Source organism: Chelon labrosus (assembly GCF_963514085.1).
Source record: "Chelon labrosus genome assembly, chromosome: 3".
Lineage (NCBI taxonomy): Eukaryota > Metazoa > Chordata > Actinopteri > Mugiliformes > Mugilidae > Chelon > Chelon labrosus.
Genome location: NC_140339.1, coordinates 4,529,471 through 4,673,649, shown reverse-complemented (window position 1 = coordinate 4,673,649; position 144,179 = coordinate 4,529,471). Strand labels below are relative to the sequence as shown.

The 144,179-nt window shown below is 44.5% G+C and overlaps 3 protein-coding genes across 4 annotated transcripts; 2 read left to right on the top strand and 1 right to left on the bottom strand.

Annotated features, from left to right (window-relative positions):
- The first annotated feature begins 25,608 nt into the window (after nucleotides 1–25,608).
- On the top strand, nucleotides 25,609–36,882 carry cdh15 (cadherin 15, type 1, M-cadherin (myotubule)). Its single transcript, XM_084574896.1, has 14 exons — nucleotides 25,609–25,722; nucleotides 26,973–27,125; nucleotides 28,985–29,140; nucleotides 29,572–29,716; nucleotides 30,474–30,655; nucleotides 30,740–30,868; nucleotides 30,966–31,148; nucleotides 32,346–32,590; nucleotides 32,689–32,825; nucleotides 33,398–33,628; nucleotides 33,725–33,964; nucleotides 34,399–34,547; nucleotides 34,887–35,078; nucleotides 35,931–36,882. Exons 1-14 carry the CDS (start codon nucleotides 25,717–25,719, stop codon nucleotides 36,129–36,131), a joined length of 2,349 nt encoding a protein of 782 aa, XP_084431022.1. The 5' UTR covers nucleotides 25,609–25,716; the 3' UTR covers nucleotides 36,132–36,882.
- Nucleotides 36,883–37,218: 336 nt separating this feature from the next.
- Nucleotides 37,219–44,037, bottom strand: spg7 (SPG7 matrix AAA peptidase subunit, paraplegin). The gene is made up of 17 exons (XM_084541697.1): nucleotides 43,490–44,037; nucleotides 42,575–42,677; nucleotides 42,395–42,484; nucleotides 42,058–42,299; nucleotides 41,826–41,965; nucleotides 41,603–41,705; nucleotides 41,394–41,519; nucleotides 41,087–41,249; nucleotides 40,777–40,950; nucleotides 40,538–40,662; nucleotides 40,302–40,404; nucleotides 40,043–40,153; nucleotides 39,842–39,957; nucleotides 39,521–39,677; nucleotides 38,603–38,766; nucleotides 38,381–38,458; nucleotides 37,219–38,265 (listed from the first exon to the last, which is right to left on the bottom strand). The coding sequence occupies exons 1-17, from the start codon at nucleotides 43,712–43,714 to the stop codon at nucleotides 38,059–38,061; spliced, it is 2,427 nt and encodes an 808-aa protein (XP_084397823.1). The 5' UTR covers nucleotides 43,715–44,037; the 3' UTR covers nucleotides 37,219–38,058.
- A 2,061-nt stretch (nucleotides 44,038–46,098) lies between these two features.
- On the top strand, nucleotides 46,099–143,280 carry ankrd11 (ankyrin repeat domain 11). 2 transcript variants are annotated; one of them, XM_084541400.1, is made up of 14 exons: nucleotides 46,099–46,520; nucleotides 73,648–73,727; nucleotides 120,309–120,454; nucleotides 122,882–123,014; nucleotides 128,245–128,418; nucleotides 129,577–129,777; nucleotides 129,899–130,041; nucleotides 130,510–130,657; nucleotides 130,760–135,215; nucleotides 135,315–138,006; nucleotides 138,100–138,198; nucleotides 138,655–138,798; nucleotides 138,880–138,972; nucleotides 139,095–143,280. In XM_084541400.1, the coding sequence occupies exons 3-14, from the start codon at nucleotides 120,368–120,370 to the stop codon at nucleotides 139,278–139,280; spliced, it is 8,556 nt and encodes a 2,851-aa protein (XP_084397526.1). In that variant the 5' UTR covers nucleotides 46,099–46,520; nucleotides 73,648–73,727; nucleotides 120,309–120,367; the 3' UTR covers nucleotides 139,281–143,280. The 2 variants fall into 2 exon arrangements, with proteins under 2 accessions (XP_084397526.1, XP_084397525.1); XM_084541399.1 differs by having other exon boundaries at nucleotides 135,312–138,006.
- The last annotated feature ends 899 nt before the right edge of the window (nucleotides 143,281–144,179 follow it).

Sequence of the window (144,179 nt, the reverse complement as noted above, 5' to 3'; positions counted from 1 at the left end):
AGTGTGTGCCCCCATTGTCCTCATTGTGTCCCCATTGCTATGGGGTGGGGGTGCCCGGTCTGGTCTGGTCTAGGTGGGTGCTACATGTCTAAGTAACATCCACAAGAATGAATGCCAGGTCCAAAAGTTTTGTAGCAGAACATTGAATTGTCAGAAGATGGTCAGTGTTGTTTACGTCTCCTGGTCATAATGTTGTGGCTGATGGGTGCATTTCAAAGTGTAATTGCAAAGGCAGCAAATGCTTAACTTAACTTTATTAATTTGGATGTAAATCAATTAGACAGTCGCTTGAAAGCTGAGAGTTCTGAGATACTTTATGGACGAAAGAACTCTGAAATGTTCTAAACATTTTAATAATCTGCACCCTGTACGTACTCTGGTCACTCTGAAACTCATCCTCTGTCGCTCCAACTCCACAGAAGTCTCAGACCGTCACTCCGCTCTGAACATGAAAGCCATCCGTCATGAATGATTCTGGAGGAGAAAGAAGTTCCTCCGTCTCTCCTTTAAACTCTGACTGCATAATAAACAGGTCAGACTCAGAAACACCGTAGCCTCTGAATTCACGGCTGAGCATTTATTTATTTATTTTTTTTTTTTACGTTGCTGTTCTGTTGTACGTCGCAGCTGCAAACAGAAAACCGGGCGATAATTATACAGTCACACTTTCACGTGCACACTTTTGACAGTCACAAAAGGCTCTTGCGCCCGCGGCTACTTGATCAACATGACAGGCTTTATGGATGTAAGTGGGTAGAGAGACGAGTGATGGGAGGATGACAAGCAAGGCTCTTCAGCCCCAGGGACACCCAAGTATACAGTACACACACACACACACACACACACACACACACGCATGCAAACACACATCAGTGAATCCAGAACCCCGCCAGGCCTGTGTGGGTGCGTAACCGATGCTTGTAGTGGCAGGTTGTTGTTTACATGGAGCTCATGTTTATTCCAAAGCTACTTACACCTCACTGGCTCGGCCCCGGGCTTCGTTCCGGTGAAACTCCTGCTGACTCGCTCTCTGTTTTGTCTTTGCCTTTTTTTTTTCTCTTGACATTTTCCCACTTTCCTTCTCATTCTATTACAGTGTCTTCCTTTCTTTTCCTATCTGTCCCTCATTACTATCTGTTAAACATGTGAACCTAATTGTGAACAACGTGTTCTCAGCCGTGCTAGCGGCGTAGCTTCTGAGGTGGCATTGCCAGGCTACCACTTAAGAACAGACTGAGATATCTGTAGTTTTCTAAGACACATTTCTTTATTATTATTCTTAGGCGTCTCAAATTGTGTCCATAAATTCTCCCACCGATGATGAATCCTGCCGTTGGCGTTACGAAATTGACGTTTTTGGGTTTAAGTGAAATGTTTCAACAACCAGTGGATGGGTTGCCATACATTTTGCATAAATTTGCATCCTCCTCAGTATGAATTTTAATAATTATAATGATTCTATCTCTACATTAGTCAAATATTTAGTTTTTTGACCAAGAACCTGCAAAACGCAACATATAGCCCCAGTTTTAACAGTGTCCCAACATGTTAAATCATGATTTTGGACACTGTTAGCATTGTATGTGCTTATCATTATGCAGTTTAGCATGCTGACATTAAAGGGGAATTACCGTTTGTTACAACCTGGACCTTATTTCTGGCATAAAATACGATCGTTTACTCACCCATATAACTTTTGTGTCATTTGGGGTCATTTGGACGATATTTAGATCTGCGTGTATCCATATAGTGGGAGTGACTGGGGCACCGAAACGCAGCCTCGAAATAACATTATCTGCCGCAAAACTCGTTCATTTCACCAATATTTTGTTATGATACGCTAGTGCTATACCCCGTTGAGTCCGGAGTTACCTATTATCTATTTGCAGACGTGCAGCGGTTTGTTGTTCTTTGGCCAGCTGTTCCTCTCTCTGTCTAAGCATCCTCCTTTCAACGAGCTCCTCATCCGTATACTCTGGCTCAAAACGGTAAGGACGTCCATCATAAACAAAGTCGGCGTCCACAACCTCAGAATCGGAAAAGAATTCAGCCATGTTGCAAAAAACTAGCAGTAGCAAATTACAGGTAAACAAGCTGCGGGGGTGCGCGTGACGCTCAGAGATGACATCATCCAGGTCAGAGGTTAGTAGGTCAATCTACAGACCCCGGATGATGATAACAGGTAACTCCGGACTCAATGTGGAATAGCACTAGTGTACGATAACAAAATATTGGTGAAATGAACGAGTTTTGCGGCAGATAATGTTATTTAGAGGCTGTGTTTCGGTGCCCCAGTCACTTCCACTATATGGATATATGCGGATCTAAATATCGTCCGAATGACTCCAGATGACACCAAAGTTATATGGGTGAGTAAACGATCGTATTTTATGCCAGAAATAAGGTCCAGGTTGTAAAAAACGGTAATTCCCCTTTAAATACAGCATTTATGTTTCCTGTATTTTTGTGTATGTGGTGGAAGGAAAAGTCACCGTGCATGTTGGATAGTTTGTTCCACCACTTCTGTGTTTCTACAGTTGAAGACAGTTTTTAAAAAAACTTTTGCGTAAAAAAAAAAATAAAATAGAGAATCAATAGTGAATTATCATGTTCTAGCGCTCATAACTCGGCCCACTCAACAATGGAGAGAGACAAGGTCATGAGAGAATAAATAGCAGGCGGACTAGCTAATGATCTATCATTCTGGACAAGCGGCTGCACCCGAGAGCGGGCTGGCTGACAAGATCATTAATAAAAGCTGCTGGGAGAGTGATCGATCGGCTTGATGGATGATCAGAGCCACAAATACTATAAAACACCTGGATGTCAAGCCTCGTCTCTTTGAGGGAGAGGGAGGGGAGGGAGGGGAGAGACGGGATGGAGCTTCAAAAAAAAAAAAATAAAGAATAAATCCAGACCCCGACAGGGAGTCGTCAGAGGGGATCAAACCCTGACGCTCAACCTCAATCTGGAAAATGAATTCAGAGTTGCAGCCACATGTGGGATTTTATGCATGTATCCGTGCATAGCCATGTTGTGTGTCTGTCTGCGTTTGATGCAGTCAGTAGCAGTGCACAGAAGCTCAGTGTGAGAGCATCAGTGTAATTTCAGGTAGATCAGGGAGTCAGCAGGTGCCGTGCTGTACAGGCTGCTGCAGCAGTCCACTGTGGTGTAATGGGAGGTATTTATTATTGACGCGCTCCCCTCACACCATTACTGAGCTCTGTGGTGGTAATCTGTGCCTCTTCTACGCGTCTCCACTCCTCTCCTCTCTCTCCCTGCTCTATCTGTGGTATCTGCCAGTAGGTTACAGTGTCTCTTTTGTCATCTGCACGCACACAAACGCACTCACACACGCCTTACTCAGCAGTTCATCTCGATTTCTAATCTTTTCAGCGAGAGAGAATGAGTTCAGGGGGAGTGTAGTCTCCTCGCACGGCTGCGCGTATCAATATCTGTACATTGATCTGGCCTTGCCTCTCCTCCTCCATTCATCCAGATATAGATTGGTTTTCCCAGCAGGTATCTGTGCCTAGAATCTGACTGATGGGCGGAGCGTGTGAGGGGAGGGTTGTATCGAACCACGGCGTCCCACGTGCCAACGAGAGTGTGTTAGGCCGCTGAGCAAAAAAAGCCACGACGGGAGGAGTCGCTCGTCCTCGGTGTGGGACGCCGTGCAGAGAAGTGACAGTCTTCTCGGTTTGCGGATCGATGCGGTGGTAAAGATTAAGGTGTGTAGGGCCGCGGCGATCCTTTTGAGTATCAATCACACTGTTGGATTTATAGATTAATCGTTTGGTCTATAAAATGTCCAAAAACTAAGTTAAAAGTGCCCGTCACAGATTCCAAGAGATTTATATAAATTTTCAAATAATTCATAGTCAATTGATTTATTGTTTCAGTTAAATGTATACACAGATCAGGCATAACATTATGACCACTGACCATCTTGTGACAATTCAGTGTTCTGCTAGGAAACTGTTGGACCTTGCATTCATTCATGTGGATGTTACTTAGACATGTAGCACCCACCTAGACCAGACCAGGCACCCCCACTCTATAGCAGTGGGGACCCAATGGGGACAGTGGAGGCACACACACACACACGGTTTAGGAACAACTCAAAAATGTCCCATGTCCATTCTCTGATGAGTCACAACTGTTTTAGAAGCACAAAGGAGACCTACACAATATTAGGAAGGTGGTCATAATGTTATGCCTGATCGGTGTACGGTGCATGCAGTAGTACAGTAACAGCTGTCAGCAACTGGAAAATATCAAGCATAAATTTTAGTGTGAACTGAAAATCACAGTTTGATAAAAGACATTTTTAGAAAACTATTATTTTAAAATTGCCGATAAAAAGCAAGTGTTGATGAAATAAATTTAGACATCACAAAATATGGTCATTAAGAGAACAAACATATTTATTTACTCAAAATGATAGTGGTAGATCGACTGTAATCATCACTGTGTTTGCTGTGAATGCGTGCAAGCGTAAACTTAATAGATAAACTCTTCAGAGTAAATAAAAAGCTTTGTAATATGTGTTTAGGTTGGATGTGTGTGTGTGTGTGTGTGAGCGGAATAGATGTGAACGCTCTTTAGTCTGTGTGTGTGTGGGGGGGGGGGTGTGTGTGTGTGCTGTAGCCATCAGCGCCTGACCATAAATCAGAGGCCCTCAGGCCCCGGGATTGCCCAGCTCATGGCTCCATGTGTAATTACAAAGCTGACATTTAAACAGCAGCGGCCATATTTCACTCTCTCTCCAGCGCGCATGGACGCAGAGTGGTCTACAGATGGAGTAAAAGTTTTCAACCACCACCAAAAAAAAAAAAAAAAAAAAAAAGACAGAGAGAGAGGGAGAGAAAATCAATAAGAGATAAAATGCATTCTAATGTCGTGTTAATGGACCCACATATTAATTATTCAACAGTGGCCATTTTGTCTGCTCATTAAAGTGGCAGCTGAGAGGAGAAATGTGCAGCATTACTTTGGCCCGCTCTGCTCCGGCAGCATTATTACCACCATCTCTTCTTCACGCGGCGCTTAAGAACATATGTCTTGTGTGTGTTTGTGCGCTGCTTATTCTCCTACAGCACTGATTTGTGTTAGTTTTCATGTCTGTAATGTATTTTTTCTAATTTATCTGGTATACTGCTTCCATAGTAGACGCTATTTCCCTTGTGTGTACCAGTAACAAGTGGTGTGTGATTACTGCTGGTAAAGGGACGGTGTGGTGGTTAGCACTGATGCCTCACAGCAAGAAGGTTCTGGGTTCGAATCCATCCATCCTGTGTGTAGTTTGCATGTTCTCCCTGTGTCTGCGTGGGTTCTCTCCAGGTACTCCAGCTTCCTTCCACCGTCCAAAGACATGCTGGTTAGGTTCACTGGTGATTCTAAATTGGCCGTAGGTGTGAGTGTGAATGGTTGTCTGTCTCTCTGTGTTAGCCCTGCGATAGACTGCACAATGACAGCTGGGACAGGCCCCAGACCCACCGTGACCCTCCAGAGGACAAGCGGTTACAGAAAATGAATGAATGTTGTGCACTGTTGTAGAAGTAGAAGCAAGCTGAGGATATCAGGACTGATTACAACATAATCACCACCAGAGTACCCCGGCTCTGGTTCCATGCCTCCAAGAAATTGCACAGTAGTTTTCTCCTAGAATAGAGAGAGGTTCTGGTCTGTTTGCAGGCGAGCAAATCTAAATATACAGCTCAAATGGTAATAACTAGTTCATCTACGCCAATCAGCAACAACATTATGACCACTGACAGGAGAAGTAAATAACATTGACCATCTTGTGATAGTTCAGTGTTCTGATGGGAAGCTTCTGGACCTGGCATTCATTCATTTGGATGTTACTTAGACATGTAGCACCCACCTAGACCAGATTAGGTACCCCCACCCCATGAGTTGACACTCCTTGATGTTCAGCAGCCATCCCCAGCAGGATGCAGCCTGACACAGACACACACACAAAAACACTTTAGGAACAACTAAAAACAAAAACATGAAGAACAGCACAAGGTGTTGACCTGGCCTCCAAATTCACTAGATCCCAAACTGATCAAGTATCTGGGATGATCCACAGACGCCCCCGCATTCAAAGGCCCCCCCACTAACAACATTCTGTTCCCAGACACCACAGGACACCCTCAGAAGGCCCAACATTAGGAAGGTGGTCATAATGTTAAGCCTGATCGGTGTAATTAGAAATATAATAAGTAGTTACCAATGAATTAATTCTTAACAATTATTGATCCAGAAGCTGTGCGTGAAATATAGAGTAATGTAATTGTTATTTTGCTGTCATATTTCTAGTGGGTTTATTGCACCAGGGGCTGCTGGTAGATGATGAATACTGGGGGTGGGCCAGAAATCAGAAAATGTATCTGAGGTGGGAGTTGGGAGACAGGGGTAAAATTAAAATTCCTCCTTTGGCCTGCTGTCAACCTGCGTCTGCTGACTTGCTCAGAGGAGCTGCTGCGTGACGGGATTCCTAATGACACTGCAGCAGCCATTGCCACAAATTGCTTTGACTTGATTTATTTCTCCTTTTACAACCCCCCCCTCCACCACCACCACCACCACCACCATCTTCACCACCCGTCCGCCGCCGCTGCTCCTCCTCCTTCCTCCCAACGTCTAGCTTTCAGTGTCCCTCTCCGTCCTCCTCTGCCCCTGTCCTCCTCATAGACGCGTGCGCTGATTGTGCACGGGGGACACTATCTCCTCTCCGGCGCCGTGCCAGTGGCAGGGAACATCTGTCTCTTCGTCCCCCCCTGCCACACAGCGTTAGAGTCAGGGTAGGTCATTCACTCGACTGGCCAGTCTGGAAAGGCCTGTGGGCAGAGCAGGGCAGGACCAGATATGAGGGCGTCCAGGCGGAAACGTGTCCCCGGGTCTATCCTGCTTTGCCTGCCTCATGCCATTTGTATCTGTTTGTGCGCGAGATTTCGCGAGCAGTGATTTTGTAGGTCAGAGGCCACCAAGGCATCAAAAACAACTAAAGGCTGCTTCCGTGTGTCCTTCCGAGCCGAATGTCTTTTTCTTTTTTTCAGACCGTCTCTGATGCTTGCATCTCTCTGTTTGACTTTTTGAAAGTGGCGTGCACAAGCCCAAACCGTGTGCTTCTCGTTCCCGCAGCGGTGCATCACCGGCAGCGATGCATCCCTGTGCTCAGCCACTGTTTGGCCACTTTTAATCTCCTTACATTTAGACTGTTTAAACTGTCTCAGTTCAGTTAAGTTCCTATTTACCTAACCAAAGTGGAATGCTATCAGAGGCAGCAGGCAGCAGTCTGCCAGTCACACAGCAGATAGCTCCTTCATGCAGCGACAGCTCAGATAAGGGGGGGAAAGTACTGTTTAATCAAACAGCGGAGGGGAATGGGGAATGAGCACAGGGAGCCTGAAATGGGTTGCACCCAGCTATTCATAAATCCATCACTAGGTTCGTGTGTGAAAGGCCTCCTTAATGTTTTTAGCAACTTCTTGCTAGCTTCAGACTAGTGATTTGCTAAATTGGGACTCTGCCTTCAGCTCTTAAGGAATATAGCAGTTGTGTAGTGGTTGCTAGGAAGCATTTGTAGCACTGTCCAATCATATACAATCGGCTATGTAAACAGGAAGCCAGCGTTGTGTCAGAAGCTGTAGCATAACTGTCATATAAAATTAAAAAACTAACTGCCAGCCCTTTGTAAATACTTCCATGTACCGTTCATAGATGGATGAATGCAGTTTGAGAAAGGAAAAAATATATCTAAGTAACCTTTTGGTCTCAATTTTATTTCTTTAAAATATAATTTAATATAATTCACGGAGTTTACACGCTTCATGGCTGTTATAATGTTCACTTTATGTTGAAACAAGATGCAAAAGGTGGTGATTTAGCTGCTTTCATCTTGTCCACTGATCAAGCATAAGATTATGACCACCTTCCTAATATTGTGCAGGTCTCCCTTGTGCCTCCTAAACAGTTGTGACTCATCAGAGAATGGACATGGGCCTTCTGAGGGTGTCCTGTGGTGTCTGGCAACAGAATGTTGTTAGTGGGGGGCCTTTGGGTCCTGTGGTTTGAGGAGAGGGGCCTCTGTGGATCATCTCACAGATACTTGATCAGTTTGGGATCTTTGTTCCCAAAGTGTTTTTTTTGTGTGTGTGTGCCTGTGTTAGTCTGCATCCTGCTGAGTGTCATTACTATGGGGTGGGGGTGCCTGGTCTGGTCTAGGTGGGTGCTACATGTTTAAGTAACATCCACACCAATGGATGCAGGTCAGAAAGTTTCCCAGCAGAACATTGAATTGTCACAAGATGGTCAGTGGTTTTAATGTAGTGGCCGATCTTCTCATTTCTCCCCCTTCGGCTCTTCTGCTCTTTCCTCCCTCAATATCGCTCCATTTTTGATATCTGTTACTGTCTCTCTCTTTCCATATCCATCCATCTTTTCCCCCTTGCCCTTTTCAGGAGGTGGGGGTATTTATCATCTTTATACCTGGAGGTTTGAGGCCCGTGCAGTGGCCTGATAGATGGGCCAGCCACTGATGTGCAGCCACCTCAGGAGACACAAACCAGACAGCTATTTAGTAGTTGAACAAGACACATTGCTTTTCTTTTATTGTTTTCAAATTGCAGGGGTGTCTGTGTGTGTATGTGTGTTTATGTGGGTGGAGAGAGGGAGGTTTAAGAGAAGGAGGAGGAGGAGGGGGGAAGGATAGAGTGGAGGAAGAAAAAAAAAACACAACAACAGATGCTCCCTGGCTGTCCAGAAAAATACAGCAACTGTGCACAAGATGGGCCATTATCCATCTACAGTGTATCACTATGTTGTTGACAAATCAATGGCTCTGTCAGTGATGACTCCGTGTTACAGCAAACATAAAGCACTCAGACAGTCTCCCTGCCTGCTATGGAGACTGCAGCAAGGGAGCACTCGGGGCAAGGGTACTCATAGCCAGGAGGGGTGTGTGTGTGTGTGCGCGTGTGTGTGTTGACAGAGATAGTTTTTATTGAGCACATTTGTGTTTTCTGTGCTTGTGTGCAGGTGTAGGTTTAAAATTTTAATGCAGATGCGCGGGAGTCGCTCATGAAAGCTTCATGCTATTGATCACATTTTATGAATCATACATATTATTCCTAAGGCGGGACATTAATTACAGATACCTCTCAGGCCGGTTCAGAGGCCTGGTTTGTCGAGGCACTGAGGGGAGCGTGGGGCTTGATTTTAGTCTTTTAATATAAATCAGTCAAAAAAAAAAAACAATATGCAGAGACTTTAATTTTAAATCTGTCGTCCCGCAGACTAGACATCTTCAGTGAAAGGGTTGTAGCCACAAACTCAACCTATAGCTCGACGCTGTGCAGCACTATAATCCATTCATGCACAGCACACAGGATTTATGGCTAACATACGACATGCACGCTGAGACGAGGAGACGGTGCGCTCCAGTGGGCACGTATAGAGATATCATCTTTGTGTGGAAACTTGGGGTCAGACATAAGGGGTGGGGGGGCAGGGCTGTAATGAGTTAGCCAAGACTTGCATCATGAGTCCTGAGAAAAAGAAGATGGGGGGGTGCTGGGTTTGATTGACGGGCAGTCTCAAAGCCCCGCCGTGGCAGGTGCCAGGGGCAGGTCACTGGGGCGAGAGCACTGTTACCCATATAGATATGAACGCCTGACTGCTGCTTTCATGCGGCGCTCCCGTCGCTGCTCGAGACGCACGGTGGTTTGTTTCTCGTCTGGAATGAGTAAAAACTTTCCACAGTCAAGAGAGGCGAGGCGAGTCGGGGATGCTGCTTTGTTCTCTTACTTTGCAGGGAGAGTTTGGCATTGATCAGCGCAGAACGTGTAAATGTTTTTCATCGGCCAGCAAATAAAATGGCATGTAGGAAACAAATGTACAGCATAAGGGAAGATAACCAGTAATACCACATTGTAGTTATATAGCACGTACACTGATCAGCCACAGCATTAAAACCACTGAAAGGAGAAGTAAATAACATTGACCATCTTGTGACAATTCAGTGTTCTGCTGGGAAACATTTAGACCTGGCATTCATTCATGTGGATGTTACTTAGACATGTAGCACCCACCTAGACCAGACCAGGCACCCCCACCCCATAGCAATGACACTCCTTGATGGCAGCAGCCATCCCCAGCAGGATGCAGCCTGACACAGACACACACACAAAAACACTTTAGGAACAACTCAAAGAGAAAACATGAAGAACAGCATGGCCTCCGAATTCACTAGATCCCAAACTGATCAAGTATCTGTGGAATGATCCACAGCGACCTCTCCCCATTCCCCAGGGTCCATTCTCTTATGGGTCATAACTGTTTTGGAAACACAAGGGAGACCTACGTAATATTAGGTAGGTCATAATGTTATGGCTGATCAGTTTATTTGAAATTAAGCACGATAATTAAAGTAGTTGTTCACCCTAATCACAGAAAACTATATGAACTCCCACATACCCTTTGCAGTGCCGTAACATTATACTTAAAATGTATGTAAATGTTTTTTTTGTGCTGTTCAAACCACCGAAACCATTTATCTAATTTTCTCAAAAAATAAATACTCCGCCGCCTTCAAATAAACACAATGGCTTGTTTAACACCACTAGAAAAAGCATCGCTGCTGGATACAAGTCCTCTGAAGGAAAGTGCCCGTACTGCATCCAAAACGGAAGATGCCGCAACATTTTTTTGTGACATTAAGCGAACGAGGAGACCGAGAAATTCTTTTGATTGCAATTCTCCACTCGACTGATGTTATCCAGACAGAGAGCGGCGGGGGGGGGGGGGGGGCGGGGGTGGGTGGGGTGATGTAGTAGAAGGGGTTAAAGGGAGCAACGTCAGCGGCATGCAGGCAAGAAGACGAGTGTCAGCAGCGACAGGAAAAAGACGGAGGCTGCCCATGTGCCTATTCCTCCTCCACCCAGCCCCACCATTTACACCCCTCCTCCACTCCGCTGCAGACAAGCATATGTGGGCTGACAACATGACATTGCCAGTGAAGAGAGGGAGGGACAGACAGAGACACAGAGAGAGAGAGAGGGAGAGGGAGAGGGAGAAAGAGGGTGGACCGGGAGCCTCGGGTAGGCCTGACATCCAGAACTCTGACAGCTGATGGAAGCAGACTAGGCTCGCGCACGCACGCAACTGTCAGCGCGCGCACACAAACCGTCTCCATCCACCCTGCTCCTTTCTTCTACCAAAAAAAGCCACGCGGAACCCTTCCTCCATCCCTCTTCCTCCTCCTCCTCTTCCTCCCTTGGGCCATTCAGAGAGTAGAAACCAACTCCCAAACTCTCCTCCTCACTGACACACAGAGAGAGAAATCCAATGAGCACTATAGAGGCAGCACTGGGGGAGAGGAGGAGGTGAGGGTGGGGGGTTGGGGTTGGGGGTGATGTTATACACAAACACAGAGCTTTGTGAATTGCGAACTGATGCAATGTTTGCGCTTTTGCTTAGCCAGCTATGACCCAGCCGTATCGATAGCCAAGGTCTAACAACCGAATCAAGATGCAAGTCAGAAGCAGCGGCGTCGAGACCTGACTACTGAGAGGGAGTTCACGCAGGCCGGGTCTACCTATTACTGTACACAACACACATATATATATATATATATATATATATATCCATTACCACAACGTCTTTAATCCCCATGACTCGGGTGCCCTCACACAGCCCGGACGCCTCCTGTGGGGGCTAGTTAGACGTATGAACACACTTTACCGATGCATTATCTGCATATGTATGCATAACTTTACTGCAGGATTGAGATTTTTTATTCGTCTTCTCACCTTATCCATTTGTCTTCTTGGAAGTCACTGTTTAGTGTTTGGAAATAGGAAAAGAGAAAGTGTGCATCCATTGTATATCTCTGTCCGAGAAAGGAGAAAGCTGCCATTTTACTCTCTGGCAGATAAGAGGAGAGAAATAAAGAAGAATAGAAAGAAAAGAAAGAAAGGGAAAGGAGCGTACATGTGCGTTTGCCTGCATGTGTGCAGCGAGGCAGACGTCCACCCTGGGACAGTATGTCATCGATTGAGCTGCAGGAAGAGGCCTATTATCTCCAGCCATGGTTCAAGCGGGGGAGTCAAGTGTGTCATACGTGTTGGCTCTAATTGGCAACCCACCCTGGTGGAGGCTGACTGGGGCGAAGGCAGAGCCGCAGTGACCCCGACCGCCTCCCGCTCGCGCTCACCTCCTTTTTCACTGTTGCCTGTGGAAACGTTGTGTTGTGCTGCTGCTTTTGGAAGCTTTGTGACTCGCCGTTGTTGCATCACGTTGACAAAGAAATGACAGATTTGTAAATGAAGATGCATTTACCACAAGCGAGGTGACGACCTGACTTACATTCAGAGATTGTTTTAGAGCTGGTAACAAAGCTGTTGTGTTTCATTGTCTTATTTTGATTAGCACACGGCACTGATGGCTTTTTTTTCTCCGCTTTATGTTTTACTCTCCATCCTCAGGGTCATCATTTGTTCTGTGCTACAGAAGGATCATAAGTCTCCTCCATCAGCCATAAGTTTCAGCACGGCGCGTATGTGATCTAACACTGCCCCCTGCAGATGCACAAAGTCAACACGTTTTGCTGACTGAGCGTTGCAAAGAAAGGAAGAATGCTGTCCTCAAAACTAAATCAGATTTTGTAGGTGTTGCTTCAAAAGGTAGATGAGAAAGGCACAAAAAGACAGAAACCAGGAGTCACAGCCGTATTTAGTCTGTAGATAGATAGATATGAACTTATTTTCTTATATGCAGTTTAATTATTATATGCAAAGAAAGCTCACAAGGCAACAGGCACCTGGCATTTACACCAATCAAGCATAACATTATGACCACTGACAGGAGAAGTAAATAACATTAACCATCTTGTGACAATTTAGTGTTCTGCTGGGAAACTTTTGGACCTGCCTTTCATTTGGATGGATGTTACTTAGACATGTAGCACCCACCTAGACCAGACCAGGTACCCCCACCCCATAGCAATGACACTCCTTGATGGCAGCAGCCATCCCCAGCAGGATGCAGCCTGACACAGACACACACACAAAAACACTTTAGGAACAAATAAAAAAGGCATGAAGAACAGCACAAGGTGTTGACCTGGCCTCCAAATTCACTAGATCCCAAAATGATCAAGTATCTGTGGGATGATTCACAGAGGCCCCTCCCCTCAAAGACCCCCCCACTAACAACATTCTGCTGCCAGACACCACAGGACACCCTCAGAAGGCCCATGTCCATTCTCTGATGAGTCACAACTGTTTTGGAGACCTACACAACATTAGGAAGGTGGTCATAATGTTATGCCTGATACTTCTATGTTCTGCGTGAAAGGAAATAACTCTCCAGGAAACCGGAAGCGAACACGATTGTGTGTCGTCGTAAAAATACCAATGCATTTGAACGTTCGTAGTGGATGGAGACGAAAAGAAAGTAGAAAGTTCTTCTTGCCCTCTGGTTCTCTAAGCTGAACAGCCAATCAGAGTGATCTCTCTGCAATGTTCAACGTGATGCATCTGTTGAAAAGCCGGCGACAGAGGTCCAACGGTGCAGGACACTCTGCAAACAGCAGCCTGCTGTGTCATAGACCACCAGTCATTTTAGTTCCTGGTACACTTGTTTTGTTTTTGCCAAATTTGCAAAAGTGCACCTCTGATAAGTATGTTGCCAGTTGATCAATGACTCACACTGAAGGTGGCAGTTTGCCTTCACCATTATACATGCAGAAATTATATTAGTGCTTTGCAGTGCATTTCAAGAGGTATTAGAGTTTGGGTCTAATTGGTCGCTTGCTTAGAGGAGGTTATACTTGGAAATAGATTTTCTGTCGAGAAGACAAGAATGTCTCGAGCCCAGCCCCAAAATTAACGTGACAAGTGAGTCGTTGGCTTTACAATTTATGTTCTGACTGAAGGAAAATAACGGGATTAGCATGAACTAGTGAGTTATCAGCAGAAAATACACAGTGGCAAAAGATAGAGTCGTTTTAATAAGGGGGCTTTATTTAACCACATACTGTATGTGACTCTTCCACCTTTAAATGGTAGATTTGCCTGTAAGAGAACATTTAATTTTTACATTTTTATTATAAATAACAATATGCTTTTATTATCCTTTATGTATATACAAAACAAGCATTTAATAGCTAAAATAATGCCATCAAAAGTAGATTTCCAGATGTTCCACCACTGTACATGTCACTGACGTCAGGGGGAAAAAAAACCAAGTGAGGTTTTCTTCTTCGTCCCTCCAGAACTCATCATTAATAGTGTTACTGTCCGCCCCGGTGAGCCAGACAGCTACCGGCCTGGGCTCTTATTTCCCGATCAGCGGGGTTTCCGAGCCACCTGGGCGCTCAGAAGAATATTGTATCCTGACCTTACTGCAGCTTCAAGAGCACAACGGGTCTTCTTCGCTATTATTGCCTCAGTGGGACCCTGCTCCAACAAGATCTTTGAAACCTGTAATGTAGTTTCATCGTGCTCAGCTCTGCTCTGATGTCCTTCGGTATATTCTGAGCCGACAACTGCCTACAGAGATTTTGAATGTCGTCTTCTTTTCTTTGTAACTGACTCGCACATTTCTGAAGATCGTGTGCTTTTTGTAATATCCATATATATATATATATATATATATATATATACATATATATATATATATATATGTAGTGATAGAGTCCAAACCTGTAGAAATCTTTCCGCCAAGAAGAAGAATCATATGCTCTGATAGTGAACTGTTAGCTGACATGGTGGATAACTTGGCTATTAGTCTTTCTTTTTCTCTTAATGACCAATCATATCACATTTACACCGATCAGACACCACCTTCCTAATATTGTGTAGGTCTCCCTTGTGCCTCCTAAACAGTTGGGACTCATCAGAGAATGGACATGGGCCTTCTGGGGGTGTCCTGTGGGGTCTGGCAACAGAATGTTGTTGCCTTTGAGGGGAGGGGCCTCTGTGGATCATCCCACAGATACTTGATCAGTTTGGGATCTAGTGAACTTGGAGGCCAGGTCAACATCTTGTGCTGTTCTTCATGTTTTTTTTAGTTGTTCCTAAAGCGCCATTGTGTCCCATCCGGTTTCTATAGCGCCAAATAACTAACTAAAACTAAACTTATCCAAATAACTGACACTTGGACATGCATCCATATTATATTAACTACCTAAAATGACAGAAACCATCCTTGAAAAAAAAAAAGATTTGATGTGTATTTTAGTGTTTTAGTTTGGCCCAAGTCCCATCCACTAACATGGAGGAAGTGGAGCTTATGACCTATACTGCAGCCAGACACCAGAAGGAGCTCTACTTGCTTTGGCTTCACTTTTGAGGAGCTGTTCCACCGTCCATCTTTATACTATCTATGGTTGAAAAGTTTCCCAACAGAACATTGAACTTATTTACTTCTCCTGTTAGTGGTTTTAATGTTGTGGCTGGTCGGTGCAGTTCAATGATATGAAATGAGTAGAAATAGGGTGTGAGCACTTGTTTCTGCCAGCAGGAGGCAGCAGAGCTCTCTCTCTGAATCCAAAACAGTTGTAACTGGTTGAACTTTAAAAAAAAAACTTGAACCACTTTTGGTTTTAATGTTATTTGTAAGAAACCTGGACTCAAGACTACCTAAACCTCTAGCAGCACTACATGAAATGTCTGCATGCACTCATGGGAGAGCTGGTTGGGAGTGTGTATATGTGTGTGGGTGTTTGTGTGTGGGTGGGGGACGAGGTTTGAAGAAGTGAAACATCAGGGTGGCTCCTGCCAACTGCCTCTGAATGAAATGACTGCGACAGGTGCTGTAAAATCCCTCCTTTATACCAGAGCTCTCTCTCTCACACACACACACACACACATTCATGCACAGTGACACATGAAAGCATGCAGACACCCACTCAGCACGAACAGCCACCCTGCCAACACACTCCCTTATTTCACTGCTCTACTTTCTAGCATGAGACTTTCAGGACGGTGGTGTCGACACTACCTCGTTCTGAACCCTTGGCGCTGGTCTCAGCCGTTGGTGCAAAGCAAAGGAGTCTTTGTGGCGCAAGAGAGGTCAATGTGGTCTGAGGTTGTTTACTTTCTAAAGATCCACATCAACCTTTGCCCTGCAAGCAGACTTGCTGAGAGGGTGTTGAAAATAGCGTGAAGTGATCTGGACTCCATTCTCCACATCTAGCCACCCTGTAATGCACATAACAACACGTCTTCCCTGCTGGTTGCTTCTCCCCTGAGGACGTTAAAGCAACATACCAGCTTTCTTCCTCTGTTTTTCCTCACTTTCCTTTAACTCGGTGGGGAAAAACAGCCCCTTCCTGCAGCATCCACGGCTGCCAAACACTCTTGGACCAAATCGATCACGGCAAGCCTTTCGGTCAAACTCTAAGCGTCGCAGAAACGCCGACCGCTGCCTTGACATCGCTCACAGATCTTCATCTTCTGCTTTGACAGAGCGTTCAAAAATAGAAGGAGATCAAAGGGGTTTTCAGTCGACGGTTCCCGAATGTGCGAGGGCAGGGCGGCGCACCTCACCGGACAGGGAGGTTACGTATGCAACCTCGCAACATGAGGGTTGATCCAGACAAGAGGAAGAGGTTTAGAGAAGAAAGAAAACTAGGAACTATTTTTGGCTTTAAACAAGCGTGGGGCTGTCAGTGGAGCCTGTGCAAGGCTAAAATATGTGTAACCGCTGTTTGTGTAGCTGTCGGCAAAGGTATAAAGGAACTTTGGTGCAAGTTCAGCGCACGTATTTGTTTCTGAAGAGTCAACAATCCATTTTTTATAGAAACAGATGGAATAAATGTCAGAAATACACTTTTCTTGTGGCGTAGCATTACGACTACCATACTAATATCGTGTAAGTCTCCTTTGGGTCCTATGGGTGGAGGGGAGGGGGGCCTCTGTGGATCATCCCACAGATACTTGATCAGTTTGGGATCTAGTGAATTTGGAGGCCAGGTCAACACCTTGTGCTGTTCTTCATGTTTCTATTTTTTTAGTTGTTCCTAAAGCATTTTTGTGTGTGTGCATGTGTCAGGCTGCATCCTGCTGGGGATGGCTGCTGCCATCAAGGAGTGTCATTGCTATGGGGTGGGGGTGCCTGGTCTGGTCTAGGTGGGTGGTACGTCTACATGAATGCCAGGTCCAAAAGTTTCCCAGGAGAACATTGAATTGTCACAAGATGGTTTAAATGTTATTTCCTTCTCCTGTCCGTGGTTTTAATGTTGTGGCTGATCGATCTATATGAACGTGTCAAATTGGAAAAGTCAAAACATGCTGGGTTATTCTTTTTACATCTACGGTCTAGTAGTAAGTTGTAGAATAGTGGAGTTGAGTTTTTCGACCTACAGCATTCAGCTGTTGATCTGTTGGAGCCTGGAAGCTTTACAGCCCCAAAAGCCATGAAAAATGACTCCCTGAGCTGATTTCGGAGAGGAACAGATTTCATCTGACTGCTGTCATAGCTTCTCAGCCTCTACCAGAGTCCGTAAGAAGCACATTTTCAAACGTAACACTTAATGTTTCACTCCTCGCTGCCTTTCTTTTGTGCGCCTCTGTAAAATACTGTTTAAAAAGTTTATGTACTCAGTTAGTGGTGAAGACACCAGTTTCTGTCTACACCACCAACAGCTGCCCTGCTTCTCTCTTCATCTCTCTCTCTCTCTCTCTCTCTCTTATTGGCCTTGTGAGTGACAGCACATGTGCTGGTGGTGGGGGGGTTACATGGGAGGCCCGCTGCTGAAATCCTAACCGCTTACCCCGCGACTGTGAGACATACCCCAGCCATGGACAGGGTGGAGCTGTGAGAGACAGATGCAGGGGAGAGGAAAGGAAGGAGGGAGAGAGAACGAGAGCGAGAGACGGCGAGCGCGAGAGGGCAGAGAGGAGGACAGAGAGGGACAGGTTTCAGGGTTGGAAGGTTCGGCCTCGTTGAGACACTCAGGAGCCCGGTTCTTTAGCCCTTTTAGATCTCTAATCTCTCAAGGGATCCGTCCATACTGAGCTTCTGAGTGCAGGTACTGAGGATGGCGATGCGGATGTTGATGGGGTGCGCGCTGGCGGCTCTGCTTTGTCAGGTAAGACAAATCTCTGACTCTTCAGAGCTGAAATGAAGCTAAAAAATGTAAGTCGGTTGCAGTTTTACCCCCATTTGTTAACAACTTAAAGCAAGATTGAGCACAGGGTACAGCTTAGTTAAATCCCTCTCCACTTTCTGATTGCTATAAAAATGTCCAAAAGGAATATTATACTATTATATGGCAATCAGAAAGTGGAAAGGGATTTAACGCTACACCAGCCCAGGCCCCTGTACTCAATATTGTTTTTTGGATATCTGATAAACCGCTGTAAAGATACTCCACTTGCTCTTGAATCGTCCTCTCTCCTCTCAACCAGCTTCTATCCAAAGCACTTTTTCTGTGCTTCCTGCTCCTCCAGAGTGTGATCATGTTTGGAGAACGACCTTCAGCCGCCCCCGCTCTTTAAATATACAGTTTATGTTTTGTTTTTTCACCTGAGTGATGTCCTCAACCAAAACATCAACTCATTTCCATCAGTAACGGCCCCGAGCGCTGGCCCCGAAACAATCGGAGGCCGCGGACGATCTAAACACTGCATCGTAGCCGGGGAGAGGATGATGAAGTGTTGTGATGAAGACGAGGCTGCAGATGTGTACAGAGGGCCCGGGGCGTCATTAGTAGCCGCTGTCAGTGGACGCCGTTATGAGATGTGAAATGGATGACAATGTAAACTGACTTATTACCAACAGCGCTTCCAGACACCATCGGTCTTTCTCTGTGTTTGGAGTAGTAATGTGTGCCAGGTCGGGCTGGTGAGTGAGCGCTCTTCTTGAGATTCTTAAAGTCTGGCCATGATATGTTTTGTAGTTCGCTGTAAATGCAGCAGACACTACATAGTCATGGAAATAAATCATTCTAGGAGCCTTTGACCGGCTGATTGTTAGATGTTTCTGCAACTTTTCAGGTTGCAGTTGAAAAGGCGTTGTCTCTTCTGAGCATCGGAGTGATAGATCACTGATACAGCAATGGGAAAAACCAATTTGTCACAGCGAGGCCTCAACCCCCCCGTGATATTTCAGTCAAATCCCGAGGACCTTGGTAATAATTCCATATATGACCTTCCGTATAAACATGAATAAGTAATCCTGCGAATGATTTGAAAGCCCCGTGGAGCCTGAAGCATGACCTTTAAGGTGCAGGATCCTGGTCCTCGGGTCTGATGCAGATATCAGAGAAGTGTTTAAGCCCTGTGTGGTGAGGCTGCGCCGGGGTTACATTGCTGCTTCAAATGCCAGAGGTGTCCCAGAGGGGCAATAACCACGTGACCAAAAAAAGAAAAAAGAAAAAGTTTCAGTTTGTTTACAGAGTAGTAATTTTCACCACATGGGAGGGGGGAAAAAAGTGTGCATTTAAAGAAATGGTCCACTAAAAACGATATTTTTTTCGCTTGCAAATAGTCAGCTGCCGTAAGCTTTAAAGGTGGCTGTGAAAAGCCGTCGGTGCGTTCACAACGGATGCCAAAAATGCATCGAGACCTCCATTTAAAATTGGCGAAATACTTCTCTGCTCTCTCAAGATTTTACAAACACTCATCTCTTCACCGACAAACCGCTAAATTCACTCCCAGCGAAGAAATTAGCACGTGGAGGACAGTACACGGAATTTGATTATGTCATGGAGAGATCCACCACAAGGAATGCGATGTACTGCAAGCATGCATTAAGAGATTTCTACAACACTTTGACTTGACGTTCGATTTAATCTGACTCATCCAAGCTGTAAACATTTCTCAGACTAACTTTTGGATCTTTAAGTTTTCAAGCATGTGAAAGATGTCCGAGTGAATCTATATCGGCCTCTGCCAAAGTCTTGAGTCCCTGTTTTTCCTTGTTTTTGGAAGAGGACACGTTTCTAGGTGCTAAGCAACTGTTAGCTATTAGCGCACGTACAAGAAATACACAAACGTTGATTTATTTCTGGAAACAAACCATAGGCTGGACATGTGCATACCCGGTGTTTTACACGCTGGTTGATTCTCAGAGGTTATAGATTCCCATGTTGATTGACTTCTGTTGCGATCCATCCTTCATAAGTAAACCCAGTACAACTTTGTCACAGGTTCCAATTAATGAACGGTCAGAAGAAATTAACTTAACCATCAGTGGCTGTCACTCAAATCCAAAGACTGTTATTATTGTCACCTGATAGCTTTCAGTTGCTCCCTTTTAATTTTCCGTAGACTGCTGTTTGGATTGAAGTGTTGGAGCCCGCTGGCCGAATGTTGTGGCGAGGAGTGGGCAGCAGCCACAGCTGTTCCCAGATGCATACGTGATGCCATTTGTCCCGCTCCGTAATCCCCCTCGCGGAAAGAGGAGCGGGCTGCTTCTGGACCATGAAATCGGGTACAATTTAAGGGTCTGTAGGAGCGGCCAGCTGGCGCTGAGGTCTCACTCATCGGAAACAATCAGTCAGAGGATTTAGAGTCTGAATCACAGGTCCTGCCGGGTGCAGATACCTGCAGGCTGTTTCTATGCCGACTAGAGTTTCAGAGGGAGCAAAGGGTAGAGAGAAAACTTCCAGGTCATAAAAAAACACAGTCAAGTGAACAAGTCAGTGTAGTCAGTTTCTTTTTTTTCTCGGTGATTCATCATTATTTTTTGACAGACTGAGACAAGGAAGGCCCGGTGGTGACAGTTGTTGATTTAGAGGTCGTACACACGAATAATCCAGCAACAATGGTGTGATGGGTTTAACAGTTGTGCCATTTTGGATCCCCAGTGAGTGAGTTAGTTCACCCATGTAGAGGATGTGAAAAGGACATTCCTCCAAATGGCTTCAACATATTGGACAGACACAGACAAAGCAAGTTGGAAATATATTTCGGAAATTCTACTTCTTTTTGAAAAAATGTTCAGTTTTATCTTTGGAATTTCTACAATATTTCTTTCAACAAGTGTTTGTAAAGGTGAGAGTTTAAACAGGTTGTGTTGTTGTTCAGCTTAATTCCAATTAGCAGAATAAGCCTGATGATATTTCCTGTAAAAAACAAAAAGAAGAACACCATTATAATGTAATATTTATTAGCTCTAACCTTCCTGTCGTCCCCTGGCTCAAATTTGACGTGTCCCCAATGTTTCTAAATCACATAATTCGATATTAATGTGATCTACTACCCATGCATTCCAAAAAGAAGTGCGCAACATGAAGGCATTAGTTGAGAAGAAGTTACTAGGAACTGTTTGATGCATTTTATTTTAGGCTTTATAAACAGTCAAACAAAAGTTGCATGGTCAACGGGAAGACAATACCATGTCAGCTCCAGTAACTCCTCTATGAACCCCCCCTCTCTCGAGCCCTGCTTTTAGCTTCTTGTTAAAAACCTTGCTCAGCATTCTTACATCTCAGACATCTGCTCAGACAAGAAGAGAGGCACACACTTGTAGTGGCACCATAAATAGGGCGTCCCATGCCCATGCCAGGCAGTCATGACTTAGCAAAGAGGAGGTATGTGAAGACCGAGACCCCCGGGGACTGACTGTTTGGACGTCTGTGTCCTGGGAACCGGTGGCAGAAGTGACCAGAGGGACACCTGTGTGACCTCTAGCCTGTGGCCGGACGGACTCCCTGGCATGCTGTAGGCATTTCATTCCTCTGCTCAGTCTTGAGTTATTTGTACGACTGTTGGAGACGCTCAGGCCGATAGAGATTTGGTGTTAAACTCACTCTTCTGCACGTCTTCAGAGGCTTTTTACCAATCAATCCAGACGTTTAAAAAAAAAGCATGTCACAGTAAACCTAAATCCTGACTCTATTTCTGCACATTTGAAGCATGGTATCAACCTTCTCCACACTTATTCTTTCACACTGAGATAGTTTACAAGCATGCCGGGAAAAACAACTGCACTGAATGTGTGTCCAAGAGGTAATGCATTTGTTCCAGTGGCAATATTTGGATGCAGAACAGCTGCGACTGAATGAATGTCTCGTAACAGCGGTCGTTTTGCGGAAACCTACCACAGAATGCACATTTCTTGATTTAAAGTTCCACATAAGTCCCAACTCTCCCCAAATTCAGCATCAAGGAGGTAGGAGCAGCTTCGTCCCGACTTGGTAAAGACTCATCAGCAACAAAGCAGGTTTACGGTTCTTGCTGGGAGGGCATATCAACCCCAAACAAGCTGTCCATACTTCAGTGAGGGTCCGAGGTGAAAGGCCAGGTTGTAAAAGTATCTGGGAAAAGCCTCTAAAACAGTTGATCTGTCCGTGGTGTCATCGCTCAGCCTCTCAGAAAAGGCCCTCAGCGGTCTAATTGGTAACGTGACACCTCGGTGTTACCGCATCTCGGCCTGGTAAAACCATTATGAAAGTGGAGGTATTTGGTAGAGTCATTACCCGAAACACTGTTCAGGGTGAAGGTTTGGAACGAGACAGTGATTTAGGGTGTGTGAAATGGAAGTGAGCGAAGTAAATGTTTTTGTTTTTTTAATGCGGTGATTGTAACGTAAAGGTTTATATTCAGGAGAGGCACTTAGGTTGATTTACTCTAGGGCATCAGCCTTAAAAACACTTAATTCAGTGCACAGTGCTTTATTCTTGAGCTTGTTTCCACTCATCAATCACTTGTATAGTTTGGTACCATCAATACTAAAGACACCAATACATTTAGCATGATTTCATTAAGATAGTTTTACAAATTATATTAGCTTTAGCAGAGAGCTGTAAAGTGATTATAAATACCATAGGTAACTTTTTGAATGCTCTTTGTTGAAGGCTTCCAGGGCTTAAGACCCACTTCCTCATTTGTTGGTGTTTGGGGAGTTGTTCATTAGTAGTGATGGCTGACCCCTGGGGTTGATGTGATTACTGACCTATATCTACAGGTGTCTGTGCAGTCTCCCTCTTTTGGTTTTGTTTGGTTTGGTTGAGTTTAGCTTTGGTTTGATTGAACTTTGGTTTACCTTCTGTTCTCCTATTCTGGCGTTCACTCGGTCAAATGTATAAACTACACACATGAATGATTTACTGACTGCATATTATATTTAAGTCAATTCAATAAATTGACTTTGTTTAAGAGACTCATGTGTGGTCTCCACATTTTGTGAAACCTTAACCAACAAAACCACTGACAGGAGAAGTAAATAACGTTGAAGTAAATAAACTTCTGGACCTGGCATTGGTGTGGATGTTACTTAGACATGTAGCACCCACCTAGACCAGACCAGGCACCCCCACCCCATAGCAATGACACTCCTTGATGGCAGCAGCCATCCCCAGCAGGATGCAGCCTGACACACACACACACACTAAAACACTTTAGGAACAACTAAAAAAAAAACATGAAGAACAGCACAAGGTGTTGACCTGGCCTCCAAATTCACTAGATCCCAAACTGATCAAGTATCTGTGGGATGATCCACTGATGCCCCGTCCCTCAAAGTCCCCCCACTAACAACATTCTGTTGATCAGATACCACAGGACACCCTCAGAAGGCCCATGTCCATTCTCTGATGAGTCACCACAAGGGAGACCTACACAATATTAGGAAGGTGGTCATAATGTTATGCCTGATAAGTGTAGAAGAATGATGCAAGCTGCGCATTAGTGGTGCAACTCTGTTGACGGCAATGTGGGTGTGTCAGTCTTTGCCAGGACTGAAATATCTCTTGGGTGGATTGATGGATTTGAACAAACATTCACGATCACCAGAGGATAAATCAGATTTTGGAATCGATTGTCACAATATTTTGAAACCATATTCTTGATTCTTTCGGGAAGAACTGCATTCAATTTAGTTTAGGTTTACTTTGGTTCATGGCAAAATACTGAATACTTTTCGTAGCATAATCTGGTCCAACTAATCAAAAGCAAATCATAATCTACTGGTTAAGAGTTTTGCATAGACCCACGTTGGTCCGAATGTGCACAATTCAGGCAAACTTAGAAGGAAGGTGCTATATTTGGAAATGCAACTGTGACACACCTGTTATTGATTCTGAGGTTGAGTAACGATGCAGAATGCGTGCTATGTCGGTTGGAGGTTTGCGAGCTTGTATATGCAGAAGTTTTAAGTATGAAAGGAGATGACCGTCAGGACGAACGTGTGGGTGACACGCACCGCTGGAATGCGACTGTAAACATCTCTTTGAGCGTGTGGATGACGATGGCTACTAAAAGCTAAACAGGGAGGGGTCAAGAATATGGACCAGTCTAAGATTAGCCTGCCCTCTGACTCGGCCGGCAGATGTCAGTCGTGGTTGCCATTCCTTCCAGCGCTGTCCAACAGGATGCCGGAGGATCAGTGGGGCAGACGATCCACCCCGGAGACAGGCCGTGGATCACGGGTGATTCACCAAATAATTCACAAATCTGTATCCTTTATTTAGCTTATTTATTTAGATTTAGATAGACTTTACTGATCCACAAGGGAAATTGCGTGGTCACAGTAGCTCAGTTGCACATAAAAGAAAAAAAAAGAAAATAAATAAATAAAAGCACTAGTAAAAAGAAAAATAGGTCTAATATAATTAAAGAAATATTAAAATAAAAATACAATAAAATATTAAAGATTTTTACTAGTAAAAAGAAAAAAAGGTCTAATATAATTAAAAAAATAAATAAATAAAAATAAAATAAAATATACAAGATTTCTACTAGTAAAAAGAAAAATAGATCTAATATAATAAAAAAAATAAAGTTAAATATACAAGATTTATACTAGTAAAAAGAAACATAGGTCTAATATAATTAAAAAATAATAATAAAATGAAAATAACATTTCTACTTGTAAAAAGAAAAGTAGGTCAAATATAGTTAAAAAATAAAAATAGAAATAAAAATAATGATAACAGAAATAAAATACAACAGTATATAAGATTTGCACATGTGTATATAAGATGTACAAATCTACATTTATGTCTCAGCTACAACTATTAAAGCAGATTAATCATAAATATTGAGTTATGGTTCGAGTAAAACCAAGAAGAAAGTTAATAAGCTCCTTTTGAGCTGTTAAACATATGAGAACTAATGTTGAATCCAGTGAAATCCCAGAGAGAAGCAGGAAGCAACACACGGAAATGTGTATATAATCTTACAGCATGCGTGGGTGGGTGTTTTCGCTGATGCACATGCATGTATGTCAGCTCCAGTGTGTGTGTGGGAAAAGAGTGCGTACGAGTGTGTCCGTGGAATTCCTGCAGCAGAGCAGATCCGTAAGGTGACCCCAAACTCCCAGTCAGGTGCAGAGCTGAGCATAAAGGGGAATTTGTGAGTGTGAGTGGGAATGCGGGTGGGAAAGCACAGGATCTAAATCCATGGTCGACAGCTGCCGTGTGAGCGTGTCTCTCTCTCAAGCGATGTGTGCGTGGGTGTGTTTGTGTGAGCCGGGTCGGCGGCGTGGTGAAGGAGGGCCTGTGAAACGGGCACGAGTGTTTGCGTTTCCTCGTCCTGAGATGAGTTTGCACCTAGATCAAAGGAAGCTGGTGAAGACGCGCATTAGTGGGGGGAAACCTGAAACTGAGGCCGTGGACAATTGGAATCCACGTTAGAGTCGGCCTCAGCAATACGGCAGCTATGCAGCCATTCCATCGGGCCACAGGGAGTGTTACAGCGCTGACGTGGTTTCAAACAGCTGCAACCGAATATAATGATATAATATGTGTCTTCCATGAAGGTGACTTACTGGGGTGTGAAATGTAATTCATGTGATCTCACTTACTTCAAAACATTATGCAGTGAGTGCACAGTTATTAATTTTACAGTATTTTGTGATACAGATCATCATTTCTGTGCATATTTTCCAACTCCAAGCTGTGTGAATGCTTGTTGGGTTTAAGCATATCAGGTGATGTGCATATGTTTAATGAGGGAGGATGTGGCCTAAGGAGAGCAACACCCTATATCAAGGTGTCCATCAGTATTAGGCAGCTTCTTTTTCTCAAGCAAGATGAAGCAAAACTGATCTTTAACTGACTCTCAAGTGTCTCAAAAAGACTTGCAGAGGGACTTTTAGATGCAGCACTCTTGGAATTGCCGAAGCATCAAACGTATTGTTGCAAATAGTCAACAGAGGAGTCAAAGGTGAAGCTACAAGGAATTACCACCAACCCTCCAATGCTAGCATATTCTAGTACTGCAGGCTACCTGGAGTGCCCAGAAGTGTTCGGTGGTCAGAGACGTGGCCAAGCTAAGGAGGGCTGAAACCTGACCACCACTGAACAAGACATATAAGATGAAACTTCAAGACTGGGCCAACAAAGATCTGAAAACAGATTTTTCAAATGTTTAATGGACTGATGAGATGAGAGCGACTCTTTACGGAACTCAGACAGAGGCAAGGTTGAGGTGGGGTACTGCTATGGGCTGGTATTATTTTTTAAGACAGTTGAAGATAGACTCAAAATCAGCTCCTGCCAGTTTTTAGGAGACTCTTTCTTCAAGCTGCGGCGCAGGAACAAGTCTGCATCTTCCAAGAAGACCGTGATTTTTATGCAGGACGATGCTCCATTGCTTGCATCCAAGTACTCCACTGTGTCGCTGGCCAGTAAAGGCCTTAAAGATGAAAGAATGACGGCATGGCCCGCCTTCCTCACCTGACCTACTGAGAACTCGTGGGAGCTTGTTTGACTATTATTCTCACTTTAACAGAAGAAAATGAGCAAGTGGGTTTTTCATTGGGTTGCATAATAATTGTGCACACATTGATGTTCTCCTAAGAAAGACAAGACCTCACTTTTACTGTCTTAAACATTCAGGTTTGAGGTTTATTAACATTTTGACTGAACAAGGGCACTGCAGTTGTTCAGTAATAAAATTAATTCTCAAAAATTAAACTCGTGCACACAGTGTATCTCCATAAATCCACAATATTCCCGTGAGTTTCATGCCATGTTTGTTTTTTTTTTTATTTCTTTATTCCTTCAGGTGTGGAGCGCTGCAGGGGAGGAGCTGCATCCTCAGCCCCTTTACCCATGGAGAAATCGAGGCGAGGGCATAGTCAGAGTGAAGAGGGACTGGATCATTCCTCCGATCAGGGTGTCGGAGAACAGCAAGCAGGTTCCCGAAGCTCTCGTCCAGGTACGAATGTCAAATTATAATATCTTTATGTTAGAATTTCACCAGCACATAATGACTCATCATGAAAGGTTCACAGTCTGTCTTAAAAAGGATACTCAGGTGCTTACATTTGGCTCAAACCGGTCAGTAATCTCTACAGCCAGACATCTGCATATGAATATGACAAGCCGAGATGAAGGCAGCTGGACTTGTAGAGTTTCTTGAGGATTTTTTCCCGCTCATCCAAGCAGCTTCTTTCACTCGCAGAGACTGGAGTCTCAGAACGATAATGGGTCCTAAGAGTACCGTTCCTTGGGGAAAGAAAACAGCATTAAAACACTTTCCTCCAACTACAGGTAATTAACTGGTCATTAACAGACCCTAGTCATGGGAGTTTCTGATGTGCAACACTCACAGATGTTTCTGTTTAAACTCCAAGTCCCCACCAAGAGGAAGAAGAATCTGCTTGGATGAAAAATGTCTCCAAGAAAGTCCGGTTGCCCTTGTTTCAGCTTGTTTCTTTTCCTCCATCTGCATACAAATATACAAAATCTATTGGCAAGGGAGATTATTGCGCGCTAAGCTGTTGTCTGGTTACTGTGTATTTACCCATCACGTTTAAACAGCCTGTGTGGTAACCAGAAGAGGCAGAACTTCCTGTTGTACTCTGTCACCAAGCGAGCTCGCGCACATTTGTCAAGCAAACGCGTTAAACAAAGATGTTGCAGTGGTTATACCCCTGTTAACCGAGTGTAAACCGTCGGCTCGTATGCTTTTTATCTCCCTACGAATCCATTCTCACGTCTCAAGTTGACAGTCGAACTGTAAATCATGACTGTCTCGGTCTGGACATCCTGTTTTCGTGTTATTTGCATATCCACTGGCTACTGGCTGCACCAGAGGGCCTGAAAAACTGGTTGTGGTCTCAAGGGGCAAGTAAATGGGTTCCCAGACTGATTCCCTTCTAATTTGTAAGGGAATGAGGGTGATGCACAACCCTCAAAATCCTCCATTCTGTGTATTGTATTTAAAAGTAAAGCTTCACTAATCGGTTTTCTTCCAGAGTTACAGTTGTCTAAAATCCCCAACAGTGCTGATTCATACTTTCCCCATAATTCTGTATAAGGTGAAATTAAAGTCTGGTTGCATGAGGCCTTTATCCATAGTCGGTGCATTAGCTAGAGTAGATACTGGTCTGCATGCTCTCTCAGTTTGGAGAATACCAGCATAGAAACCAAGCAATGAACTGCTGCAGATGGGGCCGGCAGCAAAATGTGGAGTGGCCATCTCCTTTAAAACATCAGTATTAGTTCAAGTTTACGCTTTATTTACAGTATTTTGACTGAAGCCTTTATTACGATCTCTAAAAAACAAAAAAACAAAAATTACACAAGACTCCATGGGAAAAAAATCATATTTTGTGTTGAACTGACGCTTCACCATTGCAACTCGCATGTTCTGCGAGATAAAATTGCCTAATAACTCAAATGTGGCTGGGGAAACAAAAAGGGGTGCCTCCTAAACATGCATAAATAAGTAAAACTAATGCAGGTGATACTGCTGTGAAGTTATTGTCAGTAGGGTTCTTTTCCCAAGACGATATCTTCCTCATGCAAAACAGACCGTCAGTAAATCCTGCTGTACGTACTGGGAGTAATACCGTGCAAGCAGTTCATCATAGGAAGTGAATGCAAAATGTATAAAATATAGACTCTAACCCCAACCATCCAACTATTTGAGTTTAAGTTCAGGTCCCAAGGTCCTCAACTGTCGACATACTCGCATCGGATGTTACAGCGTATGCTTTTTTACAATCCTCCCTCCCACCTTCCCATGAGGTTCTGATGATCATCAACTGCATCTCATCTCTCTTTCTCTAGATCAAATCGGACAAGATCTTCACGGGTGAGGTGATATACAAGTTGGAGGGGCCCGGGGTGGACCAGGAGCCCAAAAATCTGTTTGAGATTGACGATAAAACGGGATGGATCAGGAGCAAGAGGCCACTGGACAGGGAGAAATACAGCAGCTTCACGGTAAGGCGGTGTTTATGCGAGGAACGTTTTTAAATCACTTGGAATGAGTCTTGACAACCAAGTTCTTAACGCGAGCCACGATGAACTCGGCAAGGGCTTGCACGTGTTTCAAAGGGCTGCTTCACGTTTCTGTGTTAAAGCATACGTCAGGTTCCCAGACACTAGAACAGACTTGCAGAGGTCAGTTTCAGAGGGCCGTTATTGGCACCCTGGGAGAGACTTTTCAGACCAGATGTAACCAATGATGAACCAAACATCCTGCACATGTCTTTCTGCCAACATATGATGTATACAGGCACCACAGAGTCATATTGAGCGGATTGTTGGACGTTTCCTTCGCGGAGAGCTTGCGGGAATTCACAGTAGGAAATAACTCATGAATCGGATGTTTCATCATTAAACTTTTTTTCTTATTCTGTGTGTGTGTGCAGCTCAAAGCCTTTGCGCTGTCGCCCAGTGGAGAGAGACTAGAGAACCCAACCACCATAGAGATAGTGGTGCTGGATCAGAACGACAACAGACCCGTCTTCACTCAGAGCCAGTTTGTTGGTGCAGTTCCTGAGTTCTCAATCCCAGGTACAGACAAATGTGACAGCAATGTTCCAGAAAGTGGCTTTGATTAAACTTGAACACCTTTCAAACACTGTCTGTTTCAATTAGTCAGAAATGCAGCTTAAAGCTTGAATAGTCAATATTTTTATAGTAATGTACACCGATCAGCCACAACATTATGACCACTGACAGGAGAAGTGAATAACATTTACCATCTTGTGACAATTCATTGTTCTGCTGGGAAACTTTTAGACCTGGCATTCATTCATGTGGATGTTACTTAGACATGTAGCACCCACCTAGACCAGACCAGGCACCCCCACCCCATAGCAATGACACTCCTTGATGGCAGCAGCCATCCCCAGCAGGATGCAACCTGACACAGGCACACACACAAAAACACTTTGGGAACAACTAAAAAAAAACAAAAATCATGAAGAACAGCACAAGGTGTTGACCTGGCCTCCAAATTCACTAGATCCCAAACTGATCAAGTATCTGTGGGATGATCCACAGAGGGACCTACCCTCAACTGCCGGCTTCAAGCAGATTGTGAGCAGGGTTCTGCTCAAGGCTACTTCCTGTTAAAAAAAGTTTTTCTTTAGTGTTTGCTCTGAGCCTGGTTTCAGGCTCTGGGTTCTGTAAAGTGTATTAAGTAAACCTTTTGATTGTTGTTAATGCCATAAAGACGGATAGGAATTTGGATTGAATTAAAGTTCTTTTTTGCAGCTTGAAACAAAAAATATTCAGCTGACCAGAACCTCTCAATTATTACTGACAGGCACATTCGTGATGACGGTGTCAGCCAGAGATGCAGATGACCCGATGACGGAGAACGCCGCTCTGAGCTACTCCATCATTGGTCAGGAGAGCGTTCCTGCCAGCGCCATCACCAAGACCATGTTTGGTATCAACAATGAAACAGGAGCCATCTACACAAGAGATGTTGGCCTGGATCGAGAAGTAAGATTTTTTATTTATTTTGTGACTTTTGAATGTCATCATTCTACGGTTGATTGCTCTAAATTGTTCTGTGATCTGTCTCAGGTGGTGAAGAGTTTCAGGTTAAAACTCCAGGTTGCTGATATGGGGGGAATGGGATTAACGAGTGAAGGTGTGGCAGTCATACACGTGACTGACATCAACAACCACGCGCCACAGTTCAGCCCCGCTTCAGTGAGATGTTTTAAATAGCTATTCACATTTCATAATTTGGTAACTAGGCATTTGTCACTTTGGTATGAACCCTTTGGTCTGTGTTTGGTGAATGCAGTACAGCATGACGGCGGTGGAGAACAAGAACGGCTACGAGATTGGTCGAGTGAACGTGACGGACAGGGATGACCGTGGAACCAGAAACTGGGAGGCCAGATACTCCATCTCCAACGACCCACAAGGCGACTTTGCCATCAGCACCGATCCGGCCACCAACCAGGGCGTCCTGTCGGTGGTGAAGGTACAGATGGTTGAATGAAATGTATAAGAGGAGACAAATGATTGCTTTATTGTTTCCATCCAAGATCTAAAAGAAACTCAAAGCTATGAGTGAGGCGTGGCACAGAATTCACATGCAAACATTCTGTCAGGTGAAGATGTGTGTTTGTTGGGAGACTTTGTGTAAAAAGTAGGCAAACCTTACGAGTTCCGAGACATTTTAGTTGACTTCAGAGCAATTTCTTCTCTGGTCAAATCCAAATAAATTAAATATGGATACCCGGATACCCTTTCTACTTTTAAGGCTAGGCTTAAGACTTTCCATTTTGATAAAGCTTATAGTTAGGACTAGCTCAGGTGACACTGAACCATCTTAGTCATGTTGTTATAGGCCTAGGCTGCTGGGGGATGATGCGCTGAGCACCTGTCCTCTACTACTCATGCTATACATTAGTAGCACACAAATGCATGTCTCTTTCTCCATCTTCCTTTCTCTTCTCCTCTTCTCTCTCTTTTTCTGTCTCTACACGGCCGGCCTCAAGCAGATGGATCCCTTCATATGAGCTTAAGGTTCTGCTCAAGGTTTCTTCCTGTTAAAAAAAAGGGAGTTTTTCTATGCCACCATCGCCTTTGTGCTTGCTCTGGGGGTTTCAGCCGGGTTTGTGAAGCAAGACAGTTTGTATTCTATGTTGCCATGTCGGGACCTATGTGACCTACATTAGTGTGTTTTCTTTACAAAATTGTGAGGTTCTTTCAAGGAATATTTCTAGGAACTATTAAATGGAAAAATATTGGGATATCTGAAAACACATGGGTTGTTAAATCTTCTGGAAACAGGACATAAAAAAAACTTTTTAAAAGTGTTCTTTCATTCGTGAGAAGTCCGATACACATTTATTTTAAATCCCAGTAACAACCCAAACTAAATGTATATATTTTTCTAGAGGTTTCTTAGATTCTAGCTTAAAGTTTGCAAGGTCTGTTTGGGAAAACAACTCAACAACACTATCTAGTGGTTCAGTTTTAAACTGCATGTTATAAATGAAAAGTGCTTTTTTGTCTTTTCCTGGACTTGATCAAACGCTACACTGGGTTTAAAATGACATGAAATTACACACAATTTCCTTTGTTGTGAATCTGATTTATCATTTATTCTAATCATCAGTTTTCTCAAAGTTTTCCTCCTGCCACTAACTTCCTCTTCTGTCCTCTGTTGCAGCCCCTAGATTATGAAACGCAGAGTGAGCACATCCTGATTTTGACTGTGGAAAACATCAGTCCTCTGAGCCTCAAGGCTCCCAACCAGCCGCTGAGCAGCGCCACGGTGACGATCACCGTCGCTAACGAGAACGAAGCTCCACATTTCAGAGAGGACCCCATACGGATTGTAGTCCCCGAGTCTGTGGTCCCTGGCACACTGCTGAAAAGCAACATCGCCTTTGATCCTGATAATTCTGACCTGAGGTATGACACAGCAGCAGCAGCAGCAAAAATAAGAGTGTTCTTGTTATTAAAAGTGCTGGTAAACTACTGGATAATTTCCTCTGCTCTGTGTGTGATAGGTTTGAGATGAGCAGAGATCCTGAGAGGTGGCTGAACATCGACAGAAGCACAGGAGACATTACAGCGAGGAGGACCTTTAACATGCGATCGCCACATGTTAAAAACAATATCTACAGTGCTGTTGTCAAGGTCACAGGTCAGTTTATCCATTTATTCTCCTCGTCTGGCATTTACACCGATCAGCCACAACATTAAAACCACTGGCAGGAGAAGTAAATAACCATTTTGTGACAATTCAGTGTTCTGCTGGGAAACTTTTGGACCTGGCATTCATTGGTGTGGATGTTACTTAGACATGTAGCACCCACCTAGACCAGACCAGACACCCCCACTCCTTGATGGCAGCAGCCATCCCCAGCAGGATGCAGCCTGACACAGGCACACACACAAAAACACTTTAGGAACAACTCAAAATAAAACAGAACAGCACAAGGTGTTGACCTGGCCTCCAAATTCACTAGATCCCAAACTGATCAAGTATCTGTTACCAGACACCACAGGACATCCTCAGAAGGCCCATGTCCATTTTCTGATGAGTCACAACTGTTTTGGAGGCACAAGGGAGACCTACACAATATTAGGAAGGTGGTCATAAAGTTATGCCTGATCTGTGTATTTGCCAGTCTTTGACATCCATGCCACTGATTCCACCATGATGTCATTCATTTACACCTAATTTTTGTGTATTTATCGTTAACTTGTGCGTAGATGCCGGTGGTGTGTCAACCACGGCCACAGTGGCCATCACCCTGAAGGAGACCAATGACTTCGCCCCTCTCCTCTTCCCCCTGAGCGGCTCTGTGTGCTCGGACACCAGCCGGAGGAGTTCCGGTCTGGTTGTGACCGCTGTGGATGAAGACCTCCCTCCACACGCTGCCCCCTTTTCCTTTGAAGTATTCGACGAATTGTCGGTCAACTGGACGTTCATTCAAGTCAACAGTAAGAACGGAACATAAAGAATAAAAAAAGAATATAAAGGTTGTCCATACTCGGCACACTCACTTCCTCTTTCTTTTCTTTTTCTCCCTGCTGCAGATACTCACGCTGTGCTTCAGCCAGTTGTAGAGCAGGAAACTGGAGAGTATGCGATCATGGTGTTGGTGTCGGACTCTGGCAGCCCAACTCTGTCTGCATACGCTCAGGTTAACGTCACCGTGTGCGTCTGTGACTCTTTCGGAGACTGTAAGTCCGAGGCGGGGGCTGTGTTCGGCTCCAGTGTGGGAATCAGCTTCATCGCTCTCATCATCATCATGGCCAGCGTTGCACTCCTACTGTGTAAGTGTCTGATCTTCAGATCAAATGAACATCTTGTTTTCTTTGTACAACCAAAATCAAGATGACACCAACTCACAACTCATAGATTTTCAGCTGTTTTTAATGAAAGCCGGTGTGTCCTAACTCATATTGTGACTTTGGTGACATTACATACAACTTAAAATAGCATTTCTGCACACTTTTGGCGTTGGTTTTAGGAGAAATGCTATTTAATTGTTATGTGTAAAAGTTACTATAAAGGAAAATCTGAATCTAATATAGAAAACAAGTACAAATCTATTTTGAAGTAGTTTAAGACGTCCAAAATCATGTGGAAATCCTATCGTGCCTTGACAAGAGAGAGCTGCAGTGACTGAATAAGTTATTTTGATTCAAGAAGAATGACAATCTGCAGTTAAACAGCTATTTAATCACAAATCAATCACCGTTTGCAGTGCTGCTACTCCTCACTGTGGCGGTGACCACCTGTGGAAGACGCCACCATATCAAGAAAGGAACAGGTCTGCTTGTCGGGGAATCGGAAGACGACATACGGGACAATGTCTTCAACTACGATGAACAGGGAGGCGGCGAGGAGGACGAGGTGAGGTTCAGATAAGAAAGGAAAGAAGAACTTTATTAACCCCGGAGGAAAGTCTTGTGCCAGTGGATGCATAAAGAGGAAAATACAGTTAACAGCAAATACAATACACTTTTATAAAATGGAAGAATTCTTATATTTTAGGAGAGGAAAGGGAAGCAGAACTCATTATTAATGCAGTGGTGCAACAAGACAAGACATTCTTATTGGTTATACTTAACAGCATGTTATTGGTATTAATTGTAATTGATTGAATTAACTATTGTTGCTGTGCTCCGTTGGTTATTGCAGTCTGTGTATTATTGTCAGAATAAGCCTTTAACTTCTCCTTTCATCTTGCAGAACGCCTTCAACATCGACCTGCTGTGGAATCCCCACGATGCGCCTTCCACCCCGGCGTCCTTCTACCCTGGATCTGGCGTCCCTCGAGGCAAGCAGCCCCTCAGGAAGGATGCCCCGCACAACCTGCCCTCCCCCATCTACCCACGGAGGCCTCCCGCAGACCCCACCGACATCGAGGATTACATCAATGACGTGAGAGCCCCCTCCTATGACTTTTATTTTTTATTATTTATAAGGTGCGTAAACCAAGATCTAAAAACACACATGCGCCACTGAATTTCAAACTTAAAAGATCTTCAACTAGACAGCCCAACAGTGGACAACTAAATCTAGATTTTGCATATTCTGTAGTAGTGTGAAGGTTAACTCTTTGTTTAGATCTGTAATAATAAAAGCAATAATGATGATCAATTTAGAGTTTAGGAAGACACTTGGGTTCCTATGGGTTGAGGGGAGGGGTGGGGGTGCCTGGTACGGTCTAGGTGGGTGCTACATGTCTAAGTAACATCCACACCAATGAATGCCAGGTCCAAGCGTTTCCCAGCAGATGGTCAATGTTATTTACCTCTCCTGTCTGTGGTTTTAATGTTGTGGCTGATTTGTGTATAAGCATATACATACATTCTGATATGACAGCAGCTTGAGGCTACATTAAAAACCAACTTTTGTTCTTTTTGACTTTAAAGGACCAGTGTGTAGGATTTAGTGACATCTAGTGGTGAGGGTGCAGACAGCAACCGACTTGGTCTCCTTCCCTTTTTCACGGGGCAGCTGGACACTAGTGATTAGAGAAGTGGTCTTGGGACTTTAAGATAACAGGTTCAACCCCCTTTGAGCCTTTTTATAGATTCCTATTACAGCATGGGGCAATCCAGGCGTGGTAACAGTGCTTGAATATCTAATTTGTTTTGTTATCCTACCTCAGTACTCTTTATCAGATTGGGACTGAAACTACATGTAGTTGAAGAGTATCTATTGGTAATTAAAAGAGCCTTATCAACTATAAAAAAAAAAAACAACAACTTGTAATCATTCGTCTTTCAGGGCCTGGACGCTGCAGACAACGATCCCAACGTCCCCCCGTACGACACCGCCCTGATCTATGACTACGAGGGAGAGGGCTCGCTGGCAGGTAGCCTCAGCTCTATCGCTTCAAGCAGCTCTGACGGAGACCAGGACTACGACTACCTCAACGACTGGGGACCACGCTTTCAGAAACTGGCCAACATGTATGACCCACGTTAAGGCTGGACGCATTTGCGAAGAGTTTAAGTCCGGGACGAGATCTGAGAAGTGTGCCGAGGGGAAAATAAATGCCACGCATAACCACGGGCCTTAAATGTGCCTTAGGTTCTTTTTTTTATTGAGGATCATTTGGACACAAGTGACAAAGTATTGCTCAGGAAAAATCATGCGATCAGCCTCTAGATAAAGAGCTGTCCATGCTACGGAGCATAACGTGTGTTGAATTGTGTGTCGATGTCTGGTGTGGTCTAGCCTCAGACTTGGATGGCTCAGTAATGACGCATACACAACAAGGGAAGAAAACTTTTCAATGTATTTCTCTTTTTTTTTTATTATTATATTTTATAAGATGAATATTGCTTTGATATGAATTGTTTTTCTTTTCTGATCACAAATCCTCCATTCCAGCCTCTATTCATGTTTATTTGGAAACACAGAACAGACTTTATTATCACACATTATTCTGTAACCACTCTGTTGGAGGTGAAGAATTTTATTTTTTTTCTAATATGTTGATTGAATTTTGATTTTACTGGTGTCTAGAGAATAAATGAAACTTTTTATTGTCTTAAGATACTCTTGCGGCATTTACTCATAATTCATACATGCATACACTGATCAGCCACAACATTATGACCACTGACAGGAGAAGTGAATAACATTGACCATCTTGTGACAGTTCAATGTTCTGCTGGGAAACTTCTGGACCTGGCATTCATTCATGTGGATGTTACTTAGACATGTAGCACCCACCTAGACCAGACCAGGCACCCCCACCCCATAGCAATGACACTCCTTGATAGCAGCAGCCATCCCCAGCAGGACGATTTAGGAACAACTCAAAAAAAAAAAACATGAAGAACAGCACAAGGTGTTGACCTGGCCTCCAAATTCACTAGATCCCAAACTGATCAAGTATCTGTGGGATGATCCACAGAGGCCCCTCCTCTCAAAGGCCCCCCCACTAACAACATTCTGTTGTCAGACACCATAGGACACCCTCAAAAGGCCCATGTCCATTCTCTAAGTCAGAACTGTTTTGGTGTATACTGTATAAAAAAAAAGAAAGCAACACACTTTATTTAAATAAAACTTTATTTACATATTTGTTAACACCATTCTTCAAATTCACATGGAGCAATCTAACCAGCTCACAGTCAAAGAAAAACACCTGAACACCTTTTCGATATGTCTCACAGAGCAGTTTTCATCCTGTCCTGTACAGATCCTGCTTTAGTGCAGGCAAAATGTACTGAGGTTACCATGGCTAAGTCTAAGTATTACACTGCATTCCACTATAAGTCTTAACTGCAGCTCACTCCACAATAATGCAGACCTTAGTGTGTCTGTGTGACCTCAGCTAATACACTGTACCTGGTGCACGTCATCTCTGACTGCACAGAAAAATGGTAACATCTATCATCAGTATGAACGGCCATGGCAGCTGCACATACCAGATACTGTACTTTCTCCAAAGAAATGCTTGTAACCTTTATGTTCAACAGTATATTTGCGCAAAATGATCACATCAGGTACAGTATTAGCACCCAGGATTACATGACACAGCATATACTTGATTGCTAATAAGAGGGCTTTTCTAGACTAACTGCTCATGAGGGATCCTGTTTAAATAGAGCCTGTTTGAATAGATATAAGTTTGGTGTTGCAGTGGCATAATAAGCTGGTTGGGCAGCAATCACACAAGAGAGATGATATAATTCCTCCCAAAATGAAATAAAAAAGTTGAATTTGCAATTTGCACAAAAGTCTAAGTGGATTTAAGAGTTTTAGAAACTTTGATTCCCCCTTTCTAGACTATAACGCTTCACACTGAGGAAGCAGTGCCTGGTTTTATGAAAAAACTATTTCACCAGATCCTGATGAATCCCCCCAAAAAAGCTGCAGGAGATTTGGAGACAGCGTAATATCAGACCAACTGAGGATTCACGTCATCTTCTGGGTGTTTGCGTTGTGGTGGTGGAGGCTCGTCTTCTCCTGTGTCTTGTTTGTCCCTCTCAGCCTCCAGCCAGCTCTGTGGGACAATCATCTTCTTGGGCCCGAAGGGCGGTGGACCCAGCAGGGCTTCGATGTCGTCGTAGTTCACCACCTCGCGCTCTAACAGAGCATTGGCCAACTGGAAAGACAGAGCAGACTAGTTGTTAAAGGTAATTCAAAAGTACTGTGCACACTGAGCAAAACGTTTCATTTATAATGTTTAAATTTTATGTTCAAAGGAGGGAGCAACTGACCAGAGTCAGCTTGTCTCTGTTGTCTTGTAGCAGCTTCTCTGTACGCCTGTATGCTCGGGCTATCAGCATCTTAGCCTCCTGAAAGAACAGCCAAAATAACGATTGAACAGCGGTAAAAGCTATAAAATACTACACCTCTGTGTGATAACCAAAGCTTATTATATCAACGTTCACACTGTGCTATTTTGGGGACGGGAGAACTAATCCAAATTTAGAACGCACATGGTCCATCTGCTGCTGCAGGCCCTGGCTGAAAGGACGCCGTCCGATGGCGCCTTGCTCCTCTGTCTCCGGGAACGAAACCTGCCCGACACTGTCACACATGCCGTACTGCTTCACCATGGAGTAGGCCACGCGTGTTACCTTCCGCAAGTCATCTTGAGCTCCTGTGGATCCAGAGGAAAGTAGTTTTTTAACTTAAACACCCCGACTAGGTTTAGACTATGTTACAGGAGAGTATATATACTTATTTGAATGTTCAGGGATTTACATTTAAGATACTTGAGAAGAAATGTGCACAAGAAGAAGGTGAAACACATGTGAGCAGATTGTGATATAGAATACAGACCGATCAGCCATAACATTATGACCACTGACAGGAGAAGTAAATGACATTGACCATCTTGTGACAATTCAACGTTCTGCTCTGAAACTTTTAGACCTGGCATTCATTGGTGTGGATGTTACTTAGACATGTAGCACCCACCTAGACCAGACCAGATACCCCCCAACCCCCCACCCCATAGCAATGACACTCCTTGATGGCAGCAGCCATCCCCAGCAGGATGCAGCCTGACACAGGCACACACACAAAAACGCTTTAGGAACAACTAAAAGAAAAACATGAAGAACAGCACAAGGTGTTGACCTGGCCTCCAAATTCACTAGATCCCAAACTGATCAAGTCTCTGTGGGATGATCCACAGAGACCACCCCCCCGCAAAGCCCCCCCCCCCCCCCACTAACAACATCCTGTAGCCGGACACCACAGGACACCCTCAGAAGGCCCATGTCCATTCTCTGATGAGTCACAAATGTTTTGGAGGCACAAGGAAGATCTGCACAATATTAGGAAGGTGGTCATAATGTTATGCCAGATCGGTGCATGTACAGTAGAATATACAGTAGGATGGAGGGTACCTGTTGTAACCTTGTTGAAGGTGATGGCCTCTGCAGTTCTTCCTCCTAAAGCCATGCACATCCGCTCCAACAGCTGCTCTTTCGTGAACAGGTACTGTTCACGGGGTAAAATCTGGGCGAATCCCAGGGCTGCATTTGTCCGTGGGGCGATGGACACCTGAAATAGGAATCACTTATTTTCAGCTGTGTTTTAAGGTTATAAAAAGGACGGTTAAAAATAACTAAATGTGAAACCTCGGTTCTTCTGTTATGGGTTTTCTGTGTCCATCCATGTCCTTCTTCATTTTATTTAAACAGTAAGTATATATTGTGTGTTCTTACCTTCATGACTGCCTCTGTGTGCTCCAGCAGCCATCCCACCAAAGCGTGTCCAGACTCATGGAAGGCAACCACCCTCTGTTCCTCCTTCGACAAGATCTTACTCTTCTTTACGCTTCCTGAAAACACATAACGCAGGTTTGAGTGACTTTCTCCAGCACGGCAGCAGAGACCAGTGAAACGGACTGCTTTAAACCACCGTACCTGCTATCACCCTCTCCACTGCATACTCAAAGTTAAACGTATCGATGGACTTGAACCCCTCTCTGGCAGCGTGGAGAGCTGCTTCGTTACAGATGTTAGCAATGTCCGCACCTACGGAGAGAGAATACGAGCTGACAGCATCAGTAGCGTTGTGGTGTTTCACCCTTTATATTTATTCACAGAGATGGGACATTTTTTTTTGCCATGGTCACAGATGGTCATTCTTTGGGGGACAAAAAAAAAGTAGATGTGCACGTACCACTGAAGCCTGGCGTGAGCTCAGCCAGACGCAGAGAGTAGAAATTAGCGGGTTGGGTCAGCTTCAAGATCTTCAGATGCTGCTCGAAGATCTCTTTCCTCTCCTGAAAGACAAAAGATAAAAATGAAACAAGCTCGATTTAATCAATCAACAACAAGAATGGCGGCATTCTTTAAAATGCAAAAATAACTAAAAGTATGTAAAGGCTGGTGGAAACGACGTGCGCTCAAAACAACCTGCAGTGTGGGCAGATCTATGAAGATATGTCTGTCCAGTCTGCCTGGTCTCATGAGAGCATTGTCCAAGACATCTGCTCTGTTAGTGGAAGCAAGGACGATGACGTGATCTGTTGTTCCCATTCCTGCAAATGAAGAAGAGTTGGATGTGAAGCGGTAAAAAAAACTCCAGCAACACTTCATTATTGTCTGACAAGCGAACAGCAAACTGCTCTGCATATCTGAAATGTTTTGCTCACCGTCCATCTCTACCAGCAGCTGGTTGAGAGTCTGCTCCTCTTCGGTATTGGAGAAACCGGACATGTTGGTGGAGCGTTTCTTTCCCACGGCATCGATCTCATCGATGTACACGATGCAGGGCGCACGGGCACGGGCCTCCTTGAACAGACTCCTGACTCTGGCAGCACCCAGGCCTGCACACAAACACAGCACAAGACAAATCGGACCTGATGAGCAACAGAAAACGTCCAATCTAACACTAAATAGATTGTTGTGATGTACTTTGATCATCTATATGCTATATTACTTGCAGGTGGTATCTGTACATACCTCCAATGACCTCCACAAACTCTGAGCCAGCCATAGCCAGGAAGGGCACCTGGGCCTCGGTCGCTACCGCCTTACCCAGCAGGGTCTTCCCACATCCTGGAGGCCCAAGGAGCAACGCACCCTTGGGAACTTTGGCTCCCAGCTGCAGGTATCGGTCTGGATTCTGATGATAAGAAACCACCAGGGTAAGTCGTAGAGTATTGTTGGATAAAGGGCCATCAGTTTGACTCTCCTCATCCTTAAATTCCTTAACTGGTATCAAAATGTTATGGCTAAATTACTAAAGGACTAAACAATCGTGTCTTACCTTGAGGTAGTCAACAAATTCTTTCACCTCCATCTTTGCCTCATGCAAGCCCGCCACGTCTTTGAAGCTCACACCTTTACCCGATTTTCCGTCCACAATGGTGAACTTGGCCATCTTCAGCTGATTCTGTTGGTTATGTAGAGATATGTCATTAGTGTGCACGTTAATTCGCTTGCAACATTATGTTTGTCGTCGTGTGTGTCGCTCACGAAAGCACTGAAGCCGCCTTCCCTGCTAACCATGCCCACTAGTCGAAAGATGTACCAGAGAATAGCCACTCCGATGGCAGCCATCCCTAAAGCATAGACCGCACTGCAAAAAAAAAAAAAGGAAAACACATTACATAAGATCTTTAAAAGGCAGACACATTATGAAAACAGTACTCCTTTACAAATTAAACGTATAGGCATGTCAGAAAAGTAACTTTCTTACTTTCCAAAGAACCCTGTGCGTTTGTAGGACACCGGGATTCTGTCCTTAGAGTCGATATTCAGCTCTTCCTCTGCAGCTCTCAGCTTCTCCTCAAATTTGTCAATGTTTGCAACCTGCATTCTGTACATGAGCGCCAGCCGCTGCAAAGTAGAACAGAAGGCAGGAAATGAGAAGTTAGCACACACGTCTAGCCCTGTCAGTTCAGGTTGCTAACTGTATTCGCACAACGTACAGGCCTTCCAAAGATTACTGCTCCAGGATAGAGGTAGATTTCCACAATGTCACTCTCGGGAACGACTTGCACACGTGCCACCTCCCCCTTGGCCAGCATCTCATTGACAAAGTCATTCCAAGAGATGTTGCCGCCACTGCTAGTAAGGGAGTTCAGCATGCTTATTGCGATGGCTATGAGGAAGAGGGTCCGCAGGCGCTCCCGGTACACCAGTTCCTCTTGCTGGCGACGTTTCTTCTCATCTGAGAGGTGGGGCAGAGAATTCAAAAGGGTCCGGGATTATTATTAATTAGGATCACAGCCTTGTGTAAAGCAACTAAAACAATTAATCACTTACCTTCATCATCTTCTGGAGCTCTCCCCCTTTCGTTACCACTTTTATTTTTCTGTTGTTTAGACTGAGACTTACTGAAGAAGTTTGTTGCACCTGACATCAAACAGAAAGGGGTTTTTCAACATAGCAGGTAGCTCGACATGGTAAAATACACAGATAATACAAGATAAACTGAGTGTTTACCTAATAGATTTATTAAACCAACAGGGTTCCTTAGCAGGTTGTTCCTAATCAACTCCTTGTTAAGTTCCGCCATCCCCGGACCCAAAGGTCTGTGGAGAAGACTCTGAAATGGACATATTGGGGGGAAGAAAATAAGAAACACAAGACTGATAGGAAGGTAGAAGTCTGCACATTAAAGCTTGATCACAATGCAACCCATGCATGCGGAAACAATAGAGCAATTATATGAACTTCTAATTATATCAGTCAGTGAGAGGCCTGATAATATGCAGATCACACTTTACAGAGTCCATTATTATGTCTACACTGTAATGGTGACCTTACACCGATCAGGCATAACATTATGACCATCCAGCCTTGGAGGATGTGATGCAATAACTCCAGTTCCTATTTGAATCCCACTTCAAAGTCACATGGAGGTGGAGATATCAAAATATATCCACCGATCAGGCATAAGATTATAACCTAATACTCCTAATATTGTGTAGGTCTCCCTTGTGCGTCTAAAACAGTTGTGACTCATCAGTGAATGGACATGGGCCTTCTGTGGGTGTCTTGTTAGTGGGGGGCCTTTGGGTCCTATTAGCTGAGGGGAGGGGGCTAATCTAGTGAATTTGGAGGCTGTTCTTCATGTTTTGTTTTGTTTTAAAGTTGTTCCCAAAGCGGACTAGTGTCATTGCTATGGGGGTGGGGGGTGCCTGGTCTGGTCTAGGTGGGTGCTACATGTCTAAGTAACATCCTCATGAATGAATGCCAGGTCCAGAAGTTTCCCAGCAGAACAGTGAATTGTCAGAAGATGGTCAATGTTACTTACTTCTCCTGTCAGTGGTCATAATGTTATGCCTGATCGGTGTAGTTCTCTTTTTAACCTAAATGCCAGCAGTAAAAAGCAGTCGGGTGTATTATTTCTCTTACCTGAATGAGTTTCTGAGGTCGACTTGTAAGTGTCCGCTCTGGTTTGGACTGAAGGCTCCTCCTGACATTAGCATACCGGGACAGGACACGTTTAACGCCATCGCTGTACACGGGCTTGTTTGCTAACACATGACAACTTCGCCTGGACAGCGACCACAATAACCCTCTGCTGTATTTTCCACAAACTTTAGCACCGTGCGGCGACAACAACAACAACGCTGACATGGTGCTAAGTATGAGTTTACCTGGACGTTAACTCAACAACTGCAGTCCCATAGCTATCAGTGTCCCCCTGAAGGTAAAACTGAGTGTTACGAGACGTTTGTTTACGTCTCGGTTTAGAGCTAGCTTGTTATTCAACGGTGCTACTACCGAGCTAATGTCAGTTATCTACTTCCTGTGCACTGACAAAAAAATAAATAAAAATATATATTAGATATTACTTATTCTAAATTTGATTTCATATTTATTTTCGCATCGACGGCTTTACAACAAAATAATGGCTGTTGAATTTGCGCGGAACGTTGAATAATAATTTTTAGCTCGAACTTTGAACTTCAACCTTTCGTTTTAATCTTCAAGGACCTGCCAGCTGCGTGAACGTTTGCGCAGGATTTACGCAACACGGAAGAGGCGTCGCAAACTTATTTGTTATGCTGTTAACTATCATATTTTAATATACTTTTAATTCTTCCCAAGTGTTAAAGCTATCATTGAATGTATATATTACAAAAAACGATTAGTTCTGTTACTAAAATTGCCCTTAATATTGAGCCAGTCTTGTTCTAGGTGTGTTAAAAGTACCAGAAAAACGCATGAAACATTACGAAGCTCCTTAAAATGGATCAATAAAGAATAACCAGCAACACCACAACACAAAATAAATAAATAAATGTAAATTAATGAGGCTATAATATCTGTTTATGTAAGACAAATAAATCAATCCTTCAATTTATCCCACAGTGGGATTAGGATGTCCTAAACCGTGCCTATCTGGACTTAATTCCCTCTTGACTCAGAGAAAAATATAAAATATAATACTACTAGTATTTTATTTATAAATATAGATAGATTTAATTCCTCCACATTTGGTTACAAGGAGATCTGAAACTGTGAGCTTTGGTTGTAAACAGTATATGATTTTTTTTCTTTCTTTACCCCAGTGTCATATGTAAAACATTTTCAGCATCATGGAAAAATATAAATCTGCAATATCAATTTATACTTGGTCATAAGCAGCACTACTTTTCACTGCTGCTAAAACCATGTACAATGTTGACTAGTCCATCAGGCACTGGCTCTTGCCCTCTACTTATACACCTTGCTGATATATCTTACTTTTTATTTACAATTGCATTGTGATTTTTGATTATAATTTGCTGATTGAGCATTCTCGTGCACATGAACTTGCTTTCGGATTAATATCCTATTTTATTTATTTATCTTCGCGTGTGTGTTGGTTCTCCAGCAGAGCGCGCTATTGGTTAAGATGATTGAGACACTGGTGCACATTGGTTCAGTTCGGTGGGTTCAACAAAATTAAGATATAACATATGAGATGCTATCATATGGTCTAAGATGGAGAATCATGAGGCCCTTATGTGTCACACAAGCACCACAGTTTGCCCCATATATTCACCCAAACAAGATATTTTAATGGCTCCGTCCTCCTCTTCTAAATCTAAATCTAAATCTAAATCTAAATCTAAATGTGCACCAGTGTGTTTGAACCAGCTGGTGGGAGTCTTTAGTAATTACAAAAACATGCAGGCACTCATAACTCCGCTGTCGATGCTGAAAACAATCACAGATACACTTTTATGAAAAGTGACGTGTGCAGGTCAGCGTGAATGACATGAGACGTAAACCAATAGAAATTAGGGACATTTTCTATCAGCCAATAGGAGCCCGTGTATCATCCCTTCGCGTTTCAGTTCGGCCGTGGGTGCGTTAGGTTTGTTCATCGGCGTGCTGCTCTTTCTAGTCAACGTCTCTGACCCCTGCTCTGAATTTCAAGTCTTTGTCTTGTATCAAATAAAATAGGAAAAAAAACTTTATAAGCGCCAAACATTAAGGTCAATGCTGAGTATACATATATAAGTATATATATATATATATTTATATAAGTATGTATTAAATGTTAGATGTTACCAATATTTAATACAATTGTTGTATAAGTCAACAACTTTTCAAAATACCCACAAATATTCAGTGTTTGTTTATACAGTACACGCCTATAGTCCTATTTTAAATAACCCGTGGGGAATTTAAACATATAAACAACGACTCATGGTAATCAAGTTGTTTAGAAATCTAAAAAACGAGTGCACCCAGTGCCCTGTACTCCATTTCCTTTTCTCGGTCCTCCAACTATATAATGGAGTGTGGTCTCGCGTTTGAAACTGTAAACTGTGGTCAGCCACGTTGGAGCCCAAGCTCGACGCTGTTCTCATGCGAGGCTGCTGCGCGGATCCAAAATGGCGCCCCGTTTCATTATGCGCCGAGAGGAACCGCCTACCGCGCCGGAGCCAATCAGAGCCCTCCTTTCATCCCGGATGCGTTTCCGTCCTGCCCGTCCACACGCACTGAAGTCAAAGGCCGCTCGAAAACGTCTCGAATGGGTTGGCGGAGAGGATTAAACCGAAACAAAAATATGATCTTTTGATGGCTTACGTTTGTCCAAGCGAGTCTACCGTTACACAAATGGACTGCTAAAGGTTCGTAGCTTGCGGTGACGATGAGATAGCTGCGCTGTAGACGAATTCTCCTGGATATTTTAGCCTGTTTTTCTTTGGACGCCTGTTTGTTGGTCTAAACTGTTTTTTTTAACAAGCTAGCGCTAGCCTCGATTCTGGTGAGCTGCTTTCGAGCTGCGATGGTCGTCGCGGGTTTATGCGGATGTCTCCGGACCAGTCTGTGCTGAACCGACGGCAACAAATGGGACCATCCAGCATCGGCCGAAAACACCGCGGCGTAGATTAAAACCGTAAAACATTCAGAATTTTGAATTCGTGGAAATTTCACGGCAGAGGTGAGTCTCGTGTTACTGCTGCTGCAAAGCTTTTATTATTATTTTTTTTCTTCCAACAACAACAAACCGACTCTCGCTGCCCCTGTGGTTAACTCCGGGTTGTGTTGTGTCGCAACAAAGGTCAACTTTCAGTATATTTAGTTGCTTGGGTTATAAAGCATTTAAAATGTGAAAGTACTACGTTTCCACTAGAAATGCGCAAATGTGTGCTCTTCTGTTTTTGATCTGTGTTGTTGTTTTTTTCCAAATACTGATAATAATGAGAGGTGAATTTAACATAGAGGCAACATGCAGAATCCTAAGCAGTTTGAGGAGATTTGATTTCGCTTATGCCCCATGCCTGATGGGTCACTGCACTGCTAGTATGTTGCTGTTGTTAAAAACTAAAAGTAAATATCTTTCGCTTTCACGTTCCCCTACGTGCCTGCAAGTAGCATGCCAGATCAGTGTTTAGTGGTGTGTTTTTGGGGTGTAAAAATATGTTGTTATTATTGCATAGGCAAGACTGGCTCTTCCAGATCTAAGACAATACATGGCATCTTTCCTCATGGATGCATGAATGGCACCCAGACGTTGGCCCTTTTTTTTTATTTTTTTATTTTTTTAAATAACACTTTTTTTATTTTCCAGTTGACCCAATTCAGTGCTACCTATTAGGTGTGCACAGTTGCATAAATTCCTAGCATGCATGAAGCACCGCGTCTTGTCTGTTTGCTCATCTGCAAAATGGATGTTCTGCAAACTCGACCCATAAGGAAAGCAGTGAATTTAGATTGTCAGAGCTAAAAACCAATGTGTGCTTTGTAGGGCTATTTGAGGAATGCTTTGACATTTCCCACAGATTCATCAGTAAGCGTCTGTGCGTAGTTCGCAGCCTAACCGGGGGTGTGTGTTGTGTGTGTGCAGATTGATAACTGCCTCAAATTGGCTGAGTTGTTTTGGTGAAGTGTGTGCTTTTTGTGTTAAATAACATGTATGCATGTAAAGGTGGGGCGCAGCGTGATGGTGGGGTTTGAGATGAGCCGTAGGAGACGTGGTACATGGAAGGAGAAGCTCGGCACTTTGGCGCAGTACCAGTGCTGAGGAAAACACTGCAGTGCCGCTGGTGGTGTTTTCCACCAAGATACTGAGAGTGTTTTAGCTTGTTGGGGCGTTCGTGTTGACTACACTGCAGAGGCGGCGATGCATATCTCTGTCTCCCTTGAGCTTGCGTAGGTTTTTATTTGTCTGCGCTTCAGTCAAAGCCTCAATTCAGTCTGTGTCGTTTTGTCGAAGACTTGGATGTGTGGAATTCACGTGTGAACTTTGTTTTTGCAGAATTGTGGAGCAGATCTGGTCTAGTTACCATCCGTCACCAATGAGCCAACGTTGTTATTGTGTCACTAGCAGTGTCAGTCAGTTTAATTGTTGATTATTGAGTAATAAGTCATATTTTTTTTGTGTGTGTGCTGATAATTGCCACAATGCGTGACTGTCCTGAACTCTATGTCCCACTTGGTTCCCATTAGTGGTGGTTAGATCTTGCCCCTGTTCCTATAAGTGGTACCAGAGAATGAAGGCTCGGCCTGCAACAGGAAATGGGGTTGCTGTTGGGGTTAGGAAGGTCACGAGCTCTGGAAAGAAAGGCAGACAGTGTTTCTGCGTTTGTCTCCTCGGACTCATTATTGGTCTTTTTTTCCCCCCCAGATGTGGGGAATCAGCTGACCTGCACCACGGCTGGTCAACCGCTGGGTTGCTTGTACGTTAGTGTGAAGCGTTGCCGTGCACATTACTCGGTGCTCTTGTTTCTCATTTTCCGTACTTGGGCCCTTTAGAGACTTGCATTGTCTGAGTGATTCTGAGGAAGAGTGGCACACATTTTTAGTAACCACGAGGCGGGGACGAAGGTAAACACAGGTCTGTACACCTTGCCAAAAACATACTAAAAGCGAAAGCACGAGAACAATACTGCCTTGATTGCTGTGTTAGGCTGACTGGACTGGAGCTGGAGAGGGAAGCTAGAGGATTATTGTGGATTATTGTGTCCAAGTGGTAATTCGGCAGAACCACTGAATAACACACTATGCTCAAGTACTCATATACCACTCGATGTGAGGTAGAACTGCCATTAAAATATTAGAAAAATAAGTTTGTTTTTGTGCTAGTGAGTGACATGTTCGTAATGGAACCAGTTGAATGTGCGGAAAGATAATTTAAGGCACAACAATTATAGCCCAGCTATAAGCGTTTACAGTAAATTTTAATTCACAGCTAGAGATCTAGACCCTGCACCACAGGATATTTTGTAGCCTGACGTGTACCTTCTCAGAAATGTAACTACTCATAGCGGTGACGCAGACCAGCGCAGCTCTGATTGGTCCGAAAAGCTTTTCCTTGGACCATCACAGAAAGTTCTCCCCTTGTTCAGCCTCCTACACATTATCTACCTCAGACGTCTTCTCTGTTCTGTGCTGCAGTGATTTCAGTGCAGTTAACTGTTGATCCATGTTTATTAATTTCAACTGCGACGTGAGTGAAGTGAAGGACAGAGTGATATGTCCAACTAGTCGCTGTCTAGCAATTTAGTGGTGTATTACAGAATAGTAATAGACACTGTAGGCTCTGTGTATGCCTTTTGCCTACAGTATAAACTGAGTTTAATTCCACCAGTCTGTCGTCCATGGCAACCTAAAGCAGATAGCGGTTAGCCAGGATGACAATATTTTATTAGCCGTTTGTTTTTTGTTGAAAGATACCCGTATGCGGACTGATTGCTCTTGTACCCGAGCCTCCGACAGTTGCTCGTCTCGAAAGCATAGCACATTTAGTGACGCTTAATAGTCGAAATTTCTGGATTTGGATTGGATTTTGAGTTCTTGTGTAAGTTGGGAGTTTTGTTAAGTCAATATGTTTAATTTCTGATGTTTCCATGGCTACAAGAGTTTGACCAACAGTCAAAACCGTCAAGCCATCAGTCTGGAGTGCAATGCTTTCACACGACGTTGGCATTTGTTATTATTTCATGACAGTTCATGACATTAGTGAACAGTCTTGTCTGTATCTGATTTAAGTTTCAGCTATTTCAGATCAATAAATCAGCTGTAGATTAACTGGTCTGCACATTGGACATTTCCGTCTCAGTCCATGGTTGTTTACACAGTGTTTGTCTTAAAAATGACCAGCCTGTGTAATATTACCCCAAATAATGTGCCACATATATATTGAATCTGTAGTTGGTCCATGTTGCTGGTGTCCCTTACATGTGTGCATCCAACATATGGTTCTACATAGATAATATGCACACAGAGAACATTTGTTTTGGTTTTTCTCGTGTCAAAAATTATTTTCTGAGTTTATAAAAACGAGCAGAAAAATGCTCCGAGTGAAAATCTGTGAAAGTTATTCTGCCCTCGTCCCCCCCCTAAAAAGATGTATTATATATTAATAAAGTACGTAGGTGGCTGGCGTCGTATGCAGGACGCTTTGCATTTTTTCTCCCGGAATACTGACACAGAACTGTCTTCTTACAGTTCAGATAGATGGATAAAACTGGCAGTGGAGCTAGCTGTAAGATGGAAAAGAAGCCCTGAGCTTCAACTCGTTCACCCACTCTGCTCGCTTTCTGTTTCTGCTCTCCCATCCCCCTCTTGTACTGAGAGTGTGGTCCTTTTAGGTAAACAAGCATGGCTACTCCTATTTCTTGCCTCTTTTCTGTCTGCCTCTGCCTTTCATTTTCTCCGTGTCTACTAGGCCTCTCTCTCTCTCATCCAACCCTGTTCGAGTTGTGTAAATCTTTTATAGCTGCTGTTCTACCGGCACAATCTCAGCGGATACTCAAATGGCATCTGAAGCCCTTTGAAATTCAGCCTGGTCCTTTGCCCCCTCCTCTATCCTCGAAGCGAAATGGAACAAAATGGCGGGCCCCAATCCTGCTGTTTCCCTCTGGGACTGTGGAGCCTCATTTCGGGGTGTAGGAGGTCCTGATGGTTGATGGCGTCTTTAACTCGTGTAGGGTTCGTCTTGCTCGCTGGCCGTCCGCTGTACCACTCTTGATAATGTTTTCTCTCGCCCGAGTCTCTTGCACATCAAAGGGAAAGGTTCTCTACTCCGGCGTGCTGCTGCTTCTCCACAAATGTGCTTTTTACAGACTTGGCTTTTGATCTTTCTGATTGAAGCTCAGAAAGGGAATATTTTGCACTCTTATTTTAAAGGGAAACTTACTGATATGCTTAATTCTAATTTCAGTCATGCAGAAAATCACCACCAAAAAAATTTGTCTCACTCGTGTGTGTGTGCTCATAGGACTTGATTTATTTCGCCAATCTGGCATAAAAACCTTATAACACAGGCTAACCTGCCACCAGCTAGTTTGCTCTGTGTCTGCGTACGCCTGTGGGGAACTTTTAAATTGGAACTTTTACTTTCATTCTGAATATCTCCAAAGAGGCCCAGTCAGTGCAAGTTTCTTTCACATTGTAATTTCAAGAAATTAATTTGCTCATTTATTTTGTTTGCTTGTATCAACACGTCATCCTAATAGTTTTTTTTTATTAGATAGCATGCTACTATTAAAGTTCTACATGTGCCTCTAGGGTTCGTCTTAAAAAGAAGCACGGGTAATAGGTGAAAGTCTCAGCTATTAAAAGCATCATCTCATTTGTGCGACCGCACGTAGAGAACCTGAGTAGGTAACGCTATCAAGCAAATGGCTGCATCCCACAGTCTGAGCAGGGCATGAATACGGAAGGGCGGGGGGCTCAGATCTGGAAACAACAGTTGGTGTGTTTGATTGGATGTGCTGCTGAGCAGGAGGCTGCATGGGATGATGTATTGTCCATATGTGGGATTGGAAATTTCCTGAGGTTAGTCGGCCAGGTCTCTGTGCTGATGGCGGAGGCAGTGTCTGTGTGATGTGTCCCTCTGGGCGCCACTGTCCCGGTCTGTTCAGCTGGTTGCTGACACACGGGGAAAAGGCAAGATGGCCTTTCTTGTCTGGTCGTGCTTAGCTTTATAGTTTCTCTTTAACTAAGATTACGTACCTGGATGTTTTTGAAAAAGCTGTGATTTAAAATGACATAAAGTACATGTTGTTTTTCTGGTAATGCTAGCTCATGACTTTCCACAGTTGAGGCCTTCCTTGAATAGAGTTGGCTTTACCACTTGTATTTTTTTACTGGTAGAATCATAGATTAGGTTTGTTGGGTGGTATGGAGGTAAGAAACTGGCATAACACATAATCAGATAGACGAATAGTCGGGCAGGAATAGTACTCATGTTAGTACACCAGTGCTGACGTCATTTTACTGGAAACCTAAACCCGTGTTTGTCCTTAAATTTGGATTTATTGTTCAGCACTAATGTGCATGTGGCGTTGCTGTTACCGAATTAGAAAAAAAAAAGTTGTGTTTCTGGTGCAGTCAGAAGCCCACAACTCGTTAATGGCAATTGTGGTGTCGGCCTACTTTTCCTACCGCAGATTTAAACACACTGTTTAAGTGAAGTCGATGGTAAACAATACATGTGAAAGCGGTTTTGTCTTTCTGTGCGTATGGGACGTGATGTTAGGGGTTGTTTTTAACTAACTTTTGTCATAAAAGAGATAAAATACAATTTGTGTGAAATTTATCAGCACTTTGAAAAATTGCTCCATGCTTGTGCTTAGAAGCTTTAAGCCCTGTTGTCCTCCTCGTGTCGAGAATAAGCTATAATCTGAGATGGAGTGGGGGGGGGGTAAGGGTGTGAGGACAAAGTGTTGGGTGGGTGGGGGAGGGTAGAGGTGGCGTGGCCTGGCTGAATCTCAATCACCAAGGGCCTTCGGCAGGGCTGGCCTTTTGATGGGCCAGCTGCAGCCATTCATCCAGCCATTTACATTGAAATGCAACAACAGGAAGGGGGGAGGGGACAACTGCGGGGAGATGGGCCTCTGCGCTTGTGCGGGGCGGGATGTGAATGAAAAGCAAAGGCATACCTAAATACCAAAGAGGGGAGGTCTGCCAGTCGGGGCCCGGGCCCAGGCCCTGGCTCACCAGTATGTGCAGCCATACTTTGTTGCACCCCCGGCACGCTGTGGGGTAGTATACCTAACACAAAGGATCTAAGCACCCTTTTTGACCAGTACAGGCATTTTCATCACTCAGCTATTTTCAGGCTTTACTGCCAGGCTGGTGGCTATAAAGAGGTCATGATTCATCCCACTGTCTCCTTTAACAGTCCTCTACTGTTACACCTATTGTTGGTGCTGTTTTCTTTACTTTGCTTTATTCATATTTTGCGGGTAATTGCCTTCACACAAATCCACCCTTTTGTGACTGGTTTGGTCGAGGATTATTTGTGACTTGTTATGAAGTTTCAAGTTCTTGTTTCTGGCTCACTGTAAATGGAGGTCATGCTGCGCTGTTGGGTAGAAGAACCCTGTTCCGAAGCTCATTAGGGGCTCCAGCCACAAACTGTAGTTCAGGCAAATGAGGCCAGTGTGTCATATTTTTTTTTTATTTTTTTTTCTGAGTTCATCCAGCTTTCCAGGATAGCTCAGAGAGATATACTCGGAGATGTGGATGTGGCAACGACGGAATGTGTTGAAGCCATGTTCAGACTGGCAGAAGCGCTGCAAATAAAAACCACAGCCTTCACAGTCATTTCAGTGACACCACAGTGTTCGCACACCAACTGTGCAAGATCTTTTTTTTTTTCACAACACTGTGCAACATCATCTAGCATAAATGCAGTGTTGTCAAGTCGGATATGCTAAAATCCTGCTGTAAGGCTGAAATAAATTATATAAATCTACAATTATTTGTGACCGCGGAGAGGAAATCACATCTGTATAGAGCTATGTAACACATCTGTCACTAGGAACACTGGTCCATATTTCATCTTTACACATGCAATATATTATCTCACTTGCCTATATAGTACAAGTCTTATTTTAAGATGTGTATTCAGCAAAACTTTTATTTTGACACTGGCTGCAGTGGCACTTTCACTCTGAGACTCCTGCGAGTCAAAACATGGAGGGTTACAGAACAACTGGGGCAACCCAGGAGTGGTCAGGTGCATGGGAGAACCGTTAAAAAGGTCATGTCAAACACCAGCAGCACATCGAGGGTCAATAATGGTTCTACCACCACACAGATTCTGGCGGAGAAGTCTGTACTTGTACCGACTAAAATGTCCAAATGATAGAAAAAATAATACATTTATTCTCATGGTTATTGGTTAAACAACCAATGTTTGCATCTTCTAGTAAGAAGTGCGGGTGGGTAGATAGATAAAACCTTTTTCCACTATGCAGTCTTAGAAACCCCCGTATCTCCATTGTCCACATGTCTGCTGCTGATGCTCGACTCTTGTGGTGTTTATCTGTCCGTCCATGAGGTTTGTACAAGGGCTGGGTTTTAAAAAAATAAATAGATTTTCTCATTTAAAGATCACCGTATAGCGGATCTTTATTTGAAAGATCCACGATTGATTCACAAAATCATTGGATAAAAAGATTAAAAATCCAACTTCCTCTCGTTTGCGAGGTCACGGGACCGTGCAACGAGATTAGTGTGACAGAGAACCAAAGCATGACAGAGGCTACAACTCTGAGGGCTCAGTCAGGCGTGATACCTGATGTGTCGCAGCGTTTTGGATTTAAAAGGTATGACGACAGAAGAGCTGGGCAAAAGCAAAGCCATATTCAAGATGTGCCGACTGGAGATAAAATGTTGCGGGAAATGCTGCCAATTTCCGAAACCAATGACCTTATGATTCAGGTAATCCGTAATGATACCCGGCCCGACACGCACCAAGAAATGGGAGAATGTACTTTGTTCATGACAGCAGCTGTACTGAGAGTGGCTACGTTGGGACACACAAACTTCTCTGATAGCAAAGAAAATAACTAAACTATTTGCTCATCTGTATTGACAACTACAATTATTAAATTAAAGCCAAAGGCGGCTTCCTAAAATTGATTCTCGAGATGTGCCACGTTGTAGTCAAGATACAGTTGCACAACGGCGCGTTTGAATCTCTTAATGTTGACGTCTGTTATGCTTACAAACGGAACGAGCGTGGGAGAATGAATTGCAGACTCTCAAGGTCACGGTCCATCAGCACAAAACTTCATTGTGTGTGTTGGTACACTATATTGCCAAAAGTATTCGCTCTTCTGGGAAGGCTTTCCACAAGGTTTAGGAGTGTGTTTATGGGAATTTTTGACCGTTCTTCCAGAAGCGCATTCGTGAGGTCAGACGCTGACGTTGGACGAGAAGGCCTGGCTCGCAGTCTTCGCTCTAATTCATCCCAAAGGTGTTCTATCAGGTTGAGGTCAAGACCTGTGGAGTTCTTCCACACCAAACTCACTCATCAATGTCTTTATGGACCTTGCTTTGTGCACTGGTGCGCAGTCATGTTGGAACAGGAAGGGGCCATCCCCAAACTGTTTCCTCAAAGTTGGGAGCATGGAGTTGTCCAAAATCTCTTGGTATGCTGAAGCATTCAGAGTTCCTTTCACTGGAACTAAGGGGACAAGCCCAGCTCCTGAAAAACTACCCCACACCATAATCCCCCCCTCCACCAAACTATACACTTGGCACAATGCAGTCAGACAAGTACCGTTCTCCTGGCAACCATCAAACCCAGATTTGCCCATCAGATTGTCAGATGGCGAAGCGTGATTCGTCACTCCAGAGAACGCGTCTCCACTGCTCTAGAGTCCAGTGGTGATGGGCTTTGAATCCGACGCTTTGCATTGCACTTGGTGATGTATGCGTTCGTGACTTGCACGACTCGTTACTGTATGAAAATACCAGGGATGACGCGATTACGTGTTTTTTACCCTCCTGACATGATCTTTTAATTTTCAGTATCAGCCGATCTTAAACAAAGTTTCCTGTCCTGGAGATTCAAAAAGGCTTTTCTCCTCTTCCTTGTATTCTCCCTGATGAAGTGTGCGTCATGCGACTGGATTCAGTCCAGTAAATAAGGCCGTCAAAGCTAGTGTAGTGTGGAGAGGGTAGCTCCTACCTTGGCTCTAGAAAACCTGTGTTCTCTACTCCGGAAATGGGCCGGTCATCCAACGCCATGAACTCTTTAACGCTCTCTGGAGTGTTTTTTACCTCGGTGTTGTCTTTTAAACACGGTGTTCAATGTTGTTTTAGTGCAGCTTTTGCATCAAATCGCCCACCCTTTATTGATACAACGCTAAAGCTAAAGTGTCAAGTCAACATCATCTATGGGCAGCTCTTGAATATATTCAGTCTTGAGATGTCAGTAAACGCTCCTTGATTATTTTACGTAAAAATATGTTGTTTTTAAACTGTATTCACAGCCTTGGAGATTGTGAGTGGTGTGGAAGCTTGGTCTGTGCCAACTAGCCATCCGACCGATTATTGAAGACGAAATGTTTTTTCCACCCTGAATCCATTAATCGGCACAAATGACTACTCCTTAATTTAAAACAATCCGTTCAAGTTCCCCGTGTCTTTGACCAAGTGCACCTTGAAAACCTTGAAAAAAAATCCATATTTTGTTTTATTTTACTCCCATTTGCCTGCAGCTGCTGCTTGATTCTCGCCGCTTGTGAGTCTGTGAGTCTGTACATGACCCTGGCTCTGTTCTGCTTCTCCTATATCTTTACACGCTGGTTTCTATTTTTTGCCAAGCTCCCATGTCTTGCTCGGGGCCTAAAATCCACTTGTTCATGCATATTGCTGACGTTAAGACATTAATCTTGTCTTAACATATATCCAGCAGTGTTATCGTGTGTAGAGACACCTTCAGAAGGAAGGGAGACGTTGTAATTATTGGACTATATATTTATTTTCTATGAATATTCAGTTCTACTGTACTTTAAACACAGTTTGCTGCAGATTAGTTACACTGCTGATTGGCCACTGATCCTCAGAGAGAGTATGCTGCATTCACCACACTATTGAGGACATTCATGCTAATATATATAACAGAAAGCGCTGATTCATTCATGTTCTCATTTTTCCACGGGGTGTGATTTGTTGTACTATTGAATTGTATTGTGTTGTACCGACACCTGCTTTTATTACTTTGATAAACCAGTTTTAGTCAGTACACTAGACTAAACAACAGAAGCACCATTGTGTCTAATTGTATACAGCACCACAAAGTACATCCTCAGCTGAATTACCACTTTTCTTACGCTGTTTAATCATAAGCTGGGCCTATGATTTAAAGCAAGACTACTGTATTAGAATGCATATGTTTTTGTTAGAGTACTTAATGCTTTGGCCACAGTTTCAGCCGTAGAAACCGTCCTCTGCTGGCGAGATTTATACGTTTTAATGCCACTGATAATGTGACAACAACACATTGTTAGAGAGGACCCAGTGGCGAGTGTGTTTAACCAGAGCAGTCAGCAGGGAGTGGAAAATCACATCATCTTCAGTCAGCCTGCACAGGGACTTTCCCTCCTGAATATGTGGCAGCACATAGCGTTTCTTAAAGCTACAGCAGGCTAGTGTGTGTGTCTGGCCCTGATATAGAAGGCTCGTACGTCCACGTTGTATCCCAGTGTCACAGCTCGTAAAAAAATAAATAAAAATTACTTCACCGACTTGTTTGTTTTTGTCCAGAAAGGAAGCGGTCTAAATGAGAAGTGGGAAGTGGGAGAACAGGAAATACAGCAGAAGACATTTTAAGTCGGCCCTGGAGCGAACGTTAATCTTTCCAGCGTTCACAGCGTTTGTCTTCCAAGGACTGGAATAGTCGCAGATCTGAGATTGGGCGACTGCGCTTAGCTATACGGCGATCTTTAAAGTCCCTTTGATACTGGAACCTTCTTTCCTATAAATACACTGGCTTGTTTTTTTGCCCATCTGCATGCTTGTGAGGTTGTGTGTGTGTGGGGGTGTGTGTGTCGTTGTGTGTGTGTGTGTGTGTGTGCCTGTGTCACTCATACTCCCTGCAATGAATCTTTTTATAGAAACAGCAGCCAGCAGTGTAATCTCTGGCGTGGATGTAGGACAGCCTTTTATTCCTTCTCATTACTTATGCAAAGCCAGTTCTCACCCACAGTCACTGCATCGCCTGTTTTGAATGTGCAGTTTCTTAGAAAAAAGGTGGGGAGTTAAAAGAGTTACCGACATATTTAACGATTTAGGACCCGTATTACGCTCAGAATTGTACGTATATGTATGTATTTGCTGCTTTATATACTTTGAAATACGTTTCCTAAGGTCTGAGATACGGTTGTCTTCCACATCGTTGAGGAGTAAAAAACATGAGCCATGGTTGGCACGCAGCAAACATAGGTGTCATGAAAGTATTATGATGGTTTCCATTTTTGTAGTGAGCTCTCAAGTCTTGTCTATAGTTAGTGCCCAAGCCTTACGTAGCCTTAAGTGTTTTATTTCGTGTCGTCGGTTCAAGAGATTATACATGTTTTTGCAGAAGGATGCAAAGTGGAAATCTATTTAAGGCTGCAGCTCTTCTCTTATGAATGCTTTCCCTCTTTAATAATTTAGTAAATAGGGACTAAATTTAGGCTGAATAGTGGAGTGATTAGGTTTTTAGTAGCCTGGTCGTTACCATCCTACGTTTCCGCCCAAAATTTGATTTCGGTCTTGCACGTTAGTCTGGCCCAATGTAATAGGAATCTGTCTCCGTAATGGGCGGATGCTTATTTTGAGGTTTAAAATCATTGGAGTTCCCTTAACCAATCAGCAACGTTTGGTAATGACGTATATTGTGCGCCGGAGTTCAGGCTCTTACGCTTACCACTTCCGCTTCCAGTTAAATAAATCAAACTTTTCCCAAAGCCAGTTGGAAGGAGAGCTACGACGTCCTTGCCATTTATAAAATTGACAAAACAAGCCTCTTGTTCTGGTTTTAATTCCGTGATGCTCTCGAGAGTTGAGACAACTTCGCGGATGGCTTCTAGCGTCTCTTCCTCCGTCGCCATTGTTGCTACGCTGTTGAACTACAAGCTTCGCTGGACTACAAGCAACTCGGCAGGCGAGTTCCGCGTCATCACTCAACTGTTCGCTGATTGGCGCGGTTACACACGAACCACGGAAGTGCAATTTGGCCAGACTCTGTGCGAGACCGAAATCAAATTTTGGGCGGAAACGTAGGATGGTAACGACCAGGCTAGGTTTTTAGTCCATCAGCATAAAAAAAAAGGTTAATTGTTGGGATGTCCTGTTCGGTATCAGGGCCGATCCAGACCTTTTGTAAAAGGATCGGATAGAATCCGCTAATAGAATCCTGCCATAAACCAAAATTATGTAGGAGCGGTTGGCTAGCATCAATGTTGTTAAAAATCGAAGAAGAGAAACCATAATCACGTGATTAACCCATTCAGACCGGATCACGCATCTGTGCGTGTTTACCTTTAAGACCGGCAAACGCGTCTGTGTCATTTTGAGCGTTGTCGTCTTTTTCGAGGCACATGGCCAATTATATGCACTGTGATTGGCTGAAATATTCTTGGATGAGTGACAGAGATGCTTAGGGATTTTTTTTTAAACTCATGTGACTAATAAAACACTTTGTGATTGGTCGAAATAAGCCTACACGTGGAGTATGTTTTGATCGAAAATTTTAAACACCGTGCTAGCGATCCATCACGGCTGACTCAAGTGAAGGAAGTGATATTGACGAAGTAATTGGAAAAAATAGATCTTTACTGATTTTCAAAATTTTCAAAATTTTTGGAGTTTATTGATTTTAAAAAAAAATGCATTTGAAGATTATGCCCTAGCAAGTCAGTCAAGTTGAAAGCCAAAGAAGTAAGCTGTCAAATGCTTTTTATCTCATGTTTTTATCTGCTACAGAGCCTGAGAAATTAATGTTTAAGTGTTGACATATTCTGAAAAACCTCAGGTTTTGAGAGGGGGTTTACAGAAGAGTGTTTAGGCCTGAATGGGTTAAACGTGTCTGCCGTGTGGACGTACTTTACATTGCGTATTTTCCAACTTACTGTCTGACTGACTTTATTTTCCCATGTGGATGTTTTGCGAGAAGGTAGTAGGGAGACTAGCCCACAAAATAAACTTTCACAAAAAAGAGTCTTTCTGCAAGACAGTGAAGGTGAAAAATATTCTAGGGACGGTTAGGGAGTTTATGGCGTTGGATTTCTGTAGCAGAGAGCGTAGGTTTTCTCCGTCTGTTGGATCTTCTGGAGCCAAGGTGCAGGCTAACCTCTCCTCGCTATTTATTGGACTTATTACAGCTGCACTGAGCATTCGTGATCTAGGAGAACACAAGTAGGATAAGAAAAGCCTTTAGTTTATTTAAGATAGGATCGGGACTTGGATTGGCTGATACGGATTATTAAAAGATCGGATATCCCTAATCATGAAGGCATCCTTTTTTTGTAGTATGCTCTCAAGTCTTGTCTGTAGTAAGTGCCCAACCATTAAGTAGCCTAAACAACAGAAAAACACATTTCTTAAATGTGCATATGCTCTAATTTATGTCGTCTGTTTCAGAGACTGTGTAGTGTCAGTACTTGTGGTTCAACGAGGTTCCACTGTTGAATCATCTTTTGCTGAGGGATACAAAGTTGAAATCTATTTAAAGCCACAGCTGTTCTATTATGAATGTTTTTCCTCCTCAATAATTTACTAAAAAAAGTGGCTAAATTTGGAGTTGATGGCGCCGTTGGGTTTTCAGTCCATCAGAATAAAAAGACGCGAGGTTAACTGCCGCGTCTATGTTGATTCATTCAGGTGTGATAACGGTAATCCACGTGTTCTCCGTGTTGCGGTTTCTCGCAAACGCACACGTGCTCGTCGAACTCACATGTTTGCATGTCCGTTAAATTTCACCGCGTCATCCTCTGTGGTTCTTGGACAGCTGATATTGTCTGCTGAACTCGGCCCTGCAGTGCACTGTTATGCTGCTCTCTCACACACTTGGCTCAACCCTGCTCCTGTCCTTTCGCTATTTCCACACCCCAGCCCTCTGTTCTCTCTTCTGCTTCCACTTTCTCTCGGCGCTCAGAAAAACGCACTCGCGCGCCGCATCCTCGCATGCTCATGTCTCCCCTCGCTCTCTGAAAGTCTCCTCCCCCATCTCCACCTTTATGCAGTAGCCCTGGTTGGTTCCTCAGGAAGCACTGTGTGCAGGAAGCTAAGGGCGTTGGACCTGTTTGCCCTGTTTCCTCCTCTGACAAGAAATCATAGTAAATTTTGCACACACACACCGACGCTGTGGTGTTTTCATGCTTTTATTTAATGTAAAGCAGTGTTTTTAATAGTTCAGAAAGCAAGCATGCGAGCCACTGCTGTCAGAATTCGATGTCGAAGCTTAAGGTCTTGGCAAGCATGGAGTGCACACATGATACCAGTTTTCTTTTTCAAATTATGTAAAGTCTGTAAACGAGACTGTGTGGAACTGATTGAGATTTTTCTTCTGAGTGGAACGTAACAAGTTTCCTCACCCAGTCAGTCAGGCGTCCAGATAGATATGCCTCTCTTGCGCATAAATATGTGCATTCTGCTGTGCTTTGCAGGAACAGAAATCAGGATTCCAAATCATGCGTGATCTCTGAGCGGACATGCATTTCCGAACTAGCTGCATCTCGTAATATGCCACCCTGCATTGTAATACTACCTCTGCTATTCTAGTGTCGCTGTGTAAACTACACTTCTGGCCTTTGCTCAAAAAATATATACGAGGTATGTGTACTAAAAGGCCAACGTCCAGTGTCCTCTTTTTTTTTTCTCTCTCTCTCTGCACATGGCTGCAGTCACACCGCCACAAGACAGAGAACAGAGAGTCACTAGGTTTTTTTTTTTTTCTGTGAGCTCCAAGCCTTCTGGTGATCACTGTAGCTTAAGTATATTCTGCACGCTCGGCCTGTTTCAGCATCCTGGCATTTCTAAAAATGATCGGATCGGTATCTGGCTTCAGCCAAGCACAAGCAGTTTGTAGTTATTTATTTTAGGACGCCCATAAAGCAAAACCACGTCCCCGTAGCGCCAAAACGCATGTCGCCCTCGTCGTCGGCTAGCATCAAACTGCCAAAAATCGACGACGGGAATTTGTAGATTACGCAATGTGGATGCTTCCCAGGGTGGTAGTAGTAGGAGATTGTAATTCAATACTACTAACTTTATTCGCAACCCAAAATAAAACACTGAACGCTGCGTTTTCCTGCGGACAGCGTTTATAGTGTTGGATTACCAGAACATTTCTGTCGTAAAGAACACGCGTTTTCATTTCACCCGTTGGATCTTCTAGGGCCATGGTACGAGCTACCTCCTCCTAGCTACATCAGCTTTGACAGCCCTCTTTGTTGAACTTGTTACTCTTGATGCAGGTGCACGTTGCACGCTTGATCCAGATAAGAAAAGTAGTAAGATAAGAAAAGCCTTTATGAAGCTCCGTGTTGTGTATTTAAAATCGAGTCGGCCAGTACTGAACGTTAAAAGATCGGTAACAGATCTCCGTGCAAATAAATTTTGATCCAGACATCCCTATTATATAGTATGTCTTTTTTTTTTTTTTTTACACTGACAACTCTTTGTATGATTGCATTTTTTTAAACATATCCATGTCAATCCGCAGACTGCCACTCTCGTGTGCTGTGCTCTCCGCCACTTTCAATACTGTAATGCATGCACGCCCTACTCTGGTGTTTAGACAGCTTTGCAGCGAGGATGAAATGAGAAATCTCAGAGATGATTGTGTGCAGCGGAAGCCTCGCCAAAAGGGAGAAGAGGATTAACCATCGGCACCACTCTGCATCTCACGCACCTACGCTGCAGATCCATACCGGCTGATAATCTTTCCGATCACGTTGGCTGTGTGGTGTAAAGAGGCATGTCGTGTTTTCGAGGAGCGCAGAACGCTCGCTGATAGAAATTCAGAGTTTCTTATGTGAAACTGGAGAGCAGCTGAATTTGAAGGTGGATTTTTAGCGTTAAGCGTGGAGACGGTGTGTGTGTGTCGGCTGGAGATATTTATTAAATGCCTTCTCTTTAAGCGGCTGAGGATTGTGTGGGTGAACGGATGGCTGCGGGCATTCAGAACCAACACAGTCGACTTGTTCCGTTGGTGTCGGAGCATGTGCGGGTGTTTATGTACCATGTGCTGCTACTCCTCCATTTCCAATATTCATAGAGCTCTGTCTTTTGCCGCAACCATGGCAACAGAAAATGACAAATGGCAGAACCGTGGAAACGCTCAGGTTGTGTGCGTGTGTGTGTGTGTGAGGCTGAATGGCAGAGCGAGGCTTCTTGATGAAAAAAAATCAAATCATACCGTCGGTGAGTAGGTAGGATGGCCTTCACTCACCGTATATAACCGTTCTTTAAAACACTCTGGACTCTTCTACTGCTAGATCATTATAACAAAAAGCTTTCTGATATTCAAATATCACCTACCATGCTAGGTGTTACTTTAGCTTCCTTCCTTCATTTGTCATTTCAGATTGCAATATAAGTTGCTGTCACTAGCATCGGTTACAGCGTGTGCTGGTTTTTCGGTGCATTTGAATATTAGTTGCTGTAAAATCTGATCTTGGTGATTCATAAAGGCTTTTCTCATCGTCCTTGTATTCTCCTAGATCCATGTGCACCATGCAGCTGTCAAAGGTAATGCAGTGTCTAGAGGGTGGCTTGTACCTTGGCTCCAGAAAACCTGTGCTCTCTACTACAGAAATATTATGGTCTTGCAATGACATAAACTCTCTAACCCTCTCTGGAATATTCTTCTCCTTGACGCTGTCTCCAGGAAACTTTTCTCTGTTTTTAAGTGCAGCCTTCAGTGTTGTTGTTGCTGTTGTTGTTGTTAAGTGCAAACTTTGAGTGGACTCAGTGTCTTAAGTTTGTTCGTTTATAACAATCGCCTGTTACCACCTCACCAAAACACACGTTGCACATTTCCAGACTTCTGGCTGACTTTACACAGCAGACATGTTTAATCAAGCGATTTTTGGATCCATTGCCGAATTTTGGCAGCTTTGACGGTAGTTAACTTAAAACAGAAGAGGAGGAAGACGTGTGAACGCTACCGGGATGTGGTTTTGGTTTATGGCAGACCTAAAATAAATAACTACAAAAGATCCGGCTTGGCTAAAGCCCAGTGCACATCCCATTATTTTAAAAATGCCAGGATCTGACCCCAATACCAATCAGGACGTCCCTAATTTTGAATTTGTAGTCACTTGTTTGGAATTCATTATACTCGACCTGCTGATTCGACCGAATAGTTTGGGCTGGCTTTATGACCGGCGATGACGCACAGAACAGCGACAACATTGCTGCCGTCGTAGGAGCGAGATGTTTGGGATCGAAATAACTTTAAGGGATGAACAGTTAATGCTAAAGGCATGTGTAGAGAAGCAAGATGCATAGATTGATGCTCTGATTGGTTGTAGAACTATTTGAGTGTGAGCAGAGGATATTGTGTTTTTCTATTTATGTTAGATGGCCCCACAATGATATCCATATGTTGTGTTGTCAGTCTGACTATGGCAAGAACTGAATAATGTCATTGAGTCTGTCTACGAGTGGGGGAATAAAGATCCTCTTCTACCAGCTAGATTATTCCCCATATTTCTGACAAGAGAAGACACTGGGACGCCCTGTTGCTTTTCTGGACATCAACCAGTGTCTATGCTGTAAAATAGGACGGCGGCAAGGGCAGCGAGTCCACCTGTGCCCACCCACGCTACCTTGTTGACACTGATGTGCAGTTTTATATAGAAAACAATGGGAAAGGCTATTTTGGCAGGCGTGCATCTTGCAGGCGAGTGTGTTTTGGAAAATATATACAGTATATTTAAAGTCGGCAGTGTTGTAGCATCCATTCGTGAAATGGTAATAGTTATAGGTATTATTAGTTATAGGTATTTGGCGTTTAACTTTAAATTATTTAATTCAATTGATTAAAAATAATTGCAAGTGTGGTAAAGGAAGCTGTAACGGGTGGAGCTGATTTCAGAACCGCTGCTGAATATAAGCGTATTCTCTGTCGTGGTCATTAAGTACATAACACACCCAGGGCCGATCTTTGTGGGGCCAATCTGCGTTCTCATGTTTTGTCGATACCGCAACTCTGAAAAAAGCTGTGTTTACACAATGTGTGTAAACGTATAGAATGAGATTTGAATGGACAGAAAAGAAGGTGACATAAATGTAACGTCAGTCGGTTGTTGCTTTGTAGCGGTAGATCAGATTACCTCAGTCAGTCGACATTAAAGGCAAACATTTGACTTTTAATAAGCTGGATGGGAACCATTAAAGTAGCACCACTAGGGCTAAAGTTTGGGTGTTTGTGCTTTTGTGTTCGGAGGTGTACTATGAACTGGCAGTGGGGATAATAATAATAATAATAAACCGTTGTACTATTTAGTAAGCCCTAATAATGTTGTCTGCGATGGTTCTCAGTCATCTCGGCTGGTTATGGTTTATCCAAAAACGCTGAAGAAAGGCAACTGGACCTGTAGAGTTTCTCTTGAAGACGTTTCATCCAAGTAGCTTCTTTAGTTCTTGAGGATTGGTGGGATGGATGAGTATTCGTTTGGTATACAAGTGAAAACAAATACATTCTATAATATAACAATCCTGCACTAAATTCCCCTTCATGATTTTTATACACAGATCAACCGTTAAATTAAAACCAGTGACAGGAGAAGTGAATAACATTGACCATCTTGTGACAATTCAGTGTTCTGCTGGGAAACGTTTGGACCTGGCATTCATTGGTGTGGATGTTACTTAGACATGTACCACCCACCTAGACCAGACCAGACCAGACCAGGCACCCCCACCCCATAGCAATGAGGCACACATGGGTGCACCCACAAAAACGTTTTAGGAACAACTCAAAAAACCACGAAGAACAGCACAAGGTGTTGACCTGGCCTCCAAATTCACTAGATCCCAAACTGAACAAGTATTGCCAGACACCACAGGACACCCTCAGAAGGCCCATGTCCATTCTGTGATGACTCTCAACTGTTTTGGAGGCACAAGGGAGGTCATGATGTTATGCCTGATCAGATCGGTGTAGTGTTCAGTTTATTCTGAGCCGGTGTCAGAAAGGTGGTAACTGTGCGATTCACTCTGGAGGACTTTTTGTTTTTATGATGCTGTGAAACTGGATTGAATAATTATTAATTATGTAGCCCAGTCCACTGACTAAAATAGGGTTTTCAAAATAATATAAAAACGTGTGTCTGTACAACACAATACAATTCAGTAGTGCATCAAACCACAGCCTCCAAAAAAACACAGATGAATCAACAGCTCTCTGTTATTTTAAACAAATAACCACCATGAAGATACGATATGGTGCTGTTGTATTAGAATTCATTCATTTTCACTAGTGAACCCATTCCTTAATCATTCCACCTCGTCAGAAAAGAGACATTTTGGCTTTTGTCTTGTTGATAAGGCCTTGGATCCATTCAGCTGAGTAGTTTTAATAAAGCTACTCTGATCTACGAACGTTCCCTCTACTGCGCTGTCGCTGCCGTCCCTCGTTTTTTTTTTTTATTCTGGCCACATAGAGAAAAACACTCGGCGCCATGTACTGGAAATGTTCAAATTCCATGGAAAATTGAACAAACAAAAAACAAACGCTCGTTTTTTTGAAGGGCGACACGTGCAACTTTGAGGCGAGCATTTGAAAAAGACATCTTTTGAATGTGCGGATTTTTTCTTCTTCTTCTTCTTCATCTTCTTCCCAGTCCAGAGAGCTTGTTACCTTGACAACAGCAGAAGAGCCAAAGCAAGTGGAGCTGAGCGAGTGAGCATGTGAGCTGAGCTTGCCGCGGCATGGCTGTGCCGAACAAACAAGCGCTGTCGCTAACTGTGTCACGAGTGCTGCTGCTGCTGCTGCTGCTGCTGCTGCCTTCTCGTCGCGCCCCGTCGCCCCCCACCCCTCCAACTTTTCCTGCTTTCATTCGATATCAGGCTTTTATTCAGCCTCTGTCCTCCCATCCCAGCCGATAGACTCACCTTTTTTATCTTCGTTATCTAAGCAGTTTTTCTTCCTAACTCGGTGGCTTCCACTCTTCACCTTTTCTCAACTTCCCCTACTGCGTTTTCTTTTTACTGCCTTTCACTTCAGCCTGCCAGAGTAATGCGTTATCTCACAGTGGTTTATTTGGCGTTTAGATAAACTTATTGAGATAAGGCAGCCAGTTGTGGCGTTGTGCTGATTGCCAGTGCTGCTAATAGGGAGGTTTGGCGTGCCGTGGTCCCTCCCTGCAGAAACCCAGGCTTTATCAATAATGTAGATGTTGTTGAAGAGGAGAGGAGGTGTGGTGTGTGTGTGCATCTCTTCTTCTCTCTCCTCCCCCCCCCGACCAATACCCCCCTCCTCTCGGCTGTCTCCCCGTACCCTCCAGTGTCAGGTTTCCCCTCCAGTGTTTGCGCATAGAGGAGCAGATGACTGAATCTAATTAGCGAAAGATATTACAATAAGGTCTGATACCTGATGCTTTGACATACTGCAGGCTGAGCGCAGGCTGTTGTATTGAGCTGCTGTTGCTTCCTATTGTTTGTTTGGTTTGGTGCTCAGACCTAATATAGGGGTGGGTGCGTCACTGACATCACTGCGCTGACCCTCGCTGAGCCATCCCAGCAAAATGCTTTCGGCGCTGCAGCCTCCATCAAGCTAACACGTTCATTTTCCCAAACTAAATTTGTCTAAACACAGGTGACAGAGCAATTTCTTCACCTGCCACGCTCCCTTATTGGCTCTTTTCTTGCTCTCGTATGGGCTAGTTTTGACTAATAAATCTTGAACTATATTACTGTATCAGTAACAGGTTTGATGCATTAAAGGCTCGGTGCTTTTGATTTATAAACAATGAAGTCCAATTTAATAGGTCCATGAAGGTCTGTGTTTATCAGATGCCAAAATATGGAACATTCACTGGTCCTGTTATTTCATCTTTGGTAGAAATACCACCTGGAAATTCTGTTTCCATCCGAATCTAACTGAAGTTTGTGCTTGCGCATTAATTTGGCAGTGCAGCACTTTACTAGGTGACATCATTTAGCAAAAGTTGAGCCAGTTTCAATATTTATGGTGCTTTTCTGCAGGGGCCCTCTGTGTTCATTCGCCTAAGGAATCATTATAGTGCCATCTTCAAAATTCAAAATTAAAGGACCAGCATTCCTTAATTGTTACTGCTCTACACTGAACATTATAGTTTTAAAGACTCAACAAGATTATAATCTTCTTTGTGAACACTGTGTGTGTGTGTGTGTGTGTGTGTGTGTGTGTGTGTGTGTGTGTGTGTGTGTGTGTGTGTGTGTGGCGTCATGCTCCAGCGAATGCAGCTGTCGCAGTCCAGACATTTGAAATTGAAACAATTGAAAGTGTCTCACCTTGAATTCTACGTACAGGTCTGAATTCCTGTTTTTGAGCTGCTTAGACACGTTTCAGAAATATCTCGAAGCAAGTTTCTTGGTTGTTTTTTTTCCCCACACACGCTGCAGCGGTCGCTTTGTTGCTCTTGCCATTGTCATTCTGTATGTGCTAGTTTTTTGACATCTATGGTACTATGAAAAAAGAAAAATACAGTGCTGTTGTGTTTTCACCATTTTGGCATCAGCCTGGTACCAGAGTATTAGTTCTTGTGACATCCCTAGAAACGGTGCCCTTGCGCGGCGCGCACGGCGCCCGTGGCACGCTTTATGAAACTGGACAAGGATTTGTGCTGGTGTTCCAGTTTAGCTTTTCATCTGGCTCTGATCTGTTCACCGATAGGACGGCCAGACGCAGGACTGACTGGAGAGGTACTTCAGTAGCCCTGAAGGCGTGCTGGGGTGTTTCTGTTCTATGGTTTAGTCTTTCCATACGAACACAGTAGATAATGTCCAAGTGTGTGGAAAGAGAAAGTCTTTTGTAGTTAGACGCCAAGTGACAAAGAAGCAGGACCTAAGATGCCCTGAAGTAGGGCTGCAGCTATCGATTCTAGGGCTGAAACGATTCGTCGAGTTACTCGATTAACTCGATTACAAAAAAATGCTCGAGGCAAAAACTCTGCCTCGAAGCCTCGTTAAATTCCTATGACGCGCACTATACGCGCAGGGATCTGAGTTTTCCACACGGACCGTTGTTTTGGAAGCACGGAAGCATTTATGCGAGGCACACCACTACGTCTGGTTTTTGAGCTCGTTTCTGTCCCTTTTTTTATTAAATACCGGTCCATTTTGTGTTTTACGCTAGCGGAGTTTTCGTCGCCTGCCTGCAAACGTGCGCTGCGGTCAAGTTTTGTAAACAATGCCACATGGCCGCTTTCATTCGCGCTTTCCGTGATTCAGCTGCGTGAAATGTATTATAACTTATGAATGTAATGATCACAAACTTTAGACATTTTCTGCCGTTTATGGGCATCTTTACTCTCCGCCATCGTGCCAAATAAATTCAAAATATATCACGCGCTACTGGTGTGCCTCGCATAAATGCTTCCGTGCTTCCAAAACAACGGTCCGTGTGGAAAACTCAGATCCCTGCGCGTATAGTGCGCGTCATAGGAATTTAACGAGGCTTCGAGGCAGAGTTTTTGCCTCGAGCATTTTTTTGTAATCGAGTTAATCGAGTAACTCGACGAATCGTTTCAGCCCTAGAATCGATAGCTGCAGCCCTACCCTGAAGCCACCGTTAGAGTTCCTGTGTCCTTCAGGCATTTTGCCCCCCACGATCTGATACCGATCTTTTAATATTCAGTATCGGCTGATCTGAGTCCAGATCCGATCTCAAATAAACGAAATGTTCTTTCCTGGAGATTCATAAAGGCTTTTCTTATCATCCGTATATTCTCCCAGATCACATATGCATCTTGTGACTGTATTAGCTCCACTATATAGGGCTGTAAGTTATTGTAGCATGGAGACGGTAGCTCCTACCTTGGCTCCAGAAAGCCTGTGTTCTCTGCTACAGACATGGGCTGCTCTAACTCCGTAACCCCCTCTGGAATATTTTCTCCTCGACACTGGCTCCAGGAAACTTTTCTCTTCCTTTAAGCGCAGCGTTCAGTGTTTGTTGTTGCTGTTTCGGTGCAGCTTTTACCTGAGCGGACTTGCCGTATTTCAGTTTTTCCTTTTTCTCTGGTGGCGAATCAAGTTACTAGGACTGAATCATGGTCTCCTACTACCGCCTCACCAAATATCCACATTGCATAATTTACAAATTGCTCTCTGACTGACTTTTTTTTACAGTAAAGTACTTCTACACAGCAGAAAATGTTTAGTCACGTGATGTTGGTTCCTCTTCTTTTACTTAGACTTTTTGGCAGCTTTGACGCTAACCTTTAAAACAGAGGAAGAAGTTTTGAAATAAAGATTGGCGTTTGGCTGAAACTCGATCCGATCATTTTAAAAATGCCTGAATCTGCCCCGATAGCAATCCCTCACTGGTCATTCAAACTGAACCAGCACTCTCTCCTTCCGATAGTTGCATTCCCCATGAAGACTTTTTCTTTCTCTACAAGCATTAAACTCCCTTTTACACCTATTTCACCACCCCCTTAATATTTACTTTTTCCTGTAATGTCTTGGGTGTCACCTCAGTTTGTCACCCTGATGCCTTGCCTGTTGGACTTTGGAGCACGCAGGGGCTCTCGTCGGGTTAAATATAAAATAGTCGGACATTTGCAGAGCTCATACAGCTGTTGCAACAATTGTGAAAGTAAAGTTCATTTAGGAATATGAGCCCTGCGTTGCCGCAACCAAACGTTTGAGTCACTCCAGTGCGAGACGCCGCCCTCTGAGCTCCAGTGAAGAGCTTTATCTTTATCTGCAGTCGTAGTCTGTCATCATCAAAGACCGCCTCTGATTCTTGTTGAAGGTCATCGTTAAAACTCGGGGCTTGGCCTCGGCGGCTCTCTCGCATGCAGCGGTGTTTTGAAGAGGGCTGCCGCTTTGACGACTCGCGTGATCTCACTCGGCACGCCAGGGGCTCACGATCAGTTCCGCTCCTCATCGATATATGGAAATACACGCAATGATGTGACGAACTCAGTGCAGGAGAATGAAATATGCAGGCATGCTGTCATGGTGATGCAGAACTAGACATTTGTTGCGGTTATGTTAGATAAAACTGAATGTTTGGTCTCTGCATACTTTGGTAGCGGTGCTTAAACAACACCCACGTCAAGGCAGGGCATTTACATACATGCATACGCTCATACGTCTCCTCATACAGGATATTATTGATGTTTCGTCTAAATCCGTCCATTCAGCAGATTTTGTGTGTGTGCTGCACGTGTTATCGGCCTCTCCTTCTCTCCTGGTGAAGCTTAGTCAATGCTAATTAGCAAGGTAGAAACCGCTACTGTTTGACACTAGTAAAATATGCATGTCCAGAGGCAAACAGTGGCATTGCTTTAGTTTTAGTAACCATTACGCTCCACGGACCACATTCTTAGAATAACGTTTTTTGCTGTGCTCAGAAATGACTGAGTTGTTCGACTTTATCAGGCAGCACAAGTGCCTACGGTTGTTCCGAACGGCCAAAGATGCGATATTGTTTCGAAGAAGGGGATAACGGCGCACATTTTCATAGCGCAGGTGTACAATTACTGTGATTAGTGGGTGTAAATGTCAGATTGTCAGTTGTAAAAGATACAGAGACGTCCGAGATCGCCCCCCCCCGTCCCCTTTAATTCTGACTTTTGACTGACCTCGCAGAGAGCTGGTGCACCTGGCTCCTGCTTTGTGTTTCGACAACTACTCTCCATCGGATGTAGTTCTTGTGGGCAGAGGAATCTGTCCTGTGTGTTGTCTTTTTCTGTGTTTGTGTTTGTCGGCCACAACTCCGGTAATGTTTGGTGTCGTCAATCCAACGCAGCTGCCGAGCACCTTGTCCTCACTACAACCAAGTGCCTTGCAGTTGCTGAGGAGCTCCAGGTCTTGTCTTGATCTTGCCAGCAGTTAGTCACTGGTCTATGCTGTCAGCTGTTTAAAGAAAGACACTTGACTGCGGTAGTGCAGTTTTGCAATCAGTCGGTGGACCGTGAAAAAAAAAAAATGTCATTCCTGGTATGCTTTGTCTCGGTATTCTTGCCATTCAGGTGCAGAACAACTCTTCCACCAGCAACATGCATGTGCTGGTTTACATCAGTTTTTCTGGCTAAATGTTGCATAACAACCCCATTTATGTGTGTATTTTCATTTATATATGTTTTATTTATATTGCTTTTACGTTTTTTTTTATTTCACAAAAATCACGTTGGTTGCAAAAAGAGAAATTCTCATTCATTAGGTACTTGCAAATGTTATTTTTGCACGAAAAGAATCTTCACACATGAAAGAAAGTTAGAGACTTAACGTTTCTGGGTTCGTTTTCGGCGTTGCGCTCGGAGATGCAGTCGTGCTTTGTCAGTTTTTTGGGCCATCATCAAAGCGGATTGTCTGCGTAGCTGTATCCAAAACTCTGTTGGGAGGGTAGTGTTGTTGCTTCCTGGCTGGATTATTGCAATCCCATGCTTCCCGCTGGGAAAACCCCGCAGGTTCCACTCTGGTACAAATACAAATGCGCATCTAACCATCATCCTCCTTACCACTCAAGCCGACCGAGGGAGGTCTGGCCTTAATCCTGTCTCGCGTTCCCACCTGCCACCCTGCCTGTGCTAAAGCCGACAACTTGATGCTCCTAACTGCCGGCCCTCAGTCCCTTAAAGCCAGATACACGAAGCAAACGTGGCTTCAGATTGGGGTGGAGGGGGGCGTGTCCCATAATCGCTGGAATGACACCCCAAAACTGGGCCTCGGTTAAACATCCTCTCTTGTCCTGCTGATAAACTCTTGTCCTCGTTGTGCTGTTTAGGAGGGGGCAGGGGGGAAGGCCTATTATCGGTTCACTGGCTCGAAGATTTCACTGTATACTGTTGTGGTTTTTCAGTTCAGTAAACACAATGACACCGATATACATATACGCAGTATAAATAGAAATTACACACCATCGCAAGTGGTGATATCCTCTCGCAGGGTGATGCATGTACCAGCATGATTTTATCAGTAATTATTTAACAGAAGTAAGAATCAGTTTAAACAGTCTGCACACAGATGGGTTTACGAGATTTAGGTTTGCACAAGAAGCTAAATTATGACATTAGTAGTACGTAGCCAGTGTTTGGGTTTCAAGTAGAGAGGATTTCCGATTAGTACATCCCGAGATTTAAACTCTTCTTTTTGCAATAATTATAAATCAGTGGGCTGTAATGGTGCAGTAAAATTCAGTTTTAGTGTGAATTTAAGAATGTTTTGTAGTCATTGTGTGGGATTTAGATATATATTACATTTTTTCCAGGTATGGAATGAGACTCTTTGTCTTTATTTAATAGATTTAAATAAATTAAACGTGGGCTGAGTTGCTGACTATTGTAGAGAGTGGTGCAATGGACATTACAACTAATCTAAGCAACAGTGAAATGTTCTCATTTAGTTTCTGTAGGTTCCACCAAGTCAGATTGTCATATTTGGTGGAACCGCTTGTGTGTCTTTGCATAATTTGATAGAATAAATGCATTCTTTCCTATTTTGAAATTCCTTATCCTTAAAATATAAGCATATTTGTGATGGGTTTAGGAAGCTTTTACGAATAAGTATAACGTTCTGCATATTGGAGCATAGGGAAATGGCCCAAAGAATTTTTGATTTGTTGCAGCGACATGTTGCAGACATGATTTATCAGTTTATCTATATTTGCTTGGTCGCCTGTGGCTATTCTGTGACCACAGCCGGGCGCCCTACATGCCTGTTGATTCGGTCACAAAAATCCCCGAAGCAAGGGAATGTTTAGTCAGAAATAAACTCATAATTGTTTGTTATCTTTCTAAACCTATATCCTGGGCGGGGAGGTGGAGGTGGAGGTGGAGGCTCAGGGCACACGGTGCACACAGCAGCAAGGTTTGTGATTCGTCATAACCACATAGGTTCAAAGGCATTTTGGATTAAAACGAGACTTGGGGCTCCCAGTGTCGAACAAACGCGGGTTAAAATGCACCAGCTTGCATGTCTGTGTCGCCCTACGACGTTTTTTTTTTTCCCCGTAGGCCTTTCTCAGTTGCGCCGGAGACCTGCGGGAGAACCGATCCTGGGAAGCGAAACATGACCCTCTGCATGCACCCTAATACCAATTCATGGCGAGGAATGTGAAACTGCTTGTGCTGTGCTGGTAATTAACGCTCGGTTTTTGTTTTCATGTTGTTTTTCAGGATTCGGTGGACTCTGCAGCAGCAGGTGTTTTTCTAGTTGGATTTTAGCCCACTGACATTCTCCCACAGCCATGGAATCGGTATGTTGGCAAATAATATATCATTTGAAAGTATAACCGTCGAGCTGACACTGGTTTGTTGTGCTTTGTGTCTGTCTGTGTGTGTGTGTGTGTGGGCATTCAGTGAAAACATAGCATCTTGAGTACTGGAAAAGACTGGAGGGGAATGTGATACTTGTGGCTACGGTAGTGTCAACCATGTTTGAATATTCTTAAGGTTGGTAAATTACACCGTTATATTAACAAAGCAGACGAGGAGCATATTATCCAAGCAGACAGGGTGATGTTTTTTAACAAAGGAGGTCTGTGGGTTAGTGAGTGTACCTGTATGCATATGTGCTTTCAAGTATCAGGTTCTAACCTTTATTGTGAGGCATGCGAGAGTGTGAGTGTGTGTGTGTGTGTGTGTGTGTGTGTGTGTGTGCAGGAGATGCTTGTACCAACAGGCAGGCTGAAAGCGCAGCAGCATTGAGCTCTCGCCGCTGGAATGCATGTATTAAGAACGGGGCTTAGTGCATGCCTAACCTCTGCTTTCCTGTCCCTTTGTCAGAAGCTGTGTGTGTGTGTGTCTGTGTTAGAGACTATAAAAAGTAGGTCACAGCTTCTGTAGTGCAGAACTAGCATGTGTCCAACAAAAGCCCTCCATTACCCTCTGTCTCGCTCGCTCGCTCGCTCACACATGCATCACACACACACGCGCGCACAAGTACTAAATCTTCCCGTCGGTTAACGTGCAGCTGAAAGTCGCGGCCGTGTAAAAAAATTTCCCCGGTTTATGAGCGCGCGGCCGTTTTCGATTGTACGTCTTAATGTCACAGAAATTACGGTTTTACTACCTCATTAGCGAAGTTCTGCTCAGATCAGACGAGTTGCCGCTCCGTCCAAGCCACATCCTGATGAATGTTCACGTCTCTGCCAGCAAACGCTGCTGCCTAGTTAGGAGGGAATGAAATCAACTTGGCAACGTTGAAGCACGATTTTTTTTGCAGATGAGACGGAAATCGAGTGAATCACGGTTATACATTCATTGCAAATGCATGTCAGTCCTAAAGGGATAAGAGAAGAGCATGTTTGGTGGAGGGATGCTAAGAATTACCAACGCCTCTTTGGTCACAGTGATGTGTGATTTAAAAATATATATATATATGTGCTAGGTCACATTGAAAGAGACAGGAAGATTTCTGATGGCGGAAACAAAAAACGTTTATGCAGAAATTGTCTGCAGAGTGATCAGTGTCTGGACTGCCTGTGGCCCTGACACCCAACAGCTGCAAGATTGGCTTACCCCCCCCCCCCCCCCCCTTCTGCACAAATTCATCTCTCACCCTCTTACTCTTCTCACATCCGCCTCTCTCATGTCTGTGCCTGTGGCTGTGCACCAGCAAGAGCGGCTTCTGTTTACCTCTCCGAGCTGCCTATATCTGCTTACTGTCAGTGGAAACCAAGGAAACTGATCACAAAGCTTATTATGGTGCCAGGAGTGGAATACATGCTGTGTGCGCCTGTGGGAGCTGGGCACACACAAACACACACACTAACACACACACACAAACCCTTTGCCACTCTCCTCCTCCCTCCTTCGCCTCATGTGATGCCAGTCACATGGTTTCCAGGCAAGCAGCTCAGTAAATCAGAATCAGACTTTTATTTTTAACCGCTTTAAATCCTCCACCTGGTCTCTGTGGTTAGCAGAACTCACCGAGGTTCCTGGTGATTACTTGTCCCTTTTTCCTGTCTTTGTTGTTTCTCTATAACTAATAAATGTGATTCAGCCTCACGGAGCACCCCGGCATGTCTAAATGCTCCCTCCCTACCTGGGTATGTGGAGCCTCTGTAATGTGCTAAAGCTGCAGACTTGACTTTACAGCTCCGTTTTCCTCATGCATTCTTCTGGGCTCTGCTTTTAGAGTTGTGTGAACCCAGTCTGTTGAGCAGAATCCGTTACATAATAATCACCAGATCTTTATAATACGACTGAAGGAAGAAGTCTTGCACCGCCCCCCACCCCACCCGACCCCACCCCACCCCAGAGCCTTTACGTCGTCTGCTTGATTAAATATTATCAATACAGCGTGCAAGCCAGTAAGTAGTAAGCCTCGTGTGTACGTTTTCAGTGTGTGTCATTATCACATGTCGCAGACAGGCTGTTTCTGTGAAAGTGGTGTCTCCTCTGTGTGCTGTAGTCAGCCATCAGCAGTGCTGATATCATTCTGACTGTTATCTTTCAGCAGAGGAGCAGAGATGGGAGTTGTGTGTGTGTGTGTGTGTGTGTGTGTGTGTTCGATTTTGTCCAGATGAAAGGCTAAAAAATCTTGTAATCACACCTCCTCCACTGGTTCCCTCAGAGCTCCCCCCCCGCCCCTCTATCTCCTCCTCTTTCTCCAAAGCAGGGCTTGTTCCTCAGTGGGGATTAGTGTGAGCGGCGGCTCTGAACAGGGAAGTGGGCCCTGCCAGTCACGTTACATAACTCGCCCCCGCTACTGCGGCTCGGGCCTGGCCCGGCTGGAGAGACGACCATAGAGGCTTTGTTTTCCCAGCCTTCCCCTTTTTCCCCCCCTCTCCCTCCTCTATGCCACTCCTCCTCCCTCTCTCCTCCCCCCCCTCTTCGAGGCAGACTGCATACTGATGCCGTATAGAAGGAGTCTGTTTGCAGGGAACAGGCGAGGCACTGTGGCGTGGAGTGTGGAGAAATACGCTAATAGCAAGCTGAATGGCAGAGAGCTCACATCCCAGGCGGAGGAATTTGAGGTCTGATTTAGGTCGCGCAGTTTCAGGGAGATGGGAATGCAGCGCTCTGCTTTTACTGCCCGCCTCGGGGTGGGTTCCACATCAGTATGCCCGGTGATCGCGTAAGGTTAGAGTTTGACAACGCACACTCCCTTCCCCACCTCACCTGGCGGATTGCCACCGTTAGTTGGGTGGGAGTGGGAGGCCGGCGTGCTCTCTGTCACGGAGGTTCAAACCAGTTAGCACTATGAGTGAGTAGAAGTAAATCGTAGGTGTGAGAGTGAAAGGGATATAAAAAAAGCATAGCGTGCAGACAGATTTATATTTTTGAAGCGTTGAGTTCTAGGCTCAACCCTCTTTTATTACTGCAGCTCTCTCCCTCTGTGGAGTTGGAATGATGAAGAGGAAGAGTTACTTGGAACCAGAAGATGTTCCCAATTTACCACACTCAACTAAAAAATGTGCACGAGACGCAGTTTCTTGCACCGATTTAACTTTGTATGATTTTAGTAGCATGCACATAGCAGCAACAGTTCATATTTGCACATTAAGTTGGGGATATCTGTTGTGTTTATTGTTCTTTAGGGTTTTAGTAATCCATATTTGGAAGGAAAACTTACCCATTGGCACATTTACGTTAAGAAATTATTGTAATTATTTTATTATTAATGCATTATTATTATTTTTCTCTTAAAAACACGTCTTTAAACAAATATAAATAAAAAAAAATCGCTGTAAACCTGCACATTCACGTGCTTTCTCTGCTTTCATCAACGTTTTCTTTTTGTCCTCTCTCTCTTGCTGGGAGGTCACGGTTGTTTCCCAGGCACCGTTTTTTCCACCAGCCCTAAGTACATGTTAATGCACGCACGCACAAGCAGGATCCGTACCTGATGGTTAGACTGATTTGGGCTCACGGCTGCTTTATAGTGTTGGTGGTCTATGAGTCGCCGTGTATTTTGCCGTCGTCTCGGTTCTATCATCAGCTGGAACCCTGTATTTTAAAGGAAGCTTCACGTGTCGCCGTGTCCTTGGTGAATCATATCTGCTTCCTCCTCTTCTTTATCTATAATTCAACGTTTGTATATGTGCCGCCGCGGCTCCTTCTTATTTTCTTTCTCCTTACTTTGCACGGTGGCTTCTATGTGATTATTGTACCCTTCATTTACTGTCACAATAATCTTGTCATGGCTATTTTTTGGTTATTTGTAATTTATTATAAAACATGGTTAGGATAATTTAGTTATAATCAATATGGTGCTATTTTTCTGGGTAGAAAATCAGAATATCGCTAAAAAAAAATAGATCACTTTTGATAAGAGCTTCATCCAAATGCCTGCCAGCTCGTATGTAAAAACGGAGACAGTCGAGGGCTGTCGTCTCTGCTTTGCATTTGTATTCTGTTTTGGCTTCGTCTCTGCATTTGGAGACGGGCTTCGGCGCGCTTTCAGTGCGTCAGTCATGAGCCAAGTTCCCATCAAAAGAGTAGCTGCTACACCAAAGACTGTGTTTAGATGTGACGGCTAATTTTAGAGCTGCTAGGCTGTTGTCCAAGGTGGGGGAGGATAAGATAACATTGAAGTCGCCCTCCCTCCTTGCACGGTTTGGTTTTGTTTGTGTCCGTCCAGGAGCCCCTCATCCGGCACCCCCACCCCCCGCCCCCCCGTGGATGTCACGCACGTATAATGAGGTTAGGTGTTGTTGACAGTGTGTACAAATACAAATTTTATTCATGGGTTCAGCGTTCAGGCAATGGCACGCACTTTTGCAGAGCTGTCAACATGCACGATACGGCGTAACATTATAACCACCTTCCTAATATTGTGCAGGCCTCCAAAGCAGTTGTGACTCATCAGAGAATGGACGTGGGCCTTCTGAGGGTGTCCTGTGGTGTCTGGCAACATGATGTTGTTAGTGGGGGTGTTTGGGTTCATGGATTGAGGGGAGGGGCCTCTGTGGATCATCCCACAGATACGTGATCTAGTGAATTTGGAGGCCAGGTCAACACCTTGTGCTGTTCTTCATGTTTGTTGTGTGTTTACCTGTGTCTCAGCAAGTGGGGGTGTCTGGTCTGGTCTAGGTGGGTGCTACATGTCACATCCACTCGAATGAATGCCAGGTCCAAAGGTTTCCCTGCAGAACACTGAATTGTAACAAGATGGTCAATGTTATTTACGTTTTCTGTCAGTGGTTTTAATGTTATGGCTGGGTCGGTGTAGTATACTAGTATATAACTTAAATGAAATTTAACAGAGTGGAAATTTATAGTTTCAGTGGTATATTTAATATACATATAAAAAGGGTCATATAACATGTTTGTGTCGTTATCTCATCCCGTACTGTGTCAGAGTGCTGTGTTAGTCAATAGGTCTCCTTTTTCTAGGAAGACCGTCAAAGCCAAGCAGCAAAGGACTGTTTAATGTTGAGTGAGTACAGAGAGAGAAGCTAAGAACCCTACTCTACAGTTTCCAGCCATAATGGCAGCAATAATGGATTTTTTTCCTGATTTGTTTAGCGCAGAAAGGCATCTGGTTTCAGGAAGATTGTCGCTGAATGGGTGTGGATATGTTATTTATCCTTTTAATTATTTATTTTTATCCCGCCAGTGATTTGAATTCCGTCAATCTGAGGACGTCGTGACACGCAGACGCACATAAAACAAAACCTATGCCACAGCGGGCTGCACGCATGTGGCGAAGCTGTCCCTGTCTGGCCCCACTCTCCCGTCCCTCTCCCAGCCACAGAGCAATGACCTTGGTTTCAAGTAGCTATGCTCTGTTAGAAAGCCAACACCTCTCTGGGGATGGGCTGACCTTGTTGTCTGACACACTGTAAGTCTGCACGCCCCTCTCTGTCTCTCCCTCTCCCGCTCCCTCGTCTCTCGCTCAGACACACCTCGACGTCGGCGGCCTAAACAAGTCCTCCTGTGTTAACTTCACCGTTGCGAATGCGGCACGGTGTGCCTTGTGGAAGCGAGGCCTCTTTTGTGCGGCTTAAACACAAAGGCGGAAAAGCTGTGAGGGTTCAGCAGGTATGGGCCTCTCCCCAACCAGGTGTTCCTTGATCAGACAGCCTGTCTTCTCAGCGACAACATGCTCTTTTTATGAGGGCGTGTGCACCGTGCACACTGATGTCCCCTCCCTTTATGCCCCTGCCTTTGATTCTCTGCAGCTGTCCGGCTGTGCACACTGGATGAGCCCAGGCATGTATATTCATTTCAGTGAAGGCCCCCAAATGGAGTAGCCTTTCATAGCAGGTATTTTTTCTTGCTTCTGGCTTTATTTTGAATGTTTCAGAGCTGTAGGTATACAGCAGAACCCTGCAGTACAGTAGAAGCTTTCGCTCTGGTATGATTGCAGGAAGTACGTTGTGGTGAGAAGGCTCATACAAAAGTATGGCAATCTCAGTGTGATTATAATCACAGAGAAAGTTATTGCAACTGTCATGTAAACAGTGCTTTCAGGTTGCTGTCATTTAAGCTTATCACCAGACTTAGCTCACATTAATTAGGAAAGCCCGACTGTTCCAGTTTACCACTTCCTTCCTGCAACTTCTAACTTGAAGGTGTGGCAAAACAAATAAATGATCACTCTGTCTGCTCCCTCGTAGACTCCACAACTACACCGTGTTGTTTTTGCTCGCTGAAGGTTGAAAAATGTTATTGGAGACGTATCAGAAATGCTGATAAGGACTTAAGGCTTCTCAGTCAGTGCCAAGGACATGCACCGAAGATAACCCCTCGCAATTTCACGTCTTGGATTAACATCTAGACTTGCGGCTGAGTTGTTGAGCTTTTCGAAATGCTATAGTTGACTAGCTTGACCTGAAAGATGATGTTACCGCCTGTACTTTCGTGTGGGATGTTTGTTTGTTTGCCTGCTTGCTTGCTAGCTTGTGCAGTTAAGCCTTTGTGAAACACAGTGCGTGTGTTTATTCTTGTAAATGTGATGTTGGCGTTAAAGCAAATGTGTTCTAGTTCCGTGTGTGCAGACGGCTTTCTCGCAGGCATTGTTGTCCTCATGACCATGACTGTGGTTGCACACAGGCAGCAGCGGGTGTTGTACTTAGACCAAAATACTTGTAAATAGTAATCCTGTCACGCATTACCTCAAGTAAACTGGTTGTTGAGTTGAGTTACAGTGGAATATATATGGACGCTACAATAAAAGCAAAACTTTTATTTTATTAAATTGTTTTTCTGTCAAAATAAATATATGTTTGTTCTCATTGATGGTTTTGTATGAATTTTATTGACCGGGGTCTTTGGCCCAGGCCATGAATATTTAGTTGGGTTCCATCTGGAAAACCTTTTCCTTTTTATATAACAAAACAGCACTCGAACCGGTCAGTGCTGTGGTCTTGATGTGTGCAGTCCAGTTGTGTCTACGTGTTTATGCTTTGCGTCAGGCTGCAGGCTGTGTAAAAGCTGGGCCGGGGCCAGCAGCCTGCCAGGAGGACAGACGAGGAAGCAGATGGATCTGTTTGGACTTAACCCTTCCCACGCCACTGCATCCTCCAGTGCTTCTTCTTCTTCCAGACCTGCATCCCTCGCCGCAAGAGGAAGGAAAGGAGGCTGGTTGTGTGTTTGTGTAGTTTAGGGGGATGGGACGTGCGCTAATGCTAGAGGTACTGCTACTACATCCCTCCATGTTAAAATCCATGGGACCTCTGCTGTCTCACCCCACTCTCTTTTCCCCCCTCTGGTGCACTCTGCTGTGCGCTCTCCCTCAGCCAAAAGAGCACTTTGCTTTTTTGTTGTGGGGAACGTATGCCTTTTTCTAGGATATAGAGTTGTCATGACTTATGAGATCCACTCACTGTTTGCTGACTGTTTTAGCACCCAGCCAGCTTCCCGTGCTCTTGCTCTGGCTGTCTTTCAGTTTTAAAGGGCTAATCTGCAAATATAGCTGTTAATTCCATGGTAATTGTTTTTCATTTTGCCATATATTCATCAGTATTTACTAGGGACATATCGTACGGTATCAGGGCAGATCCGGGCATTTTTAAAATGATCGGATCAGTTTGTTCTCATTGTTGGTTCTGTATGAATGCTGTGAACCGTGTCTGTGGCCCAGGCCATGTATATTACACTTTAAGAACTGAATTGAGAACCAGATCGGCCCATTCTAAATATTAAAAAGATCAATATCGTGCTTTGGCCAAGCCGTATCTTTTTTTAATTTTTTAATTTTTTTATTTTAGGTCTGCCCTAAACCAAAATCACGTCTCTTGTAGCGCCACAACATCTCCTTCTACTTCACTGGCTAGCGTCAAAGTGAAAAATATTCCAGAGAGGGTCACAGAGTTCATGGTGTTGGATGACGAGCCCGTTTCTGTAGCAGAGAACAGAGGTTTTCTGGAGCCGCGGTAGCTGCCCTCTACCCTCCACACTACATTAGCTTTTGGTGCATGAGTTATCTAGAAGAACAAATAAGATAAGAAAAGCCTTTTTGAATCTCCTGGGAAGGAAATGTTGTTTATTTAAGGTCAGATCGCCGGGCTGAAAAACTTAATCAGGACATCCCTAATATATACAGTATACTTTTTTTTTTTTTAAAACACAAATATGTAGCAGTACTCACATACCCAGACATGGTTTGATTAGGACCTGCTGCTCAGCCAAGTGCATGGCCTGGCTAATCTCCAGAAGCATTAGCATCTGAGGATTTACAAGTGTTTCCATCAGTAGACTTTGCAACAGTCACTCCCCGTTCAGTGGTAAACATTTAGCTTTTGCCGCTGGAAAATCATGAAGTGGTCTCAGAGCCTACTCTGTAGCGTGCTACGCTGGCGTTAGCGTTTATACTGGTGCGCTGGCAGCAGTCTTTTCCTATACGTTGATGCGTGTTGAGGTTCTCGCACTTCAAACATTGGCAACCGGAGTTGGAGTTGAAGCTGATAAACGTTGAACGGCGGATAATCACTGCAACACAGATAATGGAGGAAACGTCAGAGTCGATGGTGTGTAGAAAGCAGAAATGGGAAGATTGTTCAGTGCTTCTCGGGCAATTGAGACGCACGAATGAAGAAATGCATTTTGGACCAATCGCAGTTGTTCTGTGTCGCCGCAGCGTGTAGTTGCACGTCAGTTCCGTGGTGTAGGCTACAGCGATGTGACGCGTGAACATGAATGAGGCTTAAAAGCACAGAAAAAAAACTGTGGCTGGATCTTTAAGAGACTTGGAACAGCCAAGAAGCCAAGCACCTTCAAACGGCATACTAAGTTTTCAGACTTTCTTGCAATTATTAGTCTCCTTTATCCAAATATCCAAATATGTCTGTTTCATATTTGTATTTAGGCCTCCCTAAATAATTATATCGCTCTCCGTTTTATTTTGTTTTCCCGCTCTGTGGTGTTTGAGGCACGGAACCACATGAAAAGCCGACGTGCGTGAATGCACTCTGTTTGAGAGTCACAGGTTTGGTGGAGGAATTCAGGGCTCCTGGTTTAATGGGCAAATCAATGGCTGCTGAGTAAAGTTTCTGGAAGACACCCTCCCTCTCTCTCTCTCTCCCTGCTCTCTCTCTGCTAACCAGCGGACTGTAAATAGAAAACCCCCGAGGGAAGATCAATACCAAGTCTGCCTTTTCTTGAGGTGGGAAGCTCATTGTGTGAAAGAGATGCATTTTTATAGACAAACGTGTTCGTATTGTAAAAACGTGCCTTTTGTGTTTTTTAGCCTACCGAGCTATTTTTGGTTTTTGAGGAAAAAACATATACAATTTTTTTTTATCCTTACTCCTCCATGATATACTGGCGGCTCTTCTTCTCTAGAGAGCAGATGTGGGCTTGTGAAATGATGTAATATATTGCTATATGATAACAATAGCTTTCCCTCCAAATACCCTTCCATTACCACCGCTGCAACCAACACCCCACCCACTGCACCCCCCTTTCCCTTTTGTCGGTTACGAGTGGAAGCTGAATGTGGCGTTGGGGGGTGGGTGGGTGGGTGGGTCGACTTGGTGGCTGGACGGACATCTGTGGTCCTCTCCAGCCCTCTCTTGGCTTCACCGCCTCTGCCTCATTGTTCCCGGAGATGTAGATAACCATAACAGAAGGAGAGCAGAGGAGCACCCACAGTCGAGCAGAGGAAGGGGGCAAAGAGGGAGGAGCGTTGAGGGGCAACCTTTGTTTGGAAGTATCCAGTCAGTGGTGTGGGTGTTTTATGGGGTAGTGGGCGGGGGTGAGACGACAGGGTTTTCACGGAGCTGTGACCTCCGCTCTGAAGGACTTATTCAAGATTTTTGTTAGTTAAGTTCACCCTCCTCTGATTTCTATTCCTTATCACGCTCCCCTGACACCAGCCGACACCCCCCCCTCCCCCCCGAGGAAAGGGCCGCGCTCTTGTGTGTTCGCAGAGAGTTCATCACGCTCAGGCGTCTTGTTTTGGAGGTCGCATCAGAGCCGGCCTGTTTTGTGACCTTTCTGGCCAGAACTTAAAGGCATTGTGTTGACGGGCCTGCAAGCCTCGCGCCCTCACCTAACCTCCCGCTTGATAGAGAATCGAACCACGATCCTATACAAGTACTAACCTAAATAAACTGAGAGGAACGGCAAAGCAAGCTAGTAAGTCATTGCGGTTGTCCGACAAACACCGTCATGGGGTCATTAAGACCATTGCAGGTATGAATGTTGCTCTGCAAAAATGATAAGGTGTCCGTTTAATACTTTTTCTTAGAGATGTCCCGATCGGTATCAGTGTTTCCCATACAGTGTTAATGCTAAGGCGGCCTGCCATGGTCTCAAAACGAATCGGAAATATTTTTGCACGTCTCAAACAACGTTGTGCTTGCGTTGTTTTTCCTATTGCTCCACACACACCGGTTGCTCACCTGATCTGAACTCAGTTTAAGCTGACGGAGAAAACGACACGACAACTCCTGTAGCACGTGAAGCTATTTGTGTTGTTCACAAATCCTGACTTTTAGACCATGGTGATTTACAGTTATTTAAAGAGAGATGGTCAAAACCTGAAGGAAAGGACTCCAGACGTAACGGGAACTAGCTTAACATTATAAGAGCTAGCTAGTCAACAGTTTACTATAAATTCGATTTAATCGCAGATACTTGATCTCACATACATCTGCCTACAGAATGCCACGTCTCAAAAGCATTTTGTTTAGTATCCCTGTGTGAACTGCGCGGGCTGCTGCTATGTGTCGCTCAATCTAATATTTGTGTTATTACCTTAATTTAAAGACGAACTGATTTAAAAAAATAAAAAAAACGCATGATCTTACCCTCAGCCAAGCCAGATCTTTTGTAGTTATTTATTTTAGGTCTGCCATAAACTACAACCACGTTCCCGTAGCATCAAAACACCTTCTTCCTCTTCGTTGGCTCGCGTCAACGCAGGCAAAAGTCGTAGAAAAAGAGGCAATAAAATCACGTGACTTGTTTGTTGTGCGGATGTACTTTACTATGGACTTTAGTCAGTCAGCAGTTTAGATAAGAGAGATAAGAAGAGCCTTTATGAATTTCCAGTGAAGGATATTTTGTTTATTTAATATCGGATCTCCCAGAAAACATTGGTATCGGATTGTGTGGGAAAAAAAAAACTTGATCGGGACGTCTCTACTTTTTCAAAAGTTGCTTATTGTCATGTGAGGTCGAGTAACAGTTTAACATTTACAGCTGTCTAAAGGTTTAGTCGTACTTTAGATGTTGTTGTCTCTTTCACAAATGTCTTTATTCCAAACCCTGTGTGTTAAAAATACCTGATGATTCATCACAGTTCAGCGCATTAGTCACCTTTCTCTGCGTGGCGCATCAGTGACCAGTGGATGACCTTCTAGTAGTCTTAGACTTAACAACCAGGCGTGTGTTTATGTGGTGGTGTTGCGGGATTATGACGGAGGTTGAGGTAGTTTCCACCGCGGCGATGCCAGCCAGCATCCTACGGCGTCTTGTGTCGGCCGGTGTTTACCAGCTCTGCCACCCTCTGCGTGCCCTCAGAGGAAACCCGTGGTGCTTTCAGATTATGTAAAGGAGGATGTCCGTATGGTTCATAAAGCTCACATTCAGCATTTTGTACCTGACTTACTCGCGACTGACGCCATTTACTTTTTTTGCGATTTGACACCGTTTCCCGTGTTGTTATTTCTTCTGCCAGCCGAGATTGGACGGCGAGATTTAGGGAGACCGCTTCAGATGTCTCCTGACACACGTTTTTAATGTTCTGATGTGTTTGGCCGTGAGGCTGAAAGGAAAGAAACGTGGGTTGTTTCATTTAAATTCGTAGGTTTGATTTCTTTTTTTTTTTTTTCTTTTCCCGGCAGTGTCTTCCTTTTCCACTTCATTATTCAACATTTGCTCCAGTTGTGAGGGTTATATTTAGAAGTGTTGTTGGGGAAACCAACACTCGGATGTGTACCGAAGGTAGTCAGTGGCTTATTCCTCCGGTTTAAATGATTTGCAGCTCTGTGAATCTTAAAAAAAGAAAAAAAGAAAAAAGCTCTCAATGTTCTTCTCTTTTAATTTCTTTGTCGTCCGCCTACACGTTCAGCGTTCATTAAAACAACCGATTTATTTGCCCTTTAAAATAGCGCACCATTATCGCATGCTTCCATGAAATGCCATCTTCATCGTACTTTGCGTGCCCACGCAGCTGTAGTATGTTTGTGAAACTAGCAGAAAAAAAAAAATCTCTTTGAGCATGCGCGCTCAGACACTGAAGTCTCTGAGGTATTTCAGAAAAAAAACATTGGCCTGTATTGTATTGAATAAAAATATTAGCCGCTGCAGCAGTGTGGTTTTCCTATAGTTTTATTATATATATTTATTTTTAGGAGACTACAGCATTCTGATGGTTGCAGGCATGGCTGCAGCTACTCAGACAACTTTACCCTTTAACCAACACGATCAAGAATTTCTGCACAGCCTCAATAAGAGCATTGATTAAATCACAGCTTTTATGCTCCCAAAGTGGACGCAAAAAGCAAAAATGTAGATTAATGAAAGCGTCTCTATTGCATGATTAGCTTTTAAAAGAACACTTAATGCAACGGTAAGCTGGTTTCTTACTAGTGCTTCTGCGCGGCAGCGTGTTTTTCTCCTCCACACCAGAGTCGCCAGCATTTAGAGAGAGACAGAGAGAGAGAGAGAGAGAGAGATCCCTCCAGTCTGGAAATTCATTTCAAAGAAGCAGAGGCCGTGATGGATGGATGGATGGATGAGAACACGGTGTCTTAGTGCAGGTAGAAAGAAGCCGGGAAAGATCCCCTTTCATATTAAGCTATCTTTGTATGAACATGTCCTTAAGTGGTTCTATAGATATCAGCCCCGCACAGTAGATTTGATTTCAGTAACCAGATTTAAAGCTGCACAGAGCTCTCCACATCTCTCTCTCTCTCTCTTTTTTTGCATTTGTTTTATTTTTTACTTCTGCCCGAGTGTCTGGGTCTATACCGAGCACTGGTTTCAACGGCTGCTTCTTAAAAAACGATTACCGCTATAGCCCCCCGCTGCGACATGTTTGTGGTTAATTTGCTTTGTTTTCCACTCGTAACCAAATATTTCTAATAATACTGTGGATTTAAAGCAAATTTCGCTAAGCTGCAGTCTCTGCCACAGATTGGTGTTTTATTTATTTATTTATTTATTAATTTATTTATTTCATGGCCAGAAGGGAGAATGACTCACTCTCATCCGCCCTCACATTCGGAGAGCTTGTGTGTGTGTGTTTGTGTGTGTGTGTGTGTGTGTGTGTTCTTGTTAGGTGCTGGTGGCTTGTTTGTGTGATAGTGATGTGTTCAGATAAGACATCAGAGGTTTGGTTACTCTCTGTTTATTTTGTCCTGCGTCTTTATCTGTCGCTCCTGGCCGCATCACAAAGCTTGAACTTCACCTGCTGAACGTGTTAGCTTGTGTGGCATCTTTTTTTTTATTTATTTATTTTGTCAGCCTGCTGTAACCTGCATCATGTTGTGCATTCAACTGGTGTGTATTCTGGGTTAGGCCTGCAGACAAGTATATGTTTGCACAAGAAGTCCTATTGAATTGTTTGCGTTTCTGTCGTTAGCAGCTTCAGGTTTATACTAATGAGGGAGTGCGTGTAAATGTACCGACATTTACACGTTCGCGTCTGTGTGTGTCGATGATGCACGCTTCTAAAAATGGCGTTTGGCCGTCAGCGCCAGCGTTGCAGCTCGACGATGTGCCGTTTTGTTTTGACTGTGTGTCAGAGGTCTTGATTCAGTTCTACGGTGACTTTGAAGTCGTCCTTTGTGGTTTAGACTTCTGCCACGGCGACAGCGCAGACCCTAACGCCGTAGCCGACGTGCACCTCCCCCAGAAATGTAACCGTGCGCCGCGGCGACGCAGACCGCAGGAGCTGTGATTGGTCCGCTTGGTAGTAGCGTGTTTCCGCTTTAGCGTTGCCGCGATTTTCGAATTGATTGTTTTGGATTAAAAAAGATGGAACACATCGAGGAAAGGTTAACTGAGGAGGTTTGGAGGTACAGACATTTGTACGACAGGTCTTCGCAGGAAGAAGAAGAAACTAAAATTAACCCGACTAGCGAAAAAGACACAGCGTTGACTAGCGTTTGGGCTGCATGCGTAGGTTACACCGCACTACCCTAAAAGCGCCTTGAGACCACACTCGAGGCTGATGTCAAGTTGTTCAATCAGATCTTAGAGTTTATTTGTACCTGCCTTCTGTAAGTCCATTTAAACCGAATCAGAAGCCCGTTGTTATTTGGTTTGTCGCTTCTACCTCTTGTAAGCGTCTTCACCTCAAGTGGTAAATTAAGAATGCTGCTATATTTCCGTCATCCCCATCACAGTTTGCAGGCTACAGGCGCTGACTAAGCTTTTTCGCTAGTCTGTCTAGACGAAGCATGTAACGTTGCGCGGAGTGGACAGAGCATGCAGCCAGAATGAGCTTTGTCTTTGTTTTTGTTGTAAGCTGTTGTGACAGCCCTTGTAAACTTACTAAGCGTACGGGTAAGCGCATTACACATGTAGATACGTGCACAGGCGCACACTTGGCGGATGGACGTCTCTGTTTGTGTTGATACTGTTGAAATGTGAATTTGATTATTTGGAGTTATTTCATTTGCACCAGTTATTCGCCGTAACTCTCAGCTCTCTCTGTGCTCCGGGTTGAGACAGCCTGGGTTGTTATTTGCACAATATAAATAAAATTGAACATATCTCCATTAGTTTTATACCATTTAAGAAGTCCAGACTTGCCCGTTTCTGTTTTCTCCGTGGAGCAGAACCTCTCAAACGTTGCAACAGGCATATTTAATTAGGTGCGGACATTTAGATTGCTTCTGTTTGTTTAGTTTTCTTGGTTTTGTTTTGTCATAATCCAGTGGCTATAGATGCTGCGGAAACTCTCCTCTGCTGCGGCTGAACGCCAGAATTGCAACAGTAAATTATTCTGCTCATGCCTGTCACGCACGGTAAAAAAAAAGCCAAGAAGGATTTAATGCTCTCACATAAATAAACAAGCGACGTGACGGACATGGCAATGGACGGATCTGTGCCCCGTTTCCGAGAAATGATAAAGGAACAATTTAAATTTATTTATTCGTTTATTTGAACGCTGCATTTGCACCCTTGTTTTTATAATATTGGCTTATATAGGAACGTGCTCCGTTGTTTCTGGTTTGCCGTTGTGTATTTCATGAGCCAGTGGACCCTGAGCTAGCTGAAATCACGCCACATCATCAGGAACGGCAACGCTGCTGGTCACTTTGCGTATTTTCTCCCACACTGTTGAGTTCGTTGAGTTCATACAGGGCGCAGGTGTAACACAGTCCCACCACCACCTCATTGTTTCTCTTTCACACCAGTTAAGCTCCAATTTCATCATTTGAGCTGCTTTGTTTTTTTTTTTTTTCTTTCTTTCTTCTCCAGAAATGTTGGTGACCTCATGCTCACTTCACCTGTGCCCCAGTTGGCATGGTGTTGTCCAACTTTCCAGTGCTGTGGCTCACGCAGCCAAGCACTGAAGCTGCAGAGAAATGAGGTCCTGCATAGCAATGGAAAAGGAAAAATAAATAAATTAATAAATAAGCACACACCACCTGTCACAGGGGCCCATGGGAGACGGAGAGGACAATGCTATACCAGCAATGCTCTCTCTGCACGTTTCTCCCTCTGAGACTGTATCATATTTAACTCCATTGCTTAGGCAGTGTAGTTGAACAGTGCATCCTTTTTTTTTTTTTTAATAATTACTGCCATATGAATTTCGAGTCCACGTTGTTGGACACTTGAATTCTGTCTGGTTTTGCTTATAGATGGTAGTCTTTAATCTTTTAAAAGAAAAGAGATTCACAGCTTTTTCTAGCAGCTGCAGGATTTAATTTGTGTCCCTAATTCCTTTTTATTTGTAATGTGATCATTTAAGTTTCCTTTAGCATTTGGTGGAGGGTCAGTTCCCATAGAAACACACTGAAAACCTATAGACTTAGTAGGCACTGAAGCACGTAATTGTGATTCTTCAAAAATGTGAAAAATATACAGTTGACTAGTGTCGGTACATTTTGGACAGTAACCGTACAAAAGGACAGAAAACTTCTTCCAGTGTCTTAGCGCCATTCTTTTTTTCTGTGACATTCATTCACATTGTTTGTCTGTCAGCAACAAGTACAAGTCAGTACTGGCGTCTTCCGCGGAACTGGTTCATGCGCTAAGAGAACTGGCAGGCACGAATGTAGTTGCTTCAGCGATGGGTAACGGAGAAGAAGAGAACGAGACGCATGCGATGCATCAGTGGTGTTTAAATAGCAACGGTTGCGCCGACCACCCTGGAGCTTGTTGATTTGTTGATCCTTGCCCGTGCCCGTTTCTTCAGTTTCGTAAACGTGTACTTGGGTTCTGCGACGTCATTTAGCTTACCGTATTTGGTAGGAATGTCCCGATACGATCTTAAAATGTTATTCTCCTAAATGTGCACAATGCAACTGTGGTAAGTCCACTACATTGGCCTGTCAAAGCTAACATAGCGAGGAGAGGGTAGCTCGTAGTTTGGTTCTCTACTCAAGAAATGTTCCAATCATCCAAAGCCATGAATATGTTTTACCTGACTTTGTCTCGAGGAAGCTTTTCCCTTCTTTTTAAATGCAGCGTTCAGTGTTTGTTGTTGTTTCGGTGCAGCTGGCGAAGTCGTCTCCTCCTTCTGACGCTACCCAACCGCCGCTAAAACAGAGGAGGAGCAAGACGTTTTGGGACATCCTTCATTGTTGTCTGAACTGTGTTATTCCTACTGCAGGTTGCAAAGCCTACGTGATGTATTTCTTTTCTCCTTACGGCCAAAGAGAATTTGGTCTGCGCTGTGGGTCACGTTGAACGTTGAATGTGTAATATGACTCAAAATGTAGATTTAAAGTGTTCGCAATCACGTCAGCGAAATGTCTTCCACCTCCTTCTCCTGCACAGACAGGACGGATAAAGATAAAACATTGTTTCCCGGGAAACATAAAGTGGATAGCAAATGCCTGCACTGAGACCAGTTTCATAATTTGAGAAGGGGGGGGACAGCTATGTGTGTGTATATATATGTACTTCTCAGGACAGGTTTTACACCTCTGGCATGGGGACATTTGTTTCAAGAAGAAGTTAAACACTTGGTTTTTATTGTTCATGTCAGAATTGGGTATTTAGTTGTGATGGTTGCGGTTAAGGTAAAGACATAAGGATTGCATTATGCCACCAAGGGTCCTCGCAAAGATAGCAAGAGCACAGAAGTGCTTGTGTATGTAAGTGGGTGGGTGGATGGATGGAGGAGCTGGGGCTAGCGTGTCCTAATGGAGCCAGATCGGTACGTGATCGGGAAGGAGATGAGGCAGATCTGCTCCTCACCTGTCCTGTAAAGAGGGGCGATGCACACACACACACACACACACACATGCATACACAGTGTATTGAGGCAAGCCTGCCCTGAGTGCTGGTGGGATAATCTGATGAATCTCCCCAGCAGCATGTGTGCCCACCTGTTAGTACAGCCCCTAGTTCCCACTTCAATCACTACCACATTACTGAGGAGGGGAATATATATATGTGTGTGTGTGTGTCTGTGTGTGTGAAGGGTGGAATGTAAAGCCAGTTTAAAAAAAGATCCCCCGGTTTGTGTGGGGTGGTTATGGGACAATACAGCTGATTAAACCACAGAGATTTGGAGATTTGTGGTTTTTAATCGCAAACACACGTGGGCTTGTTTCGCTAGAAGCTCCCATACAGATCTACGTGTACGAGCCGTGTGGTGTTGTGTTATGAATAAAGACGTCACGTGTTCTGTAACCAAACAATCTTCCAGGGTTCTACTGCGTTAGTGTTTATGGTAATAGCTAATAGTCGTTGTAAAGACTTGTTTGTCGACTTCAGTGCTTTAAGCGTCAGGTGACAATAGCAACATGGACGCCTCATAGAAGACGGGTGAGGAGCCCAGTGGGTCGTTGCACCAAACTAGCCGCGGTTCATCAAGTGTGTGGAACGTGTCTGCAATACACACTCATCTGAAAAGGCGTCCGCTAACGTTAACAGAGGAACGGTCCAAATCTTTTGGACAGCAGTCAGTTAACAACTTCACCAAACGTCCTGTGTCCTTCATTGTCAAAATTATTAGACCTTTGGCTGCAGTACACGGTGAAAAAATCTGAGAAATACTGCATTTTTTTAACCTGAGTACACTGTCCCATCTTACAACATGCTGTTGAGTACTATTAAATGCTATTGGCGGTGCTGATTTGCTTCCTATTTTTATACAGGCTATACATAACATAGCTGTGTGTTCCGAGCATATATATTCAGGTGAAGAATATAGGTTTCATAGCTGCAAGGCATTACTTTCCACTGTGTTTTTATCAGTGACGTCATCAGAGACTCGTCGGCGTCGGCGTCGGCTTTCATCGCGTAACGGTCGACTTCAAAAAGCCAGAGCAGTCAGACCTCAGAGCCACTTACCGCCGCTTAAACCGCCACTGTTTTCTGCTCCCGAAACGGAATTTTCTGAACGCCAACCAGCAGGTCTTTCTCCTGTTGGCATGCTTTTAAACACTCCCAGCAGTTGTATAAATTAATCATCGCGGTAGCCGTGTGAGGACGGCTGACAGCTGTTGAGTGTAGAACATGGCTGCTAACCAGCTGCTTTCTCTTTGGTGTCGTCGCTGAGTGCCGGCGTTTTCTGTTTTGGGACGACTCCGGGCTCGAGAAAGGACATAATAAGTGAAATGCGACCGTATCGATTCATTTGCAGATTACTTTCAGTTGATTCGCAGACCAAACATGTATCCCCAAATGGGTTTCTTGTCCGACAGATGGTACAAAACCCCAAAATATTGAATATACTTTCAAATAAGGCAACGGAAAGCAGCTTCATTTCAATAATTTGCCAGGATATAATGTCTTATCCGGCTGTCAAATCACCGTAGTTGACGCGACGTTTAATGCTGATCCACCGAACAGTCAACTAGTCTCTGCTCTAGTGGGACTCGAGCCTGTTTTTAAAACTCTCGTGTCGTCTGCGATGCACGATAGCTGTGTGTGTGTGATTTTGCAGCAAAGGGGTTGGGTAAGACTGACGGCTGAGCAGCGATGTGGAGGGCGAAAAATAGCACCGGGTAGAAGAATTAAGAAGTGCTGAAGCTATTGAGCGAGGTGGTAAATGCTGAAGAACAAATGAGATGAAGCGAGTCTCTTTTTTTTCTTCTTCTTCTTCTTCTTCCTATTCTTTCTGTCTGGTTGTAAGCTGGGTGTCGCTTGGCAGAAGTAACCGGCGCACACACACACTCAGTGGTCTCTTGCACTTCCCCTCTACCGCTCGGTGGCTTTCACACTCTGCAGAAACGTGAGCCTGAATAAATTGTCACACGCTCACAGATTATCTTCCCAGGATGTTATTTTTTGCAGGGAGGATGTTTGAAATGCCAGTCACAGACACGCCGCACCCTCCCCCATCCCCTCGCTCTCTCTCTCTCTCTCTCTCTCTCTCCCACACTGTCTTCTACAATGTACCGTCGAGCAGCGGTGGAAGAGTGCAGTCTAGTATTGCAGAGCTCTGCAGGGCTTATTTTTTTTTTGTGTGTGTGTGTGTTTTTGAAGCGTGTGAGAGCGTGCCGGCACACATTGTGACAGTGTGGCGTAACGAGGCAACACGTGAGCCGTTCTCGCGGGGAGACTTTATGGAGAGGCTGATTTACAGCGCAGCTATTCACACCACGCCGCTTGTTCCTCAGAACCATCCCCTCTGTCTTTTCTCAATGAGCGCCTTCGTCTTTATATCCTTTCAATACCTTCTCCAGCCCCCTTTTTCTCTCCTTTTCTACCCTCATGCGCCTTCGTTGAGGGGAAACAAAAAAAATAAATAAAAGCATCCAACCTCACCACCTCCCTAGCTAACGAGGATGAGCCATTCGAGGCATAGAGAGAGAGAGAGAGGAGGAGAGGGAGGCTGAGCTCGGCCGAGGCATTGACAGAGTAGTGAGGCTCAGCAGGGGTGTGAGCAGCTAAATATAGAGCGGCTCTTTGGAGCGGTGATGATGTCACAGACCGTGGAAGCGAGGAGAGGAAAACAAGGGGAGAGGACGAGGCTACGAGGCTACGAGGCTCGGAGGCAGCGGTCGCTTCTACAGGTCCGTCGTTAGTCATGTTAGCCACAATTCACCTGAAGCCATATCCAAAAGGAGAGTAGTGTGTGTGTGTGTGTGCTCATGAAGCTCAAGCAACGTTATACAATTACGCCGATCAGCCACAACATTAAAACCGCTGACGGGAGAAGCAGATAACATTCACATCATGGTGTGACAGTTCAGTGTTCTGCTGGGAAACTTGTTGGACCTGGCGTTCAATCGTGTGGATGTTACTTAGACATGAAGCACCCACCTAGACCAGATCAGACCAGACCAGGCCCCCCCACCCCATATCAATGACACTCCTTGATGGCAGCAGCCATCCCTGACACAGGTACACACACAAAAACACTTTAGAAACAACAAAAAAAACATGAAGAACAGCACAAGGTGTTGACCTGGCTTCTAAATCCACTAGATGATCCACAGAGGCCCCTCCCGTCAACCCGTAGGACCCAAAGCCCCCTCCACTAACAATATTCTGTTGCAAGACACCACAGGACACCCTGAGAAGGCCCATGTCCATTCTCTGATGAGTCACAACTGTTTTGGAGGCACAAGGGAGACCTACACAGTGGTCATAATGTTATGCCTGATCGGTATATGTTGCACTCTGACACTGAAATAGTTTATATTGCGGCCTTCAGATGACATTTACGTTTGAGTTGGTGATTTTAGAGCTGCAGGCGTTGATGAGGAGTGATGTAGGACTCGTGTATTCCTTCATGATGGATTTCCATTCAGAATATGCATCCTAAATCACTTGATTATAGAAGATGAACTAAAATAACGGCTCCAATTGAACAGTCCTACACCACTGGGGGACTCTACCTTTGTTTGCAAGTATCATCTCTGGCAAGAGGTAACTGTAATGGATTGCAAAAAGAGGAGATGTGAAGACAGCTGAAAGTACTGCAGCAAGGTCTGTGCACGCACACACATCCACTCTAAGCCTCCTCTGTTAGGACTGTATTATAATGTAGTGCAGGCGATAGCTACTACAGGTTAGTGTGTAAAGTTGAGAGCAGGTGACTTAAATTTACATGTAAGGTTTCAGCGTGTTACAGCGGTAGGAGGTAGAGGGCAGGGCTTTCTGGTAATCCAACCAGCCTTTTTTTTTTTTTTTGTCTGTTATCAGTGGTAGCTTTTGCCGGGTCAGGCCCAGCGAGGCTTTTATTGCAATGCGGCAGCTGCAGCACAAAGCCAGGGCCTATTCCTATTGATCGCTAAGCCTGATGGATTCTTAAGTACAGAAGCTTGGCTAGCCTCGTTGGAGCTGTCTTACATCATCTGCATTGACTGAGCCTTCGCAGGTTGAGGAGCTGACTGCCTCGAGAGGATCCCTTACGTCGGCCCGCCGAGCGGCCGTGTCCGGCCCAATTAAAGGGTTCATTTTGATAACGTTTGCGGTCGACTTCAAGAAGGATCCCGGCGTAAATGACATCTGGTTGATTCGAGCGCGCCGCTGAACTGGACTATGCACCGAAGGCTTTTGTGCTGTTTAACTTGACGGCTGTAAAAGTGTAAAGCTGCCCCTCTTTATGACCCATCCTCAAACTGAGGAGTGCCTGTGCCTCACAGTGCCTCCCTTTTCTTTTTTATCCCTCTCTGTTGCTCTTCACCTAGCAACGTGCTTCAGCGCAACAGTCGTCTAGGCCAAATAACATTCGAGTTTTCTAAGGACTTCAACAGCTTAGCCTTGAAAATGTGGTTGCCAATCTTTGTAGCGAGAATACAGTTTGGAGAAAAAAGTTCAGTATTATCACCTGTGACCTAAATTAAATGGATTAATCATTTTTAACCTTGTTATATACAAAAAAAAATAAATAAGAAAAGCTTTAGATTTGGCTTCAGGTTAGCAATAAATCCCATATTTGTGTGTACGTGGGTGTGCGAGGGGATGCACATGTCCCTTGTGTGATCTGATGTAGTGTGGCTTTCTTGTAGCGGTTGCTAGGCAACGCGCTGTAGAATTCTCAGTCATAATCTTTGATTTTAGCTCACGGAGACCGAGAGGAGCGAGAGCAGGAGGAGAAGGTGGAGGAGGAGGAGGAAGCAAGAATGAAGCAAGTGTTTCAGAGCGCACGGCTAAGCCTTCCGATAAAAACCACGTTCAGGTTTCGGCCACCGTCACTTTGAGTTTGCGGTGAATTAAAGGTTGCTTTTACAATTTGTATCCCATTTCTTGGAGCTATACGTGATTGGATTCATGTATTCGCGTATAATAGTGTCGGACGAGCAGCAGCTTTTGACTCATTTGGAGATATTTCTGTCTTTGAAACACTATTTTTTTTTGTTTTTTGGGCACACCTTGCTGTTGTCCAGCTCCAGATTGCTGCCACACATCAGCTTTCAGGCCCTGACTGAGTCGTAGCTTCTGTAATGTTTTGAATCTCCCTCACGTGATCTCTTCGTGAAAAACCAGTCCCACAAGACCTGCAGCCAGATTTTTATCTGGAGGATGCTTGAAATGGCATTTATCTTAAAAGAGTTGATATCAGATCTTTCAAATAAGTAGGCATTGTTGTTGCACTGCTTAATAGAGGGGTAGTACCGGTATTTTCTTTTCGTGCAGTGTAGTTCAGTTGTTGTGACGGAAAACTCAGATAAAATCATACAAATGGTTGACTTTGATTGTATTTTTAATATGTTTTTACGTTTTAGTCCGGAGGAAAGGCAGATTTGTAGCTGTGTAACAATGTAGAGCACGATACGCGCTGTATTACGACCGTAGCGACCCCTGATGAGAATAAATGCCGAATCTCTTCCGGCTTCTCACATGAAGTCGGTGCCGGTCACGCAGGTTTTTTTTTTTTTTTTTTTTTTGAAGTGTTTGAGAAATTTCATGACATGTCTGCTTTTGATCCTTATCGCTGAGCCATTATTCTGCTTTGTTTACACTCGTTTCATTCGTAGCTCGACACTCCCTGTGCTTACAGCGTTACGCTCAGACCTCATTCAATACCTGATGCCATTCACATCCACTTCCCCGGAGTTTAGATATATATATCATCGTATCATAGTTACTGTTTAACTATTGCACTAATAGTCACTACTCTCCCTCTTGTGGAGTTGAATTTTCCCATGCTTATCTTAAAAGGTAGAAACAAAAACAACTGGAGGAAGCAAGGAGCTGGATGTGGAGGGTGGTTTTGAAGCAAGGAGCTGAACGCACGCCTCGACAGGCTCCCCGGCTGACTATTTTTAAGTAAAGAGCAAGGTTGTGAGCAATAGGAGAAGGCAATTCAGAGAGAATAAGGCTTGGAGGAAAGAAGCAGCTGAGTGACGGGGCCCGGAGGTAGTGTGTGTGTGTGTGTGTGTGTAGGCTGATGAGCTAGCTAGCACCCTAGCTGGAATGAAAAGCCTTTGTGTGCTTAATAAGAGCGCTGGCAGCGGTCCAGCAGCTCTGGCTAGTGTAGGATTAGGCTTGGACAATCAGGACTGCAGGATCAAAACAAGGGGCAGGAACACCAGGGTCATTCTGCTTGCTAGGATACCATCTGCCCTGCTTGCCTGCCTGCCTGCCTGCCTGCCGCAGTCAGGGGGAGGGGAAAGAGAGAGAGAGAGAGAGAGAGAGAGAGAGAAAGAGAGAGACAGGGGTATGGGGGGAAGGGCAGACCGAAGCTTTACCGGCAACAACAACATTGAGGCAGAGCTCTGTATGCAGCTCAGCTTTGCTCTCCTCGGCTCAGCATGCGCTGCTCTACTTACGCGTTCAAAACCCCCCAAACGTACGCGCATGCACCAGTATTACCGGCATTTTTTTTTTTTTTTTTTTTTTTGCAGACGGTATAAACCACGTTCCCGTCTTTGCTCGAACGTCACAAACACCAGACATTTCAGTTCCAGTGGCCGGTCATAATAAATAAAATGCAGCAGAACAACATCATCCAACATTTGTGCACAAATATATGAGGAAATTACTCACTGTTTACGAATCGCCACGATATCGGGGATTATCTGAATGTTATGAGGCAAGTTGTTGTGTCTGTTAAGCCCAGTCTCGTCAGTTTGCGTGTAAATTTATATTTATTGCACACACATCTTAAGAAGAAGTATTGACGGTGCATGCTTGTGTGTTTTCTTGGCAAAGAAGATAAGAAAAGTGGTGCAGAACAGGGAATTAGTATAAATAAGGGGGGATTGTTTTTTCTCTCGTACCTGACTGGCTAGTTATAGAGGGGCCTCTGGACCGGCTGAGCTGATTACTAAGGCTCTTATTGGATCTACTTTAATATCCCAAAACCATTATGCTATTAACAAATTACACACTTCATTTTGCGACGAATGCATAAAACGGATGTGTGCCAGTTATCTTCTCTGAATCCTGAATAGCGCCGTCCGTCTTTCCCTCGCTCTCCGGTCTCAGACACAACATTTCCTGCAGGCCCCCGTGACAACGCGGTCTCTTTCTATTCTTACGCGGTCGCACGCACACACACACACACACACCGAGACGCGCAGCAGAGCTTAGAGAGTAGGGGTGGCGCTCGTATTGGTTCGGTCCCCCGTCCCCTCCCTCTCCCCCTTTTGTGTGTGTGCGGGGAATGGATTTGTCCGCCGGCATTATTGTGGTGCCTGGCCTGCGCACAGAGTCGTTGGAGGTGGGGGAGAGGGGTCGGGGGTGGACGGGGGGGCGGGCTCCACATGGCTCCTAGCCTCTACGTGAACTCAAGTCTTCTGGTTAGCATGTCGCAAAGTGTGCACCTTAGCTCTTGACACAATTATGTTTCATTCTTGAAAATTACTACTCATTGATGTTGCTTGTAATCCGCTAACAAACAGCCGCCTGGTGAGGGGAGGGGAGGGGAGGGGAGGGGTGATGTGACAAAGGACAGGAGAGGGACTGAGGTAAAGCGGCCGAGGGGACAGACGGGCCAAACTGAGGATGAGGTTGTGGCTGGATGAGGAAGAAGACATGAGGGAGGAGACGTGGGTGATGTAATGTGTAACGATATCCGCGCTCCGCGTTGAATGCATGTGTGCACCTTTAGACTGTGTGTGTTTGGACATTAGCGCTAAGGGCCGGCCTTCTGGCTCTCATCAATAATTCACCAGTCCTTTTAGTGCGTCTCCCCCTCCTCCTTTACGTCCCCCCCCCCCCCCCTCCCCCACCTGACTCCTCTGTACTCCCTCTTTTGCTTAACCTCATCTCCCCTTTGCCTATCATCCCTACACTCCATTCTCCAACCCTTTGCGTTTCAGCGTAGCCGGCGAGCATAGGCTGCCGTCGACGCCGGTGCTCGCAGAGCAGTCATCGCGGGGACACATCCCAAGATAATCTCTGTTTTTCTTTTGTGAGTGTGTGCGTGCGAGAGAGAGAGAGAGAGAGAGAGAGAGAGCTAGTGGACGGACGGAAGTGTGTTCAGAAGGATGACGTAGTCGGTTGTTTTGGTTGCAGCCGTCCTCTTGTTGGATGGCAGTCTTACAGCTCCTTGGCAGAGCTCCCGTGGCCGCATTTAACGGTGATGCAGCACAAAGCAGAAACAAGGGAGACGGCAGTGGAGTGGACCTACCCCTCTCTCTCTCTCTCTCTCTCTCTTTCTCCCTCTCTCTCTTCATTACAGAATTGTGGTTTCAGTCATTAGGATCTATTTGGCGTTCGTTTAAATTCTTTGCAACGTTAAAAAGTGCTCCGTAACACCTCATACAGCCAGATATATTAAAATGTTTTGCAGTGTGAATTCATTCAAACTGTTTTAGACGCAGAATGTGATACTTTTAGGCAAGATTATACCTGCAAATGTCGTGCTCTTTGTCCTTAGTTTGGTGTAAGGTTTTCACTTCCAAGATTTCCTTGGAAAAAGTAAAGTTCTCCTCACGCGGCACTTCTTTAATTTTAAAGTAAAGGGGACCTGTCGCTGATCAGTTTCGGTGATAGTATTCATTTGTTTACGTTGTTTTCAATGCTAAAAAACATTTTTAAACCCCAACAAAGCTCCATTTACACATTATACAGCCAATATAATAAAACGTTTCGCAGTAAAAATTCATTTTAAATAGTTTTAGCCACAAAATGTGATACTTTCAGGTGAGATTATGCTGGGATTATACCTGCGAAAGCTTCACTCTGAAGATCTCCTTTGACAAAATAAAGTTCTCCTCATTTAGCACTGCTTTTAATTTCAAAGTAAAATCCCCAACCCCTGCAAAGTGAGGTTCCCTCCACATTAAACCCCCCCCCCTCTACACACACACAGCCTTATGTTAACGCTATTTCAGATACAAACGATGCAGCAGGGTTTTAGCTAGCCTCTTGTATTGTCCCATTTCCATAATGATAGCTTTCGCCTCTATGTTACCACTTTTCCTTGTTCTCCTTTGCTCTCCCTCGGTGCCTCTCAGTGAAGCGACTGCCCCCCCTCACCCCACCCCACCCACCCCCCTCTCGCCTTCTCTTCTCCCAAACAGGCTGACCCAGCTCAGGCCCACATGCAGTGTGAAAACTGCTCCATTGTATTGGAAAATCTGTGGGAGGGACAAAGAGAGGAGGAGGAGAAGGAGGAGGAACAGGGTGCAGTGGTGGAGGTGATTAGGAAACCAGATCCATGGCTCGGCTTCAAAGGGAACTGGATCTCTCTGCAGTGCTTATTGATCGGCCAGGAACGTCGCCGGTCTTCCTGGTTGTTTGTAGTGAATCCTGGGCGAGATATTAACGGAGACGCCGCACTTTCTCCAAAAACTGCTAAATCACAGCCGCTCCTCGGCGCGTACAAGACACGTGCAGGTTGAATATTGGTGTTTTTTGTAAAGCAGGAGACTTAGGACTGTGTGTAGTGTGTCCGTTAGTCCAGGTCTCTGTCTTATTTAGCTTTAAGTGGACACTTTTAGGTAATTTATTGGCTGGGTTTTCACTATATCGCAGAGAGATGAAGGAAGGCAGCAACTATTGACAGCCATTGTGTTCTTTAACTCCCTCTTTCCTGTCCTCTCATTTTATTTTCCATCCTAGCGTTATCTGCCCCCCCCTCCCCTCCTCCTCCTTCTCTTGCTTTCCTTTTTTCCTCTTCCCTCCCTCCCAGAGAGAAGGCGCATGCAGAGCCAAGTAAACACTTTGATATGCGGAAGGAATCTCTCCCACCTCCCCACCCCCTTCTCTCTCTCTCTCTCTCTCTTTCTCTCTCTCTCTCCCGCTCCCTCTCCCTCCTCACGGTCTATGTAGGTCATCATGACTCACTCCTTTATGCTTCAAAAGCCGGATCCGTGCTCGGTTGCTCTATCTTGAGCCCTCTCACGTTCGTCGTTGTGTAAGAGAAGTGTGTTTGACAGAGTGTGCAGGCAGGGCCGTTGCAGATGACCACTTCTTCGTGTTTGAAAATGAAATTGCTTTTCTTCCGTCCGTTTTCTTGCTAATTGTTTTATTTTGTTAGCTTCTCCGGTAGCGGACATGGCGTTCCCCTCGCGTCGCACCGTTTTGTGAATGTACGTTACATGCATGTTTGTTTCCAGTATCCAGTCCGGCTTACCCCTCGCCTTGTCTGTACTCTGCATTCACTCTGACCTAGATGCTGAGTCCATCAGCTGCAGCAAGCAGATTTAGAATTGCGTCAGAAATAAAATGCTTAGGCCTATTCCTAGATTTAAGTTGGTGGTTAAAGTTGCAGGTTCAACATAATCTTTTAGCTTTTATTCAAATGTTATTGGCAGCTTTTCTTCTTTTCAAAGAATATTTAATCATTTATGTACCTTGAAGACATACTGTAATAGATGAATACTGGAGCATTTAATCCTAGCCCCTGTGCGTGACCAAGTTAACAATCCAGTAGGGTCAAATTCAGGCCACTGCACACTGCACATCTGTTGGTGGCGCTTGCTTTTACGAGTCCCTCATCCTGGTACCTGTTGATTGGTTAGCACACTCAGTTGTGCGAGCTCATGTGGGATTGTTCATGGATTCGTGTCCTGGTGCAGAAGGAAAGCTCCTGTGTGATTCTGGTCCACATGGCAGAATATCATCGTATAATCGATGCCGTCTGCTTCTCTGCCCGAACACAGGAGAAGCATCTATGTTAACAAGAGGAGGGACATGCTAGTTAGGGATGCCCTTGATTCAATCCAGATCCACATTTTTATTTATATTTGTTCTAATGTTATTTTTGGCTTGTTTTGTAAATTCTGTCCATGGTGATTAAAAAAAGCTTTTCTTATCTTGATTGTACTCTCATTGATATCACATGTGCAGACGGTGCAGATGTTTTTTCAGTGCAATAAACAGCAAACTCAATCCAGTGTTTTCCTTCAAGATTATACAACGATCAGCCACAACATTAAAACCATTGACAGGAGACCATCGTGTGATAATTCAGTGTTCTGCTGGGAAACTTTTGGACCTGTCATTCATTCATGTGGATGTTAATTAGACATGTAGCACCCACCTAGACCAGACCAGGCACCCCCACCCCATAGCAATGACACTCCTTGACTCACTTACACCATTCTGTTGCCGGACACCCTCAGAAGGCCCATGTCCGCTCTCTGATGAGTCGCAATTGTTTTGGAGGCACAAGGGAGACCTGGAATATTAGGAAGGTGGTCATAATGTTATGTCTGATCGGTGTTAAGTACAACCTTGTGCAAAATACGTAACAGCAAAGAAACTAAAAGTTTATTTGCTTTTATCGCAGAGAAATACATACAGCTGGATGGTTGTAACTAAATAAATAACCGACCAACGAACCTAAATATCTCTATAAACAGATCTGTATAGCTTAACGTGAACATTGACACTGTCACAACAAATACAAAACCCGAGTTCTGTTTATAACTGCGTTACAAAACCATTAAAAAAAAAAAAAGTCCACGCAACAGACATGTTTAGTCACATTCTTTAACGTTTAGCTTTGTTTAACAGCAGCCGTAAAACAAATAAATGGGATCCGGCCACGTGCTCGAGGGAAAACCTTTTTAAAAAATGATCCGTATGCACGCTTCTGCATCGTCAAACCTTTGAGATTAAACCCCGTGCATCAACATCATCAGCTTGTGAGTGTGTGTGTGTGTGAGTTTAAATGGTGTTGTGAAAGTGCCAGAGGGCCTGCAGGCTGTCGGAGGCGTTTACTAGTCAACGCCAAGCTTTAAAGGACCAGCTCGCGGTCCTGACCCAGATCCTAAAAAGGCCTTAGCGTGTCACATTGTGTGGCCTTTTGTCCTCCTTATCTCCGGGGCTGCTTTCATATTGGCCGGAGCTTGGACGCATAGAAAGGAGTGCAGAGGGGCTTTTTTTGATGAGTCACTCAACCGAACAAAAACAGAAGGAGGGGTGAAGGAAGAAACACAATGCTGTGCAACCACGTCCGCCCCCCCCCAACCCCTCTGCAGCGCTCCCTGAAAACACCACAATATTACATCACACGCTCTCAACCGCCATTGCTCTGCGTGTGTACATCGAGTACTTCTAATACGTTATGCTGTAACATAAAAGGGCACGCTGAGAGCAGATTTGCATTGCCAGGGAGGCACAATGGGGTGAGAAGCTGAGAAGAGGGATGTGCATCTGTTTGCAAGATGAGGAGGTTGGGTCGGGGGTGATGGGGGTGGTGGGGGCCTCTGGGTGTGCCACGGTAAAATGGAAGCTTTGTGGAGGAAACCTGAGTAGGCTCGGTTTTTGGGGCTGTACATTCACACGCCTCTATCATCTATCCCTAAACTCAATGCAACCCTTGTGCTACGAGCTGCCCCACCACGGCGGACCCCCTTGCAGCCACTCTTCTGCGAGTAAGACCAGACCGTGAATCAGTCTTCTAGCTTTTTAAGTTCAGTGTAATCCCCCTTTTTTTTCGTGCATTAAATTGCTGCTGTCAGCCCCTTTTTATAGCCCGGTCAACAGCTTTCTATTCTCTTTACTTACATTTGTCTAAAATCACTTGTGTCCATGTGTCATTTTAGTAGTAGTCTGTCTCACTCTGGCGTGGATTAAACAGCACAAGTGGTGCCAGCAGTGTAAAATCTCCCAAATTCTGCCAGAAGGCGCCACCATGACATGCATTTCTATTCGGTCGTTTTCTCCTCCTTCTGTCTCCCATGCTCATCTTCAAAGTAAGTTTTCCGAAAAAGAGAGTGGGCGTTTGCACTGGGCCATCAACAGGAAATTCCAGCCTCGGAGTGTGTGGGGGTAGGGGGTGGCTGAGAGCGAAGTGAGGAAGATCGGGAGTTGTTTTTTTTGTGTTTTTTTGTTGAGAGCACCCACAGGTCTCTGACTCTATAGGTCTGCACGAGAGCTCCCTTTGGACGGTTGAAACAAAAAATCACTATTTTTGCATCTGCTTCACTCACTTTTAAAAAAAATATATTTTAAACTGAGCTCTTTATAACCTTTGTTTCCCTTTTTCTGCTATAATTACCCCCTCATTTATTTTTCCTGGCCTAATTTTCCACATAACGGGCTTGCGTTATTTACGCTCAGATTCTTTGTTCGGCGGCGTCGTTGCTGCTAAGGTGAGAAGGATGCATTACCCACCGGTGCTTTAATGTTTCTAAATACTTCACTTTAACCAAAGCTTTTCTCCGTTTACCAAAATGAATGAGGGTCATTTAACAATTCATAAACTTCAGCCATAAATAATTTTGCATTTCCTCAATGAACCATGTTAAAAATTCATGTGAAGAATTTTGTACAAGTTTCACTGTTGGGTATGAGGTGCAGTAGAGGTGGTTAACCATTCAGGGCAGACATGGTACTTACCCTGACACACACACACACACAAAAAAAAAAAAAGGTCTCTGCCTGCTAGCAAGAAGAAGGGGCAAGCCAATCTCTTGACAACACACTTCGCTTGTACTGGATTTATTTAGTACCATCTCTGCGTGATTACGCGATGAATCATGTGCCCAGTTTGTAAAGCCCTAGCTACTCCGGTCGGTAAAACCTGCTGTTCAGGAAGAACTAGGCCGCCACCGCGCACAAATACTACTTTGCCAGTCGATGATAGGATTGTGAACATTTCTCTCAGTGGCTGAATCTTGTGTAAAATGCACGTCTCTAAAGATTATCATCTCATCTGCAGCAGTCAGGATTCCTGTTTTGATGGTCGCTTGCTGCCGTCGCTGTCGCTGCCGCCGCTGCTTTCGTTCAGAGCTAGCGAAGAGTTTTAGCGTAGCCGGCTAACACAGAGAGCTGACGGATTGCACCTCAGTTAGGATTTCTATTATGTTACTCTGTGTGCTGCACTCATCAACTTACACGGGGCCACTCCTCAAGTACATTACACAATCTGTTCATGCTTGAGTGGAACATCAATATCATACTTTCTTATTGTTTCTCCACACATTTATCTCTTATATTGCTTTATTTTTTGAATGTTTTATTATTGATTAAGTACTAAAGTGCCAAACCACCACTCTTCTCTCAGCTAAGTTCCCGGTTGCGTGCTACACCTCTGCCTCAAAAGCTGCAGTGTCGTCTATGTTTTGTTTAAGGTCACGACACGGAGTTGGTGCTGACCGCAAAAGACATCATCATTAAAGAACTGCACTGGTGCTTAAACTTCTATTAGAGATATGCATCGGGTGGTGGCTTTGAGAAATGGGGAATTGAAAAGGGAAATGGCCCAAGACGAGAAAACCACCGCTGTTTTCTAATAATATATGACTTCACCCCCTTCTCTTCTCTGTTGTAAGATGTCCTCTCTTTTTTTTTTTTTATAATCCATTGTCTTCTCTTACATGAAAACTGTTTGTGTTACCTCTGCGGTAGGGCTCCAGTGGGCTACGGGTTAAAGCTTTAATTGGCTTAAATTGCCTACATATGTTGATAGCTGTTGTCTGGGTGTGTGTGAGTGTGTGTGTTTCTCGTGCACGTCTGTGTGCAGGCTTAGATGCGAAGGAGTGATACCTTGTGAACACCGGAAGAACAATTCCCTCAGGGTAGTGCCTCTTTCAGTTATTGCATTTTCCATTCTGGACGAAGATGGAGATCTAGTACCCACAGACGTACACACTTAGACACGCACACTCACAAACAGACACTTACAGACTGAGAGATAAACAGATGCTCATTCAAAACCTGCATGTAAACGGGTTGTGTTGTGTTGCTTGACCGACAGAGGAAGGTTCAGTTGTTGTTTTGTTTTTTTTAGAGCCGTAGTGGCCCGGTAGGAAAACGTATTCGAATAATTTGCCAAGCTCTATTTGTGTAGTTCAGATCAGGAAGAATTATGTGTGTTCTCCACTTGCACTGCTCCTAAATTGGGTTGCAGCAGCTCTTTTTATAGCGAAACTTGAGCATTTGACTGGTGGGACCTTGTGATATGTTGTCACTCGGAGTGGGTGAAGAGAAAAACTGTGGAGTACTGTTAGTCGACATTATTTGTTTGGCAGAATGAAAAAGACAACTATAAGCATTGTATATGTACAGCAGGCACATACTAGATGTATCTGTACCGATCAGGCATAACATTATCACCACCTTCCCAGTATCGTCTCCCTTGTGCCTCCGAAACAGTTGCGACTCATCAGAGAATCGACATGAGGAGAGGGGCCTCTGTGGATCATCCCACAGATACTTGATCAGTTTGGGATCTAGTGAATTGAGAGGCCAGGTCTGGTCTGGTCTGGTCTAGGTGGGTGCTACATGTCCAAGTAACACTCACATGAATGAATGCCCGGTCCAAAAGTTTCCCAGCAGAACATTGAATTGTCACAAGATGGTGAATGTTATTTACATCTCCTGTAAGTGGTTTTAATGTTGTGGCTGATTGCTGTAGAAGTTCATTTTCAAAACTGCAAGCATTTGGTTACAAACTAACTCTAGTGGAGAACCTGACGTCAAACCTTCAAGTCTAGGTTTTCCTCTGGGATCCACCCAGAACATGCGCATATGTCTCATGTAGCATAGCAACGCATCAAGACTTTCCCCCTGATGAGCTGGAACATGTTGCTGGGGGTTAGGGTCGACTGGACTAGCTTGCTTAGCCTGCTTACTACTAATTAAAATCCAATCTGAATGGTATCCCGACTACCAAGCTTTCAAATCAAACTGTGAGATTGTGTCCCCGTATGCTGCGTTGCTAGTTGCAGATACCTGTTTATGGTTAGTGATAAAAGCAATATCCATTTTACAACACCGTACGTTGTAAAGGTTAATCATTGTCCGCGTCGTACTCGCTGCTCGTACGTAAACAGATCTCGGTGACTGTTTGTTTGTTGTTAGAGATTCACAGGGAAAACCCAGTGGGTGGGTGGTGAAGGAGCATAGACACGTGGCTGCTCTGTGGCCTCGCTGATGACCGTTTGAGGCGTCCTGAACAGCACTTTCCTCAAACCACTAATTAGGTCCTTTTTGTCCAATCTGATGAGTTTATTGATTGTCCCTTTGTGAATGAGCGTGTCCAGCCACGGCTAGTTGTTTGTTTGTTTGTCTGCCTATCTGTTGAACGTGTTTATTATCAGAGGGGATATTTTTATGTGACTTGTTTTTAGTCTTGACCAAACTCAAAGTACACAAATTATGCATGTACACTGCAATTGATTGTACCGTAGCTGCACTGCTAAGTTGGCACAACCTGCGAAGTGGACGTCTAGGTCTAAAAATACCAGAAAACGCGTGATTATAGTTGGAATGATTTTCTTCTGAAGTGATTGCTGGTGATATAAGGTGTTTGGGGAAAAAAAAAAAAAGACAAATGTTGTAACCAAGGATTTGTTCCACCGTTGGATAAGATGTTAGTGGAACCGCTTCATCTGAGACACTGCTCGTTTACCCAGACGTTTTCGCTCGTCACAGTAAAAACACGCTCGGATCTAGTAATGATGGCTCAGTTCCATCAAGTGTGCCAGTAAGTCGTGGCAGGAAACCAGAATTCACAGCAGCAGGACCTTCCCTTTGTGGAATGCAGCCATAATTAAGACCTTTGTGCTTTTCCTACAAGTCAGAATCTGGTGATTATTATTTCAGTACCTATTTTTGAAGGAGGGAAAAATTGGTGGATAATGTTAGTCACGAGTCGCAGAGTATAAGGTGTGATAAATGTCTCTTTTGTTTGACCAAATGCCCACTTCCTTCACCGTGGTGCAAAACAGGACACCCTCAGAAGGCCCATGTCCAGTCTCTCATGAGTCACAGCTGTTTCGGAGGCACAAGGGAAACCTACACAATACTAGGAAGGTGGACATAATGTTATGCCTGATCTGCGAATACACTTGTAGGCAAATGTATCCCGACACACAAATCCACCCTGCGTATCCTTATTATTAAGAAGCGTTGACTACGAGCGTACGTTTCTGAATAATATTCACATGCCTTCCCCGCTGCCTCAGTGTGGCATCGGTTCCCTGCCCCCTGTTTAAGCAGGCGCCGCCCCACCCCTCAGCTGGCTGTGCTCTGCAGTAGCGGGCCTTTCATCCCTCCATCCTTCCATCCCTCTATCCGGCCCTGCCCAGTGATTTATAATTCATCTGGGATCCTGCCTCCCTCCACCCCCTCTGCACCAGGACAGCATTAACATTCTGTTTGGTCCCCGGCTACGCTGCACCCACGTGCGTGCTGTGTGTCTGAGGAAGGATTCGTAGGCCTAGCTGCTCTTATTTGCGGCCCCTGTGATTGTAGCTTGTCCCGATCTGGCTTTGCTTTCGTTCCTCTGTCATTCTAGGGATCAGGTGGCTTTGTCTGGCTGCTGCTGGTCTTTGCTGCTGGTTGTCCTTTACCTCTGTCTTCATATATGCCAAGTCATCTGTTGGTCCCTTTCTCCTGTAATAGCAGGAAGCAGTGCAGCAGAATATTTAAGAGAACGGTTGTGATATATCAGCTATTCTGTGTCAGAGGGGTTTTCACCTGTACTTGAAGTTTATTTCTAACTGTGGATGTCCTGATCGGTATCGGGGCCGATCCAGGCGTTTATGAAATGATTAGATTAGCATCAGGCTTCTTACTTTAGGTCTGCCATGAACCAAAACCACATCCCTGCAACGTTGAAACAACCTTTTCTGTTTTGGTGGCGGTTAGCGTCAAAGCTGCCAAAGATCTAAGTAGAAGAAGAGCAACCAAAATCACGTGATTAAACCAGATGAAGTCACTCAGACGGAAATTTGTAAAAACGCAATGTGGATGTTTGACGAGGTGGGAGTTGGAGATCGTTATTCAATACTACCTGCTTGATTCGCCATAAAGAAGTCCACTCAGGCAAAGGCTGCACCGAAACAACAACAAACACTGAACGCTGCGTTTAAAAGAGAAAAGTTTGTGCCATTGGATATTTCTTTTCTATAAATGTTATTTTCCACCTTATTTTAGTATTTTCACGTGTTCAGACCTTCATATAAGTACGTATCAGTACGCTGTGTCTTTCATAAGGTTACTCTGTAAAGTTTGCGGTGGTAGCTGTCCTCTTTCTCTCAACCTTCTGTATGAACGAGCTTGTGTTTGCTTGTGCTGCTGTTACACAAGGACAGATAGGAGACAGATGCTGGAAAAGAAAGCACCTTATGTTGGCTGTTTAGGAAGCACATTGGGGCAGTGATTATTATTATTATTATTATTATTATAGCACATTAGCATATTAGCTGTTGGTGTGAATAATGTTTATTTAGCTGTTTGAGCTAGAGTTTCTCATAGGATCCCTTCCCATTGTGGCTTTTATTGTTATAAAGATGATCATGAAGTTGTTATGTTGTAAAAACTCTTTTTTTATATAGTGTACTCTGATCAGCCGCAACATTAAAACCACTGACAGGGTTCAGGAGATGGTAAATAACATTTAAACCATCTTGTGACAGTTCAGTGTTCTGCTGGGAAACATTTGGACCTGGCATTTATTCATGTGGATGTTCCTTAGACATGTAGCACCCACCTAGACCAGACCAGGCACCCCCCCACCCCATAGCAATGACACTCCTTGATGGCAGCAGCCATCCCCAGCAGGATGCAGCCTGACACAGACACAAAACGCACAAAAACACTTTAGGAACAACTAAAGGTGTTGACCTGGCCTCCAAATTCACCAGATCCCAAACTAATCAACTCTCTGTGGGATGATCCACAGAGGCCCCTCCCCTCAAAGACCCCCCCTACTAACAACATCCTGTTACCAGGCACCACAGGACACCCTCAGAAGGCCCATGTCCATTCTCTTGATGAGTCACAACTGTTTTGGAGGCACAAGGGGAGACCTGCACAATATTAGGAAGGTGGTCATAATGTTATGCCTGATCGGTGTATGTGAGCTCTGCCATTGACAGGCTGTCTATTTTACATGTGTTCACTGCAGGGGAAAAACAACCTCCAGTGCAGCAGAAACCCGGTTCTTCAGTGAAGCAAGTCAATACCAAGTCATTATGCAAAACGGTCCGACGAGCAGAGAGTTTCTACTCTGAACAGATCTTCTTTAACCGAAGTGTACAAGAATAAAACACATGTGCATTACTAAACGAATCAGAACCGCACGTCTATGATATCTGCTCCATGGCTTAAGACAACAGTTTTCTGACCAAACATTATATAAGAAGTGCATCGCCGTGTTCAGACTGCTTCAAAAACTCGAAATGCATTTTAAATGAAGGCAGTTTTTACATCTGTGCGACTGTGTGTGTGTGTGTGCGCGTTTTGGAGACATAATGATGCTCATCTGTGGAAAGGTCATATCCACCCTCTGTGCCTCTCCTCCCTCGCCTTTCTCTCACTCTGTTCATTATCTATCCCGGCTTGCTCCCTCTGCTCTGCATTTATTTTTACCTCCTCACGTAATCCTTAATTAATGTAGATCCAGTCACCGTGCCTCACATTCTACTACCACGCGCACTTTTCCTTGTGTACATAGACACTCGCTCATTCATGTTCCCTCTCAAAGCAGGCGCGCATAGATTCAATCTTTTATCTGTTCTTGTAGGGGCATAATGATCTGGATCACACGCTCGCGTCTTAATACATTGCACAATACAGTGCTTTACTATAATGGCCAGCTGGGGTTTTCTCATTACTCTCGTCAGCTCAAGTGTACACCACATAACCATTATATCATGTGTTCAGATCTGGCCTGGGACTCTGGACACGTGCCATCTCCATTATTGTGAGTCGAAATAAAACATCTTTAGACTTTGTTTTTCTCGCGTCTGTTATTCAGTAATATGCCAAGTTTGAGTAAGATTAGATTATCTGTCCAAGTTAAAACCAAACGGGCGTTCGGTCTTCCCCTTTTGTGACAGTAAATCTTTCATTTTCTTGTTACTTTTACAAGTTTTATGATAAAAAAAAAACGTGGCTTGCCTTCGTTAAGAGGCTTTTTTTGTTTTGTTTTGTTTTTTGGAAAGGTTGTGTTTTCTTTGCGAGCGGAGCGCTGAAGCCAGAGCTGACATTTCGTAATGAATGCTGTGCATCCCCAACACGAGCAGCAGCAGCAGCAGCAGCAGCAGCCCTTATACACTGAACGCCCACTCTCTTGAATTGATGAACTGAATGCAAGAGGCTGCAAATGATGTACGAGGCACGGGGTGCACTCCAGCCTTTGGTGTTCACGCGTGGTGCTTGCTCGCGTGGTTTAAATTGGATCTAGACTTATTAGATTCAAGATTCAAGTCGTGTTTGCTGTCACTTCCTCGGTATGTTAATAAGAAACATGCAGAAGTGTGAAGTACTGTTTCTCCTAGTCCTACTGCGCTACTTCTACGCCGATGAGCCACAACATTATGACGAGAAGAAGTAAATACCGTTAATCATCTTGTGACAATTCAATGTTCTGCTGGGAAACTTCATGTCTGTAGCGCCCACCTAGACCAGACCAAAAACATGAAGAACAGCACAAGGTGTTGACCTGGCCTCCAGATTCACTAGATCCCAAACTGATCAAGCATCTGTGTGGGATGCACCGGAACAAGCCTGATCCACAGAGGCCATGAGTTCCTTGGTTTTCTCTTCCTGTTTATTGCCGTCTCTGCTTCTTACGTTGTCCGTCCATGTTGTTGCTGTGATTTTTGCACAGCTATCTGACTTGTCTTGGCTGCTCATGTTCAGATAGACATTTAATTAGCTATTTTCTGCTTACACAAGAAGGCTGGATTAGTCTGGAGGAAAAGCGGAAGTGGGAATTCGGTGTGGGATCGCTTCCTCGGGAGTTGATTGTGCCCCGTCAAACATCTGCTGGGGTCAGTGGGGCGGGTTTCTTTTACGTGGCGATGGACAGAGGAGCGACACAACAAATGTAGTCATCCTCAACATCTGTGCGGCGTCCAGATGAATTAGTTTGCTCCACGTGGGAGTGAGATCTGAAACATGACAGGAAGCCTAAAGAGTTGGCGGCATGTTGGATTTAAAAGTCAATGACATCTCCACATCAGGCGATATATTTTCAAATGAAATCAATTCAGGAAATTGGAAGCAATATTCATAATTTGAAATGTTACAGCAGACAGTAGCTGTATTATGCTCCCTGAAAGTCTTTATTAGGTAATTTTGTTAATGGCTGATGCACAACAGTTGATGCATTGTTCACCACTGAATGAACTCAGCAGATCAGCTTATCAAATATAATGTCGCAGACTCTGCCTTCAGATATAAATTCATTTTGTTATCTACGTCGCATTTGGGCTGTAAAATGTTTTGCGTCATCCACTTTGCTGTCCTTTGTCTTTTTTTTGTTTTTTTTTGTGCCTTGGTGAACTCATCTCACCCCTTCAAGTGAAGCGTCTTAAAATGCTTCATTGGATGGCTGGTGTTGAAATTGACAACCCTTCAAACAGTCCGTAGTAGCCTACATAGCAAGTTGCACTAATTGCTGTTGAAGAGCAGGAAAGAAAGAACTGTTTTTATGTTTTTAGAAATGGGAAAACACGGTATCTGATTTGTGCGGTGTACCAGTCCTGCATTTTATGTAGCGCTGGAAGCTTTTTTAATGGCGATGTTGGTGGCAAAATAACCAATTATCATCTTAGTTGTATTCCCTTCAAGGGAAGTTGGGTTTCCCCGTACACACTGTTGTTGTTTCCATCCATCCTGCTTGACAGCCGCTCCGTCAGGGGGGTTGGGGGCATGTGAAATAAGGCCAAGCTACCCAGAGAATTGGAGCAGATAATGCAGAGTTTGAAGTGCAGTTTCTGTCTGTGTCTGACGTACTGGTGGTCCTTCTTACACTGGCTGATCCTCTTGATGCTGTAATCACTGTATTTATGGTTTTTTGACTGCTAAACCTCTTGTGCCTGCTTTGCACTGTACAAATTTTTGTGTAAATTGACAGTATACAACTAACTGTGCGAGGTGCTTGTTAACACTTTCAAGTCTGTGAATGGGTGAGACGGCTTTCTTTGGTCAAACGTTGATCCAAAGGTCATAAAGTGATTGAATCCTCATTGCTTGAGGTTGATATGCAGAGGCACTCTTCTATGAATAGGCTCCCTCTCTCTCTCTCTCTCTCTCTCCGTGTCCACAGTTCTTTCACTAGCTTCTCTTGATAGGCCTGCATCTGTCTCATCCTTTAGTTGCTAGGCAACAGGCTTTCTGTGTGCTTGTGTGTGTGTGTGCGCATGTGTGCTCGCTCACACATTGCTGTGGCAATGTCAGGCTTTTGCCTGTGAGAGAGGAAAGGGAGAGCGAGAGAGAGAGCGAGAGAGATGTTGAAAATAGAGAGAAAGGCAGATGAGAGAGAGAGAGAAGTACTCAGAGAGGCGAGGGGGAAGAAATGAGAATGAGTCAGAGCGCTGATGAAGCTGAGGGATTGGAGAGGAGAGAGCCAGAAAAGCACAAGATTGTCTCTGGCCTTTCTTACAGCCGAGCTGCACACACATACAGGCCTGCCGCTATCTTAGTGAGGTCACTGGCAAAGACAGCATGATTTACCAGACTGGCAGGCAGGCAGGCAGGCAGGCAGGCAGGCAGGCAGGCAGCAACCCCTGAGCTGTTATTGGATGGAACAGAGAGGTGTAAGGGAGAGCGAACGTGCTCAGAATAGAAAATTAAACCAAGTGATTGGATTCCTCCCCACATCTCACTCCTCTCTTGCTCTCCTGCTCTCTCTCTCTTTACCCCTAGAACCCCGTGGATAATAGGACCACTCCCACTCATTCACATTTCAAATATATTTTGATATAAAGCGTGATGACCTCAGCTTAGAAGGAGAAGGAACTTGAGAAAATTTGACCAGAACCTTTTTTCTCGAAATACAGAGCAGTTAGGAAAATTACACAGTGTATTGTATCTGTGAGCTACCACAATAAACCTGTATACATTTGTAGACTCGTATATATACACTGAACTATAATAGCACGCTGCTCCTCTCTCTGCCCCTTTTGTGAGTACACATTTTCTGTTGGAGCATAATGCATCTTACCTCCTCGGCGCTTGTGTATGCATTAGCACACGCTGTGTGTGCGTTCGTGTGTCAGTCTCCCCTCCTCTGCACAGGTTTATAATGAAGTGAATGGGCCCAGGTCAGGGACTGAGCAGCCAAGCTGGGCTTCGGTTGCCAGGATACAGCAGCCGAGGCAGGCTGGCTTTATTTGCACACCAAACAGGCTAGCTAGCTGCTGCTGCTGCTGGGGCTGCTGTCGTCGTCTTTCTATAAGACAATCCCCCTGCATAGCATGTCAATAGACTGCAAGGTAAACAAATGCATAAACTGGGTCTGGATCACAGTAGACAGAAGTAATAAATGTAAATTTAACAGCAAATACTGTCACAAATAAAATCAATATTCAGTTTAATTGATGCTCTTCCATACCTTGTTTGGTTTCTGTGTGTGGATAGCTTGGTGACTTGTGTGCTGGTGCCTGTTTGGAATAAGAGAGCTAGAAATTCATTTTTCACTGCCACATGTTTGTGATCATCTAAAGTAAGGTCCATTCGCTCTAAGTAAACACAAAGCAGGACTTTTGAGGTTGCCACTGACTGACTTATTACTCTTAGACTGGATCTAGATTTATAAATCATGACAGATGAGCAATAAATCCTTCAAAAACTGTTTCCAAAGCAGCGTTTTCTTTATTTATTTCTTTATTTCTGTAATTGTAAGTTATTCCAGTGCACACTGGTGGGTCGTTGCCTTTGGGCTATAGCGCAAGATCTGACCTGAACTCATCAGAACACTGTTTTCAGAATAGATATCTCATGTGTGAGGGCGCTCGGCCTGTGTAACATTTTGTTTTGTTGTCGTGGTACTGCGTCTCAGCCGCAGCCCGTCTCCCGGGGAGTGCGCCGCCGATTTCGTGTCCGATTGCGCAACACGCAACAGGGCTCCGTTACAAACGCGAGCGCAGACGGAGCGGCGTGCCCATCCCTGCGTGCAGCTGCTGTGTTTCTCAGCTGTCAAGTGTGGAACATTTGAGGTGTGTTTTTGTTGCGTACAGCGAGAAGAGTCATGCGCTGGGAGTGGCGCGGGGTTGTAGAAAAACAGCAGCGTTTCATCTTTGCACCTGTACTTTCACTTCTCGTCAGCTGTGTTTGCATCTTTGCGGCCTTCCATTGCTTTCATTTTTACCCCCCCCTCATTCAGAATCAGGAGTGTCTGTTGTTGCAGAATCCTTTGCCAAGCTAAAATTTGGTGTGGTAGCAAACGGTCCCTGGGTTTTTTTTTTTTAGGATATTTTTGTGCAGCAGAAGTCTGAAGCTAAAGTACCAGTTTTATTCTTGCAAAGTGCCTTTTTAAAGCTGTGCAAATTCATGACTGCGCACTCGTTTTATCCGTCAGACACTATCCTAGGATTTTATTTTTTGCAAGGAAAACTAATATCCCTTCTCATGCTTTAAAAGAAATAAAGCTGCTTGGACTGTTACCGAATATGGCTGCAGTTACGCATATTCGCGCACTGAATATGCTCTGGAGGCTAAGGCTGCCGCTAGTTAGAATATCTGCTAGCTGCAGAGTCGTCTGCACGTGACGTACCACTGGAAAAATATTAATGGTTGTTATTCAAATGATTGTTTCCCATGATGTGAAACCGTTGTTGCGCAGTGGTTTAGGTTTTGGACGGCAGGTTCTGAAATCAGTCTTGAAGTCAACCTGAATGCCCAAGTAAGTAAGTGTAGTTGTGGTTTGTGCTAGTGCATCTACGAGTGCACACACACACACACAGTATGCTGCAATATGCTGAAGTGTTGGCCTCTATCTGACCGCAGAGGGAGTGGCTCAGAGGATAGAGAGGATGCTACAGGAGAGGAGGAAGAGAGGAAGGAACAGGGAACATGGGCAGAAAGGTGTGTGTGTGTGTGTGTGTTTATTCGAGGGAGAAAGAAGGGACGGGGAATAGTACTGGCAGGTCCTGTGCTTCACTTGGAGGTGATTGCTTTTCTAGCTCACCTCTTACCACTCCTCTCTGCAGCAGTTATCATCTCCACGGCCGCGTCTAAGTTGACTGACTTTATGCATAAAACATTGAAACTCCAACAGACGACGGCGGAACCGTCAGCAGACAACAGTCAGCGGGTTGCTCGAGTCTTAAATCCCGTCGCCCGGTTTAAATATTTAACTAAAACTCATTTCCCACGCAAATGTATGTTATTGCTGCTGTCCCAAGTTCAACTTCAAACTGTTTGTTTACCAGCTCCTGTATATCGCTGAACATGTGTTCTCAACCTAGCAATTACATATCTGAGTTTTACATTTCTTGCCAAGTTGTAAATACTTAATTTTCCATTTAATGGCTGTTACAACATAAAGGCAGAAATGTTCTTTGATCAAGCATTGTTGGTGATTTTCATCTTGTTCTTAGTGAGACTTTAGCTCATAAAAGAAAACGGATATTCACATCATCCTCCATAGAAGCAACTCCCAGTTTCCCAGTATCGAGTTCGGTGCAATAACTAGAGATATCCTGACATCTATGTTTACCTTATTAGACTTTCCAAGCTAAGTTATAGCATGTCCGTCAGTCTAGACTAATCCCCAACGTAACTGGCTATTAGGGGCCCGTTCAGACGTTGCATTAAGATCCGATCTGGGCGATCCAGTCACATAAAAAACAGGTGTGAACACCCCCGGGATGCATTAAGATCCCATTTTGAGAGATCCGATCTCTGACCACATGGTTGTCTGGGTCGCATGTGTCTGCATTCCTTTGGTTGTGTGAAGTTGCATTTAAGACTACCTATACTCAACAGGGGGGCTCCTGCATCAGTCTTTTAAAATATCCTCTCCTTGTAGCTGTTAACTAACTAAAAAATAAATACATCTAAGTAAGAATTTACAAATGAAACAGTTTGAAAGTGTTTGAGTGATCGCGTTCACGTATAGGGAGCCATGTGTGGTTAAGTTATGTATTTCCTCATTTACCGCATCTGTACAGAAACCTCAAGGGTTGGAGTTATAATCTGAGTTTTGTGCAGGTCTAACTAACGTCAGGGCCCAGATCATTAAATAATAACTTAACGACGTGAAGCCAAAGTCATGCACACATAAAACAGAGCTGTTCTCGGTTCTGGAGCGGCGGTAGAGATCCATTAGACACGGTACCTGTTAAATAAAGTATTCTACTGCACCCAAGGTGATGTTGCATACGGAGAAACTGAGATCGGATCTGAAGGCCCACGTTAATGTCACATCTGAACACGCGTACCTAAAGCGGGCCACGTGCGATCGGTTTGCCCAGATCGGACCTTAATGCAAGGTCTGAACATTCCCCCATACCCCACTACAACCTAATCTTTACATAATACGACTGGCACTGTGTATTTTTGTCTGTCCTCTCCCTTGCAGCATGTGCTGTGGCTCGTCTGTGCTATGCATTATGCTGGAGCTTTTAGATTTATCGTTGGTGCAACCAGCTACACAGCAACTCCTCTACAAAGCCTGCATGAAGGATGTTTTGTTTGTTGTCGTTAAGCAACTGAACGTTGCATCGGATCCTTCTCTGTTGCAGGGACGTCGGTTGCTTTACCCAACTCTATTTTGGCAGAGATTTGTTTACGTGCCCACACGCTCATGTACACACAACAGCACATGTGGAATGAATCAACTACTTAGAGCTGACAACACTTTACCAAACGAGACGCGCACACGCACACACACACACACACTGTTAGCAGACGTTATGTATCTTTTGATTGGGATGGAATTACACAGGAAATGAGGCCTGTGGTTTTGGCCAGGGTTTCCTCTCCATGTGTGCCTTTGAGTGATTGCTAACATAATTTTCCTGTGTTTCGCATATCGGGGCGAAATGCTCTGTCGCCATAACCGTCCATCATAGTGGTCCCAAAATAGTGCAGAGATTATTGTTCTCGAAGCCCAGCTGACCCAGTTTGAAGTGTGCGTCTGTGTGTGTGTGTCGCTGCGAGGTTTGTTTATTCCTGCGAGCCGACGACCTTCCTGTCACTTTGTTCGGCGCGGTGAGAGGTGGGGGGTTGCAGCGAGTGCCTGCTAGCAGCGACGAGGGAGTAACAGTGATCCATAGGAGAGAGGAAGGAGCTCGCGATTTGCCGTTCCCCTTTTTCCACACGGCAGTGAAAAGGGAGGAGGGGGGGGCGCGCAATACATTTACTGTAGTTGTGTCCCTATCTGGTTTGCTGGTTGGCTGTCTTGACTGACTTGACTGGAGGGATATAAATAGCAGTCTTTGAATAGGATAACTGCAGAGGGAATGGAAGAAGAGAAGGAGGGAGGGGAGGGGGAGATGGAAGTGGCGCCAGGGAAGATAGGAGTGCCAGTGTCTCGGAGTAGAGAGAGAGAGAAGAGAGGAGGGGGAAAAATAATAATAATAACGCAGCCATGGTCTCATCTGTTCACTCAGTCAGTCACAGGGATGATCATACTTGGACGCACTCAGAGGAGAAAGTGCATTATGGAGGAGAGAATCTAGGGGTGGAATGTATGATTAATTCATGGGACCTGTGAAGCAGAAGGCCGTGAAAGAAGGCAGCGGATAGTAATGCACATATTATTGTGTACTTGGGACAAAAATATGACACAGAGGACGCAGCAGATTAAACTGTCTAAACTAGAAAACTCTCTCAAGTCGCATCGTTTACAGTTAACTCATACCAGGTTGACTTGTTGTATGAAGACGCTGGTCCGTCTTCTTAAGTGACTGTAACGGGATTAGTTTCACCTCGTGTGATTTAAAATTACCCCCCTACGTCTGCATTTCGTGTGCCGCGCTTACACGGGACAATGAAACTCTGTGTTTTACTCAAGTCTACTGCACGGCTGTGATGTGTCTGCTACTTTCTGCTTCACTCCACTGCACGTCAGAGGACATTTTATACGTCTACACTTGTTGACAGGTTTAGTTTCTTTGCAAATTTGGATTAATAATTAAAAAAAAAACTGTATTTTTAAGAATTAAACATGATGTGATGAGACTGTAGACCTGTCGGTATTTAAATCAGCTCCACCTTTACCGATGTGACGAACACGTTAATGCATCATTAAATAAAATCCAACACTGATGGTTCTGAGACTTTTTTCTGAGAGTGGGTCAGCAAAATCTCGACTCTGCACCCTAACATCTGTCCGAACTTTGATTTATTGCATGCCCTTCATAGTTCTTAAGTGAAAAGAGGCTTTTAAAAAAAGTGTCAAATCAAACAAATCTCTTAAAAACATAAAAATCAGATCACAGGACCTCTGTGTTACTTGAAACAGGGTAGGTAATTTGCAGTGAGTTTTTTTTAACTTTACAAATTACGTACATGGTTGATTTGCACAGGATTAAAATTGCAGACGACCTCAGCAATTATTATAAAATGACTTGAGGTCCCCAGGTAGAACTATTCCCGTGCGAATACGGCTAATGGCGTAACGTAGTATACAGTAAATCCAACGAATGCGAGGGGTTGCCTGGCTACGGCGGCTCGTATCTGTTTGGGTTTTTGTTGAGACGTGCCAGTCACGTTCCAAGAGACATTCCTCAGCTGTTCCCAGCTTGCTCCGTATCCCACCAACAAGGGGTGGGGTGGGGTGAGGTGATGGGGGGGGGGTTATGCAATGTCTTGCATAGTCTGCCTGTGTGTCATTTATAAATTCCTGTATAATCATGTTTTTTGTTGCGACACATCCGATATAAATAGTGCGCCTGTTTCACATAAATGTACTTTCTCTTGCCTTGAAACAAACATGCGTGTTCTTAAAATATTTAGGCAGATGTTACTTGCTCTTTTGGTCCTTCTACTGTAGTTGGGTGTGTGGCGGGGGGGGGGGGCTTTGCCTGCAGAGCATATAAACCTTTTTGCCTGCCACAGCTGCAGCTCTCCTCCCTCTTAAACGCTCTTCCTCCAGAGCAGGGCTGTAATGGTTGAAAATAGAGTGCTTGATGTACCGCTAATGGCTGCATTGTCTGGCAGCAGTGTAAATGTGTTTTCAATGAAAACGTAGTGGCCAGGTGCTAACCTCCCTCTCTCTCTCTCTCTTTCTCTTTCTGCCCTTCCCCTTTTTGTTGCAGACGGTCGATGACGATGCAATGGCAGCGTGAATGAAGCTTGGCGTGGGGAGAGCTGAACGATGCCCAAAGGTGGGGGTTCTAAAACCCCCCAGCTGGACCACTTCCCACTCAACACCGACATGGTGGAAAAGCAGGGTGGGAAAAAGGTAAGGCAGCAAAAAAAAAAAAAAAAGTGTTTGTTTACAACATATCCTTCCTTTAAACCTAAACCACATCCCATCAACTACCCTAACCCTCCTTCCGTGTGAACGCCCCATCTCTGTTGAGCTATCTAATAGTGACACCAGGGTCTGTCTTCTCCAGTCACTTCTAAACACAAATAAATTGTGGTCACTTCATATTTTACAGCTTTCCCACAACCACCTTAATGCACAGCTGCACAGTTATGTACACATAACTTGAAATTCAGACAAATCAAGGTTATATTTTTGCAGTCATGTTTCCAAAACACCATTTGAATATTAAATTATAATCAATTCACACCTGAAACTCAACCTGCGAATGAAGCCTCCCCTTTAATTTCACACATGCACATTGTTTGCGTTGGGGAAAAACAAAAAAGTGTTTAGGCGCAGCTTGATGATGTCACGGTGGTGTGTACCGACTGCTGAGCTACCGGCGGCGGCGCAGAGAGGCGAGGGAGAGGAGAGGAGAGGTACAGTTTATGCAGGCGTGGATTTACAGCCCTCTGCAAAGGATTGCATCAGACTCTGGCACGGAGGGAGGGAGGGAGGGAGGGAGGGAGGGAGAGAATGAAGCTCACAGGGGTGGGTGGAAATCGGGAGTGAGACGAAAAGAGCAGGCATTGCTACGAGACCACCAAACAGGGTGTCTTATGAAGGCATATCTGAGGAGAGTCTTTTGAGTTGTCGTGGCCGTATTTGCATTTTAATTAAAAAAAATAGAAACTCTGAGGAGAAAAACTTTGGAGAATCAACAACCTTGGTGCTTTGTGCGCTTTCTACCAGTGAAATTCGTCTCTGCGCGTCCGTTTAATTTCTTACACGCAGCGTAGCTTTTGGCGTCATGCTTTAAATCATGTGTTCTCAAGTTAGAAGCCTTTGTGTAGCTGAGTGGAGAGAGAGAGAGAGAGAGAGAGGAGACACAGAGAGAGAGAGGGGGAGAGATCAGCTCACTGTAGCCGACACTGTTTGTCTGTACTGTACAATGACATCATAGTCTTATGACTGGGGCAGGGCAGTGGGAGGAGTTCAAAGAGTTGACACATAATAGAAAACCTGCCCCGAGGATAGAGAGAGAGAGATTAGAACGAGACAGAAGGAAGGTAGGACGGAGAAAGTAAATGAAATAAAGCTTGTGTGTGTGTGTGAATGTGTGTGTGTGTGTGTGTGTATTACATCCAATCTCTCCTTGCATCTCCACCACGAGACTGTAAACTAAAACACTTCGGCTAAAAATATCTCGACCTTGCACATTACATATTTTATGGCCGTTTGCTTCACAAGCTCACATTAAGCAATTTGACAAATACAGGAATGATTCACAATAACTCGATTTCATGACTTCAGGAAATTCCCTTTTTTTTTTCTTCTTCTTCTTCTTTCAATGAGCGCTTAATCTCGTAATGTTCATTTCCTGAAGAGTTTCGCGCAGATGGTGTAAACTGAATTGCGCCGGCCACCGAAGGCCTCCTTGTTCTCCCGCCGCTAAAATTTTCAAGGGGAACGCTTTTTTTTTTAGTTTTAATGACGTGAAGCAGAACTCCATGTGACAGATAATGCGGTTATGACGGGAGCGACACTATTTTCGCATAATGTGATCTTCCGCCTCGCGAGAAATCTCGGACCTGTCGGGTCTGATGACACATTCGCGGCTTTTAATGCCTCCGTGCCGGCTGCAGCTGTGCCCGGAGGCATTATCTCTGCAGGTTGTCCATATGCACGTCCATCCAGCTCATTCATGTGAACACAATGTCTCGGGAAGTCTTTGACCTGACCGTTTGGGTGCTCATTTTAAATAAATCTCACAAGAACAGCTATAGATTCCTTTGGTGGTTTGTTCATTAGCTCCAGATTTATCAATACATATTTTTTAGAGGTCTTCTGCTTTTCTCTTTTATTTTTCCTGCATTTTTTTTTTATCCTTGGTCAGATAATAAAAAGAAAACCTTCAATTAGTAATAAAAAATAATTGCAACCTTGCAAGAAAAGACAACACGCCGCTCTCGAGCCTGACTATTGTAAAGCTACCGGTGGGGATAAGCAGCTCGCCATCGCATACCGCTACAAGAAAGAAACAAGATGGACAAACACACAAGTATTTACATCTGTTGATAGCAGATACGCTTGGGGTTGTGATTGTTTCCAGCAGCTGTAGACCACAGAGCCGCTCCGGCGTCAGCTTGGCCTCCTCTTCTGCATTTGGCTTTCTTTCTTGCTGTAGCTGCGGAGCCAGAAATCTAGGAAGAAGAAACTTCATGGAACATTTTGCTTTGAAAAGGGCATTGTGTGTGTGTCTCTCTCTCTCTATCTGTTGACTTGCGTCTTGTTTTGCCTGTTGCTTTACACTGATGAAGACTCGTTGTAACTGACTTATTTTTGTCTCATTTCCAGGATAAAGTGTTGTCAAACAAGACTCCCAAATTGGATCGCAGTGATGGGGTCAAAGAGATGAAAGAAAAGGCCTCTAAAAGGAAGCTGCCGTTCACTGCTGGAGCAAATGGAGACCAGAAAGATTCTGACTCAGGTGAGAGACGGTTGGAATGCGTTTACTTACACACACCGATCAGCCACAACATTATGACCGCTGACAGGAGAAGTAAATAACATCGACCATCTTGTGACAATTCGCTGTTCTGCTGGGAAACTTTTGGATCTGGCATTCATTTGTGTGGATGCTACTTAGACATGTAGCACCCACCTAGACCAGACCAGGCACCCCCACCCCATAGGTGTGGTCAAGGTGTTGACCTGGCCTCCAAATTCACTAGATCCCAAACTGGTCAAGTATCCGTGGGATGATCCACAGAGGCCCCTCCCCTCAAAGGCCCCTAATAACAACATCCTGTTGCCAGACCACACAGGACACTCTCAGAAGGCCCATGTCCATTCTCTGATGAGTCACAACTGTTTTGGAGGGGGACCTACACAGTATTAGGAGTATTAGGTTATAATCTTATGCCTGATCGGTGGATATATTTTGATATCTCCACCTCCATGTGACTTTGAAGTGGGATTCAAATAGGAACTGGAGTTATTGCATCACATCCTCCCAGGCAGACAGGAAGTAGTCCACTGTACTTGGTAAGACAAAAAAGGGGGGGTTGGGCTTTGAGACGTGAAAGTGCTTCCAGCTCCAGCTTCAAGTTAGCTGTGCGCGTCTGGCGGAAGCGAGGAGTTTGCACCGGCAACTGGAGTCTAAAAAGGAGCGAGAGGAAGACCGCAAAACATATCGTGATCCAATTAAGCGGGGATTTGTATAATGTACCGGCCTGACCAGGTCTGGGTTTGGTAAGGCTCCAGCTTTGTGTTTTCTTTAATTAGGGGGAGAAGGACTACTGCTCGTGCTTGTTTGCCTTTGGGCTTTACGGGTTCAGGATTTAGTTTGTTGATGATGGTCCAGCTCAGAGGCTTTAGTAACAGCCTTCATCTTCACTCACCGGCTGAGTCGCTACACTGGTTTTTTGTTCAGTGATTACTCGTCTCCACTCCAGACAGGAGAGGGGGGAAAAAAAATATGTTGCAAGTGATGACTGCTCAGGTTTGAGGTTAAGTTTACTAAGACTGGACATGCTTTCTGTATGAATAAAGGGCTTTGTGTAATTACTGTGGCACCCCCTCAAATCCCTGTTGTGTTTGCGCACGGTTTACTGTTTCTTAAGGAACAGTTATTATACGTTATTATTTCACTTGCATCAGCTGGTTTCTTCTTATTTACCTGTTGGTTTTCTTAAGCTGCTGGTTTCTCCCAAGAAGAAAGAGGTCAGCCCCACCCCCCCCCTGAACAAGGACGGGAGGTGTGAACTCTGCAACAAAAGCTGGACAGGCTATTAGTATGCTAATAGCTTGATGGTTTTGGGCTGCGTCGTCTTTCTCCTCCAACAGCCGCAGCATATTCTGCACCGTCTCGTTCCAGTTTTGCAAAGCTTTGAAAAACCCCCATCTCGCGACGGTACACGATTTCCCACCGAGTTGCTGTCACCTGAGATCGCTGGTGTTGATTTGGATGTATTGCATCGTAGGTTTGTGTTGTTAGTCTGGAGTTTTATCTGCATGCTTTGTTGTTTTTTTTTTTTTTTTTGCCTACGTTTGTTTTTCAGTCTGATATTGTGGCTTTGCCTTTTAAGTTCAGAGCCTGCTGGGTCAGTGTCTAACCTCTGTGCAAGATTTTACACCTCTGATACTTCACCGTCCCCTCCACCCCACTACCAGCACTTGGTTCCTTGTAGAGATTAACCGTAGCTTCTAGTTATTGTACACAGAGATATTTTGCAGCCTTGTTGATTTGTAATTCATCTACCGTCTTTTGTAGCTGCTGCGGACATCAGTTGAAATGTCTCCGTTATATTTTGTGAGCTATAAGCATGTCCTGGGAATCATCTGTTGATAAATAACCGATTGAAGCCTGAAAGAATCTGCTCCAGATTGAGTTTGGTGTGACTTTAAATGTATTTCATTGTCAATTATTACGGCGGCAAATGCTGATTTCGCTTGTGTTCTAACGCTGAGACTCTTAGGGTTTTAAATATCTATTACAAGAGCCTATAAGTGAGCCAGAGGAGGGACAGGGATATGTAATCACTGCACATCTGTGGTTAGCACACTGCTCATTGTTGAAAATTGAGGTTAATAAAGCCCCCAGAATTTCAATGCTCATCCCTGCTTTCAAAGAATCGCGGAGACTTCTTTGACCACCTCTTGAGGAGTGCTGCACAGCGGTACTCCTCTTTCCTGAGGTCATCCTCCTTCCTCTCTTCCTCCCTTCCTCCTCATTCAGACCGCAGGGCTGGATTGTCAGGTTGAGGATACTCCCACACCGAGAAAGATAATTCTGAAAATGTCGTTTACATCTAAAAAAAACTGCTCAGTTTTTCCTCACAAAGCGCCGATACAGTAGAAAAACAGCCCATCACTTCTTAGCGTCGCCCCATGCAGGCAAACACAGCGTGACGACATGTGTAGTATTGGAATAAGTTAGTCAGCTGACACCAAAATGAATCGACAGGTTTCCTGTTGCGTAAACGTTGATGATGTGATCCCTGCAGCTCAATCTGAAAAGTTTCTGCGTTGCTTCACTCGTTACGGTCATGAATGCGGCATTGTCCGACGCTTTGTGGTTGTTATGTCATCGGCTATTAACAATTCATCATATCCTCATATTGTCATCGCGATGCCCTGAAAAGGCGTTTATTCAGGAAAGAGGACGCTTGACTAGACCGAAGGCTCAGATTTGTTTGCAGCTTACCTTTAGCGTGCTCAAACTGAGTCATTTTATCCTTTTAAACCCTTCGGATATTATTTCTAATTGTCACCATGTCTTTGCCTCATGGTCAGTGGCATGTCCATGCATTTTTACTTCTCCTCTCTTACAGGAGATTGTCTCTGTTTCCCAGACTCCCAACGACTCTGAAAAACATAAACTCACTGGCTACAGCTGATTAAAGCAACATGCAGAAGATGTGCCAGCTGCACAGAGAGGGCAGACGGAGCGCCGCGCTCCTCGCTGCGTTCATGCCGTATAGATGCGAGCCTCTCACGCTCAGCATTGAGAAAACATCCTGTTGGCCACTTCCTGCCTCTTCTCCCTTAACTTCCTGTTTGTGCAATTTTCATGAGGCTCTAAACAACGAGCGCCGTTCCACTCGTAGCTTTCTACGGTCAAACGCACGTCTATTCATGGGGTGACAATTCCTAGCTATCTTTGCCTTTCCTTTTTTTTTTAATTCTCCCCCTCTCTCTTATCTTGTTAGTCAAGTTTCAAGCATTAGTGAGAGTAAGGTTTCAACCCCGTCCTTAAGCTGGAGTAATATCATTTTACATAAAAGCCCGGGCAGTAATTCCTTAATAGTAGAGAATACTATGCGAGCGTGCGCATTGTTAATTTGCGTGATTCAGTAATCCACATGTGCCCGTGTATATTTGATGAATAACCGTCGGCGTGCGTTTAACACTGCCGCCGTTTCTTCGCCGTCTCGATCGGTATCTTTCCCCCTGAAATTCTCACGGTGATTAGAAAGCAAAAATCACATCCAGTCCTTCATAAACACGTGGAACAGATTTAGTTTGTAGCCGTGTTGCTCATTTCTCCCCCACAATATTCTGTCAAATTAAAGTCACGCACGTATTCGCAAACAGTCGCCGGGGTTGAGAGTTTGTTTTCGCTGCCTTTGCTGGTGCGGATTAAAAGCTTAAAACTGTACTCGAAGCACCTCCAGTTGGTGTGTGCGATAGCAACGGCCCATGTCCGTTTGGGTTGGTGCTGCTGCCTGGCGTCTGATGTGTACGGCGGATGAGCGGTGCCCGGTTTTCTGCCGCTGGTGATGAATCTTTCATGAGAGACTTTTGGTTCCTGCGTGTTGTTCAGCAGCAGTCCTCTTGTATGGGTGCATCGGGGTAATAACGGCCTCCCTGCTTCTTGTAAACATAGCCTGGAAAAGCTAGCTTAGCACTTTCTCTGCTCTGCTGCTGAAAGAAGAGAAAAAAAAAAAAACATGTTTGGACTGCTTCTGTGGGCTCCCGCTGTTAAAGTCTTTGCAGAAGGAATGTGTCTAATGGCAAATGCTTTAGAGAACGTGAGAGTGTATCAAAGAGGGGTGGAGGGCACATTAGCTGTAAGTGTTCACAGATGTTAGCGAAAGTTCATCAGCTCTGCGCTTTGCGACTGGAAAAAAAAAACATATATATTTTCCTGGAAAGCCTTTGGACACCGGAAGCTGCCGTCTTCCCTCTCGCCTTATTTACTTGTGTGTTTTTGCAGCCTTAAGCGATGCAGACACTCTTGGAATGAGAGGGGAGAGAGGATCCCACAGATCCCGCTAGCTTTTGCCGTGGACTGCAGCACTTGCCCCCCCCCCCCGTGTCGGAGACGAAGCGTTAGAGCTGTCGTGTGTAGCTTTACCCCCTCCGTACGGGTCATCAGATGGTATGTTGCCACCGAAAATAATTGCTGGGTGTGTCTTTGTGGAGCAGCTGCTTTTTGTCCAGTAGCACCCGTGTCTCCAGTAATCCTGGCAGGCGGGCAGGCATGTGGTGACCTTGGCAAGGCCGCGCTGAATTGAAATATACACCAGCTATTTCGTAATAACTATAGTTTTTGCCAAGTCACACCCATCTTTCTTCTCCTCACGATTCTGGCTGATTGGCTCGGAAACAGACAGACATAAACACACTGCCCGTTGGCCCCTCCCTTCCTCGCCAGGGGCAGCTGGGTAATAACACACAAACCTCTCGCCTACTAGTGCGAGGCTGCTTATACAGTTCTGATGTGTTTTGGTTTGTTTTTTTTGTAGAGGCGTATGTGGGTGTAAAGTGCCAGACTTTAAAATTAAAAAGGAAAAAAAAAAATAGATTTAATACATTTTGCTTTATTGTCTTTTAGTCTGAAGTTTTGAACTTTTGTTGTTATTGCTCATTTCTTGACGAAAGCATGGATTGAGAACAATTACCCCAAGTGTTGTGGTACTTTTGAGAATCGTAAAGGTCTTAGTTTGACAGATTTAATCAATAAACACTGTGTATTATTATCAATTCTGTGGAAATGATAGGGATTAATGTGGGAAAAGGGGTAACTGATAATAATAAAGTGCTTTCATACCTAAAATAAATTCACATCATATTAAAAGTCTTTCATCGTTAAAGCTCTACTACTTCCACTAGAATCTGTAAATTAGAATTTCTGTCCGCGTATGAGCATTTGAGTCGTGTGAAATAAAACCTAATAAAACCGTGCCTCCTCTCCCCGTTCCCTCTTGTCACAGAGAAACCAGGTCCAGAGCGGAAGCGCATTAAAAAGGAGCCCACCAACACCCGGAAGGCGGGCTTGCCGTTTGGAATGGGGATGCCAGGGATCCGGGCCGGGTACCCCCTCTCCGAGCGGCAGCAGGTGGCCTTGCTCATGCAAATGACAGCCGAGGAGTCCGTCAACAGTCCAGGTGCGTGCTTATCATTTAGGCCACGTCTTCTGTGGACGGGTGGAAGTTAAAAAAAAAATAAATAAATAAAATGGATGGGATGTGATGGGAGGAAGCTTTCTATGTGAAGTGTGCACAGGAGAGAAATAAAGGTGGGCTTAAATTAAAGTGAGCAAGGCGGGGGCTCAGGCCGAGGGTTGATTGTTTTTGTTTATGTTCTGGATGTTGTGCATATCGCCACCTGGATTTTTGCCACGTCTCAGTCTCTTGCTGTGCCACCCATTTAGAGGCAGTTGCTTAATTTGAATCTAGTACAAGCTAATCCACATTAATTCTCATTACAGCGGCAACGTAAACCTATGCTGTCACTGATGGATGTTGTTTTCTCTTAGCAGCTCTCTGCGTTATTTATTGGTTCCTCTATAGCGATGGATTATGTTTTTGTTTTTTTTTCCAAAATACAGCATGTAATAAGGAATTGAAACCAACTCTTCTCTTGGTATTGCGTTAGTCAGAATCCGATGGTGCAATCACGGCATCGGGGCCAAATGACAACAGACATTGAAATGCAAAAAAAAAAAAAAAAAGCCTGCAAGCATTTAGTTGTTTTGATATTCTCTCTGCTCTTAGCTGAATATTCATTCAAATTACCACCTGTCCCTTTGTCCGCTCAGTTTCTACTTTTATCTTTAGTCGTCAAAGTAATTCGACCGGAAATTTATTAGACGACTAAAATAGTGTGATTGTCGCAGTGTTGTCGTGTTTCTCTTACAGTTGACATTTCATATAGAAGTAGATTGGTTGAGGACCAATGCGTGGATACTTTTATTTATATGGTAATTCCTTTGCTGCGTGCCCCGGAGGCACAGACGTAGATTAAGTGAGTGTGTTTCCAATATCATTTGGGACAAAAGCTGTACAAACTCAATAATGTAAATGTGATTAAAGCGTGTGTTTAATCTTGTAAATGTGATGAAATGAGCTCAAGTAAAGTAGATCCAGTCACTCTGCTGCTGCTGACTGTTAGAGTGTGATTGCCCCCTTCTGGCCGTGAGCAGTTCAAACACACGGTCGTTCATTAGTAGAAATTGTAAACAGACACAATTAAAAGTCTGTGTTTTTAGACACGTGAGACGGGTTTGGTGCTAAAGTGAAATATATTACATCTCCTTCCAACAGACACAACACCAAAGCATCAGTCACAGTCCAGTCTGGGTCAGAAGGGAACGCCAAACTCTGCATCTAAAACCAAAGACAAAGTGAATAAACGGAATGAGAGAGGAGAGACTCGACTGCACAGAGCAGCAATCCGGGGAGAGGTACGCCGCATCAAGGAGCTCATCAGTGAAGGAGCTGATGTGAATGTAAAAGACTTTGCAGGTGAGTTTTTTCTTTTTTTGTTGTCTTTTTTTTTTTTTTTTTTTTTTACTCTATCACTGCAGCGGGATATGTTGATTTGTGTACAATATGCTGTGCTCACACAATCCTTCCGTGTGTTTAGGCTGGACTGCATTGCATGAGGCGTGCAACAGAGGGTATTATGATGTGGCCAAGCAGCTGCTGGCAGCCGGTGCAGAGGTCAACACCAAGGGTCTGGATGACGACACTCCTCTACACGATGCATCCAACAATGGACACTTCAAGGTAAAAAAAAAAATAAAAAATGCAGGAAATGCAGCAATGAAACTGTTATGAGAAGACTCTGATGGACTCTAAGGCTAGTGGTTTTTCCTTTTTGGTGGCGTATCCAGTTGGAAGTGTTGAATGACAGCCTCCTACTACCACCCCACCAAACATCCACATTGCATAATTTACAGATTTTTGTCTGACTGACTTCATTTTCCAGAGTAAAGTTCTTCGACACAGCAGAAATGTTCAGTTTAGTGCACAGGATTTTAGTTCTTCTTCTATTTTTGGCAGCTTTAGCCAACCACCATTAAAACAGAAGAGCCGATACTGATCTGATCATTTTAAAAATCCCTTGATCTGCCCCGATAGCAGTCGGGACATCCCTAATTATCCCCAATAAATTAGTTGACATGATACATGTTAGATGTAATATATTCTAAATATAGAATAAGTTTGTAATTTGTCGTTTTTTATTTGTTTCAGGTGGTTAAGCTACTTTTACGGTATGGAGGGGACCCACGACAAAGCAACAGGAGAGGTGAAACGCCGCTGAAGGTCGCCAACTCTCCAACTATGCTGAATCTGTTGCTGGGAAAAGGCACTTACACCTCAAGTGAAGAAAGTTCATCGGGTATGTGATATTTAATCTCAGCTGTTGGTGTGAGTTAATATTATTATTGAAGTATTCGTGTTAAACTGATTTGCGTCTTCTTTTTGTTTTTACTTTCTGCAGAATCTTCAGAGGAGGAAGATGCCCCCTCGTTCGCCCCGTCCAGCTCTGTCGATGGCAATAACACAGACTCAGAGTTTGAGAAGGGCCTGAAGTTAAAAGGGAAAACCGCCGACCCTCCTAAATCTGCTGTCACCCCCGTCAAAGACGAGTACGAATTTGACGAGGACGACGAGGAGGAGCGCGTCCCCCCTGTGGACGACAAACACCTCTTGAAAAAAGACTTCCGCAAGGACACGGTTACCAAGACCAACAGCTTCATCTCTATTCCCAAGATGGAGGTTAAAACCTATTCCAAAAGCAACTCGCTCACACCAAAGAAAACTGTCAGGCGGATCATCTCTGACAGTAACAGTTCAGACGAGGATGACAGGACGTTGTGTTTCACGCCGGCGCCCACGCCGCGGCAACAAGCCCAGCAAACAAACACCAAGACAAGAGACTCTGGCAGCATGAGCTCTAAACAGCAAAAAGACAAGAATAAAGTCAAAAAGAAGCGAAAGAAGGAGAGTAAAAATGTCAGTAAAGAAGTCCGGTTTGGCAAAGTCAATGATAAATTCTGCACATCTGACTCCGATTGTGGAGATATGGAGAGTGAGGATGATAAGGGCTCAAACAGTATAAAGGACTCTTCTGCAACAAACCTGAAAGACTCCCCGGGCTTCAACGCTTCCTCCTCCTCGTCCCACGGAAACCTAAACTCCCAGAAACAAGCGCCATCATTAGCAGAACAGCATCCAAAGCAGTGGCGGACAGACGGCTGGAAGACTGTGTCGTCTCCTACGTGGTCGGACGTCAGCTCTCTTTCAGATTCAGTCAGAACGAGACTGTCCAGCGAGTCTGACTACTCCTCTGCCGATTCCAGTGTCGAATCAGTAAAACAAGTTAAGAGGAAAGCGCAGGAGAACAAGAAGAAGAATAACAACGTGCACAGTAACACTGTAGACAAGAAAAACTCTGATCTCTATAAAAACTCCAATGCGGAGAGCGCCGTCTCCAAAGCGGACGTAGACGGCAAAGTGCTGAAAAAGCATAAAGTGAAGCACAAGCACAAAAATAAGGAAAAGGACAAAGCCCCCAGTCTCGTTCTTAATCAAGATATGAATGAGAAATTTGTCAAGAGCTATTCTTTCGACTTTGACGATTCAAGGCAGAAGTCCCTGATTGTCGAGTCGGAATCACCAGCCGAGAGCAAGGTAAAATTATCGAAACACGAAAAAGACCATTCGAAAAAGGAGGACAGGCTTTCGAAAATAAAGTCAGAGGATAAGGATTGGTCATCTGGAAAAGACGTGCACAGAACGGCAAAAGAGGAGAAAAACAAGAAAGCAAAGGACTCCACCAAGGACAAGACAAATAAAGAGGAGAGGGAGAAGCCCGTGAAATCTGACAAGGATAGAAATGTCAAAGAGAAGGAGAAACCCAAGGACGATAAACAAAAGGCCCACAAAGAGGAGAAAAAGAAGAAGTCTAAGGAGAAGTCCTCCTCAAAAGCTGACAGGAAAAGTGAGCAGAAAGAGGAAAAACATCTAAAGGTAGACAAGGAGAAAAACACCAAGGAAGAGGAGAAGAAATGTAAAAAAGACAAAGCACCGAAGGAAGAGTCTGAGTACGAGGGCTATGACGTTAACAACCGCTTCCTCAACCTGGAGGACACGAAGCTCAGCGCGTCGGATGACCATCACGACAGGTGGGGATCTGAGATGTCCTCCGACTCCTCCCTTTATGGAGATGACAGCTGGGATGCTCCTGTCAAAGAGTACAAGGAATACAAAGCCAACAACGCCGTTAAACTAATCGTGGAGACCGTGAAGGAGGAGACGAGGAGGAAAGACGGCAAAGTCAAGGACAAGAAATCGGATCACAACGAGAAAAGATCAGAAAAAGAGGCCACTTCCAAGAAGAAAGACAAAGACTCCTCAGAAAAGGCAAATGAAAAGAAGAAGGACTGGTCAGAAAAACAGAAGTTGAACTCCAGCCACTCAGTCGAGAAAGAAAAGAAGCGGAAGGAGTCATTAGACACCGTCAAAGACAAGAAAGACAAGGATCCTCTGGATAACAGCAGAGACCGCAAAGACTCGTATGAGTTTGTCAAAGTGGGAAAGGACATAAAAATCAAGCAGGAATCTCTAAGAGACGACTACGGCAATGACGCCTTCTTCAAAGAGATCGATGCTGTCGGCAAATCGTGTGATATCAGAGAGAGAAACTATTCTGGAAAGGAGAAAGAAAAGAAGGGCGAGGGCACGGACAAGCGAGAAAAGACAAAAGCCGACAAGCACAAAGAGAAAACGAAAGACAGGGGAGCTGATCTGGAGAAGGACAAGAGCGAGAAAAGCTCTGCAGAAAAAACTGTCAAGGAAAAAGATGCAGACCGGGGCGCCAAAGACAAGAAGGATGGAGCCAAAGACAAACATAAAGACTCTCACGGCAAGGACAAAGATCGAAAGATGTCTTCAGATCAGACGAAGGACAAGAAGGAAAAGGCCTCTCAAGACAAGCACGCCGACAGAGAGAAGGATTTCTTGGAGGTAAAGAAAGAGGAAAGAAAGCCTGAGAAAATCCGTGAGAAAACCTGGTACAAGATCGCCGATATATTCACTGATGAGAGCGACGACGACGAGGACAGCTACAACGGCAGCGTCGCCGTGCCCGACTCCGTCAGAAAAGACTCGACGCCCGATCAAGACGAGCTGGATCACTTCCCCTCGGAGAAAATTAGAAAATCTTCCGCGGATGTTAAACATAACACGGAAAAGGCAAAAGACAAAGAACACAAAGAAAAGAAGAAAGACAAGGCCACATTTGACATGGGCAAAGAGAGGAAGGGCTCCCTGGAGAAACACAACAAAGACAAGAAGGATTCAACAGACGTGAAACACAAGGAGAGAAAAGACCGGATGTCAGTGGAGTCAAACCAGGAAAAGAAAAACAAGCAGAAGCTGTTGGACAAAAGGGACACGAGTGAGGAAAAGACAAAGAGCAAATATAAAGACAAGCAGGACCATTCTAAGGAGAGGAAGCCCTCCAAGGGCAGCGGTGAGAACGAGAAGTCCCTCTTAGAAAAGCTAGAAGAGGAGGCAATGAATGATTACAAAGATGACTCCAATGACAAGAACAGTGAAATCTCCTCGGATAGTTTCACCGACAGGGGTCACGACCCAGTCCTCACTACTTACTATGACTCCATCGGCCTGACCGATATGTCCGACGACCGGAGAGACTCCCTGTCCATATCCACGCCGCAGGACAAGTTCAGGGAGAAAGAGAGGCATCGGCATTCCTCCTCGTCTTCGTCCAAGAAAAGCCACGACAAGGAGAAGGAAAAAGTCAAGAAGGACAAAGGAGACAAACGTGACAAAGCCGAGGAGATCAGAGAGCCCTACAGCCGAAGAGAGAGCTTACCTTTTGAGAAAGAGCCCATGCCTCTGGAGGCGGACCCATACACGTTCCCGTACGGAGTCAAGGGAGACGGAGAAGACGACTTTGATAAAACATTGGAATTTGAAAAAGAGATGTCCAAAAAGGACAAAGACAAAGCAGCGGGCGTCATTAGTGACAGGATGAAGGACAAAAAGAAAAAAGAGAAACATAAGGAGAAAATAAAGGAGGAGAAGAATAAATATGTGGACGGGTTTGGGTCATTCAAGCACTCCAAAGAGGATGTGAAGTCAGGGTTAAAAGATAGTCCACAGGTCACCGTTCTGAAGGACAGATCGAAAGAAGAAAGTCCTAAATTCGAAATGAAAAAGGACAGAAATCGTGACACCTTGGACAAAGACAACAGAATGGACCACAGTAAATCTAAGGCTAAGGATGAAAATGAAAAGCTCACTCAGTCCAAAGAGACTGTGCGAAAAGATAACCGCCCACGTGAAAAACTGCTGGTGGACGGTGATTATCAGATGACGAGCTTTGGTCATATGTTGAGTCTTAAAGACCAGGAGATCGAAGAGCGGCACAAGAGACATAAAGAGAGGATGAAGCAGATGGAGAAGCTGAGGCCCAAGTCGGGGGACCCTAAACTCAAAGACAAAACCAAGTCTACGGAGGAAGTGCGGAAGAACCGCAACGAGCTATCGTCCAAGAAATCCAACAGTCTGGAATCTGGTCTTAAAGAGAAAAAGCTGAAGGACGTGGGACTCCCGGCCCAAATGATGTCTCCGGGTAGGAAGTTCCAACCTAACGACAGCCAGAATTCAAAGGACTGGCTGGCCGGACACCAGATGAAAGAGAACCTCCCTGCGTCTCCCAGGCCAGATCAAAACAGGCCAACCGGTGTCCCCACCCCGACATCTGTCATCTCTTGCCCCAGCTTTGAGGAAGTCATGCAGACTCCACGCACCCCATCTTGTAGTCCAGAGGATTACCAGGACATTATGCTGGACGGGCTCGACTGCCAGAACTCATCGGCTATGACTATGTCAATGAATGCCTGCTCTCCATCCTTCTTTGAAAGGTATTTAAACATGTGGCAGGATTACCGCTACCGTGAATATGTTTGTAGTGTTTTGTATTCTATTCTCAATGTCTTGTCTTTCTCTTTTCCACCCAGCAGGTACTCAAACTCCCAGAGTTTCCAGGAGGGCACCTGTCCGACCCCTGCGAAGAACCTCCAGCTGCCACTGGTCAGCCGCTCGGCTTCTTCTGACGTCCGCAGGCCTTTGGATGACGAGTTCAAGGCCGAAGCTGACAAGTTTCTTCGACAGCAGAGTGACCCGGTGGCTGAATTTGATCCGTCGTCGTCCCAGCCTCTAGAGGATAAGTCGGCAACTGCAGATAGGCTGGAGTGCCTATCTCCTTATTTCTCCCCAATAAGAATGTTGTCGCCTCGGCGTGAGCCCGCCCATCCAACGCCGGATGTGACGGCGCCGGCTCTTGCTGGTGCAGAGGGTAATGAACACCTTCCTGAAAGTGTATACAACAGTTTCTTGCCCAAACCCTCTACACCAGTTCACAGGCCAGACCCCCAGGAGCCCTGCTTTGACATTGCTGCACCACCAACTCCGGCTCCTGCCGCTTTGCCACCCCTTGACATTGACGACATCTCTGAGCCTCACCACAGTGAGCCTAATCTGGTCCTCTCAGATCTTCCTTCAGTCACAGAAGAACAGGAGCAGGAGCAGGAGCAGGAGGAGGAGGATGAAGAAGAAGAGGAAGATGACGAGGAAGAAGGCGAAATGGACGAGAGAGCCGACGAAGACCATTGTGCGGTGGAGGAGTCGGAACAAACTGGAGAGCCGTGTTCCTTCTCCACTCAAGTTGAAGACCCTCTGAGGAAGAGCTGGCCTGCAGAGTCTCCAGACCGACAGGAGACAGAAGTCCACCAGCTGTCCCCCGCACACTCTGCAGCCAACCACGGAGAGAACTGCTTTGACCACAGCATGGGTTGGAACCCTGAAATGGACGTCAAATCTCCCAACAGGACATACGGTGAGATAGAGGCTGCCGTCTCCAAAATAACCAGCCCATACTCTCAGTCTGACAGTGACATGCAGGCCTTGCCCGGACATCCGTCTGTCACTCCCCCTTATGCTACTTGGAACAGGTGGCACAAAGAGGACCCGGAGGACTTTGATGAGCAGAAGGAGGCAGTGGCGGACATCCCATCTCCAGAGAGGCCTGACCCTGCCATGGATGGGGAACCCAACTATCTGAACACGTCTTCATCCTCCAATAGGCTGGAGTCTTTCTTCCAGGACTGCAACAAGCCTAGCGAGGACAGTCAGATGGACACGGAATCGACGTGTGTGCAGCCAGACAGCAGGCAGAACACGCACGACTTCAGTGAAACCACTGACGGTCATATAACTTCAGCTGTGGCTCCTGAGCCCGTGGTTCCCTGGGCGGACCCGTTCTCGGCCGAACCAGACGAACTGGACGACCTCGGACCTTTCTCCCTGCCCGACCTTCCGCTACCAGACAAGGCAGAAGAAGCGGAGTCTCGAGACCCCGAACTGGCTGACCACAGCAAGACTGTGACGGCGCACATCAGACACACCATCACAGACAGAGATGACCCAGACATAATGGAGGTTGACCTGCCGAACCTGGCTAAGTCTTCGTGCCCTGCTGGAGACCTGGGTGTAGCGGACTCCACTGGACAAGACTTGGTCGTACCGTCACCGCATGCGACCTTCCAGCAAGAATTAGACCCAGAGCCACAAAGTGTTCCCGTCAACACCACTCTGTCTCTTACCCAGCAACAGGGCAGCATTTTGGAAAGGAAATTACCATATGGAGGACCAGAAGAGCTGGAGCCCAGTGTGCTGTATTCATCTGTGAAATCAGATGCCAGCCAGCAACATCACATCCAGATCCAGTCCCTCACTGAGCCGTTGCCCCTGGATCCAGTGTCTCCTGCTGTCAAGTCAGAGGCGAGGCAGGAGGAAATGCCTGACGCTGTAGCAGAATCTGTGTCATGCAGTCCTCTTCCTCAGCTCCCGGTGGCAGTCGCCCTGTCTGGCCCGGTGGAACTACCAGAGACCCAGGAGCCCACGACAAAATTAACATCGGTAACCCTGACCACTGTGTCCACCACGGTAGACATCCCCAAGAAGGTGGACGAAATCCCTCAAAGGGTGACCCGCTACCGCGCCAAGAACAACCCCTCCGTCGCCGTCGTCCCTCCTACCTCCACCATAATAACCTCGACTGCCGCTGCCACCCAAGTGACGACCAGTCTGGCGGTGACGATTAACCCGATCCCCACAAGAACTCCGACTCCCACCTCAACCGGCTCGCTCTCCGCTCTGAAGAAAGACAAAGACCCTGGACTTAACGTCTCCTCCGCTGCATCCATTGCGCCCCCAGCGGTGTCCAGTGTACCTGCTTCCGTGACGACGTCTGCATCGGTGGTTCTCAGTAAAACGACAAAAGGCCGTCCTCTCCCGGTGGACGATGAGGAATCTCAGACCCAGCACCCGCGGAAGAGGAAGTTTCCTCGTTCGGGCGGGCAGCAAGTCCAGGTCCAGCTCGTGAACACGGCCATGCAGCAGACCAGGGAAATGATTCAACAGACTTTAGCCGTTGTCGTCAACGCCATCAAGCTGGATGACATCGAGCCCTACCACAGTGACCGGTCCAACCCTTACTTTGAGTACCTGCAGATCAGGAAGAAGATAGAGGAGAAGCGGAAGATTCTGTGCTACATAACCCCTCAGGCCCCGCAGTGTTACGCCGAATATGTGACCTACACCGGCTCCTACCTGCTGGATGGCAAGCCTCTCAGCAAGCTTCACATCCCCGTGGTAAGTCTTCACATTATTCTTTCTGATTCTTGATTTTAGGCTGAATCTGTAGACGTGATGGTGAATAACGCTGTCTCGTGTTTTGCTCATCAGATTGCTCCACCTCCATCGCTGTCAGAACCTCTGAAGGAGCTCTTCAGGCAACAAGAGGCGGTGAGAGGGAAGCTCAGGTTGCAGCACAGCATAGAAAGGGTAAGGAACATATTCTGTTGACATGTGCCTCATTTAGTGTCTGTCTTAGTCTTCAGATGAAATGTTTGTCATTATTAGTGTTTGGTGAGAAACTGTGGACTTAGAACCAACTAGGAGGACTTCTGTTTTATTGCTGTTCAGACCCTACGCAGACCCTAACACCGTAGCCGGACGTGCACCTCGCAAGATCTGTGATTGATCCGTTTGGTAGTAGCTTGTTTCTGCTTTAGTATTTCCGGCTGCTTCACCATCTCCGCAAATTCGCCATTGTTGAAAGTGAAGCAGGAAATAGAAACAAAAATTAACCCGACTGGCGTTTGGGTGGCGCTTTTACAGAGCGAGCCAGGCTGACGAGAGCAGCATGGCGTAGGCTACGTCCGTACGTTGCGCCATCTATGTCCCGCAGTACTTTAAACGAGCCTAACTTTCTTTCCGTGTTGTATTTTCTGTTCGCAGGAGAAGCTGATAGTTTCATGTGAGCAGGAGGTTTTAAGGGTCCACTGCAGAGCAGCCAGGACGATAGCCAATCAGGCCGTGCCGTTCAGCGCCTGCACCATGCTGCTGGACTCTGAGGTGTACAACATGCCATCGGAGAGCCAGGTAAGAATCAACGCTCGAGCAGACAGCAGAGTCTTGATCCAGTCTTCGTCGACTAGAGTTTAACTTGTTCTGTGTTCTCAGGGCGATGAGAACAAATCTGTGAGAGATCGCTTCAACGCACGGCAGTTCATTTCCTGGATCCAGGACGTGGATGATAAATACGACCGCATGAAGGTAAATACCGTCTCTCTGTTGTGATTTGATATGTATTTATGATTTTAAAGAATCAATGCCATAATCTGTGTGTATTTATATATATCGAGAGGGTTTATTCTTGCCTTTCTTCCTCCCTCCAGACTTGTTTGTTGATGCGGCAGCAGCACGAGGCGGCAGCTCTCAACGCAGTGCAGAGGATGGAGTGGCAGTTAAAGGTTCAGGAGCTGGACCCGGCGGGGCACAAGTCCCTGTGTGTCAACGAAGTGCCGTCCTTCTACGTGCCAATGGTCGACGTCAATGACGACTTTGTCCTGCTGCCCGCGTGACACACCCGTGCTCACAGGTCGAGAGCAAACTCCGTCTGAATAACTTCTTCTCAAAGAGACTTCGTTGAACAGAACGAATGGAAAGGGCTAGCAAGTTTGAAAGAGGACTTTAGACAAGGAAAAATTATATTCTATAGAAAAAGATGAAAAAACTTGCTCTGGATTCCCTTCCGTGAAGAAGGAAACACGTTTTTACTGAGGAAAAAAGAAAACACACAACTTGCACTTTCATCCTCAAAAAAAGTTTTTATGTTTTTGTTTGAGCAGAAGCAGAAACAGTTTTTTTTTTGCTTTGAGGCTCTGACATCAGGACACAACTCCTCAGAGCTCAGTTGTGGTGAGACGGAGGGGGGGGGGGAGGGGGACAGAGATATATTTTCTGTGATCGTTTTTTGGTCCCTGCTTCAATACCCACCACCGACGCTGGGAGGACGCTTCGAGAAAAAAAAAAAGAGCTCTCCCAACAGCGTGGTGCCTGTCCCGAGGGAGGACCGAGGAGGAGCCTCCCCTGTTGACGCAGAGGTCTGGGTGGGCCAGGAGATCCAGAACAGGAGTCCGGCGCTGACCCAGAGAGAGTCAACGGAGCTGTGGTGCATTCATGTGGATCTCCAACCGGATCTAAGCTAGAACCAGCCACTGATGGTCTCAAATCCAGAGGACGCCCTCTCTGTTCACACCGGCCTGGTCAAACAGTAGTGCAAACAAGGCCCCGCAGCAGAGGAGTTAACGATGTGTGTGCACGTCAGGGCCCAGTGTCTGAGAGGAAGAGACTGACCGCGCAGCCTCTCAGCCTGGCGAAAACACAAGAGGACGGGTGCGGCTCACCGAGGACAGACCGGAGTGTTCCTCGGCGGCCGCCGCTCGCTCCGACACAAACACATCAGACTGCCGTGGACTGCAAAAACAAAACAGAAAAAAAATAAATAAAAATAACAACAACAACCCCCCACGGGACAACAACCAGAGGAAACAAACAAACAAAACGAATGTTGAGATTCAAAGAGACTATTGAGAAAACAAAAAAAATAATTGTTGGTTTGGCAGGAGGAGAGAAATATTGTTTTTGTCTATTTCTTTACTTGGGCATTTCATTGTTTCTGAGGAAGTGACTTGAAACACTACAGAGCCAATATTAGTTTAATGGAAAAAAAACAAACAAAAGAAAACTGAAAAAAAGTTGTATTCCGTAAATTATGTACAGTTTTTATATTCGTTAACCAATGTATTCTTGCTGCCTTCTAGATAATTTATTTTGCCACACATTACTGCACAGTTGTAAATAACCTATGTACTGTAATATCACTCAGTTAAGTGTAAAGAAAAAAAAAAACATAAAAGAAATAAAAATTATCTTTTAATGTACAGTTCACTTTTGGGCAGCACTTTCCCCATCCCTCCCCCCCTCCTCTCTTTCTCTTTCTCTCTCTCTCTTTCTCTCTCTCTCTCATATCCATGGGCCAAAATGTGTACACGATTCTGTCAGTATTCGAAAGATTCCCGTGCACAGTTGTAATGATCCCGTCTGTAGATTCAGTCCAGGGTTAGGTAAAAGGTAACACACCTGGACGCGAGTCACCACCACCACCACCCTCACAGCAACAAATAGCTTGACAGAGAACACTTCTGGATTCAACCACCATATACAGCCCCTCAGATGTAGCAGAATAGTTGATTTATTTAAAGAATAGACAGAGGATTATTATTATTATTATGATTATTATTCATTGCTTTACTACACGATTATATCTGAAAATTTTTGAACCAAGAAAATGCCTTTTTCAGTGAAAAAAAAAAAAAAAAGTACTCATCGTTGGGCAAAAAGTCACATAGATATATATTTGGGTGGGATGGAAGTTAGATGTCATTCACAAGCAAAAATCATCAGTGGTTGCAACTGATTTACTTTTTCTTGTTTTTTTTTTTGTTTTTTAATTCGCAAAAATTGGGATTTATTTTTTTTATTTGTTATTTTTAAATCAAAAAAAGTGTGTCCTGTTTCATTCCAGTTGATGTTCCGAGTTTATCCGCTGGGTGGCGCCAAAGTGTCAGAAACATCAAGTTGACACAAAAACAGTGTTTTTTTTTTTTTAAATTTCATTTAATTTCAGCCCATATTCATTTAAAAAATTACCGGATAGTCGCTCAATATATATATATATATATTTTTTAATCAGTGTTTAATCTACAAGGGGCTCGGCTAGCGTTGTCAGGGATTATTTAGTTGTTAGGTTCCTTCTTTCGTTCGTATTGTTCAGCTGCGGCGGTGGCGTTTCCCCATCGTCATAATAATCACCATCATGATCGTGTTCTTGTGTCAGGCCCACGCAGAGACAGTATCTCCAGACTTAAATCTTCTCAGAACGAACCAAAAAAGTTTAAAAAGTGAACAGGACATTAAGACAAACGGCGGAGGGGACAGAAAAAACATAAAATAGCACCATGCTGAGTCAGTCAGATAGATTATTTTAAATACTTTTTTTTCCCCCATTGAAAATTGTGTATTTTTTTCATGACTTTTTGATAAAGCTTTTCCCGACCTGCCACATCAGCTGCTCCCGTATCCCTGAAGGCAATATTGAGTCATTTTACACACTGTCAGTCGGCATAGCTGTGTATGGTATGTCTAGTCAAGTGCAATGGTTGTTGCTATTACACTGTGCAGACAAGGTGGCTAGGTGTTTTGGATATTTTTCACAGATAACACACACACATCCTGGTTGGTTGGTATACATTTGGACGTAAAAAAAGCCAGAAAATTGGTTCTTAAAACCCTCGTTTGTCATGTTTTTTTATTTTTATTGTTGGTTTTATTACAGTTTTTGGGAAAAAGAGGGGTAAGGTGGTTTTTTTTTTTTAATTCACAGAATCCTTGTGTGTGTGTTTATTTCTAGCTATGTAGTTTTGTTGTGTTTATCTTTTTTTTGTGTTCCTGTATGAATCCATAAAACACCAGTGGCATGTCAATCACGTTGCTTATCGAGCAGAATGTATACCGTTACTATGCCCCGACCGACGTCCTCTCACTATTGTTTACAAAGACATGCAGAGCGTTTCCGTTTCGCACGGTTTCACGTGTCACGCCCTCTTCCTTTTCTGTTTTTCGGGACGGTTTAACACCCCCCCCCCCTCCCCCTGCCTTTGTTTCTAGTTTCTACTCCTGTAATCAGTCGTTAGTTTGAACCGCAAAGGCTTGAAATGGTGATGCTCGCAGGCCAGAGGTGATGTAGGTTATATTTTTTGCAGCAGCACAGAGCAATAGACCTAACACGTCGGTTCCAGCCAACTAATTGGATCACCCAAACCCACACATCAGTCCTCAGATGCACAGTAGAGCACTTGGCCCGTGGTGATATTCAGATGCTAGCCTGACACCACCTCAGTCAGCAACATATTACCTCTACTCTCCTCACATTCGCTCATAATGTTTATTTTTAGATTTTTTTTTTTTTCTTACTGGACATAAATAAATAAATATACTTCTTTTTTTCCTAATTATATTCTAGAATCACGATTTCAAGCCTTTTTTTCTAGTTTTCTTTTTAGTTTTTTTATTATTATTATTAAAACCCAGACTGTAGCTGTTTCTTTGTTCCTTATTTTTTTTTAGAATGGAAAATGACTAATAAAACGCATGGAGAACTACTCTTTAAATGGTGAGAAATAACCTATTTATTATCTTTTTTTTTTTGTTTATTATTTTTAAAAATTTTCTGACACCTGTGGTATGTTTTTTTTTTTTTTTTTTGGAGTTTTGAAGTTGGTCTCCGCTGTGTAAATTTTCCTCCTTGTAATGCGTGAAAGAGACATACTGTACATAGCTCTGTAAATAAAACCTCCCAGGACGTTTTGCACCCTCCTCTTTGTACTAGTCTGAAAAATTTGCGTAGAATGTGGGGTTCTAACAGCGACGGGGGCTGTGTGCGCTCGCTGCAGGTGATTATGATGTAACAATGTAACTTTTTTTATTTGTACAATGTAGTTTATTTGTGTACATATTGTTGGAGCAGCTAAAAGGGGAGGGGGAGGGGGAGGGGGCGGGCCGGCGGTATACGAGGGGCGGGGGGGAGGGGTTGTTGATGCTATCGTCAGTGCTGTAACAGAAATCCAGTACTTTCACCTCTAGCTGTTGTTGATTTCCTGCAAAAAAGAGAAAAAAAAAAAGACAAAAAAATACAAATAAAAACGAGAGAAAGTGGAATTGAGTATGGACGGGGGAGGGGGGAGGGAGGGAGGAGGGGAGGGGCGAGGGAGGGAGGGGGAGACTAAAACTGAAAAAGTAAAAATTCTAAATTGTTATTTTCTACAATTGCATGTACAGAGAGCGCGAGAACTGCTGTTGTTCCTCAGAGATTATGTTCGTTAATAAAATTTTGAAATATTACCGGCCGTCCTCTGGTTCTTGGTTTTGTGTTTGTATCAGAATCAGAATCAGGATGATTTTATTGTCACTGCATGTCGACATACAACGAAATTAGTAACAGTAACATAAGTAACACCCCACCCACCTTCACCGATCCCATTCATTCATTCATTCATTCATCTTCTGTAACCGCTTGTCTTCTGGAGGGTCGTGGAGGGGGGCTGGAGTCTATCACAGGGCTAACACAGAGAGACAGACAACCATTCACACTCACGGCCAATTTAGAATCACCAATGAACCTAAAAAGCATGTCTTTGGACGGTGGGAGGAAGCTGGAGAACCTGGAGAGAACCCACGCAGACACAGGGAGAACATGCAAACTCCACACAGAAAGGAACCAGTCGGCCCATGATGGATTAGAACCCAGAACCTTCTTGCTGTGAGGCAAGAACCACCACTCAACTCCCAAGCCCATCCAAATGATTGAATTCAGGTATTCCAATCTCTTCCACTGCCACAGGTGTATAAAATCCAGCACC

Coding starts and splice junctions, on each gene's coding strand:
- cdh15 (XM_084574896.1), top strand. Junction 33,629..33,724: donor GACGTTCATTCAAGTCAACA/GTAAGAACGGAA, acceptor TCCCTGCTGCAG/ATACTCACGCTGTGCTTCAG. Junction 33,965..34,398: donor CAGCGTTGCACTCCTACTGT/GTAAGTGTCTGA, acceptor CACCGTTTGCAG/TGCTGCTACTCCTCACTGTG.
- spg7 (XM_084541697.1), bottom strand. CDS start 43,714: ATGTCAGCGTTGTTGTTGTTGTCGCCGCACGGTGCTAAAGTTTGTGGA. Junction 41,966..42,057: donor CAGTAATCTTTGGAAGGCCT/GTACGTTGTGCG, acceptor TCTACTTTGCAG/CGGCTGGCGCTCATGTACAG. Junction 39,958..40,042: donor AGTGGAGAGGGTGATAGCAG/GTACGGTGGTTT, acceptor ATGTGTTTTCAG/GAAGCGTAAAGAAGAGTAAG.
- ankrd11 (XM_084541399.1), top strand. CDS start 120,368: ATGCCCAAAGGTGGGGGTTCTAAAACCCCCCAGCTGGACCACTTCCCA. Junction 123,015..128,244: donor CCAGAAAGATTCTGACTCAG/GTGAGAGACGGT, acceptor CTCTTGTCACAG/AGAAACCAGGTCCAGAGCGG. Junction 138,973..139,094: donor ATAAATACGACCGCATGAAG/GTAAATACCGTC, acceptor TCCTCCCTCCAG/ACTTGTTTGTTGATGCGGCA.